General features: G+C 45.0%; 2 pseudogenes; one reads left to right on the plus strand and one right to left on the minus strand.

Annotated features, from left to right (window-relative positions):
* Nucleotides 1-17,306: 17,306 nt before the first annotated feature.
* LOC139230219 (probable G-protein coupled receptor 139) lies at nt 17,307-25,953 on the minus strand (annotated as a pseudogene).
* A 47,048-nt stretch (nt 25,954-73,001) lies between these two features.
* LOC139230220 (class I histocompatibility antigen, F10 alpha chain-like) lies at nt 73,002-113,624 on the plus strand (annotated as a pseudogene).
* The last annotated feature ends 21,396 nt before the right edge of the window (nt 113,625-135,020 follow it).

The raw sequence follows: 135,020 nt of genomic DNA on the forward strand, positions 1-135,020 counted from the left end.
GGCAACTCGCTCGTTTCATGTCTCGCGACTCTGTGCTCTCTGCGCCCAGAAACATGTAATAACCATGTAAGAAACATGTAAGAAACATGCAGCGACCGAAAACAATGGCTTCGACCTAACAACTCCACCAGCTCGGGATCCGTTCCAAAACCACCGTTCTGCCTTAACTTCCATCCAACATGTTCTGGGCCAAATAGCATTCTCATCTGTCACGGGTTGTATGTCTACTATATTGATCTTAATCGCGTATTGTATCTAATTGTGCTTATAACTGCCGCTCCATAATAAAACGTCTAAGAGCCTTTGGGTAATCTGTGTGTGAACTGCGATGCAAACCTTACATGCTGTAATATTAACATGTCCTCAATGACAGATTCACTCATATCCCGTCGCTATACCTGATCTGACTGTATGTGGTATTCTTTATCAGAGGCCGGCTGGTATTCCCGAGCTGAGCCATCATCATGCTCCACATGACACACATTGCAGTTTGCAGGTGCTTTCCCTGACCTTAAATGGCTGACATGCTGGACCTGATCCACGCTGCCATTCACTGCCTTGCCGTGCCGTCATACACAAACTAACCACTGTGGCCAAACCAGAAAAATTCGACCTTTTTCATTCTGTCCATCGACAAAATAAACCCAGTGCTTTGTTTATATTTTTATGGCCTTACCAACTCTTGTCACTTTTTTAAATGATTTGTGTATCTGTAGCCCTAGGTACCTGTGCACGCTTACCAAATTTAGACTCTTAAGTTCCAAACAGTATGTGGTCTCCTTTTTCCTCTTACCAAAATGTAACACCTCACACTTACCTATATTGAATTTCATTTTGCATTTTATGTCCATTCTGCAAGGTTATTGATGTCCTCGTGTAGTTTGTCGCAGAATTACATATTATTAACGATACCCCCAATTTGGTGTCATCCGCAAATTTTGAAATTTTACTTCTGATTTACGAGTTCGAAATTGTTTATGTAAATTGAGAGCAAATGTTGTCCTAGAACCAATCCTTGTGGAACACCACATCCCGCCTTTTGCCAGTGTGAGTAGCTACTCTGAACACTTATTCTTTGTTTTCTGGACAGTAGCAAGTTTGATATCCATTCTGCTCCTTGTTCCGTGACTCCACATGCTCTGATCTTCATAGTGAGTCCAGTATGCAGTACCTTATCGAAGGCCATTTTAAAATCCAAATATATTACAGCTACAACAATATCCTTGGCTAATAATACTGTGACTTCTTCAAAGAATTCATATAAGGCTGTTTTTCTATTACATATTTCAGCAAAAATTCCAATTATGCGCCTGATCTGGGCCATTGATCTCTGGACATGTTCTATTTAAATATAGGTAAAATATTCGATGTTGCATGTCCTCTGGCTCGATTCCCTTTTCTAAAGAACAGTGTGGTTTAGCCTCAGATAGTTGCCAGGGGAGGGATAGAGTCAGTGATTCGGGGACGGAGTGTGCAGCAGTGACTGAAAACAATGGCTTTGCTCTTCCCAGTATTTAGCGGGAGGTAATTCCTGCTCAACCAGTACGGGATCTCGTACAAGCAGTCTGACAATTTAATGACAGTGCAGGGGTCGAGAGAGGTGGTGGTGAGGTAGAGCTGGACATCGGCGGCATACATGTGAAAACTGAAGCTGTGTTTTCAGATGATATCACTCAGAGGCAGCATGGAGATGAGAGAAATAGGAGAGGCCAAGGATAGACCCCTGGGGGGACTCCAGAGGTAACATTGCAGGAGCGGGAAGGGAAGCCTTTGCAATAAATTTGCTGGCTATGACTCGATAGATAAGGATGGAAACAGGCGAGTACAGTCCCAACCAGCTGCACAACAGTGGAGAGGCGTTGGAGGACGATGGCGTGATCAACGGTGTCAAAGGCTGTAGAAAAAGTCATGAAGGATGAGGAGGGATAATGTACCTTTATCACAGTCACAAAAGATGTCATTTGTGACTTTGATTATTGTTGATTCGGTATTATGACAGAGGGTGAGCTGGGGAAAAAATGTTTGGAGCGATTCAAACATTGAGTTCCACGAAAGATGGACACAGATTTTCTTGGCAACAACACCTTCAATGACTTTGGAGAGGAAAGGGATGTTGGATATGGGGCAGTAGTTTGCAAGGATGGAAGGTTTGTTTTTCTGTGGAGAGTGGTGATAACAGAAGATTTGAGGGAGAGGAGGACAGTACCTGAGGAGAGAGAACCTTAACAATGTCAGTTAACATAGGAGCCAGAAAAGGATGTTGGGTGGTCAGCAGTTTGGTGGGAATAGGATCGAGAAAGCAGGAAAAGGCTCTCATGGACAAGATAAGCACAGAGAGGTCATGAGGGACGGTTCACAGAAGCCGGGGGGTTATCTTAGCATTTCGGAATGATGTTGGAATAGTGAGCAGTTTTGGGAGTCGAGAGCAGGACCCGATAATGCATTATCAGTCAGATCTGGTGGTGAATGGCTAAACTACTTGTCCGCCATATCCTTTCAGACTTGCACCAGGTGGAACAGACAGGGTGAGAGAGAGAGAGTAACTGGGCAGGTGAAGGTTTGGCATCATCTAATTCCCTCCAGTCACACACCATCATGACTTTAAAAGCTATCATCATTCCTTCATCGTCGCTGGTTCAAAATCCTGGAACTCCCTCCCGAACAGCACTATGGGAGTACCTTCACCACATAGACTGCAGTGAATCTGCATAACTAACCTGACCAGCCACCATGACGTCCGGGTGGTTTCTCCCTGGTCAGGAAGGTATATGCTTACATTTTTGTAAACAGGAGGTGGGTGGGATTGGTGACCCATCCACCTCCACGGAGGTGTGTGGGGGACCTGACCCATCCACCTCCATGGCACGAACCTGGTATTGCAGTACTTCCAGGAACGGTGCAGTGGCTCTAGGCCTTTTGGCTAAGAGCATTGGCGCAGAGTGATCCTTGACTGGTGCAGGGTGACCTCTGGCGTTTGACAAAGAATTGTAACGATTGGATAACGATTGGACATGAATTTAAAAAAAAAAAAAAAAACATAGACTGCAGTGATACAAGAAGGTGGCTCACCACCACCTTCTCAAGGGCAATTAGGGATGGGTAATAATAGCTGGCCTTCACAGCAATGGTCAAATCCCATGAAATAATTTAAAAAATTATTCCGTGCAAATGGTCCATTTATTTCCAGATGGTACTTGCTTCATACGCAACAAATCACATTGGCACACGGATATCTCAATATCTTGACACACGTGCCATCCAATACAAGCCATTCTTGGGCTTTCAGTTTATCTTATCAAAATGTTGTAGTCATCTGGAGATCTGTTTCTAATCTCCCACGGCATCATCCCAATTTTTGGGGTTGTGAGCAGTTTTCTTGAAAGGTACATAGGCAAGGACACAAAAGTGAAAGCTGTACATTTACTATCCGTACCTACACTTTCATGACTTTGAATTGAAAGCTAGGACAATTCAATTTGGCAATGTAATTTTCCTGTTTCTACCTGCACTGTAAGTGGGGCATCCCATTAATTACCATTCTATCTCAGTCATAAGCCCTGGAGGAAATTTACTGTCCAATACAATATTAAAGATAGAAAACAAAGATGAAATTTTCCCATTTGGTCAAGTTATTTCAGCCGATGTCTGCAGATAACTTCTTAAATTCTTAAAACTGCAGAATCTCTTGCTACACCATCATTATTAACTTGAAATGAAACATCTTGGGGAAGAAATTCCTCCGGGGGTCTTCCCGTGGGCAATTGCCTTCTCACTGGAGATTTTTTACGAATTTACCTGGTGGTCTAGGAGGCGCCACGATTTTCATTGAGGAGGCCTTCTACTCCTGCTCTGCGGACCGTGCTCCCAGCCAGAGGGTTCCCATGCAGAAGATGCAGTCACATGTGACTGCTCAGCCAATCAGGTAAGTATTTCACAGGTTCCCATTAATAGAACTGAGACTCGCATTTCTACGAGTTCTCAGCACTATTAATGGGAATAAACCCAATCACACAAAATAATAAGAAATAAAAAACAGACCACACATATTTAATATTGAAATTAAAATTATGTTTTATAAAAATAAAATATTTTCCGATTTTTAAAAAAGTTTTTAAAATTATGGTTAAGAATAAACTTACCGTAGTGAGAAAGGTTTTTCACAATAAACAATGTGTTTATAATTTTAATTTATTATTGTTTTTGTGTGTTTTAAAACACTTGTGCCTGTAAAAATAGGCTATGCGCCTGCTTTTTGAGACGCAAGATTTTTGAGGACATTTGCTGGGCAAGATAGAGCTAAATAGCCCAATCTTGCCCATACAAATGTCCTCACTCCCAATCTGGCTACGATCTGTCAAGCTCCAGATCAGAAAAGCCGCTTTTCAGTGCATGCGCATTGCGTGCTTAAAACCGGCTTTTCTGATACCTTCTCGGGTCCATTGAAACTTCATATGGGCCAGGGACATCGGAATTTCCTCGCCATTATCAGGGCGGACAGCATTTTTGGAAAACAAAAACTCAGTAAATTACAACATATTTCTCTTCTTTCTTCATTAGCTTTTTCAAAAGACTAACAAAAAATAGAATAAAAGTGGAAAAAAATTAGTTTTCGCATTTAAACGAATCAAATCAAACTGCTTTGGAAATTGCTTTAGAAACTGCCACTCCAAGAACATAAGATCATAAGAAATAAGAGCAGGAGCAGGAGTAGGCCATTTGGCCTCTCGAACCTGCTCCACCATTTAATAAGATCATGGCTGATCTGGTCATGGACACAGCTCCAGTTCCCTGCCCGCTCCTCATAACCCTTTATTCCCTCCCACTCAAAAATCTGTCTATCTCTGCTGGAAATATATTCAATGACCCAGCCTCGACAGCTCTCTGGGGCAGAGAATCCCACAGATGTACAACCCACGGAGAGACGTAATTCCTCCGCATCTCAGTTTTAAATGGGCGCCCCCTTATTCTGAGATTATGTCCCCTAGTTTTAGTTTCCCCTATGAGTGGAAATATCCTCTCTGCATCCATCTTGTCGAGTCCGCTAATTATCTTATATATTTCGAGAAGATCACCTCTCATTCTTCTAAACTGCAATGAATATAGGCCCAAACTACTCAAACTATCTTCTTACGTCAATCCCCTCACCTGCGGAATTAACCAAGTGAACCTTCTCTGAACAGCCTCCAATGCAAGTGTATCCTTCCTTAATAACGGAGACCAAAACTGCACGCAGTACTCCAGGTGTGGTCTCACCAATACGCTGTACAGTTGTAGCAGGATTTCTCTGCTTTTACACTCTATCCCCTTTGCAATAAAGGCCAACATTCCATTTGCCTTCCTGATTACTTGCTGTACCTACATACTAACTTTTTGTGTTTCATACACAGGACCAATCTCTCTGTACTGCAGTACTTTGCAATTTTTCTCCATTTAAATTATAATTTTCTTTTCTATTATTTCTGCCAAATTGGATAACCATACATTTTCCCACATTATATTCCATCTGCCAAATTTTTGCCCACTCACTTAGCCTGTCTATATCACTTTGCAGATTTTTTGTGTCCCCATCACAATTTGCTTTCCAACCCAACTTTGTATCATCAGCAAACTTGGCTACATTACACTCGGTCCCTTCATGCAAGTCATTAATATGGATTATAAATAGTCCAGCACTGATCCCTGTTTGCTAACCAGAAATTGACCCATTTATCCTGACTCTCTGTTTTCTATAGATAGCCAATCCTCTATCCATGCTAATATATTACCCCAACCTCGTGAGCTTTTATCTTATGCAGTAACCTCTTATGTGGAACCTTATTGAATGCCTTCTGGAAATCCAAATACACCACATCCACTGGGACCATCCGCCAATCCCCCTGAAACAACATCCCATCCTGAACGCTGATGTCAGAAGAGCCAAATGGATCCCCTATTACCTCCCCCTTCTCCCTACCTAGGAGGACGGCCTTGAGAATGGCATCCTGTGCCTGTTTATGGTGCACGGCTAGAGCGAACCCTGGTATGCCTCCCCTGTCCCTGATGGCTGTTACTGGGGCCGTTTTCCCCAGATTCCACAGCATTTCCTCTATAGCTCCAATTCGTCTGCCCTCTGCTTCCCTTCTCCGCGGGGTTCTGTCTTTGAATGGACCTTTACCTTGTGAATGTAATAACCCCCTTCGTGGCCTCTAAGATTTTGTGGAGCAACCATATTGTGACCAGGGGTCTCCCGTTAGCGGATTTAAACCCTCACCTTGCCCAGATTGCCAAATATTCAGTGCAAGGTTTGCATGTAAACATTGAATTGGAGCATGGTATATGGAGGGGGGAACTCTTCGGGGTGAATTAGTACATAGACCACGACCGCCAGGTCAGCAAGCTGAACGCTCATGGTACTGGCAAGTTTTATGACCTTCTCTACCTGAGCAGTCGGGTCATAAATCCCGCAACCTGTGAGCCGCTCCCCGTTGGACATGGTACTGAAACGACCCGTCGGGTGTATCCCAGCCCTGAGTCCCTCCTCCACATCCCATACCCCTTCAATTGGGTGCATGTGTGCACCTTCCCAGGATACATGTTTCCTGCCAATTTCGGCTCAGTCAACCCCTACACTCTGAGATTTACCAGTGTGAGCAGTAGGGTCCAGTGAGCAATGCAGGCACTGCTCACTGTCCCGTCCTTAATCCGCCCATCAAAAAACTTCTGGGTTGGCGTGTGTTTCATTAGGAGGACTTTCGGGGAGGATGCCATGAAGCGCTGTGAGCTCTTCATAGCCGTGTGGCTAAAAGGTGTCTTTCACAATTGGAGTATTCTCTCTCCACATCTGTGAGCACCCTGGAGGAGTGCACCATGGGTCTCAGCTTGCAGTGTCGCTCCTGAATCAACACCGAGCTCAAGCTGTCCCCACTGGCTGCTACCTCGAGAGAGAACTCTTCCCTCTGGTTAATCACACCCAATGCAGGTGCCGTTTGGAGGTCCTTTTGAGCTCGGTGAATGCAGCCTGGCAGTTCGAATCCCACTCCCGCTCAACTCCCTTGTGGAGAAGCCGAAGTGAAGGGGCTGTTGTGGCTGCATATCCCTCGATGAAATCCCGGCAATGCCCTGTGAGTCCCAGAAAAGACCTCATCCCTGACACCGTCTTGGGGACTGGGAGTTCCTGTACTGCCTTTCGTCTGACATCATCGATTGCCCTTTCACCTGGTCAGATGGTCAGCCCGAGAAATTTTACTTCCTTCTGACCGACCTGAGCATTCGTTTGGTTGAATTTGAAATCTGCATCCCTGAGTAACTTCAGCAGGTCGCTCAGCAGTGGCCCGTTCTCCTCTCTATCACTAGAGAACAAGAGAATGTCATCCACATACTGACGATCTGCTGGGGCCGAGTAACCTTCTTCAGAGCATTAGCCATGCTGTGGTGGAAGATGGAGGGGCTGTTGAAACCCCTGGGGAAGACACGTCCAAGTATATTGTTGGCCCTTAAATGTAAAAGCAAACTTATAATGCTCTTCCAGTCGAAGGGGAATCAACCAGAACCCATTTGAAATATCCAGCACTGAGAACGTGGTTTCGGTGGCTGGAATATTTCCAATTAGGTCAGGTACAGCCGTGACTGTGGGTGCTCAGGCTGGGATATTATTGTTGAGGACCTGATAGTCCACCATGGCTCTCCATGACCCGTCGGGATTCTTGACCGGCCAAAGGGGACAGTTCACATGGGTGGCAATCAGCCTTAGCACATCCTAACATTACCAGGGAACCCAGTTCTGTCTCCATGTCTGCCTCTGCTTGCCTGGGAAAATGATACTGTCTTTGGGGCCTAGACTTGGGATCCCCATCTACTCTAACCTCTACCCCAATCACCCGTCCACATTCATGCTTGTGGATGGCGAAAGCATCCAACATGTTCCGCACCTCTGTCTGGTACTGGAGCAGGGTGTTACTGACCAAAAGCTCTATGTCGTAACTACCCCAGGGATTCATGCTGCAGATGCTCACACGTGCCCTCTTGTCCATGGTTTTATCACCACCTCATCCACCTTAACGGAATACACCGCTCCCCACAAGCAGTGGTTCCTAAAATGTACAATGATCATATAGGACAACATGAAGTCAGACCCAAGGAGTATTCACCCGGGCTGATCCCACTTCAGGAGAATGCATTCACATTTAGTGGTCATGGAACCTAGCTTAATGGCATGTGGAGTAGATCTTACTCCCACCTGCTCATCCCCGGTGAACCCCATCAAATTGATGGAGACTTTATTGGACCAAGGTGAATGGGCCGGGTCCTGGGAAAGGATCATCATGCGCGAGGCTCCGGTGTCCATTCAGTACTTCCGCGTGACCGGTTCTACCCCCATCCACACACAGGGCCTGCCCCACTCATCGGAGCACTCGGTATGACCTTGCTGTTCGCAGCATCAAGTCTACCGGAGTCCTTACCCATCACTGTATGGAGGGCAGCCACCAAGACCTTATATCCTGACTGCTGGCTGGTCTCCCTCATGTCGGTGTTTGGAAACTTCTTCCCGCGAGCCCCTCCTCGGCCGGGTACTCCTTTCTGGATTGGACACTCTCACCTCCAATGCCCCATTTGTTCACACTGAAAACAAGCTTTTGACACACTAGTGTGCGGCCCTTCCTGACGTCATTCCTTTCTTTTCCGCTGACCGGCCTTCATCTCACTGACACAACACCGTTGCTTCGCCTCATCCTCACCCAGGGACCTGAAAGCCATGGTGAGCTTTCTAAGCACCCCAGCCTCGGTGTTAGCGAGGTCCTTGGCATTGAATCAGGCATCGGCCATGGCTCTCAAAACTGGGAGGCTTTTTGCAACCAGTAATTATGTTGTGGTTAATAATTACTGGCTGCGAAAAGTAATTATTTACTTAGTCCGTAATTATGGACCTCCCCCAGCAGTTGCGCTCGGTCCGGACTGCCCACTATTGCCTAAGCGTAGATGGGCCAGAGCCTATCGGCAAAAGCAATCGGCACTTCTCCAGGCATCTGCAGGGTATTCTCAACTAGGGAAAATGGACTCCCCTGTGTATGGCCCATGGCTCGTAGGATTTTCTCCTTGAACCGCACTATAGTGCCTCGTCCCACCTTAGAGGCAGCGGACAGGCTTTGTTATAGTGTCCCTTCTAGGAAGAATAAAATAACATGCGATTCTGCATCATTACTCGTTTAAGCCCCCTATCTGTTCTACCTTAGCGAAATGACTGTGGGGTCCACTTTGATAAGTTTTGCCAGTTCATCATCATTTGGAGCTGAGGAGTCGTGAATGGGACCACGTTGTCATTTTGGAGCTGGCCCTCATCACTTTTGGGTGCCGGTGAACCATATCTCCACTGCCGCAATGGACACATGGGCCCCGGTTGCTCCCTGCCCACTGGTGGAGCTACTTCTTCTTGTACTGCTACCGGAACTTCTGCTTGGGGCCTATCCTCTTCCTGGTCTAACTGGGCTCCACCTGGTGCCATTAAGCACACCATGCATCTAGCCCCAGCCAAAGCCTTTTGTAGCTTCCTGATCGTTTCGTCGCACTGATCGTGATTACAATCCTCAAAGCCCTTACTCCTAGTTACCCAGTACGCAGTCTTCATGTCATTAAACTTGCTTTCCAGCCCTTTCGCTTCCGCTGCTGGTCGGAAAATTTATTCTCGGAGAACTTGCTCATGGAACTTAGCCTCGGTAACCTGGCATGTAAATATTCCTCAGCTGTCCAGGAAGACTTTTCTACAGCCCTCCTTTCCTGCTTTTCTATAACTAATTCCTCCACTAACTGCCGACGTACTATACCCCATGCGTCTGATTCCCTTTCAAACTCCTCCAGCTGCCCCTGAAGCCTCGTTACCTGCTTCGTTAACAGCTGAATCTTTTCCTCGAACTGATCATGAATACAATCCTCAAAACCCTTACTCCTAGAAAGCATATGAGCCAAACTGTCTTTTCCTTGGACTTCTTATGCTCCTTTCCCCCTGTCCACTCAGCTTCCCTAATCTGAGGACTATCTGAGTGTAACATGTCCAGCCCCACTGCTGGAACACATTAATTTTGGTGAACACGTAGGATGCGATCCTATCTTCCAAACCTGACCGAACCACTTCAACCTTAAAGTGAATTGAACTGCCCACTCCCTCGTGTCCTGCTGCAGTAGCCATTTCTGTAGGGTGTTTTGTGTGCGCCATGTCTCTATGACTCTCCCTTCAGTAGAACCATGCTGTAAGACTCCCCAGTTCTGGTTGTTTCCCTTTGGATGGCAGGAGCTTTTGCCAATAGTTCCTGCTTAGCCCGTTGATTAGTGGGTAATCACAGAGAGCGAGAGGGAGAGAGAGAGAGAGAGAGACCAAGGTCAGATAGATCTTCTCCTCTGCCCGATGTGCAGCGTCAGCAGTGGGATTACTGTGTAACCCCGGCCATGAGCGGATGGCACCCGGTTGGTCTTCCGTGAACCACAAGCCCCACAACCCCCAAGTTCGGACCCAAGGATTTGCTATGGATAGGTTATAATTCACTCAGACAAAACAAAACGGTTCATGTTGTTCAAAGATCGATCCCTTTCATTACACTCACAAAACGACAACCCCTACTCCTCTCGCTTCCGGCTTAAAGACGAGGTGACTGTGAACACTAGCTTAAAACGTGAGACGAAATACCCACCCTGTCAGTTACGCCGAAACAACCTCCTTCCCTAGAATCTAAGCCTAGATACTGGAAACCCTTCTAACTAAACCCCTCTCCCAGTTTGGTCAGAACCCACACTTGGAAGCCTCCTCACACATGCATGTGTTAGCCTGCGTCTTGGAAACCTGCAGTTCCTTCGCTGGCGGTTTTGGGGATTTCCAAAGGTATATGCTTTTTACCAGCCCTTATTTTTGCTTCATGTGGCCCGTGTATATTCAACTCTAAAGACAAAACCATGCCTAACAGAGGCATGCGATGAGGCCTAGAGAGTTATGTTCAGGCAGTACAGCCAGACTCCCACTTCGGGTATTCCTAGAGAGTTAACGGATGTGTAGCCATGCAGGAAACCCCATTCCAGATGGTAGATAAAAATAAGCCACTGAATCCCCCAAAAGTCAACATCTTTATACCCCGTATTATGCACAAAACTGGCTGGGCGATTCCTGGTTAGCATGGTCACAGAGATGCTAGTTGGTTTTCTTGGTGACGTCTCTGTCCTGGATTTGTCAACTTGATGAAAACAATGGTAGGCCTTTTCTGTCGATGAGCAGTTCTCGAAGTGCTAACTGTTTGTTGCGTTCCTGACTGCTCCTTCATTGAAAGAGTCCAGAGGTGGTACATTTGGCCTGAAAACCTCATTGTCCATCCAGACCTACTGGCTCCATGGACATATGGAGTTTTTCCACAAATCACACAAAGTTCATGACGTCAGCTTTGAAACTGGTTCGATGGCAACCCAAAAGGCAGACAGCTCCTGCTATACTTCACAGAAACCAAAAATCAGACCTCATAAAATTCAAAAGCCCAAACTCCATTTTGAAATGCAGCCTGTGTGTGTCTCCATTTTAAAAGTCTTAAGGTCCATTTTAAAAGTCAAAAAATCCTGCCGGCCTATACACACACTGATGTTGGCACCGGCCAAATCCTACACTCCCCATTTAAATAATAATTTGCTTTTTTATTCTTCCTACCAAAGTGGATAACCTCACATTTTCCCACATTGTAATCCATCTGCCACATTTTTGCCCACACACTTAGCCTATCTCTATCCCTTTGCAGATTATTTTCATCCTCCTCACAACTTGCTTTCCCATCTATCTTTGTATCATCAGCAAATTTGGCTACATTACACTTGGTCTCTTCATCCAAATCATTAATACAGATTGTAAATAGTTGAGACCCCAGCACTGATCCCTGTGGTTTCCCACAAGTTACAGTTTGCCAACTGGAAAAGGACCCAGTTATCCTGACTCTCTGTTTTCTGACAGTTAGCCAATCCTCTGTCTATGCTAATACATTACCCTCTATCCCATGAGCTCTTATCTTGAGCAGTAACCTTATAGTACTTTATCGAATGGTTTTGGAAATCCAAATATACGACATTTAGCAGTTCTCCTTCATCCACCATGCTCTTTACATCCTCAAAGAACACCAGCAAATTTGTCAAACATGATTTTCCTTTCACAATACCATGCTGACTCTTCTTCACTGCATTATGATTTTCAAAATGTCCTGCTACTACTTCCTTAATACTGGAATCCAGCATCTTCACAATGACAGATGTTAGACTAACTGATCTTTAGTTTCCTGCTTTCTCTCTGCTTCCTTTCTTAAATAGGGGCGTTACATTTCCTGTTTTCCAATCCGCTGGGACCTCTCCAGAACCAGGGAATTTTGGTAGATTACAACGAATGCATCCACTATCTCTGTAGCCATTTATTTTAAGACCCTACGATGCAGGCCATCAGGTCCAGGGCACTTGTCCACCGTTAATCCCATTAGTTTGCCAAGTACATTTTCTCTCGTGATAGTGGCTATTTTAAGGCTCCCCATTCACAATAGCCCATTGATTAGCAATTTTTTGTATATTTTAGTGTCTTCTACCATGAAGACCGATAGAAAATGTTTGTTCCAAGTCTCTGCCAATGCACTGTTTCCCATTATTAATTCCCCAGTCTCATCCTCTAAGGGACCAACGTTTACTTTAGCTTTAGAATATAGAATGGTCAGCCGTTTCCCACGTGACCTGATTTTCGTTTCCACTGACTTCATATCTCTGTGATCATTTTTATTGTTTGGATTCGAATTCCTGTTCCCTGCCCTGTAGATCAGTGTTTCAGCTGGCAATTCCCAATAATCTTTATGCTGCCCCCTGCCGGTAAGACATTGGTCCATTGTTACATTACTGCTGCTAGTGGGTTGCTTTCAATAACCTGAGGTAAATGTTCCTCACAGTACACACGTTCTGGACTGTATTGTTTGGCCTATTCTCAGCCGAACTCGCTTCCCAACCCCCATCAGTCGATATTTGTGCCCATTGTGTTCTCGTCTGCCAAAATCGCTCAATATTCCAGAATTATTCTGGAATGTAAAGATAAACCCCAGCTTCTATTCTCCACTGCTAACCATCATTTTAAACCTCCCCAATCTTCACCCTTATCTCTGAAAATACGTGTGAGGAGCTCATGGACTTCTTTGTCTCTAAGATTGAGACCATTTGTCCAGCTGCCGCTGCATATTCCCTGCCTTCCCCTATCACACTGGGCCAAACTTCCTCGAAGGATCCCCCCTGCCCTAGCCCTGACCTCACATCTTTCTCCAGTTTCTCTCCAATCTCCCCTCATGACCTTTCCGAACTCATCCTGTCCATGAGGCCCACTTCCTGCTGCCTTCACCTTGTTCCCACCAAACTGCTGATCACTCAGCTTACTTTTCTGGCTCCCATTTTAGCTGACATTGTTAATGGTTCTCGCTCATCAAGTACAGTCAAGCTCTACCCCAAAATTGCCATCGTCATGCCTCTCCTCAAAAAACAACTGTCGACCACTCCGTCATTACAAACTACCACCTCATCTCCAACCTTCCTTTCCTTTCCAAAGTCCTTCAACGTGTTGTCAGCTCCCAAATCCGCGCCCATCTTGCCTACAATTCCATGTTTGAATCCCTCCAATCCAGTTTCTGCGCCGGCCACAGTATCCAAACAGCTCTCATCAAAGAAACAAATGCCATCCTTTCTGACTATGACAAAGGCAATCTATCCCTCCTCGTCCTTCTTGACCTGTCTGCAGCCTTTGACATGGTTGACCACTCCATCCATCTCCAACGCCTCTTCACTATCGAGTAGGTGGGTGGAACTGCACGCGCCTGGTTCCATTCTTATCTATCTAAACTTTCCCAAAGAATCACCTGCAGCAGCTCCTCTTTCCACTCCCACGTGGTTACCTCTGGTATCCCCCAATAATCTATCCAATGCCCCCCTCCTGTTTCTCATCTACATGTTGCACCTTGGCGACATCATCCGAAAACACAGCATAAATTTCCACATGTACGCTGATGACACCCAGCTCTATCTCACTACCACTTTTCTTGAGCACTGCACAGCCTCTAAATTTTCAGACTGTCCGACATCCAATTCTGGATGAGCAGAAATTTTCTCCAATTGAATATTGGGAAGACTGAAGCCATTGTTTTCAGTTGCCGTCACAAACTCCGTTCCCTAGCCACTGACTCCATCCCTCTCCCCAACTTCTGTCTGAGGCTGAACCAGACTGTTCATATTTGACCCTGAATTGAACTTTCAACCACGTATGTGCAGCATAACCAAGAGCACCTATTTCCACCTCCGTAACCTTGGCTGCTTCCACCCTTGCTCAGTTCATCCGCTGCACTGGCTGAAACCCTCAACCTCTCTTTATTACCTCTAGACTTGTCTATTCCAATGCACTCCTGGGTGGTCTCCTACATTCTACCCGACGTAAACTGAAGGTGACACAAACTTCGGCTGGCAGTTTCCTAACTCGCACCAAGTTCTGTTCACCCGTCAACCCTGTGTTTGCTGACCGATATTGCCTTCTGGTTAAGCAATGCCTCATTTAAAAAAAATTCTCATCCTTATTTTCAAATCCCTCCATGGCCTTGTCCCTCCCTATCTCTGTAATCTCCTCCAGCCCCAAAACCCACGAGATGTCTGCACCTCTCTAATTATGCTGTCTTGAGCATACCTGATTATAATCGCTCAAACATTGGTGGCTCTGCCTTGAGTTGCCTAGGCCCCAAGCTCTGGAACACCCTGCCTAAAACTCTCCACCTCTCTACCTCTCTTTCCTCCTTCAAGACACTCCTGAAAAACATACCCCTTTGACCAATCTTTTGGTCACCTGCACTAATTTCTACTTCTGTGGCTCGGTGTCAAATTTTCATCGCACGGTACTCCTGTGAAGCACCTTGGGGTGTTTCAGTACTTTAAAGGTGCTATATAAATACAAATTATTCCAGTAGTGCTTCTATATCCCTTTGATCTTCTCCCCCTTTCTGTTTCTTTTTTTTGTTAGTTTAGGGGTTGTTTGTATTTTCCCTACCAAACTCCATTGCCACACAATTATTTATGTTAAAGCTAATGTTTACTAACTGCCCAGTTTGCAAATTAGTTAATATTGGTTGAATTGTATATTCCTTTCCATATATTGAATCCAATTTTACAAATTAGGTTGAAGCAAAATCAATGTAAAAACGTATTTGAAGTTAATTTTCCAGAAAGATAATTAAAACTTCCTCCATTATATCTATAATTGTCTGCCCTTTTTGTCTGTCCTGGAGTGGGGGTGGAGGAGAGGCTGGAAGCAAGTGGTCCGGGCTGAGAGACAGTTGCACCGACCAATGGGCGATCAGGGCCCGGCTGGCCTCGCAGCCAATCAGGGCGGGGAGCGATGGGTCTGCTCCAATGAGGAGGCGGCAGGGCCATTGGGTGCGGGCACGGGGGCAGCACCTCCCCAGGATTTGCTACAGAACCGAGAGGAGCTTGTGGCTTGAGAGTGAGAGAAAGAGAAAAGGATGGAGAGAGAGGTAAGGAAATAGAGGGAGGGAAAGGGAGGGGAGAGAGCAAGTGAGGGTGTTAGAGGGTGGGAGGAAGAGCTGGTGGATGGAAAGGGATAGAGAGGATGGGGAGGGAGAGGTAGTGGAAGTGAGAGAGAGGGTAGGAAGGGGAGAAAGAGGGACAGAGTTTGGGGGAGGGACAGGGAGAGTGGGAGGGGAAGGAGATTTAGAGTGGGAGGTGGAGGGAGAGTGAGAGAGAGAGTCAGAGGGAAAGCGAGTGATGGAGGGAGGGAGCGAGTGGGAGGATGAGAGAGAGAGAGAAGGAGAGAGGGCGTGGGAGAGACAGTGGAGTGAGAGCGGGAGAGAGGTCAACGATTGCCTATACATCTATACTTTTTAAGACAAACATTCATTCAGTTACGTTGCGGTTTACCCCTTCTGCATCACAATATTCACAAGCCAGCCGCATAAAACATTTTAAAGTTTTAATTGCACTTTTGAAATAAAATGATGCCATGAGTGGTTATGTATTTATTCACCATTTGTCCGTTAAAGCAGTCAGTTGTTGTTAAAGTCTGTTACACTTTATTAATTTTCAAAGAACCGATGGGTAGTCGCTCACTTCAGTATCTACAGAAAGATTTCTGACAAAGCTAATTTCACAACCATGGCCATACACCGAAATGTTGTTAAATCCTGGGATCCTTCGACTTCCACCAATGGTGTCATAGACCTCATACTACCCCACCAGAAGACAGAATCCACTCACTACTTCTGCAAGGCTCCGGTTCTACCACTACAGTACTGTCAGGGACCAATTCTCCAAGTTCAGCTTAAAGCCAAGTACCCTGCCCCTGGTGTCCATTAACCTCAGACCCGTTACTGCAGCGCTGTAGAACCCGAGTCTATCATATTGTCATGTCACACCTCAGAACACTCACTCCATAGCTGCTGCCATTTAATCCTGGATCCATAATCTGATTTTTCAAAATCTAAACATCGTGTCCCAGCATTACTAAATGTCAGACCTCTGCCTCCTTTGACAAAATCAAAGCTCACCCACTGCCCTGCAGGTGAGCCACAGGACTCCCACACCAGCTCTCTGATATTCCAGAACACCACCAATGTTACCAAAATCTATCCCACCCTCCTAATCCTACCGAAGTTCACAACTAACTCCCACCCCCACCATTATTGTTTAGTGATGGAGATGGTGCTTCATCGTGTTATCTCATCTCAAACACTTTATTGTGTGCTGGAGTTTGCAAACAGGTAAGACATAAATTCTGATCTTAGCTCACGATTTAAAAAAATAGAGAATAAGACCACGGATTCCATGTTCAACTACCAATGGACAGAATCAGTGAATCATTTGCCTGAATACAAGTAAAAAACAAGGATATAATGTAATTTAATTTGTAGCCATGAAAGTGTGTCATGATTTTTATCGAGCTTATCGCCTCTGTAATTCTAAATTATCACGGCCGCGGTATTCAGACTCTGCGCTTTTGAACGAGCAAGTCCTGTCCCACATTTTGTCACTTTAACTGAAAATAAACGCATGCTGGGGAGCCCAGAAACAGGAAGCGCAGCCCATCTGCTTTCACTGAGTGTGAGCAATTCTACAGGAAATGACTCTGTGTGCATTTCTGTTGAACCAATCTGTGTACATTTGGAGGTAATTTTAGTGTTGGACGATAGTGTCGAATTGATTGTATAACATTTGCCGCCCATTAACATCATTTCCTAATTCCTTTGCAGTTAAGAAAATGTCGCCTGGCATGCAGGCAATTCAATATCACATTATTTGCATTATTTTCCACGGTAAAAATGATTCCTGTTGTGTTTTAATTCAGTGAAGCCATTGAACTTAATTAAATATGTTATTCGTCCAAGTGGACGCTTAATTATAAGTATCAGCTCCGCTTTGAATTTACTCTGGGACACGGCATAAATAAAGGTGTTTGTGCAGGAACTCAACGTGCTAAGCATATACCCGGATTGTTCCAGAATAGTGGAAGGGTCATTGTAATTCGCTTGTAGAAACTGAGTATCATCAAATTGTACAACTATATAAGATACGAATGTTATCATCCATAACAGTATAAAACTGCCAGATATAGCGAGCAATAAAAATATGGATTTCCTTCGGTTCTCGATCTCTGGATCACTGTGATTTTCAGCATTGTTGTTTGTTCGGAGTTCCCTTCTCAGCCAGTACAATGTGCCTGATGGTCAGAGCATTGAGCAGTAAAATGAGCACAAATGGAGCAAGTGGGATTAAAACTGTTTCCAACCACCAATATGTTACCCATATCGGTGAGGTATAAAAACGTGATATTACATAGCAGGACCATGGTACATAGTCAATTATTTACCGCGGTTCATATATAAAATAGATTGGAACACTTTCTAAGATGCTCAGCCCACTCACCACTGCTATTACCACAGCCGCAGTTTCTTTGGTGCAATAGTTTAATCGAAACTGTTGGCAACAAATGGCCACAAATCGATCAAAAGGTGAAAGCTACAGTTAACCAGACAGAACAATCAATTGAAGCAAAACTCAAGGAGAGATTGAGACTGCAAATGGGAGTGTAATTCAGAAATGAATATGGAAAATAAGCATCATTAAGTTCATCAAGGATTACAGTAAAGATCAGGACCAGTAGATCCGCTATTGCCATGGCAACCAGGTAACTGGTGATGCATTTGGAGACTCCGCAGCTTCCACGGGAGAGAACGAGAATTGTCGCTAAATTAGCTGTAAAGAGGAGGAAGATGAAGTTACTGTCTCTCCTTATATTGAGAGGATGATCACTCACCAATTTATTGGGATGAAAATTCAAGAATTTCTAATCTTGGCACCCAAATGTCTCTCCAGGGCGAAAATTAATGCATTGAGTGCCATGCTCGTTTTACTCCCAATATTATTCTCCATTACCTCCAGTAGAGAGTAGAATCGGCATAGTGTTAAACACACATTTTTAAAAATCATATAGCTTATACAGTTTCAGGTTGTCTCATAAAACCTCTGACTCTCAGAATCCAGAGCTCCTTAGGATACAGTCCAAGCTGAGTTGTACCTGATCCTCTCGTTTACCAACAGGCAGGTTAGGTTAACATTGCCCCACAGTGGGAGATTGATTGACTGGTGCGCTAAAAGGAGATTCTGGCCAAGTATCACCTGCTAACACAACCCGGCGCATTTCCCTTTGTTTGATATTAATTGGCAGCAAAATCCATTGGATTATGCAAAGCTGGTGGTTCCTTTCCACCAGTTTGTCATATCTGCCAATGCAGCCGTAAATATTAAAACCTCCCCCATAGCTGCAGGTACAAACTTTGCCTGACCTTGACTTTGGGAGTCAAACAGCATTTTGACCTGTACTGTGCTGGCTCACACCAATAGCTGGCCTCAATATAATGCAGCATCCAATACCGCTCAGTATCATACTTCAACATTCAGGGTTGCCCTGTGAGTGTAAACTTTCTGGGCAGTTGCCCGCTTTTCGAGATCTCACCTTTGACCAAAACATAACAGTAACTGCGCCCATTATTTACGGATTTCTAGTAATAGTGATAACAATCGCTGAAAGTTAGTGGGACACATACCTTGATGTATATTTTAAAATGTTAAATGATATTAACTAACCAGAACCCAGGTGTGATATTAGTATTTGGCTCAGATTGAAAATGAAATAAATTAAGAGAAAATATTGTAAATCTTTAGCAGGGCAGACAGCATATATAGCGAGAGAAAGGTCGTTAACGTTTCAGGTCGATTATATTTTATCAGAACTGGTCATTGACCTTAAACTTAAACTTTAATTCTGTTTCCCACTCCATATAAGCCTGCTGAGGTTTTGATAATCCCCAGTATTTACCTTCTGGAAATTACAAGAATCTTTACAAAGGAGGCACAATCTGAGCAAAATTGTTTACATTTATATTTCAGAAGAAACTGTGCAGTCCGTCACGTTATTACATTAAGAATATGTCAGAACGTTAGATTATGCTAATTATTATTTGTTTGATAGTGGTAATCAGAGTCTGCACATCAATCACATCAAAACAAACAAATATTATTAATACACCAACAGCAGGAACAGTGACACAGTGAAGCACTGTTTAAGTTGACTATTAACTGATTAGAAGCAGCTTACAGGAACACCAACTCTTGCAAGGATAGGATAGTAAATGTTTTCTATCTGTATGATTACTGGCTGTCCCAAAATCGCAGATAAGTGATGTTGCTAGTAATTTTTATGAACAGGCTGATCTTTTGCTTTTGAAATAAGCTCTTATTTATACCTGAGAAACCTCAAGTGACATATGAACATTACAAAATGATTGGCATTAGTTTTAGTCATTTGATCAAACAGGTTCAGCTGAGCCGTATTTACTGCTACTGATTAGAGAGTACGATATTTTGCAATAATGTTTCACATTGGAAATGTTTTTAAAAGAAAGGTTTTGAGATCTGCACTGCTAAATTAATGGTACATACTCCTGAAACTGACGATACTCATTTATAGGTGCACATAAGTCATTTGATGAAATTAATGTACACAGTTGTGGTGGTTTAATGCCATGTAAATATTTAATACATCATATTTCGTTCTGTTTTCATGTATACTCTGCATAATATCAATATAAGGAGGCTGTGCTGTGCACATGAGATCGAAGAGCATTCACAGAGACACACAGAAAGTGATATAGTCAGTTGTATACAGCTCACCAGCCCCGTAGTTATGCTCAGATGTTGGATTTTAGCATCAACAGGCGTTGGGAGGAGGAGAAAAGAGACAAGGTCTGGACTGATATATACCATGTGAACAAGATGAATGTCGATGCGGATTTCAATTTCCATTTGGAAGGGATGTGGGTGTTTGTGGCAATCAAATTTGATGGTGAAAAGTACGGGTCACAGTTTATTAATCTCAGTTTTTAAATTTCAGTTGATCTAAATTCAACAGTTTTTTGGAGGATAGAGTTTCCAATTTCTTCTACCATTTGTGTGAAGAGCTGTTTCTGCAAATCATCCCTGAACCATGGAGCTCTCATTTTAAGGTTATTCCCCCACCAGAGGAAATAGTTTCTCTCCATCTACCCTTTCAACTCCTTTGTTTATCTTCAGCACCTCAGATAGGCCACCCGTAATCTTCTACACTCAAGGGAATACAAACCTAGTATGTGCAATCTGCCCTCCTAATTAGCCCTGGCATTATTCGGCTGAATCTGCGCTGTTCCCTACTCCAAGGCCAGTATATGCTTCCTCAGGTTGGATGCCCACAACTGATCGCAGTACTCTAAGTGGGGGCTGACCAAATTTTGATATAACTGTACTGCCACTTGCCCCTGTGTATTCCGGCCCCTTTAAGATAACATCAACATTCCATTCGGAGTTTTAAAAACAGAAGAGCATAAAAATTAAAAGCTGGAGTAGGCCATACGACCCCTCGAGCCTGCTCCACCTTTCAATAAGATCATGTCTGATCTTCCACATCAACTCCGATTTCCTGCCCTATCCCCGTATTCCTTAATTCCTCTGGAGTTCGAAAAACTATCTATCTCAGCATTGAATATATCCAATGAATGATCATCCATATCACTTTGGGGCAGAGGATTCGAAAGATTCACAACCCTCTGAATGAAGAATTATTCCTCATTTTAGTCTTAAAAGGCCGGCCACTTATCCTGAGTATATGCCGCCTAATTCTAGACTCTCCAGCCAGGGGAAATTATTCTCTCAGCATCTAACCTATCAACCGCCCTAAGAATCTTCAATGTTTCAATTAGGTCACCACTCATTCTTCGAAACTCGATAGAATATAGGCCAAATCTATTCAATCTCTCCACATAGGACAATCCTGTCATCCCAGGGATCAATTTAATGATGTTTTGTTGCACCGCCTCTAAGACAAGTATATCCTTCCTTAAATAAGGAGACCAAAACTGTGCACATTAATTCAGGTGTGGACTCACCAGAGCCATGTACAACTGTAGCAAGACGTCCTTACTCTGGTAGTCCAACCCTCTAGCAATTATGCACAGTGTGCCATTTGCCTTCTTATTTGCTTGCTGCACATGCATGTTAACTCTCTGTTTCTTGCACTAGGAAACCCAAATTTCTGAATACCAACACTTAATAGTTTCTCACCATTTAAAACATATTCTGTTTTGCTCTTAGTTACCAAATTGGATAACCTCACATTTCCTCAAATAATACTCCATCTGCTAGCTTATGTACTGTATCCACTGGTTCCCTCTTATCTACCTGCCAGTTACATCCTTAAAAATTTTTAATACATTTGTTACACGCAATTTTCCTTTCATAAACCATGTTGACTCTTAATCTTGGATTCCAGAATTTTACCGATGATGATGTCAGGCTAGCTGACCTGTAGTTTCAGGTTTTCTCTTTCGCTCCTTTCTTGAGCAGCAAGTTTAGACTTGCTACATCTCAATCTGCAGTGACCTTTCTTGAATCGAGGAAATTTTGAAAAATCACAACCAATGCACCTACTGTCTCTGCAGCCACCTCTTCTCAAACCCTAGGATGTACGCCATCAGGTCCAGGGGATTTTGTAGGCTTTTAGTTCCATTAGTTTCTCCTGTACTTTATATCTACTATTCATACAATCATAGAAATCTACAGCACAGAAGGAAGTACTTTTGGTTCATCATGTCTGCACCGGCCTACCAAGAGGATCCAGCCTAATCTCACTTTCCAACTCTTGATCCCTGTAGATTACAGCACTTTAAGTGCACATCCTGATATTAATTACTTTAAATTCCTCACTCTCATTGACACCTTAGTTCCCACTAATTTTGGTATACTTTTTGTGCCTTCTGCTGTGAAGACAGATACAAACTATTTTTTTAAAGACTTTGCCATTTCCTTGTTTCCCAATATAATTTATCCTGCCTCAGCCTCTAAAGGGCCAATGATTATTTTCTACTCTCTTGCGTTTTACATACGTGTAGAAGCTCATGCAATTTGTTTAATTATTTCTTGTTAATTTGTACTCATATATTTTATCCCTTTTTTCAATTTTTTGATCATCCTTTGCTTTTTTCTAATCCTTATGCTTATTATTGTTCGTTGCAAAATTATATGCCTCTTTTTTAAATCGATTATTATCTTGAACTTCTTTACTTAGCCACTAATGGATCATTGTTCCAGGGAAGTTTGTTTTATTTCTGAATGGAAAGTATATTCGTTGAGAATTTTTGGAATATTTCTTTAAATATTAGCCATTGCTTATCTACTGTCATAACTTTTAATCTAATATTCCAAGCTACCTTAGCCAGCTCAGCTCTCATACCTACACGATTAGCTTTGTTTAAGTTTAAGACTCTAGTGTCGGATTTAAGAATGTCACTTTCAAACTCAATGTAAAATTATATCATATTATGATCACTCTTTCCTAGAGGGTCCTTTCCTATAAGTTTACTATTTAATCATAATATTAAACACAACCAGATCTGTAATAGTCTGTTCCTTGGTTAGTTCTATGAAGTATTTTTCTAGAAAGCTGTTTTGAATATATTCCATGAACTCATTCTCCAGACTACCATTGATAATTTGTTTTGACCAATCTATATGCAGATTAAACTCCCCCACGGTTATTGTATTACGTTTGTTGCAAGCTCCTATCATTTCTTTTTAATACTCTGTCCAAAGGTGCAGCCACTGTTCTGTTAAGGGGCCTATAAGCTATACCTACTACTGTTTTCTGCCCGATGTTATTTCTTATTGCACAAATTGGCTGCCGCATCTCCCACATTACAACAGTGACTACACACCAAAATTACTTCATTGGTTGTAAAGCGCATTGAGATGTCCAGTGTTCATGAAAGGCGCATACGAATACAAGTCCTTCTTTCTCTCTCTCTCTCCCTCTCTCTCTCTCTCTTCCCCACCCGTACTGATTTTAGCTGCTGATCTACTGAACCAAGATTCTTTTTGATTATGTTTATTTTGCCTGCCTTAAGTAATTTCTGTACTTGTAACCCTAAATCGCTCTGCTTCTCCACAGCTTTTATCTGCTTAAAATTTAGAATATATTCTGATATATATATTTTACGTCCAAAGTGGATGACCTCACACTTCCCTTGGTTGAACATCATCTGCCACAGAATTTATCACTCATTAAATGTATTAATTACCCATTGCAATCGTCTGCTCCCATTTACACTATTTACTGTTCCACCTTGGTGTCGGCAGCAAACACGAATATGTGGCTATTTGGCTCTATATTCCTTCATCTATGTCACTATAAATTTAGCGAAAAGCGAGGCTCCAGTACAGTTCCCTGTATGCACCACTAGTCACATCCTCCCATTCTGAGTACACATCCATTATCATTGCCTCCTGCCTACTATTCCCAACAGATTCCCTATCCATGTCAATGGGACCGCGAAATGACCTCAGATTCTAACACTGAATTGATATTAGCAACCCGTCATTAATTGATTATGTTGAAACAGTTGGACCAGACCTGTTTGCCGTAAATCTATAAGAAAGTAAGATTTGTTTTTGGTTTAATGGCGCTTAATTTCAAATACTAAGGGCAAATTTGATTTAAAATTAGATTCACCAAATTGTACCATGATGGGAATTCTAGTGTTCCCGTGGCAGAGAGGAACTTAACACTGCTACTGATCAGGTAGATTTTGCAAACATATTGTGAAAGAGTAAGGAGTCAAGAATATTATTGTCAACGACAGTTCCAAAAACATTATTTCGACATCTCCATTCCTGCAGTAATGATAGAAGACTCATAAAGCTGAGGATATTTATATATAGATTAACGCAAAGCATTTAATGGAATAACTGTGTATAATTGTGAAGGATTAGCATTCTCTAGATCTTAGTTACATAAAGAATGTACTTTATCTTCTTCAATCTATAATATATATCATTTATATTAAGGCGCCTGAATACTACAGGTGAGACCGAAGCATATTGAGATACACACAGAAAGTGATATAGTCCCACAGATATGCAAAAATGTTAGATTTCTGGAGATATTAACATACCTTGCGCGGAGCTAAAGAGGAATAAATGGTTCGATGAACATTTGTCCACTTGAATGTTGTTTGCGTAAACCCTTTAAAATGCTTAGCCATATATGATCATGAAATTTCATTACATTCCATTGTTCCCACAGTAATGATGATGTTAACTGTGCAGACCATCAGTCTGTATAAAAATATACATCATATAATCTTTATGGGGTTTTCTTTGTCTTTGACCGTGCCTGTGTTTGAAAAGTAATTAAAGAGAAAAGTAACCGGTTTTGTTTTGAAGAGGACAGCCTGGTTGTAATGTTAATACACATGGATTGACGGACAGTTATTTTAATATCTCTGATTGGGGAACAATTAGATCTTCTTTTATTGGAAGAGGCAACGATACATTTTTTTTCATTCCTGGGCTGTGTGTGTTGCTGACAAGGCCAGCATTAAAGCCCACCCTAATTGCCCTTGCCAAGGTGATGGTGAGCCGCCTTCTTGAACTGCTCAGAGCTTGTGGTGAAGGTTCTCCCACAGTCCTGTTCAGGAAAGAGTTCCATAATTTTGACCCAGTGACGATGAAGGAATAGCGATATACTTGCAAGACAGAATGGTGTGTGACTTGGAGGGAAACTTGGAGGTGATGGTATTCACATGCGCCTGCTGCCCTTGTCTTTAATAGGTGGTATAGGTCGCAGGTTTTGGAGGTGCTGCCTGAGAAGCCTTGGTGAGTTGCTGCATGCATCTTGTAGATGATGCACCCTGCAGCCACGGTACGTTGATGATGGAGAGAGTGAATGTTTAAAGTGGTGGATGGGCTGCCAATCAAGCGGGCTGCTTTGTTCTGAATGGTGTTGAGCTTCTTGAGTGTTATTGGAGCTGCACTAATCCAGGCAAGTGGAGAGTATTCTATCACACTCCTGACTTGCTCGTTGTAGATGGCTTTGGGGAGGCGGGAGATGAGACACCCATCGTAGAATACACAGTTTCTGACCTGCACCTCTTGCCACAGTGATTATGTGGCGAGTCCCATTACGTTTGTGGTCAATGGTGACCCCCAGGTTGTTGATGGTGGGGGTTCGGCGATGGTAATGCCATTGAATGTCAAGGGGTGGTGGTTAAACTCTCGCTTGTTGGACATAGTCATTGCCTGGCACTTGTGTGGTACGAATGTTACTTGCCACTTATCAGCCCAAGCCTGAATGTCATCCAGGTTTTGTTGCTTGCAGTCATTGACTGCTTCATTATCTGAGGAGTTGGGAATGGAACTGAACACTGTGTAGCCATTAGCAAACATCACCACTTCTGATCTTATGATTGAGGGACGGTCATTGATGAAGCAGCTGAAGATAGTAGGGCCTTTGACACTGCCCTGAGGAACTCCTGCAGTGATGTCCTGGGGCTGTGATGATTGACTTCCAACCATCACAACCATCTTTCTCTGTGCTAGGTATGACTTCAGCCAGTGGAGAGTTTTCCCACAGATTCCCATTGACTTTAGTTGTACTAGGGCTCCTTGGTGCCACACTCGGACAATTGCTGCCTTGATGTCAAGCGCTGTCACTCTCACCTCACCTCTAGAATTCACCTCTTCTGTCCATGTTTGCACCAAGACTATAATGAGGTCTGGAGCCAAGTGGTCCGGACAGAACCCAAACTGTGCATCCGTGAGCAGATTATTGGTGAGTAAGTGCCACTTGATAACACTGTTGATGTCACCTTCCATCACTTTGCTGATGATTGAGAGTAGTCCGATGGGGCATTAATTGACAAGTTTCCACATTGTTGGATAGATGCCAGTGTTGTAGCTGTACTGGAGCAGTTTGGCTAAAGGTGCAGCTAGTTCTGCAGCACAATTCTTCAGCACGAAGCCGGGATGTTGGCGGGGCCCATAACTTTTGCTGTGTCCAGTGCGCTCAGCCTTTTCTTGATATCACAAGGAATGAACCGAATTGTTTGAAGACTGGCATCTGCAATGGTGGGAACCTGAGGAGGAGGTCGATATGGATCATCCTCTCGGCGCTTCTGGCTCAAGATGGTAGCAAATGCTTCAGCCTTGTCTTTTGCACTCATGGGCTGTGCTCCGCCATCATTGAGGATAGGAATAATTAGTGGAGCTTCCTCCTCCTGTTAGTTGTTTAATGGTACACCACCATTCATGACTTGATATGGCAGGACTAATATATAGACATTAAAACAATTCCTCTTCAATTCTGAAGTTTCAATTTTCCACTTTGTTGAATTCAAGGGATTCACTGTTCTTTGAAGATATTCCACTACACACATAACGTCTCAGGTTTTTCATGAGTTTCGTTCTGACTGGGGATCTGAAATGCTGGACACAAACGACAGAAAAAGCAATGGTTGGGCCAGAATAGAAGCAGAAAATGACATCTTTCATGGGCTCTATTTTAATTCCAGTGAGGGAAAATGAGTGGCGTGCATGTCTGCGAGCCTTGGTAGGCAAGTTTGCTGAATTCACGATATGGTAGCATCATGCTTATGTTACTGGAATACTAATCCAAAGACCTGGTCTAATGATCAGGGGACGTGAGGCCAAAACCCACCCCAGCAGCTGGGGATTTTAAATTCAGTCAATTAAATAAATCTGGAATAAAAGCTTGTATCAGTAATAGTGACCATGCAAATATCGGAGTACATGGCTAGTTGACCCTGAAACTTCCTCCTCGCTAACAGCTGTGGATTTGTGCCAAACATGAGAGAGCTGTGTCACAGACAAGTCAAGCAACAGCCTGACATAGTCATACCCACAGAATCAGATCTTTCAGCCAATGTCCCAGAATTCTCCATCACCATGTCCTGTTGATGTCCTGTCCCACCGCCAGGACAGACCCATCAGAGTTGGCCGGCACCATGGTATACAGTCGACAGGGAGTGACCCTTAGAGTCCTCAACATTGACTTCGGACCCCATCAATCTCATGGCTTCATGTCTCACACAAGCGTGGGCTACAATAGCATAGTGGATATGTTGCTGGATTAGTAATAAAGAGGCGTGGACTAATGATCGGAAGACCTGAATAAAAAACCTACCGCGGCAGCTAGGGGATCTGAATGCAACTAAATAAATGTTTTTTGAAAAGCTATTATTTCTCTTTGAAACTACGGGATTGTCATAAAATCCAATTGTTTCGCTAATGTCCATTCGGGAAGGATTTCTGACATCCTTACCTGATCTGGCCTATATGTGAATCCAGATGCAGAGCACTGCCCACTGAAGTGGATGAGCAAGCCACTCAATTGTAGTCAAGCGGGGCAATAAGTGCTGGACTTTCGACGATGTTCATATCACGTGAACGAATAAAAATGAAACATACTGCTTCATACCATCTACCACTCAGCCCCAGTTGATTAATTAATACTCGTACATATTAAAAACCATTTGGAAGAAGCACCAAGAGTAGCAAGGGCACAGAATGTTCTCTGGGTGGGGGACTTCAACGTCCCTAAAAAAGAATGGCTTGATAGCACGACTACTGACTGAGTTGACCGAGTCCTGATGGATATAGCTGCCAGACTCGGCCTGCTGCAGGTGGTGGGAGAGCTAACACGAGGGAATACCTACTTGACCTCGTCCTCACCAATCTATCTGTTGCAGATGCAGATGCAACTTTCCATTGCAAAATTGATAGGGGTGACGACCGCAAAGGCCTTGTGGAGATGAAGTCCCGTCTTCGTACAGAGAACACCCTCCATCCTGTAGTGTGGTAGTACCACCGTGCTAAATGGAATAGATTCATAACAGATCATTCCGCAAATTTGGGCATGCATGAGGTGCTATGGGCCAGAATCTGTAGCAGAATTGTATTCCATCAAAATCCTGGCCCGGCATATCCCTCGCTCTACCATTGCCAACAAACCAGGGGACTAACCTGGCTCAATGCATAGTGTATACTAGCATGCCAAGAGCAGCACCAGGAGTACCTAAAAATGAGGTGCCAAAACTGGGGAAGCTGCAACACAGGAATACATGCTCGATAAACAGAGGAAGCAGCATGCGATAGACAGAGCTAAGCGATCCCACAGCCATGGATCAGATAAAGTCTCTGCAGTCCTGCCATATCCAGTCCTGAATGGTGGTGGGTAATTGGAAATAGGAGGAGGATCCATGAACGCCCCTGTCCTCAATGATGGCAGAGTCCAGCCCGTGTGTGCAAAGGACAAGGCTGAAGCGTTTTCAACCATGTTCAGGTAGAAGTGTCGAGTGGATGATCCAACTTGACCTACTCCGGCGGTCCCTACATTCATAGAAGCCAGTCTTCAGGAAGTTCTATTCATTGCATGTGGTATCAAGAAACGGAATGTGCACTTGATGAACACCAACAACATCCCGGCTATTGTACTGAAGACTTGTGCTCCAGCACTAGTAGTGCCGCTCGCCAATCTGTTCCAGTCGAGCTACAACACTAGCGTCTACCCGATAATGTGGAAACTGCCCAGGTATGCCCTGTCCACAAAAAACAGGAAAAATCCAATCTGGCCAATTACCACCCATCAGTCTACTGTCAATCACCAACAAAATTATGGAAAATGTCATCAAAAGTACTATCAAGTGGCACTTAATCCCCAGTAATCTGCTTATTGATGCCCAATTTGAGTTCTTCCTGGAGCATTTGTCTACCAACCTTGGAGTGGGAGGGCGAGGATCCAGTTTTCATGGTACACGTAGGTACCAATGACATAAGTAGGACTAAGAAAGAGGTTCTGCTGAGAGAGTTTGAGCAGCTAGGGAATAAATTGAAAAGCAGAAGCACAAAGGTAATCATCTCTGGATTATTACCTTAGCCACAAGCAAATTGGTATGGCGTCAATAGAATCAGGGAGATGAATGCATGGCTCAAAATTGGTGTGGGAGAAGTGGGTTTCAATTCATGGGGCACTGATACCAATTCTCTGGAAAGACAGAGCTGTTCCGTGGGGACGGACTACACCTGAACTATGCTGGGACCAGAGTTCTAGCGAATCGAATAACTATGGAGGTAGATAAGACTTTAAACTAAGTAAAGGGCGCGGGGGGAGGGGGGGCCTGGTGGGGTGGGGGGGGGGGCGGTGTTGTCCCAGTGGAGAGAAATCTAGAATAGTAGAGTGAAAAGAAAATGAAGCAATGTAGGAGAGGATAATTGGATTATGTCAGGAAGGGACAGTGCATGCAAACAAAAGAGTGCACTAACTTCAGGATCCAGGTAACAAAAAATAGCAATAAGACAGATAGGGCTATAGTACAAAAAAATGTTAAGATGTAGAAAAATGTTAAAAAGGCACATTTAAAAGTACTGTATCTGAATGCATGAAGCATTCGTAATAAGGTAGATCAAATAGCAGCACAAATAGATGTAAATGGATACGATATAGTTGCATTTATGGAGACATGATTGCAGGGTGACCAGGGTTGAGAACTGAATATCCAAGGATATTCGATATTTAGGAAGGACAGGCAAAAAGGAAAAGGAGGGTGGTGTGGCGTTGTTAGTAAAGGATGAAATAAGAGCAATAGTGAGAAAGGATAATGGCTCAGAACATCAAGATGTAGAATCAGTCTGGGTGGAGCTAAGGAGGACCAAGGGGCAGAAAACATTGGTGGGAGTTGTTTATAGGCCTCCACTCAGTAGTGGTAATGTAGGGGATTGCATCAAACATGAAATTAGAGATGCGTATAACAAATGTACTACAGCTATCCTAGGTAACTTTAATCTACATATAGACTGGCCAAACCAAATTAATAATAATACTGTGGAGGATGAATTCCTGGAGTGTGTACGAGATGTTTTTTTAGACCAGTTGAGGAGTCTAAGAGGGAACAGACAATCCTAGATTGGGTATTGTGCAATGAGAAGGGGTTAATTAATAGTCTTGATGTGCGGGGTCCTTTAGGGAAGAGTGACCATAACATGTTTGAATTCTTTATTAAGATGGAAGGTGAAGTAATCCAATCCAAAACTAGGGTTCTAAATCTAAACAAAGGAAACTACGAATGGATAAGGAATGAATTGGCTATGATAGATTGGGAAGATTCATTAAAAGGCATGAAGGTGGATAGGCAACGGCTAACATTTAAGTAATGAATGCATGAATTGCAACAGTTATACATTCCTTTCTGGTACAAAAACACAAAGGGAGAAGTGGCCCAATCATGGCTAACAAAAGCAATTAAGGATAGTATTAGATCCAAAGAGGAGTCATACAAAGTTGCCAGAAAAAGCAGCAAACCTGAGGAATGGGAGCAGTTTAGAATTTAACAAAAAAGGACCAAGAGATTGATTAAGAAGGGAAAAATAGAGTATAAGAGTAAACTTGCAAAGAACATAAAAAACGACTGCAAGATTTCTACATGTATGTAAAAAGAAAAAGATTAGTGAAGACAAGTCCTTTACAGTCAGAAACGGGAGAATTTATAATGGGGAACAAGGAAATGACAAAACAATTAAATAAATTATTCAGATCTGTCTTCAATAAAGAGGACACAAATAACATCTAAGAAATGCTAGGGAATGAAGGGTCTAGTGAGCAAGAGTAATAAATGAAATGATTGTTAGTAAGAAATTAGTGCTGGAGAAACTAATGGGACTAAAAGCCGATAAATCCACAGGGCCTGATAATCTGCATCCCAGAGTACTAAAAGAGGTAGCCATGGAAATAGTGGATGCATTGGTTGTTATCTCCCCAAATTCTATACATTATGGAGCAGTTCCTGCAGATTGGAGGTTGGCAAATGTAACCTCACTATTTTAAAATAGGAGGGAGAGATAAAACAGAGAACTACAGACTGGTTAACCTAACATCAGTCGTAGTGAAAATGCGAGAGTCAATTATAAACGATGTGATAACAGGACGCTTAGAAAATATCAACGGTATTGGACAAAGTCAACATAGACCGACTGGAATTTTTTGAGGATGTAACTGACAGAATAGATAAGGGAGAACCAGTGGATGTAGTGTGTTTGGATTTTCAGAAGGCCTTGATAAAGTCCTATATAAGGGGTTAGAGTGCAAAAGTAAAGCACATAGGATTGGGGGTAACATACTGGCATGGATTGAAAATTGGTTAACTGACCAGCAGAGAGAGTAGGAATGAACAGATCTTTTTCGGGGTGCTGCGCAGTGACTAATAGGGTACCACAGGGATCAGTGCTTGGGCCCCAGCTATTCACAATATATATATAAATGATTTGGATGAGGAAACTCAATGTTTTATTGCTAAGTTTGCTTACGACGCAAAACTAGGTGGGATTGTGAGTTGTGAGGAGGATGCAAAGACGTTGCAAGGTGATTTAGATCGGTTGAGTGAGTGGATCAACACATGGCGGCTGCAGTATAACATGGATAAATGTGAAGTTATCCACTTTGGTAGGAAAAACATAAGTAAAATATTATTTAAATGGTGATTGTTTGGGAAATATCGATGTACAAAGGGCCCTGGGTGTCCTTGTACACCAGTCATTGAAAGCAAACATGCAGGTACAGCAAGCAGTTAGGAAGGCAAATGGTATGTCGGCCTTCATTGCAAGAGGATTTGAGTACAGAAGTGAAGTTATCTTACTACAGTTATACGGACCTTGGTGGGACCACACCTGGAGAATTATATGCAGTTTTGGTCTGCTTATCTAAGAAAGGATACACTTGCTGTAGAGGGAGTGCAGCGAAGGTTCGCCAGACTGATTCCTGGGATGGCAGGGCTGTCGTTTGAGGAGAAATTGGGTCGACTAGGCCTGTATTCACTAGAATTTGGAAGAATGAGAGGGGATCTCATTGAAACGTATAAAATTCTGATGGGGCTGGACAGACTGGATGCGGGCAGGATGTTTCTCCTGACTGAGAAGTCTAAAACAAGGGGTCAGAGTTTCAGGATATGGGGTAGGAAATTTAGGACTGAGATGAGGAGAAATGTCTTCACTATCTACCGCAGAAGGATTTGGAGGTCAAGTCATTGAATATAATTACGAAGGAGGTAGATAGCTTCTGGACACAAAAGGCATCAAGGGGTATGGGGAGAAAGCGGGAATATGGTGTTGAGATGGAGGATCAGCCATGATCATATTGAATGGCGGTGCAGGCTCGAAGGGCCGATTGGCCTACTACTACTCCTATTTTCTATGTTTCTATGACCTCATTACAGCATTGGTCTAAACGTGAACAAAAGAACTAAATTACACAGGTGACGTGAGCATGATTGCCCTTAACATCAACGCAGCATTTGACCAAGTGTGGCATCAAGGCGCTCTAATAAAATTGAAGTCAATCGGGATCGGAGGGAAACTGTGCATGGCTGGAGTCATACCGAGCAAAAAGGAAGATGGTTGAGTTTGTCGGAGGACAATTATCTCAGCCCAAGGACATTGCTGCACGAGTTCCTCAGTGCAGCGTCCTACCCCCAGCTATATTCAGCTTCTTCATCAATGAACTTCCTCCATCATAACGTCAGAAGGGTGGATTTTCGCTGATTATTGCAGTGTTCTTTACCATTCACAACTTCTCAGATAATGAAGAAATCTATGTCCGCCTGCAATAAGAACTGGATGACGTTCATGCTTGGGCTGATAATTGGCAAGCCACATTTACGTCACACAAGTGCAAAGCAATGACTATCTCCAAACAGCGAGAGTCTAACCACCAACCCTTGATATTCAACGCCATTATAATCGCCAAATCCCCCACGATCAACATCCTGGGGGTGACCATAAACTCGGGCAACCAAATATAACCTGTGGCTACACGAACAAATCAGAGGTTGAGTATTGTGTGGCAAGTGACTCACATCCTGACTCTCCAAAGAAGTTCCCTCATCTACAGGGCACACGTCAGGAGATTGATGAAATACTCTCCATTTGCCTGGATGAGTGTAGCTCCAAAAACAGTCAAGAAGCTCGACACCATCCAAGCCAAAGCAGCTCGATTGATTGGTACCCCGGACACCACATTAAACATTCACTCGCTCCACCACTGGCATACTGTGGCTGCAGTGTGTACCATCTACAACATGTAGAGCAGCAGCACGTCAAGGCTTCTTTCGCACCATCTCCCAAACCCGTGAACTCCACCACCGAGAAGGACAAGGACAGCATGCAGATGGAAGCTCCTTCACCTCCAAGTACCCATCCAAGTCACACACAATCCTGATTTGGAAATATATCAACGTTCCTTTACCGTCAATTAGGAAAAATCGTCCAAATCTTTCCCTAAGTACCTTCACCACAGGGACTGCAACTGTTCAAGGAGGCGGCTCATCAACACCATCTGGACGGCTATTAGGAATGGGCAATAAATGCTGGCCTTTCCAGCGAGGTCCACATCCCAGGACCGAAAACAAATCAGAGCCTGAAATGATTACTCTGCCACCTGCTGAGTTCAGGACAGTACTGGCCCGGAATGTGATGTAACATTCTGACAGCCCAGTAAAATCGGTGGCAGGAACGTGCAGCTTCAAGGAACCTGTTTTTGGCACAAGGCAAGTGGCTGCATGGGGAACATGGTCAGGGAAGGGGGAAGACAAGGGCAGGGGAAGCCCAAGGCTTTCTTGTGCGACATAAAGAGATATGTTTTCTCCTGCTGACGCACAGATAAGAGCAACTTTCAGGTGCCTGGATAGCCTGTGGTACAGATCATTAGGAATCTCCTACAACACAGCGATGTCCTGCATTTTAGACAATGCTGCATTCACCCCAATGAATCCAAAGAGGTCGTGGATGGTACCGGAGGAAATCAGCATCAGTAGGTTGATCGCACAGAGCCAATGTAGAAGTAGGAGCCTGGTAAGCAAGCCCCGGGGTCTAGTCATGCATGGAGGTGACAGCATCTCATTAGTAATAACTTTAACTGAATAATGTCCAAACTCTAAGCATTAACAGTTATAATATTTAAATGGATCCAAATGCAACAGGTTCTCCTTAATCACATTCACACTAGTTACTCTGTAGCAGAAGCACCATGTCGGAAACCCATGTGCTTTCTCTCTGACATTGAATCACTCTTACTAATCAGTCGCAAAAAATGCAATACTTCTGTCAAACGAATATAATTCTCTTACTTCCTCCATGTCCAACTTTGACGACTGCACTCATCATGATGTAATGTCCACCATCTTACTGTTCTGTGTAGTGCCCTCAGTGGCAGCAGGTTCATTAGTGGAAAGCTGATGCCTTGCACCAAGAGTCCCCAGGAAATGAAGTGGCCTTAGTCTCACGGCAGCTATTAATCATGTGAGATCAGCGATGAACTGTGCCTTCAATTCCAAAGCTAGGTCATCCTGGCCTGACTAATGGGTTCAAAACATGACGGTTCTGAAGCAGTTGAAGGGTGACTGACTCCACTGTCCTGAGACTGTACCTTTGATGTCAGTGCTGTAATGCTGACATTCATGTAGTGATTGTACCTGTGTTATCAGTGCTCTAATGTTGATATTATACACTAACTGCACCTGTGATATCAATGCTGTAATTCTGACATTTATACAATGATTGTGCAAGACTTGGATCACAGGTCACACACAGATCACGTACAGGTCACACACATTAAAAGAGTCTTTGGAGTTCTAAGGTGTTTTATTAAAGAGCAGCATTTATAAGCATAATCAGATACAACACGTGATTAAGTTAGATATAGTATACAAACGACCCGTGTCAGATGAGCAAATCTACGATCCTGGAGCTGAAAGGACATACATTGAGGCAGAACGGTGGTCTCTGAACAGATCCCGAGTGGGTGGGGATGTTCGGCTGAAGCCAGCATGGGTGCTCCACCTTAGAGGTTTGAGCTTGACCAAGGCGTTAGGCCAAAGTCCGCATGAGATCCACCTTTAGGAAACTCCCTCCTCAGTCTGCCTGCTTTTCCATCTCCATTGCCTGTTTTGATGCCTTATTTCAGTGGGCTAGTGGATACCTGGTGTCAATTATTTCTACCCATTCCATGGTCCAATTACAGGGGAGAGGGTCCCATCATGCTGAGGTCAGCTTTTCCGGATACCCACACACTAAGTGAATCTGTTATATCAATGATGTAATGGTGATATTTACACACTGACTGGACCTATATCAGTACCACCAAGCTTATGGTCTACAGTATGGACGACAGTGTTACCCGCCGTCTTATATGGCTCAGAGACATGGGCATTATAGAGCAGACATCTCAAAGTGCTGGAGAAGTCCTACCAGCGCTGCCTCCACAAGATCCTGCAAATCCACTGGGAGGATAGACGCACCAGCATCAGTGTTCTAGCTCAGGCCAAAATGCCCAGCATTGAAACACTGACCACGCTCGGCCAGTTCTGTTGGGTGAGCCATATCACCTGCATAGCCAACACGAGATTCCTAAGCAAGCGGTTTACTCGGGGTCCGACATGGCAAGTGACTCCCAGGTGGACAGAGGAAACATTTCAATGACACCATCAAAGCCTCCTTGATAAAGAGCAACTTCACCGCCGGCACCTGGAACAAGACCGCCCAAAGTGGAGGAAAAACATCCGGGAGGGCACTCAGTACCTCGAGTCTTATCACCAAGAGCATGTGGAAATCAAGCGTAGATAGCGGAAGGAGTGTGTGGCAAATCAGGCTCCCAACCCAATCTATTCTACAACTAATGTTTTCCGCAACTGTGACCGAGACAGTAATTTCTGCATTGGACTGTACAATCAGATGAGGACTCACTTTTAGAGTGACAACACGTCTTCCTCGCTTTCGAGGGACTGCCTATGATGATGAATGTGTGTGCTAAAGGGTGGGGTGTTGGATGGGGTATAGTGTGTGTGTGAAAGAGTGGGTATTTGGATGAGGTACTGTCTGTGCAAAAGAATGGGGTGTTGAACGGAGTACAGTGTATGTGTGAAAGGGTGGGGAGTTTCATGGGGTACAGTGTGTGTGTGAAAGGGTAGGGAGATGGATGGGTTACGATGTGCGTGTGTGACGGTGCGGGCTTGAATACGTACAGAGTCTGTGAAATGGTGGGGAGTTTGATGGGACTGCATCTGTGAAAGCTTGGATGGGGTATAGTATGTGTGACAGTGTGGGGAGGTGGATGGGGTATGGTGTGTGTGTAAAAGGGTGGGGAGTTGGCTGTGGTACAGTGTGTGTGAAGGGTGGGGAGGTGAATGGGGTGCAGTGTGTGTGAAAGGGTGGGGTGTGGGATGGGGTACAGTGTGTGTGACAGTGTGCGGAGGTGGATGGGGTACAGTGTGAAAGAGTGGGGAGTTCAGGCTGCCGCTGGGGAGAGGCCTGGGTGCCGACGGGAGAGGTCTGGACGCCTCCGGAGGCCATGTGCATTTGGGAGTACACTCAACAGCTTCTGTCCCTGGCCGAAAGGATCCTGTACCGGCAGCTTCTGTCCCTGGCCGAAGGGACCCCATGCTTTCCGCTCTGTCTCTGGCCGAAGGGACTCCATACCTTCCGCTCTGTCCCTGGCCAATGGGACCTCGTATCGGCCGCTTCTGTCCCTGGCCGAAAGGTCCCCGTACCGGCTGCTTCTGTCGCGGGCGAAGGGACCCCGTACCGGCCACTTGTATGCCGGGCAGATAGGTCACGGCACCGGATTCGGGGGACGTCTATCCGGCCAAAGGGACTCTGGGACGACCTGCCAAAGGGACTAGAGGACGTGGAACCGGCTGAAGGGTTTCCAAGGCAGGTGTTCAATCGCCGAAGTGACTCTGATGCCGTCGCTGAACCGGCTGAAGGGACTGCGGTGTGGCGTCGTGTTATACCCCCACTAACTTTTAATTCATTTTTAAACTTTTAACCAACTTTTAAACTTATTAAACAATTTGGAAGAACTTTTAAAACTTACATTTTAGACTCTCAATCGAAATACTTTTAAATATCTATTATTAATCTACATCTTTGACTTTTAACAACGTTTAGAAACGTTTTAAATAGGGGAAACTTTTATAATCTATTCTTGATTTTCTTCTTAGGTTTTTAACAATTTCTTAGAAATTAAAAAATTTTTTCAACAACCTCTAAAAATTCTTGCAATTTCATAGGAATCTTTATCCACTTTTAACTTTTAAAATAAGTTTGGAAGTCACCTTCCTTATGCCTGGCCCCAACCTAGCCTCGGGCCATCTACCATCAATGTCGCTAGCCTGCGCCGAGCTTGTGGCCAACACTTCGCCGTCGGCAATTCGGCTTATAGAGCTGCGCCAGGTCTCCAGTTGTCTTGGAACACCTTGCCACTGGACCAAGACATTGTTCAGCTAAGCCCGTGTGGTAGCTGATATGTAGCCCAGCCCACGTTAAAAAAACTCACGCACAGGCATCTTCCACTTTGTCAGTATCAAGTTCGGGACCTGGAATGTCAGGACCCTCATGGACAATCCCAAAAGCAACAGGCCACAACACCGCACCACCATAGTTGCCCGGGAACTCCGACATTTTGACATTGACATCGCCGCCCTAAGTGAGACCTGGTGGGCAGGGGAAGGCCAGTTGAAGGAATGTGGTGGAGGTTACACCTTCTTCTGGAAAGGAAAACCAGAAGCAGAACGCTGCCTTCATGGAGTCGGCTTTGCTGTCAAGAATGAACTGGTGGACCACATCAAAGACTCCCCCTGTGGGGTTAACGAACGCCTCATGTCTCTCCGTATCATCCTATCTTGGAACCAATGTGCCACAGTCATCAGTGTGTACGCCCCTTCACTCGATGCAATGGATGAGGCTAAAGAGGGTTTTTATTCCAACCTCGAGACATCCTTGTCCCACATCCTCACGGGCAACAAATTGATCTCCTGGGTGATTTTAATGCCAAGGTTGGCAAAGACACAGCCCTCTGGGAAGACGTGATTGGCACGAGAGGGGGTAGGGAAAGCCAACTGCAGCAGTACCCTACTCCTGACAAAATGTATAGACCATGAACTCCTCATCACCAACATCCTGTTCCACCAGAGGGACAAATACAAGGCATCGTGGCAACACCCTCGCTCCAAACACTGGCACCTGCTTAACTATGTCATCATTCGAGCCAGGGATCGCAAGGATATGCACATCACCCACGCCATGACAGGAGCTGATGACTGCTGGACAGACTGCCAGCTAATCTGATCCATCATGAACATTAACATTGCCCCAAAGCAGAGGGGACAGCAGAAGCAGCTCCACAAAAAAGTTAATGCCAGGGCACTTAGAGACCCAGCGAAGAGCCCTATAAAGCCAGCACCTCACAGCCAATCTGGCGTGCCTTGATGACCCTGAGATGCTGAATCCCCAAAGCACTTGGTCTGCCCTCCGGGCCTCGATAACCAGTGCCTGTGAAGAGACACTTGTTCACTCCACCAGTAAACAACAGGATTGGTTTGTGTAAATGATCAGGAGATCGAAGAACTAATAGATCACAAACGCAAAGCATTTCTGAGCCTTAATCAACAGCCCAACTCGGGAGCTGCAAAACAACATTACAGACGGCTAAAGGCTCAGGTCCAACAAAAAACTTGGGACCTAAAGAACAGGTGGTGGATGGAGAAAGCACAGGAGATACAACAACAGGTGGACAGCCACGATATGCGAGGATTCTTCGCTGCAGTCAAGGCCACCTACGGTCCAAACTCCCAAGGCCCCACTCCACTCCTGGCCAAGAACGGGGAAACGCTCATCAAGGACACTGAGGCTGGATCACTTTGAAGATCTCCTCAATCGAGACTCTGCCTTTGACTCGAGTGCTCTCGATTCCATTCCACAGCATGCGACGTGCCAGCAACTCAGTGAAACTCCAACGTTGCATGAGGTAGGCAAAGCCATAAAACAGCTTAAGAATAACAAGGCTACAGGTGCGGATGGAATCCCTGCTGAGACGCTAAAATATGGCAGAGAGGCGCTGTTGGCATGAATACATGACATCATCTCTCTCATCTGGAGGGAGGAGAGCATGCCGAGCGATCTGAGAGATGCAGTGATTGTGACCATTTTTTAAAAGGGGGAACAAATCCTACTGCGGCAACTACAGGGGAATCTCCCTCTTTCAGCCACTGGGAAAGTTGCCGCTCGAGTTCTCCTCAATCATGTTCTCCCTGTGGCCGAGAAGCTTCTCCCGGAATCCCAATGCAGATTTCGCCCCCTATGGTGCATAACAGACATGATCTTTGCAGCACGCCAGCTGCAGGAAAAATGCAGGGAGCAGTGCCAGCCCTTATACGTGGTCTTTTTCGATCTTACAAAGGCCTTTGACACTGTCAACCGTGAGGGTATATCGAGCCTCCTCCTCCGTTTCGGATGCCCCCAAAAGTTTGTCAACATCCTTCGCCTGCTTCATGATATGCATCTCATGATCTTTACCAACTGATCCATTACAGACCCAATCCATGTCCGGATCGGGGTCAAACAGGACTGCGTTATCACTCCAACCCTCTTCTCAAACTTCCTCGCCAGCATGCTCCACCTCAATCAACAAGCTCCCCGCTGGAGTGGAATTAAACTACAGAACCAGTGGGAAGCTGTTTAGAAACATAGAAACATAGAAAATAGGTGCAGGAGTAGGCCATTCGGCCCTTCTAGCCTGCACCGCCATTCAATGAGTTCATGGCTGAACATGCAACTTCAGTACCCCATTCCTGCTTTCTCACCATACCCCTTGATTCCCCGAGTAGTAAGGACTTCATCTAACTCCTTTTTGAATACATTTAGTGAAATAGAAACCGCCGCCTCCAGGCCAGGTCCAAGATCACCCCAACCTCTGTCGTTGAGCTGCAGTATGCGGACGAGACTTGCATCTGTGCACATTCAGAGGCTGGACTCCAGGATATGGTCAATATATTCACTGAGGCATATAAAAGCATGGGCCTTATGCTTAACATCCATAAGACAAAAATCCTCCACCAGCCTGTCACCACTGCACAGCACTCCGCTCCAATCATCAAGATCCATGGCATGGCCCTGGACAAGGTGGACCATTTCCCAAATCTCGGGAGCCTTTTATCATCAAAGGCAGACATTGATGCAGAGATTCAGCATCGCCTCCAATGCGCCAGTGCAGCATTTGGCCGTCTGAGGAAAAGAGTGCTTGAAGACCAGGTCCTCAAATCTACCACCAAACTCATAGTCCAGAAGGCTGTAGTAATACGCGCCCTCCTGTATGGATCTGAAGCAGTGACGATGTATAGATGGTATCTCAAGTCGCTGGAGATATATCACCAATGATGTCTCCGCAAGATTCTGCAAATACCCTGGGAGGAAAGGCGCACCAACATCAGTGACCTCAACCAGGCTAACATCCCCAGTATTGAAGCACTGACCACACTCGCTGGGCAGGCCACATAGTACGCCTGCCAGATACGAGACTCCCAAAGCAAATGCTTTATGCGGAGCTCCTTCATGGTAAATGAGCCAAAGGAGTACAGCAGAAACATTATAAGTACACCCTCAAAGTGTGACATCATCAGTGACACCTGGGAGACCCTGGCCACAGACCGCCCAAGGTGGAGAAAGTCCATCCAGGAGGGCATTGAGCTCTTCGAGTCTCAACGCAAAGAGCATGAAGATGCCAAGCACAGGCAGCGGAAGGACTGTGCGGCAAACCAGCCCACTGATTCCTTCCCTCGACGAATGTCTGTTCCACCTGTAACAGGGTCTGTGGCTCTCGTATCGGACGGGTCAGCCATCAAAGAACTCACTTTGGGAGTGGAAGCAAGTCCTCCTCGATTCAGAGGGACTGCCTATGATGATGATGATGGGGAGTTGGATGGGGTACAGTGTGTGTGAAAGGGTGAGGCGTTGGGTGGGATACATTGTGTGTGTGAAACGGTGGGGTGTTGGATGGGGTACAGTGTGTCTGAAAAGGTGGGGAGTTGGATTGTGTACAATGTCTGTGAAAGTGTGGGGAGCTGGATTGGGTATAGTGTTTATGTGAAAACATGGGGATTTGTCTTCGTTACTGTGTCTTTGTGAAAGGCGAGTGAGTTGGATGGTGTACAGCCTTCAGTGGCCTGAGGAAGAGAGTGTTTGACAACCAGGACCTCAAATCTGCCACCAAGCTTATGGTCTACAGAGAGTAGTGATCACCGCCATTCTATATGGCTCTGAGACATGGACTTTATACAGCAAACATCTCAAAGCGCTGGAGAAGTACCATCAGTGCTAAACACACAAGATCCTGCAAATCCACTGGGAGTATAGACGCACCATGATCAGTGTTCTCACTCAGGCCAACATGCCCAGCATTGAAGCACTGACAACGCTTGACCAGCTCTGCTGAGTGGGCCACATTGACTGCATGTCCGACAAAAGACTCCCCAGGCAAGCGCTCTACTCAGAGCTCCAACACGGCAAGCATGCCCCAGGTGGGCAGAGGAAACATTTCAAGGTCACCCTCAAAGCCTCCTTGATAAAGTGCAACATTCCTACCAGCACTTGGGAATACCTGTAACAAGACCACTCAAAGTGGAGGAAGAGCATCCGGGAGGGCGCTGAGTACCTCAAGTCTTGTTACCAAGTGCATGCGGAAATCAAATGCATACAGCGGAAGGAGCGTGCGACAGACCAGGCTCCCACCCAAACTATCCTACAACTAATGCTTTCCGCACCTGTGGCTGAGACTGTAACTCCCGCATTGAATACAGTCACCTGAGAACTCACTTTTAGAGTGGAAGCAAGTCTTCCTCGATTTCGAGGGACTGCCTATGATGATAAGTGTGTGTGTTAAAGGGTGGGGGGTTGGATTGGTTACAATGAGTGTGTGAAAGGGTGGGGAGTGGATGGGGTAATGTGTGTGTGAAACGGATGGGGAGTTGGATGGTGTTCAGTGTGTATGTGAAAGTGTGGGGATTAGATGAGGTACCGTGTGTGTGTGAAAGGGTGGAGGTTTGAACGGGTTATAGTATCTGTTTGAAAACCTGGGACTTGGATGGGGAAAATTGTGTGAAAGAGTGGGGATTTGGCTGGGGTACACTGTGTCTGAAAACGTGGCGGTTTCGATGGGGTACAACGTCTGTGTGAAAGGGTGGGGAGTTGGATGGGGTATAGTGTGTGTGTGAAAGGATGGGGAGTTGGATGGTGTACAGTGTGTGTGTGAAACGGTGGGGAGTTGGATAATGTACAGTGTGTGTGTGAAAGGGTGGGGAGTTGGGTGCGGTACAGTGTTTGTGTGAAAGGTGGGGAGTTGGATGGGGTACAGTGTGTGTGTGAAAGGGTGGGGAGTTGGATGTGGTATGATGTGTGTGTGAGACGATGGGGGCTTGGGTAGGGTACAGTGTCTGTGAAAGTGTCGGGTGTTGAATGGGGTAGAATGTCTGAAAATGTGGGGAGATGAAGGGGATATATTGTATATGTGAAAACGTGTGGTGTTGAGTGGGCTACAATGTTTTTGTGAAAGGCTAGTGAGTTGGATGGGGTACCGCCTTCGGTCGCCTGAGGAAGAGAGTGTTTGAAGACCAGGACCTCAAATCTGCCACCAAGCTTATGGTCTAAAGGGCAGAAGTGATGCAGACTCTCCTATATGGATCAGAGACATGGACTTTATACAGCAGACATCTCAAAGCGCTGGAGAAGTACCACCAATGCTGGCTCCGCAAAATCCTGCAAATCCACTGGAAGGATAGATGCACCAATGTCAGTGTCCTCGCTCAGGGCAACATGCCAAGCATTGAAGCACTGACCACAGTCGACCAGCTCTGTTGGGTGGGTCACATCATCTAGATGTCCAACACGAGACTCCCAAAGCAAGCGCTCTACTTGGAGCTCCAACACGGCAAGCAAGCCCCAGTTGGGCAGAGGAAACGTTTCAAGGACATCCTCAAAGCCTCCTTCATAAAGTGCAACATTCCGACCAGCATCTGGAAATCCCTGGAACAAGACCGCCCAAAGTAGATGAAGAGATTCCGGGAGGGCGCTGAGTACCTCGAGTCTTGTCACCAAGAGCATGTGGAAATCTAGCGCAGACAGCGGAAGGAGCATGTGGCAAATCAGGCTCCCAACCCAACCTATCCGACAACTAATGTTTCCCGCACCTGTGACCGAGACTGTAATTCCCACATTGGCCTGTAAAGTCACATGAGAACTTACTTCTAGACTGCCTGTAAGTATTCCTCTATTTCGAGAGACTGTCTATGATGATGAGCATGTGTGTTAAAGGGTGGGTTGTTGGATGGGTTACAATGTGTGTGAAAGATTGGATAGTTGGATGGGGTACTGTCTGTACAAAAGGGTGGGAAGTTAGATCTGGTAGAGTGTGTGGGTGATAGGGTGGGGTGTTGGATGGGGTATAGCTTGTGTATGAAAGGGTGTGGAGTTGGATGGGGTACGATGTGTGTGTGAGATGGTGAGGGCTTGGATAGGGTATGATGTATGTGAAAGAGTCGGGAATTAGATGGCACTGTGTCTGTGAAAGGTTGAGTGTTTGGATGGGGCACAGTGTGTGTGTAAAAGGGTGAGGAATTGGATGGGATACAGTGTGTGTCAAAGTGTGGGGAGTTGGATGGGGTACAGAGTCTGAAAGGGTGGGGAGTTGGATGGGTTACAGTGTGTGTGAAAGGGTGGGAAGTTGGATGGGGAACAGTGTGTGAGAAAGGATGGGGAGGTGGATGGGGTACAGAGTGTATGTGAAAGGGCGGGAGTTGGATGGGGTACAGAGTCTGAAAGGGTGGGGAATTGGATGGGTTACAGTGTGTGTGAAACGGTGGGAAGTTGGATGGGGTACAGTGTGTGTGTGAAAGGGTGGTGAGTGGGATGGGTACAGTGTGTGAAAGGGTGGTGAGTGGGATGGGGTACAGTGTGTGTGAAAGGGTGGGAGTTGGAAGGGGTACAGTGTGTGTGAAAGGGTGGAGAGTTGGATGGGTACAGTGTATGTGAAAGGGTGCTGACTTGGATGGGGTACAGTGTGTGTGAAATTGTGGGGAGTTGGATGGGTACAGTGCGTGTGTGAAAGGGTGGAGGGTGGGATGAGTTACAGTGTGTGTGAAAGTGTGGGGAGTTAGATGGGGTACAGTTTGTGTGAAAGGGGGGCTAGTTGGATGGGTTACAGTGTGAGTGAAAGGGTGGGGAGTTGGATGGATACAGTGTGTAGGTGAAAGGTTGTGATGTTAGATGGGGTACAGTGCGTGTGAAAGGATGGGGAATTGGATGGTGTACAGTGTGTGAGAAATGGTCATGATTTGGACAGATTGCAGTGCGTGTGAAAGAGTGGAGAGTTGGATGCGGTACAGTGTCTGAAAGAGTGGGAAGTTGAATGGAGTACAGTGTGTGTGTGAAAGGGTGGAAAAATGTTTGAGGTAAGTGTGTGTGTGAAAGTGTGGGTAGTTGGATGGGTTACAGTGTGTGTGAAAGGGTGGTTAGTTGGATGGATACAGTGTGAGTGAAAGGGTGGGTAGTTGGATGGGTTACAGTGTGTGTGAAAGTGTGGGGAGTTAGATGGGGTACAGTGTGCGTGAAAGGGTGGTTAGTTGGATGGATACAGTGTGAGTGAAAGGGTGGGTAGTTGGATGGGTTACAGTGTGTGTGAAAGGGTGGGGAGTTGGATGGGTTACAGTGTGAGTGAAGGAGTGGGGAGCTGGATGGATACAGTGTGTGTGTGAAAGGTTGGAGTGTTAGATGGGGTACAGTATGTGTGAAAGGGTGGTTAGTTGGATGGGTTACAGTGTGTGTGAAAGGGTGGGGAGTTGGATGGATACAGTCTGTGTGTGAAAGATTGTGGTGTTAGATGGGGGACAGTATGTGTGAAAGGGTGGGGAGTTAGATGGGTTACAGTGTGTGTGAAAGGGTGGGGAGTTGGATGGATACAGTGTGTGTGTGAAAGATTGTGGTGTTAGATGGGGGACAGTATGTGTGAAAGGGTGGGGAGTTAGATGGGGTACAGTGTGTGAGAAACAGTCAGGATTTGGACAGACTGCAGTGCGTGTGAAAGAGTGGAGAGTTGGATGGAGTACAGTGTGTGTGTGAAAGAGTGGGAAACTGTTTGAGGTACAGTGTGTGTGTGAAAATGTGAGGGGTTGGACGGGGTACAGTGTGTGTGTGAAAGGGTGGGAAACTGTTTGAGGTACAGTGTGTGTGTGAAAGTGTGATGGGTTAGACGGGGTACAGTGTGTGTGCTAGGTCTGGAGAGTTTGAAGCTGCCTTGTGAACTCAGGCAGCAGTTTGGTTGTGAAAGAATGTTGTTCACCTATGGACTAACTCCCAAGATGTTACACCTAATGTATGTTTTACAATGAGCTAGTCACAATGAATTAATCACAACTTTAGTGACTTAAAATGTTAATTAACAGCACAGTGGGCGGGTCACGTTGCTTGCCATTGTGAGAAAATCAGTTTGTGCAATACCTGACTCTCTAGGTGTCATCCCATTCCATTGGCCCACCAGGGGTCTTAGCTAAAATCGGCACACATAATCCTGCTGATCGCACATCAATGGGTCAGGTTGCACTCAGGGTCATAACGTTGATTGAAAATTCAGTGTGCAGAACTCCCCATCTCGTAGACTTAAGGCTGGTAACAAATAAGTCTCTCTCACTCTCGCAGACACAGAGAGTGAGCTGTGTTCTCATATCAGCAGTGAGAACCTGTCCATGGATTAAAATTTAGGAATGGCTATTTTCAAGAGTTTCGCTAGAGACAGTGAGCCAATGTTCAAAGAGTCTTCCATCGTTATTATATTTAATAACTGAGCAGCGATGAAACTGTTTGTTCTCACTATGAAATCCATGTAGAATTACACAGAGTCTACAGCACAAGAACAGGCCATTCGACTATAACATAACCAGTCTCTGGGTAAACAGGTTTCACAGTAACATAACCAGTCTCTGGGTAAACAGGTTTCACAGGAGCATAACCAGTCTCTGGGTAAACAGGTTTCAGAGGAACATAACCAGCTTCTGGGTAAACAGGTTTCACAGGAACATAAGAACATAAGAACATAAGAATTAGGAACAGGAGTAGGCCATCTAGCCCCTCGTGCTGCTCCGCCATTCAACAAGATCATGGCTGATCTGCCCTGGACTCAGCTCCACTTACCCGCCCGCTCCCCGTAACCCTTAATTCCCTTATTGGTTAAAAATCTATCTATCTGTGATTTGAATACATTCAATAAGCTAGCCTCAACTGCTTCCTTGGGCAGAGAATTCCACAGATTCACAACCCTCTGTGAGAAGAAATTCCCTCTCAACTCGGTTTTAAATTGGCTCCCCCGCATTTTGAGGCTGTGCACCCTAGTTCTAGTCTCCCCGACCAGTGGAAACAACCTCTTGCCTCTTTGTCTATCCCTTTCATTTTCTTAAATGTTTCTATAAGATCACCCCTCATCCTTCTGAACTCCAACTAGTAAAGACCCAGTCTACTCAATCTATCATCATAAGGTAACCCCCTCATCTCCGGAATCAGCCTAGTGAATCGTCTCTTTACCCACTCCAAAGCTAGTATATCCTTCCTTAAGTAAGGTGATCAAAACTGCACGCAGTACTCCAGGTGCGGCCTCACCAATACCCTATACAGTTGCAGCAGGACCTCCCTGCTTTTGTACTCCATCCCTCTCGCAATGAAGGCCAACATTCCATTCGCCTTCCTGATTACCTGCTGCACCTGCAAACTAACTTTTTGGGATTCATGCACAAGGACCCCCAGGTCCCTCTGCACCGCAGAATGTTGTAATTTCTCCCCATTCAAATAATATTCCCTTTTACTGTTTTTTTTGCCAAGGTGGATGACCTCACACTTTCCGACATTGTATTCCATCTGCCAAACCTTAGCCCATTCGCTTAACCTATCTAAATCTCTTTGCAACCTCTCTGTGTCCTCTACACAACCCGCTTTCCCACTAATCTTTGTGTCATTTGCACATTTTGTTACACTACACTCTGTCCCCTCTTCTAGGTCATCTATGTATATTGTAAACAGTTGTGGTCCCAGCACCGATCCCTGTGGCACACCACTAACCACCGATTTCCAACCCGAAAAGGACCCATTTATCCCGACTATCTGCTTTCTGTTAGCCAGCCAATTCTCGATCCATGCTAATACATTTCCTCTGACTCCGCGTACCTTTATCTTCTGCAGTAACCTTTTGTGTGGCACCTTATCGAATGCCTTTTGGAAATCTAAATACACCACATCCATCGGTACACCTCGATCCACCATGCTCGTTATATCCTCAAAGAATTCCAGTAAATTAGTTAAACATGATTTCCCCTTCATGAATCCATGTTGCGTCTGCTTGATTGCACTATTCCTATTTAGATGTCCCGATATTTCTTCCTTAATGATAGCTTCAAACATTTTCCCCACTACAGATGTTAAACTAACTGGCCTATAGTTACCTGCCTTTTTTCTGCCCCCTTTTTTAAACAGAGGCTTTACATTAGCTGCTTTCCAATCCGCTGGTACCTCCCCAGAGTCCAGAGAATTTTGGTAGATTATAACGAATGCATCTGCTATAACTTCCGCCATCTCTTTTAATACCCTGGGATGCATTTCATCAGGACCAGGAGACTTGTCTACCTTGAGTCCCATTAGCCTGTCCAGCACTACCCACCTAGTGATAGTGATTGTCTCCAGGTCATCCCTTCCCATATTCCTGTGGCCAGCAATTTTTGGCATGGTTTTTGTGTCTTCCGCTGTGAAGACCGAAGCAAAATAATTGTTTAAGGTCTCAGCCATTTCCACATTTCCCATTATTAAATCCCCCTTCTCATCTTCTAAGGGACCAACATTTACTTTAGTCACTCTTTTCCGTTTTATATATCTGTAAAAGCTTTTACTATCTGTTTTTATGTTTTGCGCAAGTTTACTTTCGGAGTCTATCTTTCCTTTCTTTATTGCTTTCTTAGTCATTCTTTGCTGTCGTTTAAAATTTTCCCAATCTTCTAGTTTCCCACTAACCTTGGCCACCTTATACGCATTGGTTTTTAATTTGATACTCTCCTTTATTTCCTTGGTTATCCACAGCTGGTTATCCCTTCTCTTACCGCCCTTCTTTTTCACTGGAATATATTTTTGTTGAGCACTATGAAAGAGCTCCTTAAAAGTCCTCCACTGTTCCTCAATTGTGCCACCGTTCAGTCTGTGTTTCCAGTCTACTTTAGCCAACTCTGCCCTCATCGCACTGTAGTCGCTTTTGTTTAAGCATAGTACGCTCGTTTGAGACACTACTTCCTCACCCTCAATCTGTATTACAAATTCAATCATACTGTGATCACTCATTCTGAGAGGATCTTTTACTAGGAGACCGTTTATTATTCCTGTCTCATTACACAGGACCAGATTTACGATCGCTTGCTCCCTTGTAGGTTCTGTAACATACTGTTCAAAAAAACAATCCTGTATGCATTCTATGAGTTCCTCCTCAAGGCGACCCCATGCGATTTAAATTGACCAATCGATATGTAGGTTAAAATCCCCCATGATTACTGCCGTTCCTTCTTCACATGCCTCCATTATTCCCTTGATTATTGCCCGCCCCACCGTGCAGTTATTATTTGGGGGCCTATAAACTACGTCCACCAGTGACTTTTTCCCCTTACTATCTCTAATCTCCACCCACAATGATTCAACATTTTGTTCATTAGAGCCAATATCGTCTCTCACAACTGCCCTGATATCTTCATTTATTAACAGAGCGACCCCACCTCCTTTCCCTTCTTGTCTATCTTTCCGAATTGTCAGATACCCCGGTATGTTTAATTCCCAGTCTTGGCCACCCTGCAACCACGTTTCTGTAATGGCCACCAAATCATACCCAGTCATATACATAACCAGTCTCTGGGTAAATAGGTTTCACAGGAACATAAGAACATAAGAACATAAGAATTAGGAACAGGAGTAGGCCATCTAGCCCCTCGAGCCTGCTCCGCCATTCAATAAGATCATGGCTGATCTGGTCGTGGACTCAGCTCCACTTACCCGCCCTCTCCCCGTAACCCTTAATTCCCTTATTGCTTAAAAATCTATCTATCTTTGACTTGAAAACATTCAATGAGCCAGCCTCAACTACTTCCTTGGGCAGAGAATTCCACAGATTCACAACCCTCTGGGAGAAGAAATCCTTTCTCAACTCGGTTTTAAATTGGCTCCTCCGTATTTTGAGGCTGTGCCCCCTAGTTCTTGTCTCCCCCACCAATGGAAACAACCTCTCTCAGCCTCTATCTTGTCTATCCCTTTCATGATTTTAAATGTTTCTATTAGATCACCCCTCATCCTTCTGAACTCCAAGGAGTAAAGACCCAGTCTACTCAATCTATCATCATAAGGTAACCCCCTCATTTCTCGAATCAGCCGAGTGAATCGTCTCTGTACCCCTTCCAAAGCTAGGATATCCTTCCTTAAGTAAGGTGACCAAAACTGCACACAGTACTCCAGGTGCGGCCTTACCAATACCTTATACAGTTGAAGCAACACCTCCCTGCTTTTGTACTCCATCCCTTTCGCAATGAAGGCCAACATTCCATTTGCCTTTCTGATTACCTGCTGCACCTGCAAACTAACCTTTTGTGATTCTCGTCGTCGTTGGCTTACAGTTTGACATTCACATTTCACCTCATCGCCAAATTCACATTTACCGCGAAATGGCCATAGCACAATAGGTAGCACTCTTGCTTGTGAGTCAGGCTGATCTGGGTTCAAATCCCACCACAGACACTTGAACAAAATCTAATTGATACTTCAGTGCAAAGGGACTGTTGCAGGTGCTGTATTTTAGAGGTGGGCACCGGAGGGACTGGAGTGCATCATCACGCCCGGCAACCAAATTTTAATTTGATTTTACGTTTTAAAGTTTAATTTGTTTTAATTGCCGGTGTTTTTAGTGTCCCCTTCCCTTTTATAGGGGGCACTGGGGAAAAATTGTGATTTTAGTGCCCAAAAAAAAAACAAAAAAAAGAAGAAAAAAAAAACCCCCAAAAAAAACCAAAAAAAAGAAAAAAAGGGCCTTGTAAATGTCTGGTGTGTCACCCAGGTCGGGTGGCACGGTTTAATGTGTTTTGTTTTGCAGATAAACTCCAAAAAGAGTTTCATGCACAAGGACCCCCAGGTCCCTCTGCACCATAGAATGTTGTAATTTCTCCCCATTCAAATAATATTCCCTTTTACTGTTTTTTTTTCACAAGGTGGATGACCTCACACTTTCCGACATTGTATTCCATCTGCCAAACCTTAGCCCATTCGCTTAACCTATCCAAATCTCCTTGCAGCCTCTCTGAGTCCTCTACACAACCCGCTTTCCCACTAATCTTAGTGTTATTTGCAAATTTTGTTGCACTGCACTCTGTCCCCTCTTCTAGGTCATCTATGTATATTGTAAACAGTTGTGTTCCCAGCACCGATCCCTGTGGCACACCACTAACCACTGATTTCCAACCGGAAAAGGACCCATTTATCCCGACTCTCTGCTTTCTGTTGGCCAGCCAATTCTCTATCCATGCTAATACATTTCCTCTGACTCCGCGTACCTTTATCTTCTGCAGTAACCTTTTGTGTGGCACCTTATCGAATGCCTTTTGGAAATCTAAATACACCACATCCATCGGTACACCTCTATCCACCATGCTCCTTATATCCTCACAGAATTCCAGTAAGTTAGTTAAACATGATTTCCCCTTCATGAATCCATGCTGCGTCTGCTTGATTCCACTATTCCTGTCCAGATGTCCCGCTATTTCTTCCTCAATGATAGTTTCAAGCATTTTCTCCACTACAGATGTTAAACTAACCGGTCTATAGTTACCTGCCTTTTGCCTGCCCCCTTTTTTAAACAGAGGCGTTACATTAGCTGCTCTCCAATCCGCTGGTACCTTCCCAGAGTCCAGAGAATTTTGGTAGATTATAACGAATGCATCTGCTATAACTTCCGCCATCGCTTTTAATACCCTGGGATTCATTTCATCAGGACCAGGGGACTTGTCTACCTTCAATCCCATTAGTCTGTCCAGCACTACCTCCCTAGTGATAGTGATTGTCTCCAGTTCCTCCCTTTCCACATTCCTATGATCAGCAATTTTTGGCATGGTTTTTGTGTCTTCCACTGTGAAGACCGAAGCAAAATAATTGTTTAAGGTCTCGGCCATTTCCACATTTCCCATTATTAAATCCCCCTTTTCATCTTCATACTTTAGTCACTCTTTTCCGTTTTATATATCTGTAAAAGCTTTTACTATCTGTTTTTATGTTTTGCGCAAGTTTACCTTCGTAATCTATCTTCCCGTTCTTTATTGCTTTTTTAGTCATTCTTTGCTGTTGCTTAAAATTTTCCCAATCCTCTAGTTTCCCACTAGCCTTTTATAGGCCGCTCCGACGCTGCTCCCACCTCTCGCCAACTGCCGCTGACTCTCGAGCTCCCGCTGGGCCTTTTATAGGCCGCTCCGACGCTGTTCCCGCCTCTCGCCAACTGCCGCTGACTCTCGAACATAACCAGTCTCTGGGTAAACAGGTTTCACAGGAACATAATCAGTCTCTGGGTAAACAGGTTTCACAGGAACATAACCAGTCTCTGGGTAAATAGGTTTCACAGAAACACAACCAGTATCTGGGTAAACAAGTTTCACAGGAACATAACCACTCTCTGAGTAAATAAGGTTCTCCTGAATTCCCTTTTGAATTTATTGGTAACTGTCTTATATTGATGGCCCCTAGTTTTGGGCTCCTCCACAAGTGGAAACATCTTCTCTATGTCAACCCGATCAAACCCATTCATATTTTTAATGTACCATAAACCAGTTGTTGGTTTGAAGCTGTGCCTGGTCTGATTGACTACTTGTCACTCTGCCTTTTGTAAACACAGAGTTACACACTAGTGACACAGGCAACGTTCTCTGACACCTCTCCCCACAGTTTGGAAATAAACAGCAGATATTGCAATAGGTTATGGTGAGATCTGATTCCATTTTTAGAACCAGCTGAAATCGGCCTTGGATTCCATGGAGGGTGAAAAGAAAAGTAAAAGTGAATTAAAACGGCAGCAGGAAGGGAACATTTCAGAGCTGGATGTGAGTATTACCTTTTACCTTTAAACATAGCCACCCTTCAACAACACGTTGATTAAATGATCCCTCTCACCATCTTAGGAACTCACAGGATCCCTGGAGCAAGACATCTCAACACAATTTGCCAAAATCCATCGATAACTTGAAGACAAAGAGAAACATTTGTTCGAAGAGCTGAGGAGACAAAAGGAGGAAGATCTGTGCCCAATGGAGAAGAACTTGGACAGAATTGAAGAGGAACTGACATCACTTGAGAAGAACATACTGAATCTTTGTGCAGACATCGAGCAGCAAGGGAGTATCTCTTTTCTCAAGGTGACCCTTTATAACCCAATCCCAAAACAGTTGGTGTAAGTGTAAACAGCACTTTACAATAGGGCTCAAACCCCACCACAACAATGCACAATGTGCAGTATAACTGAGGACCAACAGGTATAAGTCAGGATTGAGCACTCAGTGTCGAGGAGACTGTCCCACACTGTCAGGACCTCACACTGGTTGCAGAAAAACTGGAACCCTAGTGAAAGGTCCAGAAAAGGAGTGGGAGAGAAGTAATGGGTTCCACCCAAACCAAGGAAGGGCAAACAGACTTGGTAAGGACATTGAGGCAGCAATGGCAAACCATTCAGAGTAGAGAGGTGGGGGGAGGGCCGGGAGGAAACCAGAGCGGAGACAAACCGTCGGGCAAAAGGTCGTAAGCAGGTTGTTCCTCACACAGAAGGGGAGAAATTCCTCCCGGGCGGCAGTGCTAAACGGGCGATAACCAATCGGCAGCTCACTTTACATTCGCCCAATTGTCTTTTTTGTCAATGGATTCACACACACATATACAGGGCACGGGGCTCTGGTCAGAACCCACCTTGAATAGAGCGAAGGATTGAAAAGCAGAGAATACTGAACAGGCAGGGGCTCCATTCTCTCGAAAAGAGAAGGCTGAGGGGTGTCCTGATAGAGTTCTTCAAAATTATGAATCGGTTTGAAAATATGTTTCCACATGTGGGGGAGACAAAACTTGGGGTCATAAATATAAGACAATCATGAGTCAATCCAATAGGTAATTCAGGAGAAACTTCTTTGTCTCGAGAGTGGTGAGAATATGGAATCAATTTTTTAGGGGTCATATGGGCACAGTGCAGGAAAGTGGAGTTGAGGCAGAAAATCAGCCATGATCTTATTGAATGGCGGATCAGGGTCGAGGGGCCGAATGGCCTACTCCTATTCTTAATTCAAATGTTCCTATGCTGAATTAGGTGTAACAGCACTGCCCCCAGCTCAGGGCCGCACAGACCAGAGACAAGCTCTGACTTACTTGGTAAATACAGACCGGAAATAACAGGAACTGGTCAGTGAACCTTCAAAGTCTTCAGCAGCAGAGGGTACCCTGTGGAGTGTATTCTGGGGGTAGCTGACGGGGGCCCGTCAGTGAAAACTCAACTCAGATCCTTTCACATTTACTGAAACCACTGATAATACAACATTTACCAGTACTGTATATTTATTCAAATGTTTCTGATTCTCCGTCCTGCAGGAACTGAAAGGATTGAGCGAAAGGTGAGTATCCAATCCAAACCCACACACGGTCTGACACTGTGATCACAGTTTGTATCCAGCAGAGAGTGAAAAATCAATCCCATTCAAACAGGTACCTGGACAAAGGTGAGGACGGTGAAAGTGCCGAGAGAGAGAAGATGAGGAGATACTGGTGTCGGCTAATCTGAAATACACAGTATTTCGAGGCCTGTTACTCTACTCAGTGTGGAAGGAAATGAAACAGATCATCTCGCCAGGTAAGAAACTCCCCAGCTTTGTGCCCACTTTCTGTAGTTTCCTGCTCTCTGCCCCCTCTCCTGAAGGTGCTGCCTGTTGCTGGGTACAGATCACTGGGGCAGCAGAGTCTGGGGCCTCACTCAAGGGGCCGTTCTTTATGTGGGACCTTAGATTGGGCAGTGATCAGACTGGGACCCTGGGCTGATTGTGTTCCTCTCTGACCCAGGACTCACTGGACAGTGATCAGACTGGGACCCTGTAATATCTGTTCACTGTACATACTGCAGCCTGGGAATATATCTAACTGTACACTGTATCCAGTCTGTAATATCTGTTCACTGTACATACTGCAGTCTTGGAATATATCTAACTGTACACTCTACCCAGTCTGCTTATTTACTGATACAGAAATTATGGACTAGGTGCAGAGTCCATTTATACAGATATCAGATATTAATCTGCCCGTAAGCGTGACCCTGAATTTCTGTTCGCCTGTCACTTTAATTCTCCACTCTACTCCCACTCTGATCTATCTGCCCTTGGCCTCTTACACGGTTCCTTAAGAATCTGTTACATCTGAAACATTTCCAGTTCTGATGAAGGGCCACAGACCTGAAACGTTAACTCTGTTTCTCTCTCGTTAAATCCTGCCTGACCTGCTGAGATGTCCAGCATTTTCTGTTTTTTCTTTCAGATTCCAGCATTCGCAGTATTTTGCTTTTGTTTTAGTAATTAACCTGTGTCCGTCCACCTGCTTATCTCTAAAATATTTAACATGATGTCATTTTTATTTCCCCAGTCCCTGCCTCACTGATCCGAGACCCAAGCACAGTGCATCGTAAGCTCATCCTGTGTGAGGCCCGGACCAGTGTGAGACTCGGTGAGAGAGGATTACAACTTCCTGATAACCCGGAGACATTCGATACTGCTGGCAGTGTCCTTGGGTCACAGGGATTCACATCAGGGAAACCCTACTGGGAGGTGGGGTTCTGGGACAAGACTGAGTGGGACATCGATGTAGCCAAAGAGTCAACCAATAGAAATGGAGCGATTACATTGGGGCCTAAAGGTGGATACTGGGCTGTGTGTCTGAGAAATGGGACTGAATATAGAGCTGCTGACAGCCCATGTGTCCCACTGATCTCGAGTGTGAACTGCAGGACCTTCAGAGTTTACCTGGACGATGAGGAAGGACAGGTGACCTTTTACAATGCTGATGATATCTCCAATTTCTACACTTTCACTGACACATTCACTGAGAAACTCTTTCCTTAGTTCTTTCCTGGATTGTGCGATGAGGGTAAAAATGCTGCTCCTCTTAAACTGCGGCATTTCGAACTGCAGTTTCCTAAATTGATGTGTTAAGAGTATGGAGAGAATGCGTCCACTGCTGGGTGAATATTTCCCATCTCACATAGTAACTTCGAGAAAAAGCAGGAAACAGCACTGGGAAAGGGGCTTGGGAATAAATGGTGGGGTTGAGAATGTTGGGCTGGTGAACTGTAAGTGTTCCTTGCGCTGAGCTCTTGGGCTGTGATCAGGGACTGGGACGTGTGTTACTGTCATGTATGTATGCTTGGTATTACTAGCCACCAGGTGGCGCCAGCGTTCATGGTCATTGGGCTGTGCACACGTGTGTGTGTGGCCCAGGTATAAAAGGCCAGCCATCTTGCAATGTAATCATTTGGGCCCAAATAAAGTAGATTCAGGTTTGTACCGGTTCGGAGTTTACACTATTCAGTCTATTGAATTATTGCATGCACAACATTTGGCGACGATGAGGTAACAAGAACCTTTGCATGCAAAAATGAGCACAATTGGAATTCTGGAGCGATTCGTGGAGGGGGAAGATTGAGCAGACTTTGTAGCCCATTTAAACCAGTACTTCATGGCCAACAAAATGGAGGAAGAGGCAGATGCAGTTTGGCGCTAGGTGGTCCTCCTCACGGTTTGCAGTCCAAAAATCTATGGACTCATAATGAATCTCCTCTCACCCTTAAGTCAAGGGACAAGAACTATGAAACGTTGTGTACTCTGGTATGTGACCATCTCAAACCAGGTGAAGATATCGATTCTATATGCACGGTCATTCTGAGGGCAAGGATGCATCAGATTTCATTGCCAAACTAAGACGTCTAGCTGGACCGTGTAAGTTCAAAACTGCGTTGGCAGACATGCTGGCTGCGGGACCTCTTTTAATCAGCATCAACCAGGAGGTGATCCTGCGTAAGCTACTGGCAGCGGAGATGCTGGATTTGAGCAAGGCCATCACGATTGCCCAATCATGCATGATGACGGACAAAAGCTTAACGCAAATATCATTGAAAAATCGGAATTCGGCAAGCACTGTAAACAAGATAGTATCGTCGTTTGACAGAGCTGCATATGGCAGGGCCTACATGACTGCATACACGAAACCAGTGGCTCTTCGATGTCCACCAATGGGAATAAATCTGATATCACCGTGTTGAAGTTGTGGGGGAAAACATCGGCATCATCAGTGTCGGTTTAAACAGTATATTTGTAAAGGTTGATTGGGAGTGGGGCATCTCCAGTGCATGTGTCCGCAACTGAGCAAGTGTGCTGCGACACACCACGTGGAGGATGATGACCAATCTAACGTGGATCCAGATATGCAATCCGAGATACCAGAGGAGGAAGTGTGTGGACTGTATTCATTCCTAACAAAGAAACAATCGATAATGATTAATGTAAAACTTAACATTGTGCCGGTATCGATGGAATTGGACATGGGTGCGAGTCAATCAATAATGAGCCAGAGGACATTCGACAGGCTGTGGGATATTAAGACTGTGAGGCCTAAACTAAGTCCAGTCAATGCCAAGTTGCATACGTACACTAAAGAACTCATAGCGGCGATTGGCAGTGCATCAAGATGTCATATGAAGGTGCGGTTCATGATTTAGTGTAATGGATTGTTCCAGGCAATGGTCCAACGCTGTTCGCCAGGAGCCGGTTAGAAAAAATCAAACGCAACTGGAACGAGATCAAAGCATTGTCGTCAGAGGAGGATACTCCATGTGCTCAAGTGGTGAGAAAGTTCCCCTCGCTGTTTGAACCAGGCATCGGCAATTTCACGGGAGCCAGGGTGCAGATCCATGTGGACTCAGATGCAAGACTCATCCATCATTAAGCTCGGGCAGTTCCGTACATGATGAGGGAGAATATTGAAATCGAACTGGACAGACTCCATCGTGAAGGGTTCATATCACCGGCCGAAATTAATGAATGGGCCAACCCCATTGTTCCCATGTTGAAAAGTGATGGCACTGTTCGGATTTGTGAAGTCTACAAGGTTACAATCAACCGAGTTTCGAGGTGCAGCGGCAGGTCAGAGTGCAAAGGTAAGAGTTTAGTAAGTGGGAGAGTTCTGACAAGTGGGAGCGGGAGGTGTTGCTTTGTCTTGTTTTCCCCACCAGTGCTGACTCCCCGACCTGGGAGGAAAAGAAAACGAAGTGTGACATCACAGCAAGAGGTTCAGGGATTTCGGAGCAGCCTATAAAGGCCAGCTGGTGCAGCTGCAGCAGGCAGAGAAGGCAAAAAAGAAGTAGAAAGAAATTCAAAGATGACGTCACAGCCAAGGTGGTAAGTGATTGACTGGTGATTGGTGAGCAGTTTTTTCTTTTTCTTTTCTTTATCAGTAAGTAAACTTTAGCATTATTGTTGCCAAATTTTAAGTTAATCTAGGGTTTAGGTCATGGCAAGAGAGCTCGGACATATGTTATGCTCCTCCTGTACTACATGTGCAGGATGTGTATCCGGCTGCAGCTCCTGACAGACCACATTGCGGCACTGGAGCTGCAGGTGGATTCACTCTGGAGAATGCGCGATGCTGAGGTTGCTGTGCATAGCTCATTTGGTGAGTTCATCTTGCCGCAGGTAAAGGTTACACAGCCAGATAGGTGATGGGTGACCAACAGGAAGAGCAGTGGAAGGAAGGTTGTGCAGGGGACCTCTGTGGTCATCCCCCTGCTAAACAGATACACCGCTTTGGGTACAGTTGAGGGGGATGACTCATCAGGGGAGGGCAGCAGCAGCCAAGTCCATGGCACCGTGGGTGGATCTGCTGCACAGGAGGGCAGGAAAAAGAGTGTGAGAGTTATAGTAATAGGGGATTCTATTGTAAGGAGAATAGATAGATGTTTCTGCGGCTGCAAGCAAGACTCCAGGATGGTATGCTGCCTCTCTGGTGCAAGCGTCAAGGATGACTCGGAGCGAGTGCAGGGCATTTTGAAAGGGGACGGTAAATAGCCAATTGCCGTGGTGCATATAGGTACCAACGATATAGGTAAAAAATGGGATGAGGTCCTACAAGACGAATTTAGGGAGCTAGAAGCTAAATTAAAATGTAGGACCTCAAAAGTAGCAATCTCAGGATTGCTACCAATGCCATGTGCTTGTCAGAGTAGGAATCACAGGATAGTTCAGATGAATATGTGGCTTGAGGAGTGGTGCAGAAGGGAAGGATTCAATTTCCTGGGGCATTGCAATCAGTTCTGAGTGAGGTGGGACCAGTACAAACCGGACGGTCTGCACCTGGGCAGGACTGGAACCAATGTCCTAGGGGCAGATTTTTCTAATGCTGTTGGGGAGGGGTTAAAATAATATGGCAGGGGGATGGGAACCTATGCAGGTAGACAGAGGGAAGTAGAATAGGGGCATAAGCAAAAGATTGAAAGAAGAAAAGTAAAAGTATAGGGCAGAGAAACCAAGGCAAAAAGCAAAAAGGGCCACATTACACCAAAATCCTAAAGGGGCAAAGGGTGTTAAAAAAAACAAGCCTGAAGGCTCTGTGCCTCAATGCGAGGAGTATTTGGAATAAGGTGGACACATTAATTGGCATCACGGAGACATGGCTCCAGGATGACCAAGGTTGGGAACCCAGCATCCATGGGTATTCAAAAGTTAGGAAGGATAGACAGAAAGAAAAGGAGGTGGTGCTGGCTAAAGAGGAAATTAATGCAATAGTAAGGAAGGACATTAGCTTGGATGAAGTGGAATCGGTATGCGTGGAGCTGCGGAATATCAAAGGGCAGAAAATGCGAGTGAGAGTTGTGTACAGAACACCAAACAGCAGTAATGAGGATGGGGACAGCATTAAACAAGAATTTAGGGATGTGTGCATTAAAGGTGCAGCAGTTATCATGGGCGACTTCAATCTACATATTGACTGGGCTAACCAAACTGGCAGCAATGCGGTGGAGGAGGATTTCCTGGAGTGTATTAGGGATGGATTTCTCGACCAATATGTTGAGGAACCAACTAGAGGGCTGGCCATCCTAGACTGGGTGATGTGTAATGAGAAAGGACTAATTAACAATCATGTTGTGCGAGGCCCCTTGGGGAAGAGTGAACATAATATGGTTGAATTCTTTATTAAGATGTAGAGTGACACAGTTAATTCAGAGACTAGGGTCCTGAACTTGGGGAAAGGTAACTTCAATGGTATTGGTTGTGAAGCGGCTCGAATAGACTGGCGAGTGATACTTAAAGGGTTGATGGTGGGTAGACAATGGCAAACCTGTAAAGATCACATGGATGAACTTCAACAATTGTACATCCCTGTCTGGAGTAAAAATAAAACGGGGAAGGTGGCTCAACCGTAGCTAACAAGGGAAATTAAGGATAGTGATAAATCCAAGGAAGAGGCATATAAATCAGCAAGATAAAGCAGCAAACCGGAGGACTGGGAGAATTTTAGAATTCAACAGAAGAGGACCAAGGGTTTAATTAAGAGGGGGAAAATAGAGTATGAGAGGAAGCTTCCCGGAAACATAAAAGCTGACTGCAAAAGCTTCTATAGATATGTGAAGAGAAAAAGATTAGTGAAGGCAAACATAGGTCCCTTGCAGTCGGATTCGGTTGAATTTATAATGGGGAACAAAGAAATGGCAGACCAATTGAACACGTACTTTGATTCTGTCTTCACAAAGGAAGACACAAATAACCTTCCGGATGTACTAGGGGACTGAAGGTCTAGTGAGAAGGAGGAACTGAAGGATATCCTTATTCGGCGGGAAATTGTGTTAGGGAAATTGACATGATTGAAGGCCGATAAATCCCCAGGGCCTGATAGTCTATATCCCAGAGTACTTAAGGAATGGCCCTAGAAATAGTGGATGCATTGGTGATAATTTTCCAACAGTCGATCGACTCTGGATCAGTTCCCATGGACTGGAGGGTTGCTAATGTAACACCACTTTTTGAAATAGGAGGTAGAGAGAAAACAGGTAATTTTAGATCGGTTAGCCTGACATCGGTGGTGGGAAAAATGTTGGAATCAATCATTAAGGATCAAATAGCAGTGCATTTGGAGAGCAGTGATAGGATTGGTCAAAGTCAGCATGGATTTATGAAAGGGAAATCATGCTTGACAAATCTTTTGAAATTTTTTGAAGAAGTAGCAAGTAGAGTGGACAAGGGAGAACCAGTGGATGATGTGTATTTGGACTTTCAAATGGCTTTTGACAAGGTCCCACACAGGAGATTGGTGTGCAAAATCAAAGCACATGGTATTGGGCGTAATGTACTGACGTGGATAGAGAACTGGTTGGCAGACAGGAAGCAGAGAGTCGGGATTAATGGGTCCTTTTCAGAATGGCAGGCAGTGACTAGTGGAGTGCCGCAGGGCTCAGTGCTGGGACCCCAGCTCTTTACCATATACATTAATGATTTGGATGAAGGAATTAAGTGTAATATCTCCAAGTTTGCAGATGACACTAAACTGAGTGGTGGTGTGAGCTGTGAGGACGAAGCTAAGACTTGGTGACTTGGACAGTTTAGGTGAGAGGGCAAATACGTGGCAGCTGCAGTATAATGTAGATAAATGAGAGGTTTTCCACTTTGGGGGCAAAAACACATAGGCAGAATATTATCTGAATGGCGGAAGATTATGAAAAGGGGAGGTGCAGCGAGACCTGGGTGTCATGGTTCATCAGTCATTGAAAGTTGGCATGCAGGTGCAGCAGGCGGTGAAGAAGGCAAATGGTATGTTGGCCTTCATAGCAAGGGGATTTGAGTATAGGAGCAGAAAAGTCTTGCTGCAGTTGCACAGGGACTTGCTGAGGCCCCACCTGGAATATTGTGTTGTTTTGGTCTCCTAATCAGAGGAAGGACGTTCTTGCTATTGAGGGAGTGCAGCGAAGGTTAACCAGACTGATTCCAGGGATGGTTGGGCTGGCATATGAGGAGAGATTGGATCAACTGGGCCTTTATACACTGGAGTTTAGAAGGATGAGAGGGAATCTCATAAAAACATAAAAGATTCTGACTGGACTGGACAGGTTAGATGCGTGAAGAATGTTCCCAATGTTGGGGAAGTCCAGAACCAGGGGACACAAACTTAGGATAAGGGGCAGGCCGTTTAGGACTGGGGTGAGGAGAAACTTGTTCACTCAGAGAGTTGTTAAGGTGTGGAATTCCCTGCTGCAGAGAGTTGTTGATGCCAGTTCATTCGATATATTCAAGAGGCAGTTACATATGGCCCATGCAGCTAAAGGGATGAAGGGGTATGGAGAGAAAGCATGAAAGGGATACTGAAGGAATGATCAGTCATGATCTTATTGAATTGTGGTGCAGGCTCGAAGGGCCGAATGGCCTACTCCTGCACCTATTTTCTATGTTTCTATGTTATAGATATGTGAAGATAAAAAGATGAGTGAAAGCAAATGTAGGTCCCTTTCAGTCAGATTCAGGTGAATTTATAATGGGAAACAAAGAAATGACGGACCAGTTAAACAAATACTTTGGTTCTGTTTTCACAATGAAGACACAAATAACCTTCCGGAAATACTAGGGGACTGAGGGTCTAGTGAGTAGGAGGAACTGAAGGATATCCTTATTAGGCGGGAAATTGTGTTAGGGAAATTGATGGGATTGAAGGCCAATTAAATCCCTGGGGCCTGATAGTCTGCATCCCAGACTACTTAAGGAAGTGGCCATAGAAATAGTGGACGCATTGGTGATAATTTTCCAACAATCTATCGACTCTGGATCAATTCCTATGGACTGGAGGCTAGCAAATGTAACACTACTGTTTAAAAAATGAGGGAGAGAGAAAACGGGTAATTATAGACCGGTTAGCCTGACATCAGTAGTGGGGAAAATGTTGGAATCAATTCTTAAAGATGAAATAACAGCGCATTTGGAAAGCAGTGATGGGATCGGTCCAAGTCAGTGTGGATCTATAAAAGGAAAATCATGCTTCAGAAATCTGCTGGAATTTTTTGAGGATGTAACGAGTAGAGTGTACACGGGAGAATCAGTGGATGTGGTGTATTTGGACTTTCAAAAGAGTTTTGACAAAGTCCCACACAAGAGATTGGCATGCAAAATCAAAGCACTTGATATTGGGGGTAATGTACTGATGTGGATAGAGAACTGGTTGGCAGACAAGAAGCAGAGAGCCTGGATAAACAGGTCCTTTTCAGAATGGCAGGCAGTGACTATTGTGGTGCAAGGCTCAATGTTGTGACCCCAGCTATTTACAATATGCATTAATGATTTCGATGAAGGAATTGAGTATAACATCTCCAAGTTTGCAGCTGACATTAAACAGGGTGGCGGTGTGAGCTGTGAGGAGGACGCTAAAAGGTGGACAGGTTAGGTGTGTGGGCAAATGCATGGCAGATGCAGTATAATGTGGAAAAATGTGAGGTTATCCACTTTGGTGGCAAAAACACGAAGGCAGAATATTATCTGAATGGTGGCAGATTATGAAAGGAGGAGGTGCAACGAGACCTGGGTGTCATGGTTCATCAGTCATTGAAAGTTAGTATGCAGGTACAGCAGGCGGCGAAGAAGGCAAATGGTATGTTGGCCTTCATAGCTAGGGGATTTGAGTATAGGAGCTGGGAGGTCTTACTGCAGTTGTACATGGCCTTTATGAGGTCTCACCTGGAATATGGTGTTCAGTTTTGGTCTCCTAATCTGAGGAAGGATGTTTTTGCTATTGATGGAGTGCAGCAAAGCATCACTAGACTGATTCCCGGGATGGCGGGACTGACATACGAGGAGACACTGGATCAACTGGGCCTTGATGCCCTGGAGTTTAGAAGGATGAGAGGGGATTTCATAGAAACTTATAAGATTCTGATGGGACTGGACAGGTTATATGTGGGAAGAATGTTCCCGATGTTTGGGAAGTCCAGAAGCAGGGGACACAGTCGTTGGATAAGGGGTCGGCCATTTAGGACTTTGATGAGGAGAAACCTCTTCACTCAGACAGTTGTTAACCTGTGGAATTCCCTAACGCAGAGAGTTGTTGATGCCAGTTCACTGGATATATTCCAGAGGGAGTTAGATATAGCCCTTATGGCTAACGGGATCAAGGGGTATGGAGAAAAAGCAGGAAAGGTGTACTGAGGAAATGATCAGCCATGATCTTATTGAATGGTGGTGCAGGCTCGTAGGGCCGAATGGCCTACTCCTGCATCTATTTTCTATGTTTCTATGAAACAAGATCAATACCCATTACCGAAGGCTGATGACCTGTTTGCAAAACTAGCCGTAGGGAAGTTGTTCACAAACTGGATCTGACATCAACCAACATGACACAGGAGCTGGTCGACATGTCAAAGAAACTTTCATGCATCAACACTTGTAAAGGACTGTTTATCTACAACCGGTGTCATTTTGGAATTCGCTGGGCTGCAGCCATATTTCAGAGCAATGTGGAGAGTCTACTGAAATCCGTCCCCAGAACCTTCGTGTTCCAAGATGACATACTGGTCACAGGTCATGACTCCGCTGAACATCTGAGCAACCTTGAAGAGGTTTTACATTGTCTGGAGAAAGTGGGACTCAGACTGAAACGCTCGAAGTGCATCTTCATGGCACCGGAAGTCAAATTCCTCGGGAGGAAAATTGCTGCTGACAGTATCAAACCTATGGATTCGAAAACTAAGGCCATCAAAAATGCACCCAAGCCTCAGAATGTCATGGAGCTGCATTCGTTCCTTGGTCTACTCAATTACTTTGGTAATTTCTTACCTAGATTGAGCACCTTATTCGAACCACTGCTCATGCTGCCAAGAAAAGGTGACAATTGGGTTTGGGGTGCATCTCAAGATAAAGCTTTTGAGAAAACTACTCATCTACTTTGCTCAAACAAATTGAAGTTACACTGTGACCCGTGTAAGCATCTAGTATTGGCCTGTGATGCTTTGTCATATGGAGTTGGTTGCGTGCTCCAACAAACTAATGAGTCGGGAAAATTACAACCTGTTGCATATGCTTCAAAACGTTTGCCATAGGTGAAAAGAGCCTACGGCATGGTCGAGAAAGAAGCACTGGCCTGTGTGTATGGGGTTAAAAAGATGCATCAATATCTGTTTGGTCTTCCTTTTGAACAGGAAACAGATCACAAGCCATTCATTTCATTGTTTTTGGAAAACAAAGATATCAATACCAATGCATCATCCCGCATCCAGAGGTGGGCGCTGACATTATCTGCCTATGATTAGGTCATTCGCCATAGACCTGGCACTGAGAATTGTGCTGATGCATTGAGCCATCTCCCGTTGTCCACACCGGAGGTTGAAACACCACAACCGGCAGACTTACTGTTCATCATGGATGATTTTGAAAGTGAAGGAACCCTTGTAATGGCCCAACAAGTTAAGACCTGGATCAGCCAGGATCCAATATTATCGGTTGTGAAACGTTGTATCCTTCGTGGTGATTGGTCTGCCATACCCAAGCAAATGTGTGAGGAGACCAGACCTTACATCTGTCGCAAAGACAAACTATCCATTCAATCAGATTGTATACTGTGGGGTAATCTTGTTGTTATGTTCAAGAAAGGCAGAGATAAATTTGTGCATGATCTACATAGCAAGCATCCCGGTAATGTCATGATGAAAGCCATTGCCAGGTCTCATCTATGGTGGCCTGGAATTGACTCTGATCTGGAATCATGTGTGCATCAGTGCAACACTTGCATGCAGCTTAGTAAAGCACCAGCAGAATCGCCGCTGAGTCTGTGGTCATGGCCATCCAAACCATGGTCCAGGATCCACATCGATTTTGCAGGTCCCTTCCTGGGAAATATGTTTTTCGTTGTGGTGGATGCTTATTCCAAGTGGATAGAGTGTACAATCATGTCATCCAGCACATCCACAGCTACCATTAAGAGCCTTCATGTCATGTTTGCTATGCATGGTCTGCCTGACACCATTGTCAGTGAAAACGGATCTTACTTCACCAGTATGGAGTTTCAAGAGCTCATGAAACTCAATGATATCAAACGGGGATCGGCGGCAGCGTCGGAGAGGCCGAGCAGTCATTCCTAAGGCCTATAAAGGCCCAGCGGGAGTCCGGGGGTCGGCAACAACGTCGGAGAGGCCGAACAGTCATTCCTAAGGCCTATAAAGGCCCAGCGGGAGTCCGGGGATCGACGGCAGCGTCAGAGAGGCCGAGCAGGAGTTCGTGAGGCCTATGAAGGCCGACTGGTTCAGCTGCAGCAATGAAGCAAAAAAGAAATAGAAAGAAATCAAAAGGTGACGTCACAGCCAAGGGGGTAAGTGATTGGTGGTAGTTTTTCTTTCTTTTTTCTTTTCTATGTCAGTAAGTAACATTCAGCATTATTGTTGCTAAATTAAGTTTATCTAAGGGTTAAGTCATGGCAGGACAGCTCGGCCATGTGTTATGCTCCTCCTGTACTAATGTGGGAAGTCAGGGACGCTTCCGGTGTCCCTGATGACTCCGTGTGTGGGAAGTGTATCCGCCTCCAGCTCCTGATGGACCGCATTGCAGCACTGGAGCTGCAGGTGGATTCACTCTGGAGCATCCACGATGCTGAGAATGATGTGAATAGCATGTTTAGTGAGTTGGTCTCACGGCAGGCAAAGGGTACTCGGCCAGAAAGTAAATGGGTGACCAGCAGGAATAGCAGTTCAGGGAAGGTAGGACAGGGGCCCTCTGCGGTCATCCCCCTGCAAAACAGATACACCACTTTGGGTACTGTTGAAGGGGATGACTCATCAGGGGGGAGCAGCAGCAGCCAGGTTCATGGCACCATGGACGGCTCTGCTGCACAGGAGGGCAGGAAAAGAGTGGGAGAGCGATAGTGATCGGGGATTCAATTGTAAGGGGAATAGATAGGCGTTTCTGTGGCCGCAACTGAGACTCCAGGATGGTATGTTGCCTCCCTGGTGCAAGAGTCAAGGATGTCTCGGAGCGGGTGCACGACATTCTGAAAAGGGAGGGTGAACAGCGAGTTGTCGTGGTGCACATAGGTACCAATGATATAGGTAAAAAATGGGATGAGGTCCTATGAGACGAAATTAGGGAGCTGCGAGCTAAATTAAAAAGTAGGACCTCAAAAGTAGCAATCTCAGGATTGCTACCAGTGCCATGTGCTAGTCAGAGTAGGAATCGCAGGATAGCTCAGATGAATACGTGGCTTGAGAACTGATGCAGAAGGAAGGGATTCAAATTCCTGGGACATTGGAACCGGTTCTGGGGGAGGTGGGACCAGTACAAACCGGAGGGTCAACACCTAGGCAGGACCAGAAACAATGTCCTAGGGGGAGTGTCTGCTAGTGCTGTTGGGGAGGAGTTAAACTAACATGGCAGGGGGATGGGAGCCGATGTAGGGAGACAGAGAGAAATAAAATGGAGGCAGGAGCAAAAGTTAGAAAGGAGAATAGTAAAAGTGGAGGCAGAGAAACCCAAGGCAAAAAACAAAAAGGGCCACATTACAACAAAATTCTAAAGTGGCAAAGTGTGTTAAAAAGACAAGCCTGAAGGCTCTGTGCCTCAATGCGAGGAGTATTTGGAATATGGTGGAAGAATTAACTGCGCAGACAGCAGTTAATGGATATGATGTAATTGGCATCACGGAGACATGGCTCCAGGGTGACCAAGGATGGAAACTCAACATCCAGGGGTATTCAACATTTAGGATGGATAGGCAGAGAGGAAAGGGAGGTGGGGTGGCATTGCTGGTTAAAGAGGAAATTAATGCAATAGTCAGGTGGGACATTAGCCTGGATAATGTGGAATCAGTATGCGTGGAGCTGCGGAATACTAAAAGGGCAGAAAACGCTCGTGAGAGTTGTGTACAGACCACCAAACAGTAGTAGTGAGGTTGGGGACAGCATCAAATAAGAAATAAGGGATGTGTGCAATAAGGGTGCAGCAGTTATCATGGGCGACTTTAATCTACATATCGATTGGGCTAACCAAACTGGTAGCAATGTGGTGGAAGAGGAATTCCTAAAGTGTATTACGGATGGTTTTCTAGACCAATATGTCGAGGAACCAATTGGAGAGCTGGCCATCCTAGACTGGGTGATGTGTAACGAGAAGGGACTAATTAATAATCATGTTGTGCGAGGCCCCTTGGCGAAGAGTGACCATAATATGGTTGAATTATTTATTAAGATGGAGAGTGACACAGATAATTCAGAAACTAGAGTTCTGAACTTAAGGAAAGGTAACATCAACGGTATGAGGTGTGAATTGGCTAGAATGGACTGTCAAAGGACACTTAAAGGGTTGACGGTGGATAAGCAATGGAAGCATTTAAAGATCACATGGATGAACTTCAGCAATTGTACATCCCTGTCTGGAGTAAAAAATAAAACGGAAAAGGTGGGTCAACCGTGGCTAACAAGGGAATTAAGGATAGTTTTAAAACCAAGGAAGAGGCATAAAAATTGGTGAACAAAAACAACAAACCTGAGCACTGGATGAAATTTAGAATTCAACAGAGGAGGTCTAAGGGTTTAATTAAGAGGGGAAAAATAGAGTACGAGAGGAAGCTTGCAGAGAACATAAAAACTGACTGCAAAAGATTCTATAAATATGTGAAGAGAAAAAGTTTAGTGAAGAGAAATGTAGGTCCGTTGCAGTAGGATTCAGGTGAATTTATAATGAGGAACAAAGAAATAGCAGACCAATTGAACAAATACTTCGGTTCTGTCTCCACGAAGGAAGACACAAATAAACTTCCGAACGTAGTAGGGGTCAATGGGTCTAGTGAGAAGGAGGAAGTGAAGGATATCATTATTATGCGGGAAATTGTGTTAGGGAAATTGATGGGATTGAAGGCTGATAAATCCCTGCGGCCTGATAGTCTGCATCCCAGAGTACATAAGGATGTGGCCCTAGAAATAGTGGATGCATTGGTGGTCATTTTCCACAGTCTATCGATTCTGAATCAGTTCCTATGGACTGGAGGGTAGCTAATGTAAAACCACTTTTTAAAAAGGGAGGGAGATAGAAAACGAGTAATTATACCTAACAACAGTAGTGGGGAAAATGCTGGAATCAATCATTAAGGACGAAATAGCAGCGCATTTAGAAAGCAGTGACAGGATCGGTCCAAATCAGCATGGATTTATGAAAGGGAAATCATGCTTGACGAATCTTCTGGAATTTTTTGAGCATGTAACTAGCAGAGTGGACAAGGGACAACCAGTGGATGTGGTGCATTTAGACTTTCAAAAGGCCTTTGACAAGGTCCCGCACAAGAGATTGGTTGCAAAATCAAAGCGCATGGTATTGGGGCTAATGTACTGATGTGGATAAGGAACTAGTTGGCAGACAGGAAGCAGAGAGTCAGGATAAATGGGTCCTTTTCAGAATGGCAGGCAATGACTAGTGGAGTGCCGCAGGGTTCAGTGCTGGGACCCAGCTCTTTACAATATAGATTAACGATTTAGATGAAGGAATTGAGTGTAATCTCTCCAAGTTTGCAGATGACACTAAACTGGGTGGCAGTGTGAGCTGTGAGGAGGATGCCAAGAGGCTGCAGGGTTACTTGGACAGGTGAGGTGAGTGGGCAAATGCATGGCAGATGCAGTATGTGGATAAATGTGAGGTTATCCATTTTGGGGATAAACACACGAAGGCAGAATATTATCTGAATGGCGGCAGATTAGGAAAAGGGGAGGTGCAACGAGACCTGGGGGTCATGGTTCATCAGTCATTGAAAGTTGGCATGCAGGTACAGCAGGCGGTGAAGAAGGCAAATGTTGGTCTTCATAGCTGGGGGATTTGAGTATAGGAGCAGGCAGGTCTCACTGCATTTGTACAGGGCCTTAGTGAGGTCTCACCTGGAATATTGTGCTCAGTTTTGGTCTCCTAATCTGAGGAAAGACGTTCTTGCTATTGAGGGAGTGCAGCGAAGGTTCACCAGACTGATTCCAGGGACGGCTGGACTGTCATATGAGGTGAGACTGGATCGACTGGGCCTTTATTCACTGGAGTTTAGAAGAATTAGAGGGGATCTCATAGAAACATCTAAAATTCTGACGGGACTGGACCGGTTAGATGCTGGAAGAATGTTCCTGATGTTGGGGAAGTCCAGAACCAGAGGACATAGTCTTCGGATAAGGGGTAGGCCATTTAGGACTGAGATGAGGAGAAACCTCTTCACTCAGAGAGTTGTTAACCTGTGGAATTCCCTGCCACAGAGTGTTGTTGATGCCAGTTCATTGGATATATTCAAGAGGGAGTTAGGTATGTCTCTTACGGCTGAAGTGATCAAGGGGTATGGAGAGAAAGCAAGAAAGGCGTACTGAGGGAATGATCAGCCATGATCTTATTGAATGGCGGTGCAGGCTCAAAGGCCCAATGGCCTATTCCTGCATCTATTTTCTATGTTTCTATGTTTCTATGTGAGGTCAGCAGCATTCAAACCCGCATCCAATGGATAAGCAGAGCATGCGGTCCAAACCATCAAACGTGTAACTCAAGGTTCACTGCAAATTCGCTTGTCACGCTTATTACTTAGTTGCAGGACAAGACCCCATTTCCTTACCGGGTTCTCCACTGCTGAACTTTTGATGAATAGAGGTCTCAAGACCAGGCTCTCTCTTGTCCACCCTGACTTGAATAATCATGTTGAATATAGACGTCAAGTAAGCAAGGGTATCATGATCGCACTGCTGTGTCATGCGAATTTCTATCAATGATCCTGTGTGTGTACTGAATTATGATCAAGATCCCAAATGGATTACCGGTACTGTTATGGCCAAGCAGGGTAACAGAGTGTTTATCATTAAGCTCAAGAATGGGCAGACATGCAGAAAACATGTCGATCAGATAAAGCTGTGGCACACGGATAAAGCCGAACAGTCTGAGGAAGACATGAACAGTGACCTACCAACCTACCCTCAGTCATCAGAGGACTCCACTGTTATCAATGAATCTGAACTTTCAATCACTGACACGGGCAATGAATCTGGACTTCCAATCCCTGACTTGGTCATTGCTATTCCCATCAGGTCGGCTTGCCAACCCCCGGTCATAACAGACTCAAAACGCTCACCTAAGGCTGGAGTTGAACTGAGACATTCAACTCAGGATTAGAAAGCCCCGGACTCTCTCAATTTGTAAAAAGACCGTTAGTAATATCTTAAAAGGGGATATTGTCTTGTATATATGCTTGGGTTTGCTCGCCACCAGGTGGCGCCACTGTAGGAGGTCATTGGGCTGTGCGCACGTGTGTGCGGCCCAGGTACAAAAGGCCAGCCATCTTGTAATGTAATCACTTTGGGCCCTAATAAAGTAGAACCAGGTTTGTACCTGTTTGGAGTTTACAATATTCAGTCTATTGAATTGTTGCATACACAACAGTTACTGTGCAGGGTGCAGAGGTCCCAATGTGAGCTCCTGGCCACTCACATCAGCTCTTCAATCTGGAACTCTTCACTCGTGGTCATTCCCCGGAAGAGGCTCTGCTGCTCTTTGTGAATCCAGGGTCCAGGTTACACATTCCAGCAGTGCTGGTCACCATCAGCAAACCGGAGTAGCGGGATCCCGGAGTCACACTGCACTGTTCACACACACCCAGGGTTTAGCAGTACAAAAATAAGTAAAATATACAACAGTTTTATATCAATGGGTGAAACTGGCTCCAGAAGGGCTGACGTAACAAGGGGTCGTTGAGTTACACCTCGTGGTTGTAACAAGAACAGATCAGCACAGGAACTTGCACAACCTGGCGCCAGACTAGCTGAAGATCTCCATAACCTGGCCCCAGACTAGCTGAAGATCTCCATAACCTGGCTCCAGACCAGCTGAAGGTCTCCATAACCTGGCCCCAGACCAGCTGAAGGTCTCCATAACCTGGCTCCAGCCCAGCTGAAGATCTCCATAACCTGCCTCCAGACCAGCTGAAGATCTCCATAACCTGGCTCCAGACTAGGTGTGACTCCACAACCCGGGGGCATTGAGATATTTTGAAGATCTCAGCAAGTCTGAGCCTCCCATGAGTAACACTTTTAGTCAGCGGTTAATCTGGGATACAACTTTTATTGCAGGTAGGGGATTGTATTTTGGGAATCTGAATCTTTTCTTAATATTGTTAAAGGAATTATAAATCGTGCAGCAATTGTAGATATTGTTTAATGCTAATGCGGTACTTCTGTGCTATATAATACATGATTATCTCCTTTATAAAGCCAAGGTTTATACCTGCAATTTCCTAGTGCAAAAGGGTAAATATATCATTTCAATCGTGTGGTGATCAAGAGGTATTTCCCCAAATTGAAAAATAACATCACATTGCACCTTTTGGCCTGCATACTCGTCGATGCAGGACTCTTGACCACCTCCCTCCTAAACCAGTGGGAGATCACTACTACATAGTGCACAGTGATTGGAGCAGGACCCCTGCCATCCCCCTCTCTAAACCGGGCATAGTCAACCCCCACACATTGCACAGTGATCAGAGCAGGACCCTGGTCATTCCCCCTTTCTAACCCAGGGGTAGTGCTACCACTCGGTGCAGTAAAGCTGCTGACCCAGTCTTCGCGGTCCTTCTTGTTTCCCCGACTTCTGTAGGCACCTCCATTGCTGCCTCCCTTCCTCCACCATTCGGTCCTCTGGCTCTGGGCCTTATTGCACTCCTTCCCTCCCTTCATCCAACTATTAATGGCAAAAACATCTGTCTGCTCAGCTACTCTCCCTGGAACTCCCTCCCTAAACCCCTCCAGCTCTCTGCATCTCAGCTCCATTATGAAAAACTCCTCATCAATCATGCTTCCGACCTTCAGTCACCTCTCCTGACCTCTCTGCCATTGTTTGCCACCCATTCCTCTTCTGTGTAAAGTGCCTTGGGCTTGTAACAATTTAAAGGTGAAACCTGTTAGACACTGTAATATCTTGGGCAGAGTTTGAAAATACCGAAATAAACCGGAGGAAAATGAGTTCATGATTTAGAATACCATTGTCATTTCCGACTTTTACTTACGGTCACTGTGTGTACACAATAGATGTACTGAGAGCTAGGCACGGGATGATCCCTGTACATCACTCACTGTGTGTACACAATGGATGTACTGAGAGCTGGGCCCAGGAATACCCATGTACATCAGTCACTGTATGTCCACAATGGATTCACTGAGGGTTGGGGAATGGTAGCGTAGTTGTAACATCACTGGACTAGTAATCCAGATGCCTGGACAAATTATCCAAAGAACCGAGTTCATAATCCCACCACAGCGTGTCCGTAGCTGGTGTCGAGTGCTCCGTTCGGTTTTATTTTTATTATTGCTGTTCGTAGCGGTTGTGTACAACTGAGTGGCTTGTTCGGACATTTCAGAGGGCAGTTAAGAGTCAACCACACTGTGGGTTTGGAGTCATGTAGAGGCCAGACCGGGTAAGGACATCACTGAACTAGATGGGGCATTGAAAATAATTTAATTAAATAAATCTGGAATAAAATGCTAATCTAGATATTTGGTGAATATGAAACTACCGGATTGTCGTAAAAACTCATCTGGTTAACCGATGCCCTTACCCAGTCTGGCCTCTACGTAACCCCAAACCCACAGCGTGGTTGACTCTTAACTGCCCTCTGAAATGGCCGAACAAGCCACTCAGTTGCACACAACCGCTACGAACAACAATAATAAGAATAAAACCGGACGGAGCACTCGGCACCAGCTACAGACACAGCACCAGCACACCCAGGCCAATCGACCCGCTCCACATGATATCAAGAAACGGCTGAATGCACTGGATACAGCCAAGTCGATGGATCACAACAACATACCGGCTGTTGTGCTGAAGACTTGTGCTCCAGAACTAGCTGCGTCTCCAGCCAAGCTGTTCCAAGCCAGCTACAACATTGGCAATGTAGAAAACTGTCGAGGAATATCCTGTCCACAAAAAGCAAGACAAATGCAATCCGGCCAATTACTGCTGCATTATGTGAGGTTATCCACTTGGGTGGTAAAAACAGAGAGACAGACTATTATCTGAATGGTGACAGATTAAGAAAAGGGGAGATGCGACGAGACCTGGGTGTCATGGTACATCAGTCATTGAAGGTTGGCATGCACGTACAGCAGGCGGTTAAGAAAGCAAATGGCATGTTGGCCTTCAGAGCGAGGGGATTTGAGTACAGGGGCAGGGAGGTGTTACTACAGTTGTACAGGGCCTTGGTGAGGCCACACCTGGAGTATTGTGTACAGTTTTGGTCTCCTAACTTGAGGAAGGACATTCTTGCTATTGAGGGAGTGCAGCGAAGGTTCACCAGAGGGATTCCCGGGATGACGGGACTGGCATATCAAGAAAGACTGGATCAACTGGGCTTGTATTCATTGGAGTTCAGAAGAATGAGAGGGGACCTCATAGAAACGTTTAAAATTCTGATGGATTTAGACAGGTTAGATGCAGGAAGAATGTTCCCAATGTTGGGGAAGTCCAGAACCAGGGGTCACAGTCTAAGGATAAGGGGTAAGCCATTTAGGACCGAGATGAGGAAAAACATCTTCACCCAGAGAGTGGTGAACCTGTGGAATTCTCTACCACAGAAAGTTGTTGAGGCCAATTCACTAAATATATTCAAAAAGCAGTTAAATGTAGTCCTTAATACTAGGGGGATCAAGGGGTATGGCGAGAAAGCAGGAATGGGGTACTGAAGTTGCATGTTCAGCCATGAACTCATTGAATGGCGGTGCAGGCTCGAAGGGCCGAATGGCCTACTCCTGTACCTATTTTCTATGTTTCTATGTTTCTATGTTTAATCTACCCTCAATCATCAGCAAAGTGATGGAGGGTGTCGTCAACAGTACTCTCAAGCATTACTTACTCACCAATGACCTGCTCACTGATGCTCAGTTTGTGTTCCGCCAGGACCACTCGGCTCCAGACCTCATACACCCTTGGTCCAAACATAGAAAAAAGAGCTGAATTCCAGAGGTGAGGTGAGAGTGACAGCCCTTGACATCAAGGCAGCATTTGATCGAGTGTGGGATCAAGGAGCCCTAGTACAACTGAAGTCAATGAGAATCAGGGGGAAAACTCTACACTGGCGAGAGTCACACCTAGCACAAAGGGAGATGGTTGTGGTGGTTGACGGTCAATAATCACAGCCCCAGGACATCGCTGCAGGACAGTGTCCGAGGCCAAACAATTTTCAGTTGCTGCATCAATGACCTTCCTTTCAGCATGAGGTCAGAAGTAGGGATGTTCGCTGATGACTTCACAGTATTCAGTTCCATCCGCAAACTCCTCAGATAATGGAGCAGTCCATGCCTGCATAGAGCAAGACCTGGACAACATTCAGGCTTGGGTTGGTAAGTGGCAAGTAACATTTGCGTCACACAAGTGGCAAGCAATGACGATCGGCAACAAGCAAGAGTCTAACCACCGTCCTTTAATATTCAATGGCATTACCATCGCCAAATCCCCTACCATCAACATCTTGGAGTTCACCATTGACCAGAAACGTAACTCGACCAGCAACATAAATACTGTGTCAACAACAGCAGGTCAGAGGCTGAGTATTCTGCGGCGAGTGTCTCACCTCATGACTCCCCAAAGACTTTCCACCATCTACAAGGCACAAGTCAGGAGTGTGATGGAATACCTGCCATTGCCTGGATGAATGCAGCACCCACATCACTCAAGAAGCACCATCCAGGACAAAGCACCCACTTGATTGGCACCACATCCACCACCTTAAACATCGACTCGCTCCACCACCAGCGGACCGTGGCTGCAGTGTGTACCATCTACAAGATGCACTACAGCAACTCGCCAAAGCTTCTTCGACAGCACCTTCCAAACCCGCGACCTCTACCACCTAGAAGGACAAGGGCAGCAAGCAGATGGAAACACCATCCTGATTTGGAAATATATCACCGTTTCTTCATCGTCACTTGGTCAAAATCCTGGAGCTCCCTCCCTAACAGCACTGTGGTAATACCATCACCATACATACAGCAGCGGTTCAAGAAGGGGGCTCACCACCATCTTCTCAAGGGCAATTAGGGATGGGTAATAACTGCTGGCCTTGCTAGCAACGCCCACATCCCGTGAATGAAACATTTAAAAAAGCTGGGCCGGAGATGGTGCATGTAGTTAAAGTCACTGTGTGTACACAATTGATGTACTGAGAAATGGGCCGGAGATGGTGCATATAGTTAAAGTCACTGTGTGTACACAATGGATGCACTGAGAGCTGGGCCCGGGATGGTCCATGTACCTCAGTCACTGTGTGTACACAATGGATGTGCTGAGAAATGGGCCAGAGATGGTGCATGTAGTTAAAGTCACTGTGCGTACACAATGGATGTGCTAAGAAATGGGCCGGAGATGATGCATGTAGTTAAAGTCACTGTGTGTACACAATGGATGTACTGAGAAATGGGCCAGAGATGGTGCATGTAGTTAAGGTCACTGTGTGAGCACAGTGGATGTACTGAGGATTGGCCCGAGATGGTCCATGTATATCAGTCACTGTGTGTCCACAATGGATGTACTGAGAGCTGGGCCCAGGATAGTCGTGGCTGTGATCCGACTGTGTAACATGTTGAGGAAGTTTTAATCAACGTGCTCTTTGCTCCATTTGCTGCGGTTTGTGTGCAGAGACTTTCTGCTAGCACTGTTAGTCTCTTAGTGACATAAAATGAAACTTTGTGGCTTTAGTGTCTGCTGAACTGGACAGACACCCAAATCCCTTCAACAAGCTGTTTCCTTTACATGATGCACAGTTCCACACGTTCAATCATCCACCCGTGAGAGGACAGCTGGAAATCATTGAAATCTTTGCAATTTGCTCCATAACAGTAAACCAAGTCATGAACAAACTGCAGCGAATATGTAATGTCCAATAGTCCATGCACAGGACTTGAGCTGTTAAGAAGGCATATTTCCCGTTTGCCTTCATTCCAGAGATCCCTTATCATCATAGGCAGTCCCTCGGAATCAGGGAAAACTTGCTTCCACCCCTGAAGTGAGATCTTTGGTGGCTGAACAGTCCAATAAAAGAGCCACAGACTCTGTCACAGGTGGGACAGATAGTCGCTGAGGGAAGGGTTGGGTGGGACTGGTTTGCCGCATGCTCTTTCTGCCGCCTGCGCTTGATTTCTGCATGTTCTTGGCATTGAGACTCGAGATGCTTAGTACCCTCTCAGATGCACTTCCTCCACTTAGCGCGGCCTTGGGCCAGGGATTCCCAGGTGTCAGTGGGGATGTTTCACTTTATCAGGGAGGCTTTGAGTGTGTCCTTGTAACATTTCTGCTGCCCACCTTTGGCTCATTTGCCGTGGAGGAGCTCCAAGTAGAGCACTTGATTTTGGAGTCTCGTGTCCAGCATGTGAACGATGTGGCGTGCCCAGCGGAGCTGATCGAGTGTCGTCAGTGCTTCAATGCTGGGGATGTTAGCCTGGACGAGGACGCTGATGTTGGTGCGCCTGTCCTCCCAGGGGATTTGGAGGATCTTGCGGAGACATCATTGGTGATATTTCCGCCATGACCAGACCCCGCCAGTGTAGTTAACTGCAATGGCAGCACCTCTGCTCCACATGTTACAGTGCACAGTTCCATGTACCAGTATTATTTCTGTTACAGTAGTGGTATTTAATACTCAGTCCCGTAACCTTACCGGGTGCATAATCTCTGGGGTCAGTACACTTGCCCCATCACTATTCAGCACAATAACCTTACCTGGTTCAGAGACTCTAGGGCCAATACACGTGCCCCATCAATATTTAGCAGCATAATCTTAACGGTTACAGAAACTCTAGGGCCAGTACACGTGCACCATCAATATTCAGCACCATAACCTTACCGGGTACAGAAACTCTAGGGCCAGTACACGTGCTCCATCAATATTCAGCAGCATAATCTTACATGGTACAGAGACTCTAGGGCCAACACACGTGCCCCATCAATATTCAGCAGCATAACCTGACCGGGTACAGACACTCTAGGGCCCGTACACATGTCCCATCAATGTTCAGCACCGTAACCTTACCGGGTGCAGAAATTCTAGGGCCAGTACAAGTGAGTCATATTTACCAGTGCAGAGACTACTGAGCTACTTTTGGCAGTGGACATTGAAGTCCCCACTCAGCGGACATTCTGTGTCCGTGCTTCTCTGAGTGGTCCCAAACTGCCTTCAATACGGAGCAGTACTAAATTTGCAGTTAATGGAGATTGGGCTGATTCATATCTGGTTTCCAGCCGGACCTTTCCTTGGTCTCTCTTGTCCCAAACTTATGAGATATTTGTGATAGAGTATTTTTAAATGAGGAATGGGGTAGTGTGGAAGACAAAGATTGGGCACTCTCACTGGGGAACCCAGGTTCAATACAAAACTCGATGAAAGCTAGATTGCCCCACAGGGTGATTTCATACCAGTGTGCTAAAGGTTCACACTGTCCCACTCGGTGATTTACTATCAATGTGCTAAAGGTCCACACTGTCCCGCTCGGTGATTTACTATCAATGTGCTAAAGGTTCACACTGTCCCACTCGGTGATTTACTGTCAATGTGCTAAAGGTTCACACTGTCCCACTCGGTGATTTACTATCAATGTGCTAAAGGTTCACACTGTCCCACTCGGTGATATAATATCAGTGTGTTAATGGTTCATGCGATCCCTCAAGCTTTTTCCATATCAATGTGTTACGGGTCCTACTATCCTACAGGGAGATTTAATCTCAGTCTGTTAAGGCTACTTTCAAGCGCGCAGAATAAAGTTTGAAGTAAGTTAGAAGATATAGATGTAAGTTGGTGGCTTGCGAGTTGAAAACAAATAATAAGAGCAACTTTCCTCAAGGATGATGAAAGCTACGATATATTCCTCAGTAGGAAATCAAACATTTTCATAATTAGTGGTATTTTAAATGCAGCTCGAATCTGCTGGGACAGTCCTGGCCCCGGAGGGACAGGTTGCAATGTGCTCAATGGCTTTATTCGCCGATACAAAATGTCAACCTATGTTTGACCACAATACAGATTTGGCACTGGTCCTCCAGGTTGTTTCGATATTAGTTCAGGAAACATTGTTCAGAAAACCTGGTAAAATGTAAAGAAAACCATTCTCCGCTGACTGAACCCGACTGGTGCAAACTGGGAAATTAAGTCGAATGCACAATCCCAGATTAAATCGTCACAATTCAGCTCAAAGACCGAGCTGCTAAAAGAGAATGGGACCGTCAGGTAGGCTTTGTGAGGAAGGCATTGAAAGATGCAAAAGACAATTTTGTGGATACAATTAATGTTTGTATTTAAAATATAATTTTGAGGTTTTAAAATGTAATATTTTATTGTGGACATTAGAATGTTCAGTTACTAAGAGACAACATTGATTGAAAAAAACGCAGAAATATGTTTGAATGATTTGTGGGAACCCTGTAGCCACACTGCATAATTTCAGTGTGATTAGTTTAGAAAGATAAACCCTGGATGGATTGCTGGCTAAGTAGACCCGTAGATCGACCGGTGGAGAGATAGATAGATAGACTGACTGACATACAGACAGACGGACAAACAGACGCTCATCTCTTACGTTTCATCTTCTCAGGAAATCTGCATTTAGTTTTACTAATTAAATAATTCCTGATGTCAGAATATACGTTTAGACTCTTGTATAAATTGCTCAGTGATCTGGTGTTCTAGAGTCCCACTCTTTGATGTATCACTACACACTGAGCCATGGGATTTCTGATCTTCCGGACTATAGTATAATGGAGGTTCGGTTTGGCTCTGAGATAGACTAATGTGACAGCAATATGTACATAACGGTTCCGAGGAAGCATTGGATGGTGAAGTCATATGGCAACAGTTACTGGGAGGGACTCATAATTACTGTAACCAGTTTCCACGGAATCAGAAATTGCAAGATTCCAGAGCGGTAAAGCAGATGAACCCAAGTTCAAGTAAGCTGGTTTGTAATAAAATGAAACAAAACCATGTAAAGTTCCTTGGATCCACCTGGCAAAATGCACAGCAAACAATCGCAGGTTATTTATGTAATTTACTGTTGCCTTTTCAGTCAGCTGTACTAGAGCACTATGAAAGCAGTATTCTGTAAATACATTAGCAATGTTCCTAGATGAGTGAAGGGGATAATACAGTAACCTTATTAGGATAGTACTGCACGGGGAGCCCAGAGGTGTTCAGTCTAAATTCCAATATGGGGTGTTGAAAATTGAAAACAATGAACCTGAAAATTTGTGGACTATCACCAAGAAAAATTATCATGGATGCTAGCGATTTATCATAAAATCCGAACTGTTTCACTAATATCTTACAGAGAAGGAAACCAGATGCTCTCTCCCCGGGCTGGCCTACAAGTGATTCTCTCCCACCCAACATATCTATCCCTTAATGCAGTCAAGGCATGAAGGGATGACATGAAATGCTGGTTTTCCATTGTCACTCACATAGGAAGAACAACATATAATAAGCTTGCAATTCTATATATTGCTGATTTACTGATTTAATATCAGTTTATTTGCACAGTCGATAAATAATTGCAGTTTAGGGAAAATTAACAATCATTTAATGGATGATACTTGTGCCTTGATAATTGTTCATGCCTCTCTCAAGCCTAACCAAAAGCAATTGGTCTAATCTTCAGTTTCTTCACACTTATTTGTTTTCCATCTGTAGACATTGTTAGTTATAATATCTACTGAAATCCGAAATCACATCTCAGTTCAAGTTTGATCAGAAATGGTGGTATGCCACTTTGGTCCAAAATAATTTTTACTCAGCCACTCTTAACTTTCAACTTACTTTTATATTTCAATACATCCCTCATGTCTTGGGCCGCGTATCTGATTTTAAATTAAATTCGCTCTTCCTCTCCGGAAAGTACAATTTCTTGCCTGACTATGATCCAAGAGACACCCTCCTCGATCTGATACAAGCAGCACTCCTCCACTGAGGTTCTGGACAGTGAGTGTTTGTGGACTATTTAGCTGTGGAGGTGGGAGGGGGAGGCAGCACAGCTGAGACCGTGCTGTTTTTACATCAGTCCGAGCTCATAGAGTCACTATATTATGGTTAGGAGCGAGAATTCTGGCTAATTTTCCCCGCCTTAGCCCAGTGAGGATGAAGCCAAATGCAGGTCCCTGTAACCAGCTGTCCGTATCCTTGTATAATGGTACATGGGCATTCAGTCTGGTCCGGATCAGCTGCGAACTACCATTACCAAATGAGCCTTCCAGGCGAGGTGGCAGGTTCTTCTGCCATCTCTCTATCGCCAGGCTGAGCATGGGACATGAAACAATGTTTCATCTGATGGCATTTCTCTCTCGCTGACTGTCATCTATTCAACCAGCATTGTAACCCATGTATAAACTGACCTAAGTTGTACACCGTGAGAACACTGACCACTAGGTGGGAGACACTCCTAACCTGGACCTTCAGATATAAAAGGGGAAGCTCCACCCACCTTCATCACTTGAGTGCTAAGGAATAAAGGACAGGTCACAGACTGACCTTCTCTCAAGCATGGGCCTCGTGTGCATTTATACTGTGTAGTAAGGACGTATCACCGACAACCTCCAATTCCATTTCCTTTGTGATACTCATGTTACTGGGGTCAATGTGGCCAACAATGTATTCTCCTGATTCTTCCAAGCGCCAGGTAGGCATTCTGAAGGCTCTTCCACCTTATTACTTTCTAACTGTGCTTAAAACAATGCTATCGATATTCTGCCCTCCTCTAACTCATTCCCCCTTCAACCCGCGCCCCCTTCAATATTCCCATACCACAATCATCAGTTTGAAAACCCGGAATTGGTCTTACTGAAAAACAGCTTCCTCATTGAACATCTCTTTCCATTTTCCTTGTTCAGCTCGGCGCTCTCCTGCCCTTCTTTAACTTCGGTTCTTCGTTGCATTTTGAAAATGGAAGCCTGCTGTGAAAATATTTAACTATTTGAATCAATGATGTTGCTTTAGAATGTTGAAGTTCTGTTAGGTTCTAGTTTTATGCAGTTTATCAAATGGACATTTACCCAGGAAGCCAATGAATTGCTGTGCACATTGTTTGATTACACAATGCTCTCTTACTCCCAGTTTCTATGAGGACCGACACTCAACTATCGCTATTGGTCTTTCATCTGGGCATCCAGAAAAGCCTTTGCTCTCTTTGTCCTCAATCAGCTTCTCCCCTTTTATATCACATGACTTTTGACTTTCGCTGTTTGTATGACTGAATAAAATTGGAGAATTGGAATGGTTTTTAATCAGTCATAAATTCCTGGATGAAAAGAAACACCGTCCAAATGAAAAACGCTGAACAAGAAGCAACAAATTAAAACTGCAACATCCTTATATCAACTGTCTCTATTTCAGAGAGTAACACATTCTGTACAATGTCAGTCAGATTGCTTAGACCAGTAACAATAATTTGCCGCAGTGGCAGTTCAGGATTTGATTCCCGAGGTCACAATGTGTTGCAGTGTCCAAATGTCATGATGACTATTTCCTCTTTTCCATATTTCAATCTGAATCTTAAATACGTTAATTTGGAAACTACTTACGATTTCTCTAAAAATGCCAGAAACAATAAAAGGTCATGAACACATTTACAATCTCCTGAGACATAACCTCAGAATAAGTCTAACCAACCTAAATACAGCTATGCAGTGTCTTCATAGACACTCGATCACTGACACAGAATTTCTAATTTAAATACAAAAACTACATGCAAATTGATTTGCCTCACACACACACACAAACACAGATAAAAATGTGATATTGAATGATGATCCTCTTAACGATTTGTGTAAAGAGACTGTGGGAGTATGCCTGAAGACACTCTTTGGAGCATGGAAATGCTGTCTCTCCAAACTAACCAGATACAACAGAATATCGACAATGGACGATGAATAGATATTGTGGAGTTTTGGCCGCTTATGTTTGAGTGTCAGCTAGAAATTAAATGGGACCTTGCTGCGGGAAATGAAATTGTTTTTTATGGCTCATTATACAGTTAAGCGATGTAGTCTTTGGGAGAGTGAGTTAAATGGGACAGACAGTTTGCTTTTGCTCCATGGTTTTCACATATTCTGAACAGTACATTCATAAAGCAACAACTGCATTCCAGTTGTCTTCTAATATTTATTGTCTTCCATTCCTATCACTAAAACACGGGGGAGAATTTGTTGTGTTGCCTGGTTTACGATTTAATTCCTCATAAGGCAGAGAACACTCCCATATCCTCAAAAGGAAACATACATCAATAGAACACTTCCATTGGAACCCCTTTCCAAACGCGCTGATCTCCCGACTGCCGCATCTCTTTCAATCCCCATCTTTCTCCCTCAGCCTTTAACCACATTTGCTTATCTCTCTCCCATGGGTTGGGACCGTTACTCCCGTTCCCTCTCTATAAAGTGCCTGGAAACTTCTTGTACACCAGGGTACTCTATAAATGTAAATTTTTAATGGCTGTGGAAGTGATTTGGAAATACCAATGTGACCAACCAATCAGGAGCTGGATCTGTTCGATTACTAACGTTGTTCGTTGTAGTGTTTAGCGGATTGTTCAAGTTAGGCTTGTTTCCTTTAGAAAGAACATTGGAAGGTACCTTAACTGAAGTTTTCTTGGCTCTGTGGGAAATTGGCACAATCTATCCAGAAGAAAGATTCACTCCGGCGCAATCCTGGCCACACTGAAGCCAACAATTGTTTCTAATGCTGATTTCACAAGTCTTTTGTGGGAACAATCGGCTTCCATTCTGAAAAGCGCAAGTTTGCGCAGTTGAAATTCTTAGCTGCTGGCCATCTTTGTCTGGTAAAGCCACCGGAGAAACAACACTACCTCATCCGTGTAAAATAAATTATCCTCCTCTCACCTTTGGTTCTTTTCCCGACTACCTTAAATCTGGGTCATTTGCTTACATGATCCTTCTTCCAGTGGATCCTTCATGAGTTTGAACATGTTTATTATATCTCCCCTTGAATACCTCTGCTCTAAGGAGAACAATCCCAGCTTCTCTCGTTTACCCACAGAATCACTGCTGTTTCATTCAGGGTCACTATTGCTGTAAATAAGGGCAAATACATTAAACATCATGAAGTTATAAGCAAAGTGGAATATCAGACGAAGCCTCCATGTCCAAATTTGTGTTCATAATTCTCTACGTCTTTCTGACGTACATTTTCCCATTGATGAATCACAGGAAGGAGAACATGTGGGGGAAATCTTAACCTAACCCGCCCTGCGGGCATGGAATGAGTTCGGGTCGGACACCTGTTCCCCAGGGGCCAAATTTGAAGAACCACAATACAACACATTTGACATAATTATCAAATGCTTGAAGTGTACGGGTAGAATATATAACTGAACAATTTTTGGATTTCTCACTGACCACCACTTAAAATTAAATGGTTTCCTGTCATTTCACCATAGCCTGTTTTGCGCTGTGTCTGAGTCCAACTTGCCCCCTGGTCAATATAATATAAACTAGTCAGCATGGATCTGTAAAGGGAAGGAAATGTTTAACCAACCCCATTGAATAATTTGAAGAGGTAATGGAAACACATGCCTCCAGGAAGTTTTGTCCAGGAGGGATCTGTGCTGAGAACTTTCACCATTGTTCACCATATACAGCACCGATTTGGACTCAGAAATTCGAGGTATGGGGAATAATTTTGAAGTTGCTGATCAGCCATCTATTATCCATTTCTCGGGAGATATATTACTCATGGTGTCGAAATTTGCACATGGTACCAATTGGAATGTTGGTTAGTAAAAGAAGGACTGCACTATAATACAAGAAGACACATCAGGCTTGCAGAGTGGGCAGATACATGAAAAATTACATTCAATGTAGCGAAGAGTGAGGTAATACAAAAGCAAAATGCTGCGGACGCTGGAAGTTGAAATAAGAACAGAAAACGCTGGAAATCTCAGCGGGCCAGGCAATATCTGTGGAGAGAGAAACCGAGTTAACGTTTCGGGTCGATGATCCTTCATCAGAATTGGTGAATGTTCGAACTGACAGAGTCTCATAGAGCACTGAAAGGAGGAGGGGAGAAAAGAACAAAGGGGACGATATGTGATAGGGTGGAAGACAGGAGAGATTAGAGAGACAAAAGTGATGATGAGCCGAATTGAGATGGTAATAGAAGTTAGAAAGACATCAGTTTAGATAGGGTGTGAATAGAAGGATAATTATCAGCTGCCATGGGAAACAGACAGAAACATTTTACATAAGATCGGGAGGGGTATTAAAAAAGGAGGAAAGAGAGCAAAATTGTTTCAAATTGTTGAACTCGATGTTGAGTTCAGAAGGCTGTAAAATGCCTAAATGAAGGATGGGATGCTGTTCCTAGAGCTTGTATTGAGCTTCATTTGAACAGCACAGGAGGCCGAGGACAGAGATGTTGGAGGGTGAGTGGAGCAGGGAATTAAAGTGACAGGAGGCCGGAAGCTCAGAGTCACACTTGCAGACTAAATGGAGGTGTTCCACAAAGCAGTCACCCAATCTGTGTTTGTCTCCCCAGTGTAAAATAGACCACATCATGAGTTGCGAATACAGTCGACTAAATTGAAAGAAGTACAAGTAAATCGCTGTTTCACCTGGATGAGTATTTGGTGCCCTGGACAGTAGGAATGGAGGAGGTAAAAGGGCAGGTGTTGCATCTCCTGCGCTTTCATGAGAAGGTGCCATGGGAAGGCGAGGGGGTGCTAGGGATGACTGTGGAATGGACCAGAGTGTCGCAGAGGGAGTGGTCCCTTCGGCATGCTGAGAGGGGAGGAGAGGGGAAGACGTGATTGCTGTGAGATCACGCTGGAGGTGGCGGAAATGGTGCAGGATGATCTGTTGAATGTGGATGCTAGTGAGGAGAAAGGTGTGGACAAGGGGAACCCTGTCGTGATTCTGAGAGGGAGGGGAAGGGGTGAGAACAGAGGTCCTGGATATAGAACAGACATGGTCGAGGGCCATGTTTACCAGGGTGGACGGGAATCCTTGGTTGAGGAAAAGGGAAGAAATGTCAGAGCACTAATGTGGAAGTTGGCATTGTCAGAGCAGATGCGATGGAGATGGAGAAACTGGCAGAATGGAATGGAGTCCTTACAGGAAGCAGGGTGTGAGGAAGTGTAGCTGTGGGAGACAGTGAGCTTACAGTGAAGATTTGTCAATAGCCTATCCCCAGAAATGTAGAGAGAGAAGTCGAGGAAGGGAAAGGAAGATTCGAAGATTGAGGTAGTTCATTTTGGTAGCAGGAATAAGGAGGTGAATTATTAATTGGAAGGTAGAAACTAAATAGGGTAGAGGAGCAAAGTGATCTGGAAATGCACAAACCACTAAAAGTAGCAACGCAAGCGGATAAGATGACAACAAATGCAAACAAAGTACTGGGTTAATTTCTAGCAGAATGAATAGAACATAAAACAACGAGGCAATGTTAAATTTGTATAGCGTCTTGGTTAGACCAGACGTGGAGTACTGTGGGCAGTTCTGATCTCCATGCTACAAAAAGCATATTGAAGCACTGGGGAAAGTACAGCAAATATTTGCAAGAATGTTATCAGAATTGGGAGGATGCATCTATCAGGAAGGATTGGACTAGGCTGGGGCTGCTTTCTTCGACACACAAGGGATTAAGCAAAACATTTCGGAGGCATTTCCATACATGCAGACTGATGAGAATGTGGAACTCACTGCCACGTGGAATGGTTGAAGCAGAGAGCATTACTTTATTTAAGAATGGACTTGATGCATACCTGAGGGAGAAGGGAATAAATGGATATATCGGGGCAGGGTGGACAGAAGTAATTAGATTAGGATAACACCCCTATGGAGTATAACCACCAGATAGACCAGTTAGGTGAATGGCCTATTCCTCTGTTGAAGATTCTATTTAACATGTAATTTTATATAAACGGTTCAGACAAATGGATGCAGAAAATTGGTGGAGCCAACTCAGGGCACTGGCTAATGGAGGAGTAATTGGATTTGATTTGATATCAAATTTATTTCTGTACGAATGTACAATAACTGACACATAAGGAACAAGTTTAGAGTTAAATGGATCATGAAATAATTGTTCTGTCCCAGAAAACGGGGAAGTTCCGTAAAAACTTTTATTGAGGATGTTCTACAAATGGAATACTAATTCTTTCGGAGGAAGTGAAACTACAAGAGGAAGAGCCTCCAGGTGTGAATCATCCTCAGGGCCCACAGTCACATCTGTGTCACAAAACCTAGGGCTCGCATTGGGAAAAATAATATTATAAAATGTTGATTTCTTGATACACAGACTAGCACATGCATAAAATGTCATTTTCACCCAAGGGACCTTGGGAGTCGATAGGAAAGTGGAAACATGGGAAAGTTAGAAAAGTTTGTGGTACAATTTTGTTTTTAAAGAGTTATAAAGTTGCTGGGAGAAATGTTAACAGGCCTCGTCCCCTGTTTTGGTGTTTACTCTTTCTCTTTGAATTTCCCTTCACATTTTGTGACCTCACCCTCCTCTAGGGGATGAGATACCTGATGAGGAGATCGAGTTCCGCGGGTGCCTGCGACCTTTCCCATTTCTGTGATGAGACTGAATACTGGTGAGGGTGATGGTTCCGCTGGGGATTACAGCCAGAGCCAAGTACATGACATCACGGGTGGCTCAGCTGGTGGAGGGGAGGAGAACGATTGTGAAAGCAATTGTAATTCGAGATTGGATAGTTAGGGGAACAGACAGCTGTTTCTGTGGCCGCAGACCTGATTCCAAGAGGGTATGTTCCCTCCCTGGTGCCAGATCCAAGGATGTCCCTGAGCGGCTGCAGAACATATCTGAGGGGGGAGGTCATGGTCAGTGTTGGTATCAACGACATAGTTAGAAAGTGCGATGAGGTCCTTCAGGCAGATTTTAGGGAGGTAGGAGAGAGATTATAAAGTAGGACCTCAAAGGTAGTAATCTCTGGATTACTCCCAGTGCCACCAGCTAGTGAGTATAGAAATAGAAGGATAGGACAGATGAATGAGTGGCTGTAGAGATGGTGCAGGAGGGAAGGCATTAGATTTCTAGGACATTGGGACTGGTTCTGGGGGACGTCGGACCTGTATAGGCTGGACGAGTTGCACCTCAACAGAGCTGGGACCAATGCCCTCGCAGGGGAGAGGGCGGAGGCGGGGAGGGCTGCTAATGCTGTTGGGGAGGGTGTAAACTAATTTGGCAGGAGGATGGGTGCCATGATATAGCACGAGAAATGAGAAACAAGGTCCACAAAGGATTGGGAGAGACAGGTAACACTAGAGTAAGAACTAGGACAGTATTAGGTGGGGTCACAATAAGGGAGAATACAAGAATGTCTAAAATAGGTTCACAGTGCATGTGTGTAAATGAACAAAGAGTGGTAAATAAGGCTGGTGAGCTGCAGGCACAAATAGACATATGGGGATATGATGTCGTGGCAATAATGATGACGTGGCTCAAAAGAGGATATGATTGGGTACTAAATATATCTAGATATAACGTGTTCAGGAAAGAACGGGAAGAAAAGAATGGAGGGGGCTGGCAGTATTGATTAATTGAATATTACAGTGCTGGAGAAATAAGATGTCCTGGTGAGCTCCAGGACAGAATCTATTTGCTTAAAGTTGAAAAACAATTGAGATGCCATTACGCTACTAAGTATATTATGTAGGCCACCAACGAGTGAGAAGGAGATAGGAGCACATTTTCAGGGAAATTAAGGAGATATGCAAGAACTATAGAATAGAGATAATTGTGGATTTCAACTAATCTAACATAGACTATGATATCAATAGTGTAAAGGGCAAAAATGGAAGAATTTCTGAAGTGTGTTCAGGAGAACTTTTTTGATCAATACATTTCCAGCTCAATAAGGAAGAAGGCATTGCTTGATCTTGGTCTGGTGAGGGAGTTGGGTCATGTAGAGCAAGTGTCAGTAGGGTAATATTTAGGGCACAGTGGTTGCCATGTCACAAGGTTTAGAATAGCTATGGAAAAGGACAGGGAACAATCTGGTGTAAATATACTTAATTGGAGGAAGGTCAATTTCCGTGAGTTGAGAATGGATCTGGCCTGGGTAAATTGGAATCAAAGATTGACAGGCAAAACTGTAGTCAAACAAAGGGCTGCCTTTAAAGATGAGATGGTTCAGATACAGTTGAGATACATTTTAACGAGGAGAATAGTTAGGGCAACCAAAGCCAGAGCTCCCTGGATGACGAAAGAGATAGAGTAAGATGAAGCAGAAAAAGGGGGCGTATGACAGATATCAGGTTGAGAATACAAGTGAAAACCAGGCTGAATACAGATAGTTCAGTGGGGAGATGAAAAAGTAAATCAGGGGGGCAACGAGAGAATAAGGGAAGAGATTGGCAGTTAACATAAAAGGGAATCAAAAAGTCTTCAATAGTCGTATAACTAGTAAACAGGTAGTAAGAGAAGGAGTGGGGCCTATTAGGGACCACAATGGAGACCTAGCATGGAGGCAGAGGGCATGGCCGAGTTGCTAAATTAGCACTTTGCATCTGACTTTTCCAATGAAGAAGATGCTACCAAAGTCATAGAGCAAGAGGAGGTAGTTGAGATACTGGATGGGATAAAAATTGATCAAGAGGAGGTTCTAGAATGGCTGGCTGTACTTAAAGTAGGTAACCACTAGGACCAGATGGGAAGCATTCTAGGATGCTGATACTGGTAAAGTTGGAAATTGTGGAGGTACTGGACATAATCCTTCAATCCTCGTTAGATATGGGAGTGTTGCTAGAGATCTGGAGCATTGCAAACGTTCAAAAAAGGGTACAAGGAGAAACCCAGCAACTACAGGCCAGTCAGTTTAACCTCGGTAGTGGGGAAGCTTTTAGAAATGATAGTCCGGGACAAAATTAACAGTCACTTGGACAAATGTGGATACATTAAGGAAATTCAGCACGGATTTGTAAAAGGCAAATAGTGTTTAACTAACCTGATTGAGTTTGTTGATGAGGTAACAGAGGTGGTTGATGATGGCACTGCGGTTGATGTGGTGTACATGGACTTCCAAAAGGCATTTGACGAAATGCCAAGTAACAGAATTGCCAGCAAGTTGAAGCCCAAAGGGACACTGGCAGCATGGATACAAAATTGCCTAAATGACAGGAGACAGAGAGTAGTGGTGAACGGTTGTTTATTGGACTGGACATGGTATAAAGTGATGTTCCCCAAGGGTCTGTACTAGGACCACTGCTTTTTTGATATATATTAATGACTTAGACTTGGGTGTACAAGGCACAATCTCAACATTTTATAGATGACACAAAACTTGTAAATATAGTGAACAGTGAGGAGGATAGTGATAGACTTCAAGAGGACATATGTAGTCTGGTGGAATCACGGGGCAGCTGAAATTTAACGCAGTAAAGTGTGAAATGATATATTTTGGATGAACGAATGAGGGGAGGACATATAAACTAAATGGTGCGATCCTAAAGGGAGTACATTGACGGAGTGACCAGTGGTATATGTGCACAAATCATTGAAGGTGACAGGGCAGGGTGAGAAAGACGTTAAAAAGCTTACGGGATCATGGGCTTGATAAATGAAGGCATAGAGTACAAAAGTTATGATAAACTTTTATAAAACACTGGTTCGGCCTCAACTGGAGCACTGTGTCCAATTGTGGTACAGCACTTTATGAAGGACGTGAAGGCCTCCGAGAGGGTGGGGATTGGGACTAGCTGAAGTGCTCTTGCAGAGAGCCGGCACGGGCTCAATGGACTGAATGGCTTCCGTCTGTGCTGTAACCATTCTATGATTGTATCTTCACGGTTTAGGGACAGTCCTTGACAACCAGTGACGGATCCACATGTTTTAGTACGATTGGACGGTGAGCTCCTGCAGCGACCACATATGAGTGAAGCTGGACTCGGGTCCATTCAAAGCGCTCAGTCTCGGCCTGTAACTGGGAGAGGTGGCGAGCGGACGGGACGGCATGTTTCTGTCACTTGTACTGAACGTCCACCACCTACAAGCGGCCCTGTCTGGTGAGTAGCTGGTTCCCGCTGCACTATTCAATGTCTACAGACTCACCCTCTGATCTTAGACTGGGACGGGCTGGCCTGTGGGTTACATCAGGTGTTTCACAAAGGGAGACGGGTTAGTGTGTGCGGCAGTGAAGCGATGGAGCCGGATTGCAATCTACATCCTGTTTCTCAGCCTCGCCTCTCTCTTTGGTTGGATTAGATGGTGTCCATCACTGTCCAGACAGCCTGACATTGCCGCCCAGTTATTGGGGCAGCTTCTGTGTTGACCCTGACCAGCCGGAGGGGGACTGACAGTGTGTGCCCGCACAGCGGGCTTGCGGGTAGGGAAGTGTCAGTATAACTGCGATCCCAGTCCCGGCCTGACCCCCCGAGTGACCAGGAGCCCAGCGGCGAGACTCCTGCAGGAACGTGGCTCGGTCACTTCGAGTTCACACTCCAGCCGGCGGGAAGCTGCACTTTAAAAGCTTCATTGTACCACTTGGGAACTTGAAAACCTTTTAAACCTCCCGATCAATGAGACAAATCATTAAACATACAGGGGGAGGGATTGATTTTAATCCCAGGGGAACCGGTGACAGCGACCCGGGAACCTCTTTTACACCTTCCGATTCGCGTCAGGATGAAGCTTTGAGGCGACTCGTACAGGTTCTGGTGAAGTTTGATCTCTCAGGTTTACCCATCTGTTTCTCTCAGACTGACCCGCTGCATATTTGCAACATTTGCTGCTTTGATCAGATTCCCATCATGTGCAGTTCCACTCGGGGAATGTTGACTCTGTGGATGGGGTAAAGTGGGCGACAGCGAGACCCGCCCATTTCCCATCTTTCTCCCCGTTTCCCCCTTCTGTTGAATCCAATGGTAGTAACACCCTGAAGCAATATAAAAGGGGCTCACACTTCCTGCGCCTGAATGGCCACATTGAACAATCCATCTCCTGTGTCTGCACAGATAACACCAGTTCCAAAATGCTGCACGTTTGAATGGAAACAACATTTGATCTCAGGTATAAAAACAGAAAATGTTGGAAATCTAAGCGGGTCAGGCAGCATCTGTGGGGAGTGAAACAGATTTAACGATTCAGGTCGATGAGACTTCGTCAGAACCACAGATGCTGCCTGACCCGCTGAGATTTTCAGCATTTTCTGTTTTTATTTCAGGTTCCAGATCCACACTGTTTTGCTTTTTTATTTAATCTCAGGTCCCAGCACACCGTTAAAAGCTAAAATCTTTCACGTTGAGAAATTAGATTTACCTGACAGATGTCCAACTCTTAACTGAATGTTTAATATATAATAACGTGATTCGATATTTGTCATTTTCAAATATCTCAGAGTATTTTCATTCGAGAATAAACCAGGGAAGAAGAGAGAGGGAGATAGAGAAGGAGAGCGGGAGAAAAATACAGGAAAAAAAAGAGATCGTGAGAAAGAATGAGAGGCACAAATATAAGGATGAAATAAAAAGGAGCGATTCATTGAGGGAAAGAAATAGATAGAAATGAAGAGAGACACAATGAAAGTCAGAGAGATAGAGACAGGGAAAGAGAAAATGATAGAGACACAGATAAAAAGATATGGACAGCAGAGAGAGAGAAAGAGAAAGGGACAGTAATGTGTGTGAGAGAGACATGAGGAAAGAGGGAGAGAGAGAGTGATAACGAGAATGAGACATGGATAAAGACAGGGACTGAGAGAGAACGTGAAATAGAAACAGAGTGAGAGAGAGGGAAGGAGAGACAGAGAAAGAGAGGTAAAGAGAGAGAGAGGGAGACGGAGAGAGAGAGAGAGAAGGACAGACATATAGAGAGACAGGGAGAGTGAGGGAAACAAAGACAGAGACAGGTACAGAGAGGGAAAGATGAAGGAACAGAGTGAAAGAGACAGGGAGAAAAAGAGAGAGAGAGAGACAGAGAGACGAAAGAGGGAGAGAGAGAAAGAGAGAGAGAAGAGACAGAGAGACGAGAGAGAGAGAGAAGAGACAAGAGAGAGAAAGAAGAGACAGAGACGAGAGAGGGAGAGAGAGAGAGAGAGAGAGAGAAGAGACAGAGAGACGAAAGAGTAGAGACGGGAGAGAGAGAGAGAGAAAGAAGAGGGAGAGAGACGAGAGAGAGAGAGAAGAGACGAGAGAGAGAAAGAGAGAGAGAGAGGGTGAAGAGACAGAGAGACGAGAGAGAGAGAGAGAAGAGACATCGAGAGACCCTGTGACATTCTACAAACCAGGGATCTATTTCCGGCCCCGGTGAGAGGGAGTCTGTAACAGTTACAGGACTCCGTAAACCAGGGATACATTCCCGGCCCCGGTCTGAGCGAGTCTGTAACAGTTACAGGACTCCGTAAACCAGCGATACATTCCAGGCCCGGTCTGAGGGAGTCTGTAACAGTTACAGGACTCAATAAACCAGCGACACATTCCAGGCCTGGTCTGAGCGAGTCTGTAACAGTTACAGGACTCAGTAAACCAGCGATACATTCCAGGCCATAGCAATGCGGAAACTGGAAATATGAGCACCAACTGAAAATTCTAAAGATACTCAGCACTCCTGCACCATGAGTGGAGAGATAAGGATAGTCTAGAAACTCAGCAATCAACTATGATATAAACTGCAGTAAAATTATTGTAAAGTCCTGACCCTGCAGTACAGACTTACACGAGGCACATGCTGAAGTCAAGGTCACTCTGGACCTGCACCTTTATTTCCCAGCTCTCGAGTGCCACACTTGCCTGAGACCTGCCTTTATATACCTGTGTGGAACAGGTATGCAGTGTCTCCTGCAAGTGCACCCCTGGTGATAAAGTATGCTTGTGGTTACAGGTCATATCTAGTTACAGTCATGTATAGCATGGTAAGATACAGTTATATACAGTACTGTGAGATACATGACATCACCCTCCCCCAAGGTCTTATTTTCTTTATAGATTCAGTCTCTCAGGTGGTCTATGCTCTCGCGTGGAGTGTCTTAGTTGTGGTTCAGTTGTTTGCCTTGGTGCCTGTTTTTCTTTCGGTGTGATTGCTGGTATCTCGCCTGGGCTGCCTGTTTCATTCAGCATGATTGCTGGTATCTCGCCTGGGCTGTCTGTTGAGACTGCCCTTTCCTCAGGTTATTCCCTCTGTCTGTCCATCAGGTGTGGTGTGAGTTCCACATTGTAGTCTGCCTCTGGTTCTGCAGTGTTGTTGGTGAATCTACTTTTTACTTGGTCTACATGCCTCTGGCAGGTTTGGCCATTGTCCATTTGTACAACAAGCAGCCTGTTTCCTTCCTTGCCTGTTACTGTCCCTGCAAGCCATTTGGGACCCCTGCCATAGCTTAGCACAGACACTTTGTCCCCTATCTCATTCCACCTCCTCCTTGAATTTCGGTCATGGTACTCAGTTAGCTTCCGGCGTTTTGCCTCAACAATATCATGCATGTCTGGGAGGATTAACGAGAGCCTAGTCTTTAAGGTCCGTTTCATCAATAGTTGCACAGGGGTAATCCCAGTCAACGAATGCGGACAAGATCTGTATGCCAGCAGCAGTCGCGACTGGTGGCTCTGCAGCGTAGGACCTTGGATTTTTAGCATGCCTTGTTAAACGAATTGCACTGCTCGCTCCACCTGGCCATTGGAGGCTGGCTTGAATGGTGCCGTCTTAACGTGATTTATGCCGTGGTCAACTATAAAATCTTGAAATTCTGCATTGGTGAAGCAGGGACCATTATCACTGAACAATATGTCAGGAATTACGTGCATTTGCAAACATGGTTCTAAGGCTCTCCACAGTGGTGAAGGTGGTGCTTGAGTTTAAAATGGTGCACTAGATCCACTTTGAAAATGCATCGACGACTACGAGGAACATTTTGCCTATGAATGAGCCCACATAGTCTACATGTACCTGCGACCACGGTTTGGTGGGCCAGGGCCAGGGGCTTAGGGCGGCCTCCCTGGGGGCATTACTGAGTTGGGCACAAATGGTGCACCGCCTGACGCAGAGCTCCAAATCCACGTCAATGCCAGGCCACCAGATGTGGGATTTGGCTAAGGCCTTCATAAGGATGATCCCCGGGTGCTCGCGGTGGAGCTCCCTGACAAACGCCGTTCAGCCTCGCAAGGGCATAACTACTCGGCTGCCCCACATCAGGCAGTCTGCCTGTAATGATAGTTCAAGCATGCACCTATGGAAAGGTTTGATCTCCTCGGGGCAGGCATCGTGAGCCTCTTCCTAGTCACCAGTTAAAACACATTTTTTGACTAAGGATAACGTGGTGTCGGTGGTCGTCCAGGCTCTGATTTGGCGAGCCGTCATGGGCGAACCTGTGGATTCAAAGGCATTGATTGCCATGACCATCTCACAGTCCTGTTCGTCGGACTCTTCCATAGTCGCCAGGGGTAGCCTGCTAAGCACGTCGGCACAGTTGTCTGTGCCTGGTCTGTGTCTTATTGTGTAGTCGTAAGATGCCAGCATGAGTGCCCACCGCTGAATACGCGCCGAGGTTTTGGCATTTATTGCCTTGCTCTCGGATAGCAGGGATGTGAGGGGTTTGTGGTCGGTTTCTAACGCAAACTTGGCTCTGAAAAGGTATTGGTGCATCTTTTTGACACCGTACATGCATGCGAGCGCCTCCTTCTCAACCATACCGTACCCGTGCTCCGCCCGCGAAAGTGACCTGGAGGCATAAGCAATGGGTTGTAATTTACCCGCATCATTGACATGCTGTAAAACGCACCCGACTCCGTATGCTAACACATCACATGTAAGAACTAGCTTTTTACCTGAGTCAAAAAAGGCTAAAACACTGTTGGAACATAGAAAGTTGCGTGCATTATTGAAGGCGCGTACTTGGGTGTCCCCCCAAAACCAATCGCACCCCTTTCTGAGTAGCACGTGGAGAGGCTCCAGCAGCATGCTCAAGTTCTGCATAAAGTTCTCAAAGTAATTGAGTAGCCCGAGAAAGGCGCGCAGTTCCGAGACATTCCGGGGCCTGGGTGCCAGACAAATTGCTTCGGTTTTGGATTCTGTTGGGCGGATTCCATCAACGGCAATCCTTCTGCCCAAAAATTCAACCTCGGGCGCGAGAAACAGACACTTGGATTTCTTAACTCTTAGGCCTACCCGATCCAATCGACTTTGTACTTCCTCCAAATTGCGGAGATTGGAGTTGGTGTCCCTGCCCGTGATGAGTATGTCATCTTCAAACACAACTGTCCCCGGGATGGACTTGAGCAGACTCTCCATGTTGTGCTGGAATATTGCAGCTGGCGACCTGATGCCGACTGGGCATCGATTGTACATAAAAAGACCTCGATATGTGTTGATGGTGGTGAGTAGCTTAGACTCTTTGGTCAGTTCTTGCGTCATATATGCAGATGTGAGGTCTAGTTTCGAGAAAAGTTTTCATCCAGCCAATGTGGCAAACAGGTCCTCCGCTCTGGGCAGCGGGTATTGGTCCTGTAGGGAGACTCTGTTTATGGTAGACTTGTAATCCCCACAGATTCGTACAGGTCCATCAGGCTTCATGACGGGAATGATAGGACTTGCCCAGTCGCTAAATTCCACGGGTGAGATAATGCCTTTCCGCAGAAGCCGGTCCAGTTCATGTTCAATCTTTTCCTTCATCAGATAAGGCACAGCTCTAGCCTTGTGATGGACCCATCTGGCATCCTGTGTGATGTAGATTTTAACTTTAGCCCCTTTGAAGGTGCCCACCCCTGGCTGAAAGAGATGTTCAAAACGACTTAGAACTGTTGAGCAGGAGGTCCGTTCCTCTGACGACATAGCGTGAACATCATCCCATTTCCAATTTAGTTTTGCCAGCCAGCTTCTCATCAACAGTGCTGGGAGATCTCCGGGGACAATCCACAGGGGAAGTCGGTTCACCGTCCCTTTGTGTGTGACTGAGAGCATGGCGCTGCAAAGGACTGGGACAATTTCTTTGGTATAGGTCCTTAGTTTGGTGTCGATCCTTGTGAGTTTTAGTCTGTTGCTTTTGTGTGGCCACAGCTGTTCAAATTGTTGGACGCTCATGAGAGATTGACTAGCACCCGTGTCCAGTTCCATGTTGACGGGTATCCCGTTGAGTAGGACCCTCATCATTATTGGAGGCGTCTTGTTGTAAGAACAGTGGACATTGATCGTGTTGACCCGCTGTACCTTGGCGTCCCGGGCACTGTCCCCACCGTCTTCTGGTCTGCTTTCCGACCCTTCTGATTCGTATACCTGCCGAGCTGCTGTTTTTGTGCACATGCGAGCCAGATAGCCTGTATAGTTGCAGTTTCTGCAAACAGCATGATGAAATCGACACCAACTTGTTGAGTGCCTTCCCCCACATCTCCAGCACAGACCACTTCCATTGTTTCCGAAGGATGAGCTGCGTCTGGCTGGTCTATCTTGAGCTTCTCTCAGTCTGTAGTTGATTGCTCGCATTGTGGGTTGATGAGGTGTGAACGGCCGTTCATGTGGCCCTTGATGGCTTCTGGCGCCACTGCCTGCTGTTGAAGGACTGCTCTCCTGCCTTTGTCTGTTTGTGGGGGTAGCGGCTGTTTCACGCTGTGAACCACTTGTTCCGGGAATGTTTCGTTAGTTGTTGTACCCGCAGTACTGATCAACCTCGTTTCTTCTTCTCCTGCTAAGAATGTCTGTGTGACCAGTACTGCTGTCTCTAGGGTCAAGTTCTTGGTCTCTATAAGCTTTCGGAATATGCCTGTGTGGCCTATTCCTTCAATAAAAAAGTCTCTCAGTACTTCTCTCCTTAGTTCATCGGAGAACTCACATAAACTAGCCAGCCTCCGAAGTTCTGCCACGAAGTCAGATATACTCTGGCCCACACAGCGTCTGTAGTTGTAGAACCTGTGTCTGGCCATGTGTCGACTGCTCGCTGGCTTCAAGTGGTCTCTCACCAGTGTGCTCAACTCCTCAAACGACTTGCTTGCTGGTTTCTCATGTGCCAGCAGGTCCTTCATTAAGGCGTATGTTTTCGAGCCACAGCTGGTCAGGAGATGGGCTCTTCTCTTGTCTGCCTTATCGTCGCCCAACCAGTCTTTGGTTACAAAGCTTTGCTGGAGCCTTTCTATAAAGGCCTCCCAATTGTCTCCGGCATTGTATTTCTAATCTGAGCCGTTGGTAGCCATTCTGTGGATTCTGTGATCCCGTAACTCGTCGCCACTGTAAAGTCCTGACCCTGCAGTACAGACTTACACGAGGCACATGCTGAAGTCAAGGTCACTCTGGACCTGCACCTTTATTTCCCAGCTCTCGAGTGCCACACTTGCCTGAGACCTGCCTTTATATACCTGTGTGGAACAGGTATGCAGTGTCTCCTGCAAGTGCACCCCTGGTGGTAAAGTATGCTTGTAGTTACAGGTCATATCTAGTTACAGTCATGTATAGCATGGTAAGATACAGTTATATAGAGTAGTGTGAGATACATGACAATTATTTTTTCTGCTGTGTTAATGATTTGTGGATTCTAACTCTGGGAACCTGTGTGGAGACTGATACATCTTGATATTTATTGGAACCGTTAAACATTTTAAAATAACCGGTTCACTGCCTCCTGTAAAATACCACATGAACTAATTTTTCTTCGCATCCACAGCATACCTGCGACCTCCCCATTCACTCTCCCCCTGTCCTCTCCCTCCCCTCTACGCTCTCCCCTCCCCATCCACTCTCCCCCTGTCCCCTCCTTCCCCTCCACTCCGTCCCCTCCCCATCCACTCTATCCAGTCCCCTCCCAATCCAATCTCTTCCTGTCCCTTCCCTCCCCTCCACTCTCTCCCCTCCCCATCCACTCTCCCTGTCCCTTCCCTCCCCTCCACTCTGTCCCCTCCCCTTCCAGCTCTCCCTGTCCTCTCCCTCCCCACCACTCTGTACCTGCCCCATCCTCCTCTCCCTGTCCCCTCCCTCCCCTCCACACCGTCCTCTCCCCATCCATCTCTCCCTGTCCCATCCCTCCCTCCCCTCCACTCTGTCACCTCCCCATCCATCTCTCCTTGTCCCCTCCCTCCCTTCCCTTCACTCTGACCCCTCCCCATCCATTCTCTCCCTGTACCCTCCCTCCCCTACACTCCATTCTCTCCCTCATCTCTGTCCCCTCTCCTTGATCCCCACGCTCCATCCCCTGCACTCTGTCCCATCCACTCTCTCCCTTTTCGCTCCAATTCCACACCACTACTTTACCCCACTCCGCTCCATTCCCTCCCTACCCCTCTACCAGCTCCCCATCCACTCTCTCCCATCCCCCTCCTCTTCCTCTCCACTCCTATCTCTTCCTCTCCTTTGTCCCCTCCCCTCAACTTTGTCCCATCCACTCTCTCCCTGTTCACTCCCATTCCACACCACTACATTATCCCCACCTGTTCCCTCCCTTTGATCCTCCCCCTCCTCTCCACTCCATCTCCTCTACTTTCTCCCCTCCCATCCGTCCCCTCCACTTTATACACTCCCCATCCAATCTCGCCCTCCCCCAAATTCTCTTTGTCTCCTTCCACTCTCTCCCCTTCTCTCTGTCCCTCATATCCGCTCTACCACTCCAGCTCTCCACTCTCCCCTCACATCCACACTCTCTTTGTCCATCTCCTTTATCTCCCTGCTCTTCATACTACCTATATCCTCCACTCTCTCACTCCCCCTCTCTCCTTTCCCTTCACTCCTCCTATCCCCTCCACTCGCCCACTCCAGCTCCCCAATCTCTCCCTAACATCCACTATACCTCTCCCCCTGTCCCCTCTTCCTCCCCTTCACTCCTCCTATCCCCTCCATGCTCCCACTTCAGCTCTACAATCTCTTCCTCACATCCACTCTCCCTCTCCCCCTGTTCCATCTCTCACTCCCCTTCACTCTATCCATCCCCACCACTCTCCCACTCCACGTCTCCCGTTTCCTCCTCTTCAGTCTCTCCTCGGCTCCACTCTCCCCTCACCTCTCTACTCTCCCCCCCTCCTCTTTCTCCCACCGCTTCACTCTCTCCTTTCCCTCCACTCTACACAATCTACTCTCTCCCATCCCTCCACTCTCCACCTCGCCCTCTCCAATTTCCCCAACCCCTCTCCACACTCTCATGCCTCTTCACTCTCCTCCCTCCCCTTGAATCTCTTCCCTCCGTTCTGGTATCTCCCCTCCTTCCACTGTAACCCTCCCCCACATTTTGCTCTCTCCCTACATTCTCTCCCTCTCCCTCCACACACTCCCTCCCCCTCCTGTGAGTCTCAAATATTTCAGGATACTTTTCAATTAATACTGAATCAGAGACAACAGAGAGAGAGAGAGACATGGGCACAAAGAGAGAGAGAAAGGGGGGGCTGCGGGGTGGGGGGCGGGAGTGAGAGAGAGAGAGACAGAGAGAGAGAGAGATAATAATACAAGGACAGGGAGAGAAACAAAGAGTGAGATATAGAGTAGAAGGAGAGCAAGCTGGCTACAAAGCAGCACACAGTGAAGAGTGGGTGAGGGTAGTTAATCAGACTGATGGAAGGTGGGGAGTGGGGTTCTACTGGGATCGGTGCCGGGACCACTGCTGTGCACCATTTACATAAACAATTTGTACAATTTCGACATTTGCGGATGGCACCAAATTGGGGAGTACAGTTAGCACTGAGGAAGACTGTTATACAATTAGATTTTAATAACCTTGCAGAATGTGAGCGTAAATGACTATTGAATTTCTATATAAATAAGTGTGAGGCGGTGTATTTTGGTAGGAGGGATAGGGATGTCACACACATCTTGGAAATTAAGCATCTAAATGGTAGAGGACAAAGGGGCATAATGGTAAACATTCAGAAATCATTAAAAGTAGCAACGTAAATTAATAAGGCCATGAAATGCAAAGTAAGCACTGTGGCAGGGTAGCCTTGAGGAACAGTTCATAGAGTGTATCCGGGATCATTTCCTTGTGGAACCAACCAGGGAGCAGGCGATCTTAGATCTGGTACTGTGTAATGAGACAGGATTAATAAATGATCTGCTAGTAAAGGATCCTCTGGGAATGACTGACCATAACACGGTTAAATTTCAAATTTAGTTGAAGAATGAGAAAGTTGGATCTCAAACCAGTGTCCTAAACTTAAATAAAGGAGACGACAAAGGTATGAGGGCAGAGTTGGCTAAAGTGGACTTGGAAAATAGACTAAAGAAGTTGATGAGCAATGGCAGACATTTAAGGAGATATTTGATAACTCACAACAAAAAATGTATCCGAATGAGAAGGAAAGGCTGTAAGAGAAGGGATAGCCATCTGCGCCGAACTTAGGAAATAAGGGATGGTATCAAATTGAAAACAAGGGCATACAATGTGGCCAAGACTAGTAGGAGGCCAGAGGATTGGGAAACTTTTAAAAGCCAGCAAAGAATGACTAAAAAAATGATAAAGAGAGGAAAGATAGATTATGAAACTAAACTAGCACGAAATATAAAATCAAATAGTAAGAGTTTCTACAGGTACATAAAAAGGAAATGACTGGCTAAAGTAAATGTTGGTCCCCTAGAGGATGGGCTTGGGGAATTAATAATGGAGAATGGGGAAATGGCAGAGACATTGAACAATTTTTTCTTATCGGTCTTCACAGTAGAAGACACTAAAAACATCGCAATAATGGATAATCAAGAGGCTTTGGGGAGGAGGAACTTAATACATTCACTAACACTACAGAAGTAGAATTCGGTAAAATATTGGGACTAAAGGCAAACAAGTCCCCTGGACCTGATGGCTTACATCCTCGGGTCTTAAAAGAAGCAGGTGTGGAGATAGTGGATGCATTGGTTGTGACCTACCAAAATTTACTGGATTCTGGGGCGGTCCCAGCGGATTGGAAAACTGCAAATGTAATGCTCCTATTTAAAAAAGCAGGCAGACGAAAAGCAGGAAACTATAGGCCAGTTAGCTGAACATCTGTCATTGGGAAAATGCTGGAGTCCATTATGAAGGAAGCAGTAGCGGGACATTTGGAAAAGCATAATTCAATCAAGCAGAGTTAGCATGGTTTTATGAAAGGAAAATCATGTTTCACACATTTGCTTGAGTTTTTTGAGGATGTAACGAGCAGGGCGGAAAAAGAGGAACCAGTGGATGTGGTGCATTTGGATTTCCCAAAGGCAATCAATAAGGCGCCGTATTAAAGGTTACTGCACAAGATAAAAGTTCACGGACTTGGGAGAAATATATTAACATAGATGAAGGATTGGTTAACTAACAGAAAACAGAGAGTGACGATAAATGGGTAATTTTCCGGTTGGCAAACTGTAACTAGTGTGGTGCCGCAGGGAGCGGTGCTGGGGCCTCAGCTATTTACAATCTATAGTAATGACTTGGATGAATGGACCAAGTGTAATGTTGCCAAGTTTGCTGATGATACAAAGCTGGGTGGAAAAACAAATTGTGAGGAGGACACAACAAATATGCAAAGGCATATAGACCGGTTAAGTGAGTGGGAAAAAATGGCAGATAGAGTACAATGTGAGGTTATCCACTTGGCAGAAATAATAGAAAAGCAAATTATAATTTAAGTGGAGAAAAATTTCAAAGTGCTGCAGTAAAGAGAGACCTGCGGGTCATTGTGCATGAAACGCAAAAAGTGAGTATGCGGGTACACCAATATTCAGGAGGGCAAATGGAATGTTGGCCGTTATTGCAAGGGGAATAGAGTATAAAAGCAGAGACGTCCTCCTACAACGGCACAGGATATTGGTGAGGCCATACCTGGAGCACTGCGTACAGTTTTGGTGTCCGTATTTAAAGAAGGATATACAGTACTTGCATTGGAGGCTGTGCAGAGACGGTTCACTAGACTGATTCCGGAGATGATAGGGTTGAATTATGAAGATAGGTTGAGTAGTTTGAGCCGATACTCATTGGATTTCAGAAGAATGAGAGGTGATCTTTTCGAAACATATAAGATAATGAGGGGGCCAGACAAGTTGGATGCAGACAGGATATTTTCACTCACAGTGAAATTAAAACTAGGGGACATAGTCTTAGAATAAGAGGCTGCCTGTTTAAAATTGAGATGAGGAGGAATTTCTCCTCAGAGTGTTGTAAATCTATGGAAGTCTCTGTCACAGAGAGCTGTGGAGGGTGGGTCATTGAATATATTTAATGCTGAGATAGACAGATTTTTGAGTGATAAGGGAATATGGGGTGCGGCCAGGAAAGTGGAGATGAGTCCATGATCAGATCAGCCATGATCTTATTAAATGATGGAGCAGGCTCGAGGGGCGAGGTGGCCTACTCCTGCCCCTATTTCTTATGTTCTTATGATCATTTCTAGAGGAATAGAAACAAAAAAAAGGAAGTTATGTTAAACGTACTGAACCTTGGTTAGGCTACACACAGAGTACTGCGTACACTTCTGGTCTCCATATTACAGAAAGGATATAGAGGCACTGGAGAAGCTGCAAAAAATATTTAAAAGGATGATACCAGAACTGAGAGGTTATTACTATGAGGAAAGACTGAACAGGCTGGGGCTTTTTTCTCTAGAAAAGTGAAGACTGAGAGGTGAGATGATAGAGGGTTTTAAGGTTTGATGGGGTAGATGTAGAGAAGACATTTCCACTTGTGGGGAACCAAAACTAGCGCGCATAAAAGTAAGATAGTCAATTGTAAATCCAATAAAGCATTCAGGAAAAACATTTTTACCCAAAGGATGGTTAGAATGTGCAACTTGCTGCCACATGGAGTAGATCAGGTAAATAGCATTGAAGCCTTAAAGGGGAAGCGAGAGGAGTCCATGAAGGAGGAAGGAAGAGAAGGCTATGCTCTTTGGGTTAGATGAAGTAGCTATCTATTTTTTTCAAAGCACCTCACATAATTCTGGGCACAGCGTTCCACATTGTCACAATACATTGTGTGAAAATGCTGTTCCTGGATTCAACTGGAACTGGTTTTATTCATACCAGTATGTGAATTTAAATTTACAAGTTAACTTATTTGGGTAAGAAAATGCAAAAATTCCAGTTTCCTGTCAAGGACATATCACAGGCAGATAAAAATTTCTAGGTACATCATCCAACAGCCAGCACTGGTTAATTATGTCAACAAAACCATTACATTGACTGATAGCACTACACCTTAAAAACATTTAACTGATTCGTGATTGTCCAATCTGCTGTTTCCAATTAGATTTTATTGGGTTGTTTTGTAGTTTTCTGATACCGCCCCATAAAATCTTGTGCAGAAAATGGGCATAACTTGGAATTAAAAGATACACATCTATGCATGCAGGAATAATGAGTGTTTCAATGGATAAGGGGAAACAGTGGATAAGGGGGAACTAGTGGATGTGGCGCATTTGGATTTCCAGAAAGCATTCGATAAGTTGCCACATAAAAGGTTAATGCACAAGATAAAAGTTCATGGGGTTGGAGGTAATATATTAACATGGACAGAGGATTGGCTAACGAACAGAAAACGGAGAGTCACGATAAATGGGTGATTTTCCGGTTGGCAAACTGCAACTAGTGTGGTGCCGCAGGGATTGGTGCTGGGGTCTCAACTATTTACAATCTATTTTATTGACTTGGATGAAGGAACCGAGTGTAATGCCGCCAAGATTGCTGATGATACAAAGATGGGTGGGAGAGCAAATTGTGGGGACACAAAAAATCTGCAACGGGATATAGACAGGCTAAGTGAGTGGGCAAAAATTTGGTAGATAGACTTTAATGTGGGAAAGCATGAGCTTTTCCATTTTGGACGAAAAAATAGAAGAGCAAACTATAATTTAAATGGTGAACAATTTCAAAGTGCGACAGTACAGAGGGATCTGGGGGTCCTTATGCATGAAACACAACAAGTTAGTATGCAGGTAAAGCAAATAATCGGGAAGGCAGAGTAATTTAACATTGGGAAGCCTTCAAAGGGAGGATGTTTCGGGTATATATTAAACACATTCGTTCGAGGGGAAAAGGAAGGGCACCCAAAGCTAGAGCTTCCTGGGTGACTGATCATATAGAGATTACAATGGGACCGAAAGAAGAGACTTATGACAAATGTCAAGTTCATAATACAGTAGGGAATGAAGCTGAATACAGATAGTACAGAGGAGATCGAAGTAAAGAATAAGAAGGGCAAATGGAGAGTATGAGAGTAGATTAGAAACTTACATAAAAGGTAAAATAAAAGCACTTTGTAAATATAAAGAGTAACAGGCTTGTCACAGGAAGGGACCAAAAAGGAGATATTCTTATGTAGGGAGAACATAATTGAGTTAATAAATAAATACTTTGCACCTGTATGTCATAATATTTGAAGGTGGCAGGACAAGTTGAGAAGGCTGATAAAACGATGGGATCCTGGGCTTTATTAATACCAGAATAGAGCACAAAAGCAAGGAAAATATGCTAAACCTTTATAAACACTGATTAGGTCTCAGTTGAAATAATATGTTCAATTCTGGGCACCAAACTTCAGGAAGTATGGGTCACGACGTTGGAGAGAGTGCAGAAGAGATTTACTAGTATGGTACCAGGGATGTGGAACTTCAGTTATGTGGAGAGACTGGAGAAGCTGTGGTTGTTGTCCTTAAAACAGAAAAGATTCAGAGGAGATTTTATAGAGGTGTTCAAAATAATGAACGGTTTTAATAGAGCAAGTCAGGAGAAACTATTTCCAGTGGCACAAATATCGATAACCAGTGGTCACAGATTTAAGATGATTGACAAAAGAACCAGAGGAGACTTGCAGGAACAATTTTTCACAGTGAGTTGTTATCTGTAATTCACTGAATGAAAGGGTGGTGGAAGCAGATTTAACAGTAAATTTGAATTTTGATATTGACAAATATTAAAGGGACAACAAGAAAACAGGGTTACGGCGAAAGAACAGGTGAGTGGGACTAAATGGTTAGCTCTAGAACAGAGCAGACATAGGCACAATGGCTCGAATGGCCTCCATATATGCTGTATAATTCTCTGATTAGATGGAGTTAAATACAGATCAGCCATGGTCTATTCGAGTGGTAGAAAAAGGCTCGAGGGATTGAATGGGCTCCTCCTATTCCTAAATTAATCTTGGTGATAGTGGAGGTAAATTGCTTAACATATTGGTATAACATTACTTTGCCTGTTATTTTAATGGTGCAGCCTATTTACAAGTGGGATATGACCTGTGTTAAAGCAATGGACAATAACATGTCACACTAATATTGTCAACGGTAATTTCAGGCAGAAAACGTACAGCGGTGCAACAAGTAATGAGAGGCAACGAACAAGTGTTTTTATAGTTTGGTCTGAAAATCCTCTTTTCATTCTTTTCAACCTGTACATAGCAGATAGATTTACAGCTTCACTTAAAATGAGGACGGTTACATTTTCAGATTGTGCAGCTTGTAAACTTTAGATCAACCAGCAAAAATAGTGAAAGTCAAACTGCCGATGAGCAGCCTTTCATTGACCTTAACAAGGTGAGTTGTGTTGGCCAGTGAGCTTTGCATCTGTTCTGTTGAGGTACAAACACGGGATAGGAGATTGTTGATGATTTTAACAGCCAGCTCTATTATCGCTACCCATAAGGTTCAGTGGGAAATATTCTCGCTGGTGTTTTCAATTTGTTTCACAGATTTACTCCAGGCTCAAGTCTTTGCCGTTGACCAGTGTGTTCTTTTCTAATCCAGTTCTGCCCACAGTTCGTAAAGCTGGGAAGAGGACCGTAGATTTCTTCCCGAGTGCCGCTAGGTGATTTGTTTCCCATTGGATTGACTGAGTTTCACGGAACGAGATAAACAGAATAATGTGGGAGGGGATCGGAAATCTACAAAACCTTCCGGTCTCGCTGCGCAGGGTTTTACCTGAGCGACTCTCTGAAACATGTTCCACTTTGCTTTCCTGAGCCTTTGCTATTTTCAAAGGGCGGTTCCTGGTAAGTCAAACCACGGGACTTGTGCGGCTGTATTCTTTATTGCATGACATGACTGCCAGCATGAACAATATATTCGACACGTGTATAATCTGAGTTAGTTACACTGACTTACTCCGTGTTTAGTCCGGTTTTCACTGACTGTTTCCATGTTTAGTCCGGGTTACACTGACTGTCCCATATTTCGTCCGGGATACACTGACTTACAGCGTGTTCAGTCCGGGTTACATCGACTGTCCCGTGTTTAGTCTGGGTTACAGTGACTGCCCTGTGTTTCGTCCCAGTTACACCGACTGTCCCGTGTTTAGTCCGGGTTACACTGACTGCCACGGGTTTAGTCCGGGATACACTGACTGCCCTGTGTTTAGTCCGGGTTCCACTGAATTTCCCGTGTTTAATCCTGGTTACACTGATGGCCCTCGTATTTACTCCGGGTTACACCAACTGTCCGGTGTTTAGTACGGGTAAACTGACTGCACCTTGTTTAGTGTGGGATACACTGAGTGCCCCGTGTTTAGTCCGGGATATACCGACTGCCCCATGTTTAGTCCAGAATAAACTGAGTGCCCCTTGTTTAGTCCGGGATATACTGACTGCCCCATGTTTCGTCTGGGATACACCGAGTTCCCCTTGTTTAGTCCGAGATATACCGACTGCCCCATGTTAATCCGGGATGCACCAAGTGCCCCGTGTTTAGTCCAGAATAAACCGAGTGCCCCGTGTTTAGTCCGGGATACAGCGACTGTCCTGTGTTTAATCCGGGATACAGCGACTGTCCTGTGTTTAGTCCGGGATACACCAACTGCCCCGTGCTTAGTCCAGGATACAGTGACTGTCCTGTGTTTAATCCTGTTACACCGACTGCCCCGTGTTTAATCCTGTTACACTGACTGCCCTGTGTTTAGTCCAGGATATACCGACTGCTCCGTGTTTAGTCCGGGATACACCGACTGCCCCATGTTTAGTCCAGGTTACGCCGACTGCCTCGGACCTTGCGGATGCCCTATGGGAGCTCCTGTGCTGATTGAATCTCTGAGGAGATGATATGGGCTTGTGTGGTGCTGGACGCTGAAGAAAGTTGCCGGCCGACTGACTGCAGGAATGGAGTGATGTCCATCAATTGTAGATGGGGATTTGTGCTTGAATCAGGCTGACGCATTGCCAAGTTTGGTTGGCCTCATTTCTGGATGTTTCAGCACATGACCTCCAGTCGAATCACACCGCCTTTATTCCCCATCTCCAATACTTTTATAATTGCGACTTTTCCCAATGTTATATTTCTCCCAAGTTTCTTGCAGCGGTATCCAGGCGATTAATCTTTAATTCCTGGACATTGCAGGATAGTTGGAAAATCTAAACTCCACCAGTCCGAGAGATAAAGTTGAAGGGGTCTTGATAATGTCGTGTGACTCACACTTTGCCTCTATTCATTTTGACACCGTCTATTTCTGGCAGCAGACCTGGCCACCTAAATGATGGACTGTCTGAAAATCAGAATGTGTGGAAAATGACCCAGTGGTCAGTAGTTCGGTGTCCTTGTTACTGCTCCATTGTTGGTCACCAACACGGCAGCAGCAACTAGCAAGGATTTGTATTGGGTTTAGAGAGAGGGCCGTCATAATTGGGCAGCAGAAGAGAAACATTCCCTGACTGTATTCGGGGCAAGGAGCCTCATTCGCTGGGAGTGATGTTCTGTTGTGAGTGAGGATCTGAGCTGCCAGGACATACTCTTGACAATGGCCTGGAAGTGCACCGACGTTTTGTCTCCCTGGTCTGAACACGCTTGTTGGGAGCATGCTGTCCCACATGGAAAGTTAAGGCCATATTCATTGAAGGATACATTTATGTCCAGATTTTCATTCCAACAGATCCAGTTGTTCTAATTTAGGGTTTGTGCACCAATCGGGTAATGGAGCTAAGGACCGTCCTCGCTCAAAAAATCCAAACTAGACCAACAAAGAAATAAATGTAGAGTTAAATGAGTCTCCTGGTGTCACATGCCAGATTGGCAGGATCTGTAGGCCCATGTGGATCACATTTTGCAACACTTGAATTTTCTGGTGGCAGAAAGCGTGTCTTTAAACCTTGTAATCCTAACAGAACTAGATCATCATCTCATACATTCTCTCGTGGTTCTACACACACGGAAAGAGGATATTGACATGACAAATGAGTTACCAGCTGCCACTCGAGCATTCTCCCAGCTGTAGGGACAGATGCCGGGCAGTATGCCAGGAAGCGTTTCCCGGATCACGCCCTTTGGCTCCCTATTTAAACCTATTTTCTTTTCTACATCCACCCATGTCTGATCGGGTATTTCATGCCCCAGCAATCCTCGACTGTATAATGAATCTATGGGGAGAAATGAACGTTGGTGAGCTGCGAAACGCGTGCAAGTGGTTCAGTTCGTCGTCAAACAACCCATTTGATTTTCCTCCTCATTGACTTCAGTGGAAAGAAAATCATGCGGTGCATTTACCGCCCAATTCACACTCTGGCTTCAATTGAATTCCACTCCAACCTCTGACCTCTGCGCTCAACTGATCAATCACATGGGGCTGATTTACACTCTCAGCGTCGGGTTGAAAACTGCGGTAATGGGTCTACATTTCTAATATTTGATCTTCCAATGACGGGGATTTTTTTATTCTGTTCCAGTGTCTCATTCTCTGCTATATTACTACACCCTGAGCCATGGGAGTGCTGATCTGCCGGAGTATAGTTTCCTGGGACGTTTGGACGGCTCTGAGACAACCTATTACGACGATAATATGAACATAACTGTTCCAAGACAGCACTGGATGGCGAAAGCATTTAACAAGCGATACTGGGAAGAATGCACAATCACTCAAGCGGGTTTCCACGGTATCATCAAGGGACAGTTTGATAGATGGCTACAGCAGGGCAACCAAACATCAAGTGAGTGGATTCATTTGAATGAATGCAGTAAACTGTGGGGTCATTTAAACTTTGGGGATTCCTACCATCAGCAATATCGAATGGATAGCCCATTGTCCACCCCGCCTGATTTTCCATTCCATTATACCTTCAATAGAAAGGAACATCAAGCGAGGTGTACAATGGGGAACTAATTGGATATGGCCTACTTTGTACAATGTCTGGAAGGTGCCATTATCTCCAATTAATGATATTTTTAATACTGAGGGTGAAATTCAATGTCGGTGGGTATAAAATGGGCAGTAACAGCGAGTCCGCCCTTTAAACATGCTGTCTGATTGTCCTTTCCATTCAGTTGAAAGTAAAATGGGCCGAGCTATATAACAGGCGGCTTTCCGCTACCACCCGTTTCGCAACCCTGCTGAAATAAAATTTCATTCCCGGGTGAAATTTTAAATATTATCACAGGCGAAATATCGGCGCCTGTGAATCAGCTGCCGTTTTACATCTGGATCGATTTTCTGAAATTCGGGCATGGTATAAAGTGGGCGGCAGATTCACTATTGGCCATATTCACCTGTTGATAAAAGATTTTAAAAATCCACCGCCCACCAGTGATTATTGAATGATATTGGTATTATTACATTCAATTAATTGTATTGATAATATTCGATTTATTGAATGGTTTTGCTGGTAATTTTACACGTAACACATCATATGCTTGTTGCGGCAATTTTTAACTTTTCAGGCAAAAATGTAAAGTTATCAATATTAGACCTGCCTCCCGTTCTACACCTTGCTCAGATTCCATTTCCATTGGGTGAGGTACATAACAGGCCTGCTTTAAATTTTGACCAAAATTTAAAATCTCCCCACTGATTCATGGTAATATTACCTTTAATGAAATATATCAGTAATAGATTTACTGAATGACGTTGGAAATATCACATTTTTGAATCATATCGGCAAAATTGTGTTTATTGATTTATAGCGTCAATATTCATATTATTGCACTTGTTGAATGGAATTGGTGAGCACCTATATAATATGTATGTATATATTTTGTGCTTCTAATGCCGTCTTATATCCAGCAGGCGGTTTATCAGAAAGGCGTACTGCACTGCCCGCAGTATTCCATCCATGCACTATTTTGTTTTATCTTTGCACAATAGTGTAAAATGAGTGATATCAAACTGACTGCCCAGTTTTCTCCCTGCCTGATTTTCCCTTCCATTGACCTCAGTGGACATGAAAATCTGGCTGGTGCAAAATGGGCAGCCGATCCAATATTGCCCATTTTACACATTCACCCAAAGTCAAAATTACCCCTATGGTGTCAATTCCACTGTAACAAGGTTGGAGGACAGGGAATGTTACCTATGCTGTTAAAACAGAATTCAGTCCCCAATTTAATGTCATACATTCTGGCCTGTATCCTGGGCTAATATTCTTGCATGTTATCTGCAGTTCAGTAGAAAAATTAATAGAAAATTGTGATGGTGAGAAGTTGAGTTGGTTTATATTGGGGATTTTCCAGAAGTATAGGTTGAAAAGTTGGACAATATAACACCGAGGCGTTACAGTGCCACCACCGGAAGGTGTGTAAAATTACAGCCTGCTCATTTTACAGCAGCAACTCCCATATTAAATGGTGGCATATGGAATCATAGAATGAGACCGTATGGAAAGAGGCCATTCGGTCCATCGTAGAACGGTCACCCATTACACCCTTTCCCAATTCTCCCTTCCTTTGGGGCCATAGTGAATTGGCTGCCAATGTTACATCTTTGAAGTTAACAGAGAAATAAATGGGTCAAGTGCAGACTGGGCTACTGATCCACTCTGAGACCATTTCCAACTTCTGGCAAAGACAATTTTTACCCCATCAGGGCATTGAATATAGCATCAGGGACTTGATGCTGACTTAAACAAAACACTGTTAAGACATTGTTAGCGTGTTAATGCAGTTCTGAGCACCTATATTAACACCAGGAAAAGTGTTTCACTAGAATGAGTGACTGTAGTTATGAAAAATAAATTGAAAAGTGGGGCATTTTCACAGAAATAGACAAGGTTCGCGGAGGATGTGAGAGGTTTTCAAAGTTTTGTTGCTTTTTCAGAGAGTAAACAATGAATAATTGTTCCCCTGCCTGAGCTAACAGAGAAGGTTGATGAGGGTAATGAGGTACTATACATGAATTTACAAAAAGTCTTCGACAAAATTGAAGCCCATGGAATGAAAGGGATAGTGGCAGCATGGACACGAAATTGGCTAGCGATCGGAACTAGGACCACTGCTTTTCTTTAGATATATTCATGGCTTGGACGTGGGTATAAAAGGCACAAATTCAATTTTTTCAGATGACACAAATGTTGGAAGTATAGAGAGCAATGAGGAGGCAAGTGATGACTTCAGCAAGACATAGACAGGCGGATGAAAAGGGCAGACACGTGGCAGATCAAGTTTAACGCAGTAAATTGTGAAGTGATGCATTTTGATAGAAATAATGAGGAGAGGACATATAAAGTAAATGGTACAATCATAAAGGGGGTCCCTGATCAGAGAGACATGGGTGTATATGTGCAAAAATCGTTTAAGGTGGCAGGGCAGGTTGAGACAGCAGTTAAACAGGCTTACGTGATCCTGGGCTTCATAAATTGAGGTATAGAGTACAAAAGTGTGAACATTATGACGATGCTGTCTAAAACACTGGTTCGGCCTCAACTGGAGTACTGTGTCCAATTCTGGGCACCACACTTTAGGAAGGATCTGAAGGCCTTAGAGAAGGTATAGAAAAGATTTACGAGAATGATACCAGTAATGAAGGACTTTAGTTACGTTGATAGATGGGAGAAGCTGGGGTTGTTCTTCTTGGAGAAGAGAAGATTGAGAGGAGATTTGATAGAGGTGTTCAAAATCATGATGGGTTTGGACAGCGTAGATAGAGAGAAACTGTTTCCATTGGCAGACAGGTCGAGAATCAGAGGACACAGATTTAAGGTGATTGGCAAAAGAACCTGAGGAAACGTAACTAAATACTGTTTTACACAGCGAGTGTTTAAGGTCTGGAATACACTGCCTGAAGGGGTGGTGGAGGCAAGCTCTAAAAGGGAATTGGATAAGTATCCGAAAGAAAAAAAAATCAGGGCTACGGGAAAGGCCAGGGTAGTGGGACTAGCTGAGATCCGGCACAGCTCGACAGACCGAATGACCTTTATCCGTATTCTAACCATTGTATGATTCAATGATTCCATAGGAATTGTTAATTAGAGGCACACAGTCACTAGAACAACGGATGGTAGAAATTAGGATTTTTCCCGTTAGAATATGCAATGCTACTGAGGCAGTTACCACAACATAACTTAAAAGGGAACTCGATAAATATATGAAAATGAAGATGCTAGAAAGAAATGAACATCGGCAGGGAAATAGAACTAAAGCAGAAAGCCCCTGTCTAAATTTGGCGCCAAATGTTCTCTTTCTGTGCTGTAGATTCTATATCTCTGTGTAACGATGCTTGTTTCAAATACTAAATTCCATTTCTACCCGAAGTAATGGAGAGACTGACTGGATGTGCAGTGACTAGAAAATAGCTGACATTCTCAGACGGTGTGAAAAAAGCGATAATTATGTAGCTATTGATCGGTTGAATAACTGTTCTAGGTACTCACTACATTCAAGGACTGTTTGGCTGTGAGCTGCATGATGCCAGTCCTATTGGAGGGGTTCTGAAATTGGCTTATGATGGAAGATATGCATTTAGTTTTGATAAAGACACATTGGTTTGGACTGTACATGATCCAATAGCTCAGACGTCCAAAGTGAAATGGGATAAGGAAACAAAGTTGAACCGTTACTTCAAGAGCTTGATAGAAAAGGACTGCGTGAATTTATGGAGGACATACTATTCAATTGGAAATGTATCACTAACCAGAAAAGGTAAGTTCAGAACAACCTGGGGATAGTGTACAATGGGCGATATTGGACCATCTTCCAGTACGCACCTCGCCCCATTCTCCTTTAACAGGCAGCCGATCCAATATCGCCCATTTTAGACTAGCGGCATAAGTTCAAGTGATCCCCCTGATTTTATTTTGAAATGTGCACCTTATATTGAAGTTGAAAATAATTGTCATTCTATCATGTAGTTTCCCCTGAGGTCTCAGTTATTGCCAGGGCTGGTGATCGTTGGTTTCTCCACTGCATTGTGATTGGATTTTACCCGCAGTCCATTAGTGTGACCTGGTTGAAGAATGGAGAACATGTCCATGAGACCAAATCTACTGGAGTATTACCCAATGAAGATGGACGTATCAGCGAATGACAAGTCTTGAATTTGATCCGTATGATGGGAAACAATACTCCTGTCATATTGAACACAGCAGCTTGTCAGGTGGGAAGACTGTCCCCTGGGGTAAGGACATGAGCAGCAACACTGAACAATCCATCAATAATCCCAAACATCCCATACAGGGAGAGAGCAGAAAGGGATCAATGAAATGAATAACTGAATCAAATTGGCCATTGTCTCCTTGCTTTTCTACTCTACTCTACAAATGAACAGGATATTCTGCTTCCCAGTGATTTGTATGTGTTATTATTTGGTCTGCTGTGCTGTTGCTTATGGACATGATCAGGAACATTAAAATCTGTCACTCCCTATAACTGTCATTTCTTGCCCATCACTTTTCTCTGTCTTGCACTTACTGTCAGTTTATTTACACGTAAAACCACACTTTTGTTATCTATGTTCTTCAGGCTGCCTGTGAGTGTTTCTCATTCTTTCTGTCGCTTTTCGTAACTTTATTTTATCTTCTGACTCTTCCATAATCTTTACCCACCCCTCCTTATGTACGCCCCGCACACTTGCTTTCTCTATATATATTTCTCATTGATTCTTACTGTCTATCTCCTCTTTATACACCTCCTCACCACCCCCGCCCCCGCACCCCGCCGGCTCCCCCAACCACACACACACATGATCTCAGAGTTCAATAGGAAACAATTCCTTATTCACAGTCTATCTGGGTTCGAGAATGGATTAATCTGCATTCACCATCCACGCTCAGACAGCAGACTCCTCATTTGCCTGAGTTGTTGTTGTTTCATTGTTTGTTTCTGCTTTCTCATTGTTGTTCCCTTGCACTGTGTTTCTGGAGCTGCTCGATTTCTGAGCTTGAACGTTTGCTCTGTGCTAAACTATTTCACTCTCAGCGCCAGTGTTTTTTTGATTACGTTGTCTCTTTGCTCTGGTGGGGAATAAGGGGACGGGTCACCTTGAGGAGGATTGTGGAAGTGTTGTGAGGAAAGAGTATTGAAATGTAGTGCACTGAGGAAGCGATGATAAGATTATGCGGCCGGATGGCAAGGGTGAGGCTGAACTGGCTCCTGAGGCGGGAATGGGTCTGATGTTCACAGGGAGCTGCAGGCAAGGAAGTTGGCGGATGAGGACTTTGCCCAGAGAGCAAAAATCTGTAGCAAGAGTGAAGGTTGGGGCAACACAAAGTACAGATGGGTGGAAACCCCCACAAAATAACCTAGAAAATGAAACAGCAGCCGTGATGCTATCAATTTAAAAAAAAAGATCAGCATTTTACTATTTAATGAAAAGTGAAACCTTCTGAAGATAGTTTGGTTAATTACAATTATCATGAGCTGCAACTTTGCACCTTGAGCCCCCTCCCATCACACGGACCTGTGGGAACGGTAGGAAGCTCGATCCCCCAGCCCTGGGAGCTGGTATAGTGGGTATCATTGATGCAACTGCCATTACTTACCCCTCATGTTGCTCCTATCACCAGACCCGCAGACACAGGCCTCGGCCATTTGTTTATCTGGCTCCTCTCACCCAGCGATCCAGGCGCGGTTGTGGGGGAGAGGACAGCTCGCTTTCCTCCTGCCTCGCTGGGCACAATGACCACAACCCCTTTCCTTGGTCTCCCAGCAGCACATTCATATCTCTGGCCCAGCCCCGATCAATCAGGAAACCGCGCTTCACTCTTCACAGCCTTTGGTTCTCCACGCCTCCCCCCACCCCCCAGTCACATTTACAGCATTCTCTCCTCGTGGACCAGAACCTGTGGTTACTCACAAAAACTAATGTTGATTGAGGGGCATCGGGGAAAACTAACCTTGCACTTCTATAAATAGTGCTATTGGACCTTTTACATCCACCAGAGAGGACTGATGGTTTAACGTCTTATCCGAAAGACCGCACCTCTGTCAAATTAACGTGCATGTTGAATTCTCTAATACGGGCTTATTCTGTCCACCTTTTTCTCCTGACAACTATTGGTTCCCAGGCATGGGCAGCCCTTGTGTACCTGGTCTGAGGAGCCGCACTTCATGTGTGTTGCCCTAGACACGGAGGTCCTGTGTTCATAGAGCCGCCCTTTCCTGCTGGGGTCATTGGATGGACATCAGGAGCAGAACGCCAGCTATTTCTCTCCTTTCAAGCCCAGGAATCCTGGAGCCAATGTGAACTCTGCGACAGCAGCGACCAGTGCACTGAGCAGGAGCCTGGCTGACAGGGCCTAGTACCAGTTAGGACGGTGCATTTTCAGGCCGAGATTTGGCATCGAGATCCATTTCTCTGTAATACTTCCAATAAACTGGATGTCCTTGTTGGACTGTGAGCATCTAGCCAGTAGAAGGAGGCCAGTTGCAGTTAGGTATTTGTGAACTGCGGGTCCTTCTAGTGAACCAGTATTAAACAGAGGCTGTGAGTTCCTGATTTCAGCCTCCCATCAGGAATGGCAACCAGCAGGTGTTTCCCACTGGAACTGAGGGGGAATGGGAACTGAAGCGTCCGACTTCTTGCAGTGTAGAATTTACAGAGGATTGGATAACGGACACCTTAAGGGAGCTAACGGAGAGCGCCTTGTAAGGGGAAGAACCATGAAAAGCGTGTGAACAAGTCACTTCATTCTCTGTACTGTGTTCTGCTCCATCATCTCGGGATTGTGTAACATTTGTATTTCACTCCCTAGATTACAATGTTGTTTAACCAGAACAGAGAGGGTCAAACACCAGACTTGTCTTGGATCCAGGAACAAGCTGAAAGAGTAATCGTGCATTAATTGTATTATTATTGAAACAACACGATTTGTATAAACATTTCCCCCATGCTTTATGCTTCAGTCACTGTATTAAAATATTTTAACTTGCTTAGCATTGAAGCAACATTGTCAAATCTCATCTACAATTGCACAAATTGGCGCTTTAGGTATTACAGAACCGCCCCGCAGAATGAAGGCACACCAGGGATTTTAAAATAAATCTTGTTAATATTCTTACATTATTATCACAAACGTCATTTCATTTTCCTTCTACTCTTATCTCCCGAAGGCTTGACTCTGACATTGGCCTCAGGGAAACAGTCTCCTCTTGTGAACAGAAACAGTTACTATGGGAACACGATTCATTGTCTGGAAACACAGCTGAACCCGCTCCTGATCACACACTCACATTTCACCTGCAGTAACGCCAATACAGTGGTCCGGAGCAAATCCAGTGTAACTGAAGGGAGCGAGGCCAGTGTAATCCATCTGTTGCTAATCCGGGATTAAAATGCGAATGAGAATAAGACGGATTTATCACTGCTGGCCAATCTGCAAAGAGCCTTCCAGGCTCCAGCGGCAAGATGAAAATCTTCTGCAGAGAGTCAAGTTGAAATATTCCGACAGGGGCTATGGCGGGGGGGGGGGGCGGAACTTAACACAATCATAATCACTAAAGAGGTGGTACTCAGTAAAATGACGGGCCTAAAGGAAGATAAATCCCCTGGAACTGATGGCTTGCATCCTTGGGTCTTAAGAGAAGTAGCGGCAGTAGTGGATGTATTGGTTGTAATTTACCAAAATTGCCTGGATTCTGGGGAGGTCCCGGCAGATTGGAAAACTGCAAATGTAACGCCCCTTTTGAAAAAAGGAGGTAGACAAAAAGCAGGAAACTATAGACCAGTTAGCCTAACATCTGTAATTGGGAAAATGTTGGAGTCCATTATTAAAGAAGCAGTAGCAAGACGTTTGGATGAGCAAAATTGGGTCAGGCAGAGTCAGCATGGACTTTTGAAGGGGAAGTCATGTTTGACAAATTTGCTGGAGTTCTTTGAGGATGTACGAACAGGGTGGATAAAGGGCAACCAGTGGATGTGGTGTATTTCGAATTCCAGAATGCATTTGAGAAGGTACCGCAGAAAAGGTTACTGTACAAGATAAAAGTTCACGGGGTTTGGGATAATATTTTAGCATGGATAGAGGATTGGCTAAATAACAGAGACAGAGAGTCAGGATAAATGATTCATTCTCTGGTTGGCAACCAGTAACTAGTGGGGTGCCACAGGGATCAATGCTGGGATCCCAATATTTACAATCTATATTAATGTCTTGGAAGAAAGGACCGAGTGTAATGTAGCCAAGTTTGCTGATGATACAAAGATGGGAGGACACAAGGGGAAATCTGCAAAAGGACCGAGGCAGGCTAAGTGAGTGGGCAAAAAATTGGCACATGGAATATAATGTTGGAAAGTGTGAGGTCATGCACTTTGGCAGAAAAAAAATCGAAGAGCATGTCATTGTTTAAATGGAGAAGGATTGCATAGTGCCGCAGTGTAGCGGGACTTGGGGGTACTTGTGCATGAAACACAAAAGAATAGTATGCAGGTACAGCAAGTGATCAGGAAGCCAAATGGTATCTTGGCCTTTATTGCAAAGCAGACGGAGTATAAAAGCAGGAACGTCTTGCTACAGCTATATAAGGTATTGGTGAGGCCACACCTGGAATACTGCATGCAGTTTTGGTTTCCAAATTTACAGAAATATATACTTGCTTTGGAGGCAGTTCAGAGAAGGTTCAATATGTTAATTCCGGGGATGAGGGCATTAACTTATGAGGAAAGTTGAATCGGTTGGGCCTTTACTCATTGGAATTTAGAAGAATGAGAGGTGATCTTATCGAAACATATACGATTATGAGGGGGCTTGAGAAGATGGATGCAGAGAAGATGTTTCCACTGGTGGACCAGGCTAGAACCAGAGGTCATGATCTTAGAATAAGGGGCTGCCCATTTAAAACAGCGATGAGGAGAAATTTCTTCTTTCAGGGAATTGTAAATCTGTGGAATTCGCTGCCTCAGAGAGCTGTGGAAGCTGGGACATTGAATAAATTTAAGTCAGAAATAGACAGTTTCTTAAACGATAAGAGGATAAGGGGTTATGGGGAGTAGGTGGGGAAATGGAGCTGAGTCCATGATCAGATCAGCCACGATCTTATTGAATGGTGGAGCAGGCTCAAGGGGCCGGATGGCATACTCCTGTTCCTATTTCTTCTGTTCTTATGAAATTTGAAATGTCACACAACTACGAATAGATTCAGGGAATATTTGAGAGAGAGCGGCGTGGGCATAAAACTGGCTTTATTGTTTCGGCTGGCGTTTTATAACCGCCACCCGATTGTCCTTTCATTGAACTAGATCCCGCCAGAGATGAAAGTTCCAGCAGCCCAGGGGGAAATTCACCTTCAGGTGCGGCACTATACAGCCGGTGGCAGGTTGGCCGCTCATTACACACCCGCCCGACATTCCTCTCCATAAAACTCTACCGAAAATAGCCTCCATCTTATTGAGCGAATAACAGGCGGTGCATCAACTGCTGCCCGTGTTGCATAATTAAGATGGAAGCGAGTCTCAATACTTTTAATAAAAACAGAAAATGCTGGAAATTATCAGCGGGTTAGGCAGCTGATATGGAGAGAGAAACAATATTTACATTTCAGGTCGATGACGAAAGGGTTCTCTCTCCAAAGATGCCGTCTGACCCGCTGCATATTTTCAGTATTTTCTGGGGTTTTTTCAGACGCCCTGCATCCGCAGTGTTTTGCTATTTTGTTAATTATCTGTAGTCAGTTCTGGTTAGACTCAGACACTTCAATTATTTCCCTACATTAATAATAAGAGCCAAGGGATATTTAATCAAATTCTTCAACTCCTTTCTGAATTTAGTCTGGGACACTGCATAAATAATGGTGTTTGCGCAAGAACTCAAATCATGCAACATATATCCAGTTCGTCCCATGATGGTGGAAGGATTACTGTAGTCTGTGCGCAAATATTGAACATCAATAATTTGCACACATACATAATGAATAAAGGTTACCATACATAACAATATAAAACTACCAGATATGACCAGCAGTAAAACAATGGATTTTCAGCGTTTTTTCATTTCTGGGTCACTGTCGTTGCTCTAGAGATTCTCCTCAGTCTACTTGTCAGCAGAATATGCTTGATGATCAGACCATTGAATATCGGAATCAAAAGAAACGGAATCAAAGGCATTAAAGCTGCATCAAGCCATAAGGATGTGACCCATATAGGTACAGTGTAGAGGCTGGATTTCACATCGCAGAACCATGGTATATTGTTATTGATTACTTGAGGTTCTAAAGTAAAATAAATGGGGTTCTAAAGTAAATTAGATGCTCAGCCCCATTTCATTGTGACAACCACCGCTGCAGTTTTTTTGTGCAATATTGGATCTTATTGTGTGGCGATAAATGGTGACAAATCGACCAAAGATGAAATCGACAGTTAACCAAACAGAACATTCAGCAGAAGCAAAAATCAGGAACACATTCAGACTGCAATGCGGAGGGCAGTCCAGGAATTAATCCAGGACATAAATTTAATTCATCTGATACAGCATCACATCAAAGATCAGGACCAGTAGATTAGCCACCAGTTAAATAGAGATTTATTTGGAGAGACCGTATGTACTTCCCCCAGGAAATAATCATAATTGTCACAAAGTTGGTTTCAAGTGCGAGAGTGAAGAAATAATGCTTATGGTCATCAAAAGTAATTCGAACAAAAGAACGGGCAATAATTTATGCTCATTTTCCCATCACTTAAATTATTCACTGAATGTGCCACGCAAAAGTGGAAATCCTGAGGACACATTACTATTTATCGATTCGCGTCACATCATTTATTGCTTGAATTACATCAAAGGAAAGTAATAACTTGTGAAATTGGGTAACTTCTAGGGGGAAAATACGTCCCATTATTGCCTCCGATTAGCGACAGCAGGTGGCGCTAATGAGGCGCTATGGCAGTGTCGCTGGGGGGAGGTGAATCCAATGACACATGCCAAATCCCCACCACCCATCTACGATGGCAGTCGTCAGAGCTCACGTGGCATCAAGCTGAGATTGAATGAGAGCAGCCTGAAATCTGATGTTACCAAGCACAGACTGCACTACAGCATTCGGAGATTGTGTCGCTTCCATCTGTGCTGCATTGGAAACATAAAAACACAGAAAATAGGTGTAGGATTAGCCCATTCGGCCCTTCGAGCCTGCACCAACAATCAATATGATCATGATTGGTCATGCAACTTCAGTACCCCATTCCTGATTTCTCTCCATACCCCTTGATCCCTTTAGTCGTAAGGGCCACATAGAAACATAGCAACATAGAAAATAGGTGCAGGAGTAGGCCATTCGGCCCTTCTAGCCTGCACCGCCATTCAATGAGTTCATGGCTGAACATGCAAATTTAGTACCCCATTCCTGCTTTCTCGCCATACCCCTTGATCCCCCTCGTAGTAAGGACTATAGAATGTCTTTGGTGATTGAAAGCTCATAGTATGAATTCGGGAAGCACTGTCGCAAGTACATTATGACAGATTGATGACATGTAGACTTTGCATTGCAAGCATTCGTACATGACCCTTTGAAAACAGGTTGCTCAACAAAATCCTTGAAATGCTGCTGTAAGAACTGCTTGCAACCAGAGTCATCAGAGGATCATTTCAGCCTCAAGTAGAAATTGACAAATGTGATGGCTTGGAAAGCAACCATGCTAACCACTGCAACACCAACACACAACTAACACACACATCTAACTCCCTTTTGAATATATCTAACGAACTGGCCTCAACAACTTTCTGTGGTCGAGAGCTCCACAGGTTCAAAATTCTCTGAGAGAAGAAGTTTCTCCTCATCTCGGTCCTAAATGGCTTACCCCTTATCCTTCGACTGTGACTCTTGGTTCTGGATTTCCCCAACATCGGGAACATTCTTCTTGCATCTAACCTGCCCAATTTTGTCAGAGTTTTAAATGTTTCTATAAGATCCCCTCTCATTCTTCTAAATTCCAGTGAATATAAGCCCAGTCGATCCAATCTTTCTTCATATGTCAATCCTGCCATCCTGGTAATCAGTCTGGTGAAACTTCGCTGCACTCCCTCAATAGCAAGAATGTCCTTCCTCAGATTAGGAGACCAAAGTTTACACAATATTCAAGGTGTGGCCCCACCAAGGCCCTGTACAACTGCAGTAAGACCTCCCTGCACCCATACGCAAATCTCTCGCTATGAAGGCCAACATGCCATTTGCCTTCTTCACCACCTCCTATACCTGCATGACAACTTTCAATGACTGATGTACCATGACACCCAGCTCTTGTTGTACCTCCGCTTTTCCTAATCTGTCACCATTCAGATAATATTTTGCCTTCCTGTTTTTGCCACCAAAGAGGATAACTTCACATTTATCTACAGTATACTGCATCTGCCATGCATTTGCCCACTCACCTAACCTGTCCAAGTCACCCTGCAGCCTCTTAGCATCCTCCTCACAGCTCACATTGCCAGCCAGCTTAGTGTCATCTGCAAACGTGGAGATATTACATTCAATTCCTTCATCTAAATCATTAATGTATATTGTAAATTGCTAGGTTCCCAGCACTGAACCTTGCGGTACCCCACTAGTCACTGCCTGCCAATCTGAAAATGACCCGTTTATTCCTACCTTTTGCTTCCTGTCTGCCAACCAGTTCTCTATCCACGTCAATACCATATGCTTTAATTTTGCACGCTAATCTCTTGTGTGGGACCTTGTCAAAAGCCTTTTGAAAGTCCAAGATCACCACATCCACTGGTTCTCCCTTGTCCACTCTACTAGTTACATCCTCCCACATCAGCTGCCACATCACCCATCCCATGGAGCATCAGGTCTTGGTTGCCATTGTCCCTCTGGCAGTCTACAATTCTTTTCAGACTTTACATGATGCGCTCCATGGTATGCACAGAGCCTTGTGCAAGTTGGAGGTGGATCCCCCCCGCCCCATGCTCATTATCAATGACGAGAAGCTGTCGTGCACCCTTGCCATTGCACCTATTATCTCTGTGTGCATGCCCATCAACCATCTTCTAAAAGCTTCCCCATCGAGTTCCTCATCTGACCCTTGTGCAGCAGAGTTCATGCGTGAACTCACCTTCCAGAATGCTGACCCCTGAGCTACCCATCCATCCTGCCCTTGTTGCAGCCCATTCTACCTCGGTACCTCACCCTGTGCAGGTGCCGCTACTATACTATCATCTCAAGAATGCGAAGTGACAGTGTCTGAGCTCGTGCCTGCGGGTGACACATGCAGTGACCTGGTGTGTTCTTCCTCCTCCTCCTCTTCTCCTGCCTCACTCTCCACAGTCCCCTCAGCAACAGGCTGCTCAGTGTTTGTTCAGTAGCTGAAAAGGCATCAATAATGGTTTAAGGTGAAGGGACGGGGCCATGAAGGGAGAAAGAGCTTACATAATTAGCTGTTAGTTGTGAACCGTTTGTGGGGTTTGGGGGAACTGCGATGTGAGAAGGAGAAGGGACGAACATACCGTTGTTAACCCCAGATGGGTCAAATTCACCGGTGGCTTGGCATCCACCATCTATTGCCCAATAATTTGTGACACTCCATTTTACAGTGCAGACAGTGGTTGGCTGGCGGCTTGTCCTCCGCCTGTGCACTCCTCCTCCCTCCTGTTGTGGGGAAAATTGTCCTGCAAAAGGAAGGAAGGTATGTAAGTCATTGTGGAGCAATGCATTTGGGTGATATGCCTCCCATTGTTTAATTGCTGTCATTGTGTGCAAGGTGTGAGCTGTGGGTGTGAGTGTTGGTAGTCAGTGATTGTTGGTGGGTAAGTGCTGGGGATGTGGCATTTTGGAGACTGTGTCAAGATTGTCGTTCAGATGGTGGTATGCAGCATTTGTTGAAGCATTCACTCACCCTGACCACCCGAGCGAGGTCCTTAAATTTCTTCCTGAGCTGTGTGTGAGTCCTGGGGACCAGAGTGCTGCCTGAGACGTGCTGCACCTCTGCCGTTCACATGATACGGAAGACTTGTGGTCAGGGCCTCCTGCCACTTGCCGGAGAGAGCACCGTCCTCCGTCTCTCCACACCGAACACCAACGCTTAATCGCTGAATCTTCTGGCTCGCTCCCTGGGGCGTGGATCTGCCATGAGTACAACTGCTTCCATTCTCCGGCTCGTTCTCCTGATCCTGCTGCTGCTTGCTGACGGAACTGCACAGCCAGCAAAGCTGAGAATTAGTTTCTGCAGCATCAATGAACCTTCCCTTTAAGTACTGAAAAAAGTCGGCAGCAAGCATTGCTTGCGATTAGAGAGCACCTGATATTGGTCCATCTTTCGAGTGCAACTGAAATTAGCTTGGGCTTAAAGACTTTAATTAGGACCCCAATCATGTCTTTGTGCAGTGAGCAAGAATTCTGCGGTGCAATCTAAAGCATTAGCTCCTGGTGCTAAATCGGCAAATTGTTTCATGATACCGGAAATTACTGGGATATAATGAATTTCTAGCTGAAAAAATTGTTAAGGGGCATGACACGTTTGATGCTGAGAAAATGATTTCGCTGATGGGGTCATAGTCTCAGAATAAGTGGTCGGCCAGTTAATGCTGAGATGAGGATACATTTCTTCACTCAAATTGTTGTGAATCTTTGGATTGCTTTACCTCACAGAGCTCCTGATACCCAGTTGTTGAGTATATTAAAGATAGAGGTCGATAAAGTTTTGGGAACAAAGTGAATTAAGGGATTTGAGGGTAGGGCGGGGATGGGGAGTTGAGGTAGATCAGCCATGATTTATTGAATGGCGGAGCATGTTCTCAGGGCCAAATTAACTACTCCAGCTGATATTTCTTACGTTAACATGTCCTTCTTTAATCCCGCTTCTCCCTCATCCATCAATCTTTTCTCACTGAGAAGATACAGAGAGGTTAGTAATGCACTTGACAATATCTCCTCGCTTATCACCACAGCCAGACCTTTGTCCATTTTTCACTTTTTATACCCAAGAACTGGATCCTGACAATCTGTGAAGAAAGAGGAAGAAGAAAGTTAAGATGAACAGACACAGTCACAGTCAGCAATTCAGATACTAGCTCTGCACAAATCGTAGAGGCTGATGTAGAGGAGGGGTCTGCAAAAGGTGAGACATCAGAACCGAGTGCGCAGACCTAAGGACAGGTGGGAGGGGTGGTAATATTAGAGCAGGCGCCAATTCACTGGAGGAGAAGCTCACACACTATTTCTGTTGCAGGGGACTGAGATGAGGACTTCAATGGGACAGGGTGCAGAAAAGGCCTGATGGGTGTATGCACCAAAGGCTTGGTATACAGGAAAGCTTGTCAGAAAGCCTGCGGTCAATGTCAAGGAGCATGAAGGAGTCCAAAACCAACTTGGCACTAGGCTTTGCGCAGAGCTCGGTCCCATTCTTTCGAACATAGCAGCAGGCATAAGAACGGGTTGGCACCTCCATGAGCACACCTGTGGAACCCACCAGGAATAGTGCATTGTCTGCTTTTTTTATTTTTGTGTTGCTGGAACGAGAACGACGTGATGGTCAATGATAGAGGAAAGGTAAGGAGCGTGGGACTAATGGTGAATGCAGGGTGTGGTTGAGGTTACTAGTATCACTCATTAATTATTTCTTCACATAGATGCCGAGCAGAGAAGGGCTGCCTGCGTTGTAGCCTCCTTTCTGTTATATATATACTTGCATTTACTCTGTACAGTCACCAGAGGGCTCATCCCCTGGAGTCGCAAGGGATCCCACAATGCCTTGAGAGCACAGGTATTTAAGAAGGCTTCACAGGTTGGAGAGGCATTCTGGAGATCTGCAATAAAAGACTCAGGTCACACTTTACTTTGAGCTCACAGTGTTCAGTCTGACTATTTCTCTATACACAACACTTTTATCTGCCTGTTCTTCCAGTTCCTGTTCCACTTTGTTCTCCTCCATTTCCCCCTCCTCCTCTTTCTCCTACTGCTCCCAAAATTACCCATCCTCCACTTCCTCCTCAATTCCTACTCCTCCACTTTCTCCTCACCCAATTCCTCCTCCACGTTCTCTCCCTCCTCCCATACTTAGTCCTCCACCACTTTATCCCCCTCCTCCCCAATTCCTCCTCCTCCACTTTCTCCCCCTTCTCCCCAATTCCTCCTCCTCCACATTCTCCCCCTCCTCCCCAATTCCTCCTCCTCCACTTTCTCCCCCATCTCCCCAATTCCTCCTCCTCCACTTTATCCCCTCCTCCCCAATTACTCCACCTCTACTTTCTCCCCTTCCTCCCCAATTCCTCCTCCTCCACTTTATCCCCTCCTCCCCAATTCCTCCTCCTTCACTTTCTCCCCCTTCTCCCCTAATTCCTCCTCCTCCACTTTCTCCTCCATCTCCCCCAATTACCCCATCTCCACTTTCTACACCTCTTCCTCGCCCAATTACCCATCCTCCACTTTCTACTCCTCCCCGAATTTCTTCTCCTCCATTTCCTCCTCCTCCACTTACTCCTCCTCACCAATTCCTCCTCCTCCTCTTCCCCCAATTCCTCCTCCTCCACTTTCTCCCACATCTCCCCCAATTACCCCCCTCCACTTTTTCCCCCTCCTCCCCAACTCCTCCTCCACTTTCTCCTCCTCTTCCCCCAATTGCTCCTCCTCCACATTCTCCCCCTCCTCCCCCTATTCTTCCTCCTCCACTTTCTCTTCCTCCTCCCCCAATTCCTCCTCCAATACCTCCTCCTCCACTTTCTCCCACATCTCCCCAATTAGCCATCCTCCACATTCATAAGAACATAAGAACATAAGAATTAGGAACAGGAGTAGGCCATCTAGCCTCTCAAGCCTGCTCCACCATTCAACAAGATCATGGCTGATCTGGCCGTGGACTCAGCTCCACTTACCCGCCCGCTCCCCATAACCCTTAATTCCCTTATTGGTTAAAAATCTATCTATCTGTGATTTGAATACATTCAATGAGCTAGCCTCAACTGTTTCCTTGGGCAGAAAATTCCACAGATTCACAATCCTCTGGAGAAGAAATTCATTCTCAACTCGGTTTTAAATTGGCTCCCAAGTATTTTGATGCTGTGCCCCTAGTTCTAGTCTCCCCGACCAGTGGAAACAACCTCTCTGCCTCCATCTTGTCCATCCCTTTCATTATTTTAAATGTTTCTATAAGATCACCCCTCATCCTTCTGAACTCCAATGCGTAAAGACCCAGTCCGCTCAATCTATCATCATAAGGTAACCCTCTCATTCCGGAATCAGCCTCGTGAATTGTCTCTGTACACCCACCAAAGCTAGTATATCCTTCCTGAAGTAATGTGACCAAAACTGCATGCAGTACTCCAGGTGCGGCCTCACTAATACCCTATACAGTTGCAGCAGACCTCCCTGCTTTTGTACTCCATCCCTCTCGCAATGAAGGCCAACATTCCATTCGCCTTCCTGATTACCTGCTGCACTTGCAAACTAACATTTTGGGATTCATGCACAAGGACCCCCAGGTCCCTCTGCACTGCAGGATGTTGTAATTTCTCCCCATTCAAATGATATTCCCTTTGACTGTTTTTTTTTCCCCAAGGTGGATGACCTCACATTTTCCGACATTTTATTCCATCTGCCAAACCTTAGCCCATTTGCTTAACCTATCTAAATCTCTTTGCAGCCTCTGTGTCCTCTACACAACCCGCTTTCCCACTAATCTTTGTGTCATCTTCAAATTTTGTTACACTACACTCTGTCCCCTCTTCCAGGTCATCTATGTATATTGTAAACAGTTGTGGTCCCAGCACCGATCCCTGTGGCACACCACTAACCACCGATTTCCAACCTGAAAAGGACCCATTTATCCCGACTCTCTGCTTTCTGTTAGCCAGCCAATTCTTGATCCATGCTAATACATTTTCTCTGACTCCGCGACCTTTATCTTCTGCAGTAACCTTTTGTGTGGCACCTTATCGAATGCCTTTTGGAAATCTAAATACACCACATCCATCGGTACACCTCTATCCACCATGCTCATTATATCAAAGAATTCCAGTAAATTAGTTAAACATGATTTCCCTTTCATGAATCCATGCTGCATCTGCTTGATTGCACTATTGCTATCTAGATGTCCCGCTAGTTCTTCCTTAATGATAGTTTCAAGCATTTTCCCCACTACAGATGTTAAACTAACCAGCCTATAGTTACCTCCCTTTTGTCTGCCCCCTTTTTTAAACAGAGGCGTTACATTAGCTGCTTTCCAATCCACTGGTACCTCCACAGAATCCAGAGAATTTTGGTAGATTATAACGAATGCATCTGCTATAACTTCTGCCATCTCTTTTAATACCCTGGGATGCATTTCATCTGGACCAGGGGACTTGTCTACCTTGAGTCCCTTTAGCCTATCCAGCACTACCCCCCTAGTGATAGTGATTATCTCAAGGTCCTCCCTTCCCACATTCCCGTGACCAGCAATTTTTGGCATGGCTTTTGTGTCTTCCACTGTGAAGACCGAAGCAAAATAATTGTTTAAGGTCTCAGCCAATTCCACATTTCCCGTTATTAAATCCCCCTTCTCATCTTCTAAGGGACCAACATTTACTTTAGTCACTCTTTTCTGTTTTATATATCGGTAAAAGCTTTTACTATCTGTTTTTATGTTTTGCGCAAGTTTACTTTCGTAATCTATCTTTCCTTTCTTTATTGCTTTCTTATTCATTCTTTGCTGTCCTTTAAAATGTTCCCAATCTTCTAGTTTCCCACGAACCTTGGCCACCTTATAAGCATTGGTTTTTAATTTGATACTCTCCCTTATTTCCTTGGTTATCCACGGCTGGTTATCCCTTCTGTTACCACCCTTCTTTTTCACTGGAATATATTTTTGTTGAGCACTCTGATAGAGCTCCTTAAAAGTCCTCCACTGTTCCTCAATTGTGCCACCGTTTAGTCTGTGTTTCCAGTCTACATTTGCCAACTCTGCCCTAATCCCACTCTAGTCCCCTTTGTTTAAGCATAGTATGCTCGTTTGAGACACTACTTCCTCACCCTCAATCTGTATTACAAATTCAACCATACTGTGATCACTCATTCCGAGAGGATCTTTTACTCGGAGATCGTTTATTATTCCTGTCTCATTACACAGGACCAGATCTAAGATAGCTTGCTCCCTTGTAGGTTCTGTAACATACTGTTCTAAGAAACAATCCTGTATGCATTCTATGAATTCCTCCTCAAGGCTACCCCGTGCGATTTGATTTGACCAATCGATATGTCGGTTAAAATCCCCCATGATTACTGCTGTTCCTTTTTCACACGCCTCCATTATTCCCTTCATTATTGTACGACCCACCATGAAGTTATTGTTTGGGGGCCTAAAAACTACACCCACCAGTGACTTTTTCCCTTACTATCTCTAATCTCCACCCACAATGATTCAACATTTTGTTCATTAGAGCCAATATCGTCTCTCACAACTGCCCTGATATCATCCTTTATTAACAGAGCTACCCCACCTCCTTTCCCTTCTTGTCTATCTTTCAGAATTGTCAGATACCCCTGTATGTTTAATTCCCAGTCTTGGCCCCCCTGCAACCACGTTTCTGTAATGGCCACCAAATCAAACCCATTTGTAATGATTTGTGCCGTCAACTCATTTACTTTATTTTGAATGCTGCGTGCGTTTAGGTAGAGTGTTTTACTACTCGTTTTTAAACCGTGATTTTTAGTTTTGACCCCTCCTGCAGCCCCTTTATATTCATACATATTGTCCCTTCCTGTCACCTTGTGGTTTACAGATCTCCTCCTCCCCATTTCCTCCTGCTCCACTTTCTCCTCCTCCTCTCACAATTACCCATCCTCCACTTTCTACACCTCCTCCTCCCCAATTATCCATCCTCCACTTTCTATTCCTCCCTCAATTCCTCCTCCTCCACTTCCTCCTCCTCCACTTCCTCCTCCTCCTTCCCCATTTCTTCCTCGTCCACTTTCTCCTCCTCCTCCACAATTCCTCCTCCTCCACTTTCTCCTCCTCCTCCTGTCCAATTCTTCACTCACTTCATTCTCCTCCTTGTGCACAAGCTCCTCAGCTTCTCACCGAATAGCTGTTGGCAGGGCTGTTCCCTCATAATGGCCAGTGTGTGCAGCATGCAGCAAACTGCCACAGATCTTGATACCCGCTCAGCTGAGTACAGTAGAGCTCCTCCAGAATGGTCCAGACAGCTCAAACCTTGCTCGAGGAAGCAGATGCTGTGGTCTGTAATATTTTTGTGCCAGCATGGTTCTCATGGCTAGCCATGCTGTGTATATGGGCATGGGTGCCGGACCGGCGTCATGAACCATATCATCAGTGGAATTGCCGTGGTTGGTCGAAAACTGCTGTCACAGAGGAGCCGGAGAATGGAGGAATCATGACTACTGCCAGGATAATGACCATTCACTTGCATGAAGCCTGGCTTCTGGTCACACAACAGATGCACATTAAGGGAGTGGAATCTGTTCTGGTTCATGAAAATTGTCGAGTTGACATGAGGCACACACAAGGTATGATGTGTGGATTCAATGGCACCCTGCGCCAGTGGGAAACCTGCAATCAGTGCAAACCCTTGTGCTCTATCGGCCTGCTGTCAGTGGGAAGAGGGAATGAGCTGAAGCTGCCTGTCTTTTTATTGAGAGCCTCACTGAACTCCCTTATGCAGCATTGTACTGCAAACTGAGAGAGATTGCTTATATCGACAGGAGCATCCCGGAAGGAGCCAGAATCACAGTCACCTTGCCAGCCACATGCAATGCGGCCCTTGCCCTGCAAACCACTTTACCAAAATGACGGCTGGAGCATTTCTTGTTGGATGTATGTGTGCGCATCTTGGAAATCATTTTAGAGAGAAAGGAGGCCGGAAAGCCCCTATCCATTAGTGCCGAATTGCCCAGCTTCTGAGAGCTCGGCAATATTGATCAGTCTAAAGTCTGCAGATGATTAGCTTTCCTGATGGAGAACAGCACGAACATCCGAAGATTATTTTCTTATTGGCAGGTGTTAATGCCGTCTAGTGTGTTGTTGCACGCAGAAAGTGTGTCCCACATGCTCCTCCCAAAAGATTAGGTTTTGCACAAGCTACAAAGTTACCGATCTGTTAACTTCGCTGTAAGTATCTGAGTTGAATAATTTAGGTTTGCCGACAGTTAGGCAACAATAACCTGCTCATTGATGTCCAATTGGGGTTCCGCCACGGCCGCTTACCTCCAGACCCCTTTACAGCCTTGGTACAAATATGGACAAAGAGCTGAATCCCAGAAGCGAATTAAGAGTGACTGTCCTTGACATCAAGGCAGAATTTAAACGTGTGTGGGACCAAGGAACCCTAGTAAAATGTGAAATTAATGCGAATCAGGGGAAAACAGTCCACCAGTTGTATCTGTTCCTAGGACAAAGGAAGATCGTTGTGTTTGTTAGAGGCCAATTATCTTAGCCCCAGGACATCCCTGCAGGAGTTCCTGAAGTCAGTGTCATAGGCCCAACTATCTTCAGCTGCTTCATCAATGGCATTCCCTTCATTACAAGATCGTGAGTGGGATTGTCTGCTGCTGATTGCAAAGTGTGCAGAACCATTGCAATTCCTCAGAAAATGATGCAGTCCGTGCCTGAATGCAGCAAGAGCTGGACAACGTCCATACTTCGGCTGATAATTGGCAAGTAACATACACGCTGCACAAAGCGAATAAATGACCAACTCCAACAAAAGAGAGACAAACAACCTTCACTAGGCATTCAACTGCATTGCCATCATCTAATCTCACAGCATCAACTTGCTGAGGTTGAGCACTGACCAGAAACGTAACTGGGCCAGCCTCATAAATATTGTGGCTATAATAGTGGGTCAGAGAGTGGGTATTCTGTGGCAAATGCAAAATACTGCAGATGCTGGAATCTGAAATAAAAACAGAAACATAGAAACATAGAAACATAGAGAATAGGTGCAGGAGCAGGCCATTCAGCCCTTCGAGCCTGCACTGCCATTCAATAAGATCATGGCTGATCATTCAACCTCACTACCCCTTTCCTGCTTTCTCTCCATAACCCTTGATCCCTTTGGCCGCAAGGGCCATCTCTAACTCCCTTTTGAATATATCTAACGAACTGGGGGTGCTGGAAATCTCAGCGGGTCAGGCAGCATCTGTGGAAAGAGAAACAGAGTTAACGTTTTAGGTCGATGACCCTTCGTCAGAACTGGCAAATGTTCAAAATGAAGAGATTCTGATGGAGCACTTGGAGTGAGAGGGGAGGACAGAACACAGGGAAGGTCTGTGAATGGGCAGAAGACAGGAGAGATTAGAGGGACAAAAGGGGTGATGGGCTGACTTAAGATGGTAATGGCAGAAGTTAGAAAATGATTATTCGAGATAGTGAGTGAATGGCAGAATAATTATCAGCTGCCCTGGGAAATGGAGAGAAAAAATACATAATTTTTGGGGAGAGGGTTAAAAAAGGGAGAAAAGGCAGAAAAATGTGGGCAGAGGTTATGTCTGAAATTGTTGAACTCAATGTTGATTACAGCAGGCTATAAAGTGTCTAAATGAAAGATAAGGTGTTGTTCCCGAGGTTGCATTGAACTTCATTGGAACACTGTCGGAGGCTGAGGGCAAAGAAGTCAGAGTGGAAGTGGAGCAGGGAAGCAAAGTGACAGGCGACCAGAAGCTCGGGGTCACATGTACGAACATTTCCTAGTTCAAGGTGAGAGCAGGAAACGACACTGATACAATCATCAATGTACCGGAAAAAGAGGTGAGAGGGGGACAAGAGTAGGACTGGAAGGAAGATTGTTCCACATATCCCACGAAAAGGCAGGCATAGCTTGGACCCATGTGCGTTCCCATGGCAACACCTTTAATTTCGCTGAAGTGAGTGGAGTCAAAGAAGAAGTTGTTCAACGTGAGAACAAGTTCACCAAACGGGAGGTTGTCGATGGATGGGGATTGGTTGCGCCTCTACTCGAGGAAGAAGTGGAGCGCCCTCAGGCCATCCTGGTGGGGGATGGAAGAGTAGATGGATTGGAGGTCCGTAACAAAAAGGAGAGAGTTGGAGCCGGGAAATGGAAACTGTTAAAGTGATGGAGGGCGTCGGAGGAACCATAGATGTAAGTGGCAAGAGTGTGGACAAGGGGAGAGAAAATAGAGTCGAGATAGGAATAAATAATTTCCGTGGGGGAAGAACAGGCTGAATGGGTCTCTCGGGATAGTCCTGCATGTGCACCTTGGGAAGGTGGTAGCAGTGGGATGTGCAGGGTTGGGCGCCTATGAGGTTGGTGGCTGTGGAGGGAAGTTTTCCAGAGGAGTTGAGGTCAGTGATGGTCTGAGAAATTATGAATTGATGTTCGGTAGTGGGGTCATGGTCCAGGGCGAGGTAGGAGGAGGTGACAGAGAGTTGGTGATCAGCATCTGCAAGGTAGAGGTTGGTTTGCCAAACAACAACAACGCCACCCTTGTCAGCAGGTTCAATGACAATGTTGGGGTTGGATCTGAGAGAGCGGAGTGCTGCAAGTTCAGTGAGAGATAGGTTTTGTAAGTGAGGGGAGCAGCATAATTGAGACGGCCAATGTCCCATCGGCAGTTTATAATGATGAAGTCTAGAGTGTGTAAGAGACCAGTGGGAGGAGTCCATGTAGAGCGAGATTTCTGAAAACTGGAGAAAGGTTCAGCTGTGCGGTGGGGAAAAGTCCTGCCTGAAGAAGTGGGAATGGAGGCGAAGGCGGCGGAAATATAGCTCACCATCATGGCGAGATTGAAATTAATTGAGGTGCAGGCATAAGTGGATGAAGCTCAGATCGTTGCTGAGGACTGATCGTTCGGGGTCAGAGAAGATAGGGAAAACACGGCAGGGGTGAGATTGGAAGAAAGGATAGGATCAGAGGGAAGTGCGCGGAAGAAGGTTCCAGAGGGGTGTTGGTGTCCAAGAGTTGTTGAAGTTTACGATCCTTCACAGAAGGAAATGAAGGAAAAAAGTTTTTTGTTAAAGTGCTGAATGAGGCGAATGTTGAAATGGAACTGCAGACCAGGACAGCTTAGAGAAAGCGGGAGTTGGTGCTGCTGAAGAGAGAGGTCGAGAGTGTGCATGTGTCGGGACATAGCATTGAATGTGGATCCCAGGATGCGGCGGAAGCAATGGTTGAAGGAACGCTGAATATCTCAGAGTTTTCTGTAATCCTGGTTGGATCCAAAACATGAAGGGTGGAATTTCAGTTGGAATCCACATGAATTAAGTCGGAGGCGAAGACAGTTGCTGAGGAACGAGATATGGCTGTGAAAGCGGGCTTTGGTAGATACTTGATCAAACACGAGAAGGGAAACAGAAAGCAGCGATTAAAAAGGTAAAAGAGATCAACGAAAATCCCATCAGAGGGAAGATCAGACATTTTTCAGGTGGGCATTCCGAGAAGAGAAGTGGCAGTGAATAAAACACTAATACAAAAGCAGAATAATGTGGAGGCTGGAATCTGAAATAAAAACAGATAATGCTGAAAATCTCAGCGGGTCAGGCAACATCTGTGCAGAGAGAAACAGGGTTAATGTTTCAAGTCGATGACCCTTCGTCAGAACTGGTGATTATTCTAAATGAACAGATTCTTAAGGAGCACTAAAAGGGAGAGGGATGAAATGAACAAAAGGGAAGGTCTGTGATAGGGTGGAAGACAGGAAAATTTTGATAGACAAAAGGGATGTTGGCCGACTTGAAATGTTAATGGCATAAGTTAGAAAAATATTAGTCCAGATAGGGTGGGAATGAAGGAATAATTACCAGCAGCCATGAGAAACAGAGGGAAAAAATACATCAGATCTGTGGGGACGGGGGGATGGGGATTAAAAAAAAAAGGGACAAATGGTTTTCAGTGGCGATTGACTCACCTCCTGACTCGCCAGAGTCTTTATAACAACTACAAGACACAAGTCAGGAGTGTGATGGAATAATCTCCACTTGCCTGGATGCATGCAGCTCCAGCACTCAAGAAGCTCTAAACTATCCACAAAAAAAACTTTGCTTGATCAGCACACCATTCACCACCTTAAAGCGCATTGCCTCCACCAATGGCACAAAGTGGCTTCACTGTGTACCATCTACAAGACACTCCACAGAAACTACTAAAGCCTTCTTCGGCAGTACCTCGCAAACACATGACCCCTATCAACTAGAAGGACAAGGGCAGCAGGCGCAAGGGAACACCACCATTTCCAAGTTCCCTTTCAAGTCACACAGTATCCCGACTTGGAAATATTTTGCCGTCACTTCATTGTCGCTGGTTCAAATTCCTGGAACTCCCTACCTAATAGCACTGTGGGAGTATCTTTACCACATAGATTGCAGCCAGCCACCGTCTCAAGGGTAATTGTGATCGGCAATAAAAGTTTGCCTTCGCTGCGATGCTCACATCCCCTGAAAGGTCACAATTATGTGCTCGGTGATATTCAATAATTAAACATTTTAAAACTGATTACCACATGTGACTTGCTTCAACAAGTTTAGGATCATCACTGCTATCGACGTCATGACATTCCCTTGGAGATACAGCCATGTGAATTCATCCCTGGCCGCGAGATGTATCTCTGGAATATTAAACATCACAACGCATAAAAAGTGCCTATTAAATCATAGAATCTTGGAATATGACCATCTGAATATACACCAATATGTCCATCTGAATCCACACCAACATGCATCAAAATATCTTTCTAAACCTTCTTGTTCATAGACGATCAGCTCACTGAGGCATATGACTCAAGAGTTGATATTCT

The sequence above is a fragment of the Pristiophorus japonicus genome, chromosome 19, assembly GCF_044704955.1.
Source record: "Pristiophorus japonicus isolate sPriJap1 chromosome 19, sPriJap1.hap1, whole genome shotgun sequence".
In the NCBI taxonomy this organism is placed as follows: domain Eukaryota; kingdom Metazoa; phylum Chordata; class Chondrichthyes; family Pristiophoridae; genus Pristiophorus; species Pristiophorus japonicus.